The 143,571-nt window shown below is 49.2% G+C and overlaps 1 protein-coding gene across 1 annotated transcript; it reads left to right on the top strand.

Annotated features, from left to right (window-relative positions):
- Positions 1–31,047: 31,047 nt before the first annotated feature.
- On the top strand, positions 31,048–92,567 carry LOC308566297 (protein Daple-like; the record flags this gene model as incomplete). The annotated part of the gene is given in 34 exon segments (XM_081156444.1): positions 31,048–31,230; positions 31,987–32,087; positions 34,333–34,441; positions 37,417–37,486; positions 42,210–42,268; positions 43,069–43,152; positions 44,389–44,529; positions 44,967–45,151; positions 45,876–45,957; positions 46,272–46,430; positions 54,222–54,368; positions 55,010–55,154; positions 58,245–58,423; positions 62,904–63,041; positions 64,379–65,028; positions 67,876–68,019; positions 69,877–70,047; positions 70,171–70,378; positions 71,154–71,293; positions 80,191–80,371; positions 83,861–83,948; positions 85,431–85,556; positions 85,559–85,662; positions 85,665–85,721; positions 88,099–88,222; positions 88,225–88,473; positions 88,476–88,539; positions 88,541–88,622; positions 88,626–88,694; positions 88,697–88,745; positions 88,748–88,928; positions 88,930–88,966; positions 92,056–92,304; positions 92,487–92,567. Coding segments are annotated over 34 exon segments (4,836 nt in total).
- Between the last annotated feature and the right edge of the window lie 51,004 nt (positions 92,568–143,571).

Genomic DNA, 143,571 nt, shown 5'->3' with positions numbered 1-143,571 from the left:
AGAAGATTGTGTTGCCATTTTCAGGGCAAAAAAGGTGGGAGGGAAAGGAGGGAAGGAATTAGAAATGTGTATAAATGTTTCAAACAGCAGAGCTTCCTGGAACTATTATTTATGTGCTATTTTGCTGACCATTCTGTACAAATAGCTTTGAGTCACGAGGAGTAGAAACCCACCTGAAGGTGTCTTAAATAAAGGGTATGTAGGAATCCTCTAGAAGTGCATGGGGCACAATAAACCTAGGTGACTGGAGAAGGCCACCAGGTCCACACAGCTCAAAACCCTGGCAGACCTCCATGCCTGCCTCTTATGCCCCGTCATCTGTTTAAATTTCAGCTCTAGGAAAACTGCTTCTTACACCACTCACGTCTTTGGAAATGGCCTATGATGGCTTTCCCTGTAATGACATCTCAAGGCCCCTCACGGGCAGTGTGGCCAGCTCAGCTAGCCATTGTCCTCCAGCATCTCGGATGAATGGGACTTACTGTGGGTTCGGGAACACCACAGTCCATTGTCCATATGCGGGCAGGGGAGTGGAGTCGGGGAGTTCACCAGGCCAGATCCTCTCCTTCCCCAGTGACATTCTGTGGGCCAGCATACCCCAAATAGCTCTTTAATACGGATACAAAATGTGTCAGATTTCTGGACCCCAGCTAGTAAAAAAAAAAAAATGCTTCTATTACCGAGTTAACATCTGGTTTCCATGACAGCAATTAAGTCAATTCATAGCACCAAGGGAGGGCCTTGGTGCAGAATGCATTTAGACTCTGGAGCAGCCACTTAAGCTGGTCAGGATTACAAAACCCTGTGATGCATAGTAATGGCCACCTGTTAACAAGGTGGAAGGAAGACTGATACAGTGGCAGCCTTATCTTTACGTGATACACTAACCCGTGGCCTGGAACCCCAGCCACAAGGAAAAGCGACCTGAGCAAACCTGATTTCTTTCATTCTTCCTCAATCTATCCTCTGTAATACAAACGTGAATTGACAACGAAAAATTCAGAATGCGATTCAGTTAGAGAGTTTGTTGGTCTCCTCCCCCACTTCTACGTTATCAGCACAACATAGAACCTGGGCATGAAGTGGTCCTTGAAGAATTTCTTGTAGATTGAGTTGTTATAGGTGTAAAAACATCAACTGCCAGAGCTGAGGCAAGCCACCGCTTCCTGCCACCCAGATGGTGTCTGTGGCTGCTGTATGTGGTCATTCTCATCTCGCCTCCCCTTTATCGGTCCTCAGCACATTCACCGCATTCCTACCGAATTTATAATATTTTTGACAAGGAATCCTGTCTTGCCTACAAGTGAAAAAGCAGTAAGTGCTGAAGCTGCTGATAAGCCAGGGCTTATAATTATATACAATTATAGAGAAAAGGAGACAACAGGGCCAAGCTTAATGCTGTCAAGATCCATACAATTTTACAAAATTTAACTTCAAATAGCTGTGCATACATCTGTAAGTCTTATACTACGTTAGTGGGCATAGGGGTAGCTTAGGAACACCCACACACTTTGGGAACCTGCATGTTCACAGGAATTTCTGGATATATTTGCTTCATTTGTATCTCTGGTTGTACCAAATATTGAAAGCCCAGGAAAGTAGCGTCTTCCTGTCAACAAAATCAGGTTTTGTCATCTTATCTAATTCATCAATTTATAAAATTTTATAAAAAGTTATTAAACACAGATGATAGATCAGCTAGAGAAATAAAATTATTATGTTTATAGACAAAAATGTCCTTCAATTATCTGGCCATTTGTAATACAAGCTAATTCTGCATCGTATTATTAAGATGATGGATAATTTCCCCAGCTTGGTCTATGGCATAAAGCAGAATAAGTCAGTGTTTTTCAACCAGAAGAACATGAGACACGTTACAGATGTTTGTAGTATATGTAAATAGTGTAGAGAATAAAGAGATTTACAATCACATGCTTATGAAAAATGTTTTCTAATGCCCATATGTTCATCTGTCTTATTCATTTTTTTAAATAAAAATTTTATTGAGATAGACTCCACATAACAGTATGTGCACTTTGAAAGCATACAGTTCAGTTTTCTTTAATAAATTCAGAAAGTTGAACAATTCACTGTCACCACAATCAATTTTAAGGGACTTTTATCACTCTGGGAAGAAGCCCCATCCCCACTCCCCAGTCCCCTCACTGTCCAGCCCCTGGTTGCCCCTGATCTGCTTGCTTCTCTGTTGATCTGCTGATTCTGTATATTTTGTATGAGTGACATCATACAACATGCAGCCTTTTGGTTTGGGACCCTATCACTGAGCATGGTTCAGGATTTATTCACTGAGTGGGGGTTTGCGTGTTCTGCCCATATGTGCTTGGGTTTTCTCCAGGCACCCCAGTGTCCTCCCATGTCCCAGGCATGTCCATGCTAGGTTCAGGGGTGACAGGGGTGTGTCTGCACTGGCCCCATCTGGTGAGTGTGGGGGTGGGTGTGAGGTTCCGTGAACTGGAGGGCGAGTCCCTCTTGTACCCTGAATGGTCAGGGAGTCTCTGTTACAGATACAGGTCTCAGGAGCAGACAAGGGACATGCCTGGCCACCGAGGCTAGTGGAAGCTTCAAACTTGCAGATGGTCCTCATCTGCCCTTTCTGTCGTCATACGTGAGATTTCCTGGTAGGAATCACTCTTCATAAAAGGGTGGGATGGGGCAGTGGGTATCTAATACTCTTTATTAATTCCCTTAGAAGGGTTTTTCATTATTCTTTGGTCTCCATTGTCTCAGCATAGCATTAAATAAGATATCAGCGACAGAATAAAATATTCTTCCACAAAAATTACTTTTAGCTGTTGCAGTAACATTTTTTCCATTCCTTCAAGTCCAGTTCCTGATAATTTCTAATTAGCTTCCTGGGAAAGAGCCCATGGACCCCATTTTTTTTTGGCTACCTTATGAACCTGGATTTGCCTAATGAGGTATTTACTCAGTGTTCTCTGGTCTACAGTTGGTATTTCAAGAGCTGGCATTTTCCTCCCTTGTTTTAGACACTAATATTTAATCTTGTAATCACGAGAGCTGGAGATGGATGGGACCTCACTGTTCACTCCGTCTGTCTGCCAAGCCCGCTGCTGTTTTCCTATCTGCCATGATTGATTTTTACAAAACTAATGAGGTATCCCCTCACAGCGTTTTAAATGCCATATTTCTGTACACATATCAGGGATACCTACTACCCCAAGTTTAATGTTCATTCCATGGCCATTTCTTTTAGATGGCTTCACCTCTAATGGTAAGAGGTGCTTGTGAGAAGATACATATAAAGAATGCCCATTCACCAACCAATATGAGCAGTTTAGCACACCTGTTATTTCAAGGAGTAAAACATAAAGCAAGCAAATAGCAAGGATGGAGATGAACAGCCCATTCGGTCAAAATTTCAGAGCTAGACTCCCAGTTTCACTGTTGTCACCCTATGATTTTTTTTTTTTTTTTAACAAAAAGCTTTCTCAACATTTAGAAATGCATTACTGGCTTTTATGGCCTCTTCTGAAGAATAAGTTTTCCCGTTTGAAAGCTTCTATCACATTCTGGAGAGACATGGTTCAGAGAGAGGGTTTATTACATTTCAGATACACAGTGGTAAATGGATTTAAAACATCAAAGCCAATAAGTAGGATATTCATCTCTAAATATTTTTTTGCCTGGAACTCCTGCTCTCCTGCCTCGGGCTCTGATCACACCTCTCAGGCTTCCCATCCACCAAGAAATATCACCTGGGAATATGGCTTTATGAAATGATTCTGATGCTAGAATGTGATTTATATACAGCCCCTTTGTGCAGCTCTTGTCAGGTATTCCTGCAGGTAGAGGACTTTCTGAGCCAGGAAACCAATTCATAGGCTGAAGTCTAAGTACCCCTCAGAGCCATCCTCAGCCCAGACCCTAGTCAAGGACTTTGGATGGTGGGTTAAAACAACCCCTTTTCTTCCACACAAATGAGTACTGTTCTGATTTGAAAGCTGGATGATGATGAATCTCTATGAATCCCTTGCTGCTCAGCTGTTAACTGTCCTTGTCACACACACACAGACCCCACTGGACTGAGATTCCCTCTGACCTCCCTTGTTCCCCTCAGTGATCTGGGCACCGCGCTGTCTCCCCCACTGGATTGTAAGCCACTTTGAGAGCAGGTGCTGTGAATGGACATGATTTTTCACTTTGGTGGTTCCAGAATTTTTATTAGAAAGAAAAATTGACGTTTCTACTTTATTGTTTTTAATTCTAAGCATTTGTTTCATTTCTGTTCTTCCCCCAAAAGGCTTTATTGAGGTAGAAGAGGCGCTTATCAAGCATAGACTAGTTACATAATTCTTTAATACAAGTTCTAATACCCAGCAAATACACGACATATTTATATGTTCTGATTTGCAGACACGCTAAAGGGTATAAGTACTTGCTAATAGATAGCTCGGTGATACTGAGCATTAACCACAGACATTCCATTACAGTGTTGCTAATCCTGCTGACCTACCACCCCTGTGATCAGTTAACCAATAAATATCAGATAACATTTCTGTTTGGATAAACCCTTACTGAGCCTACTATGTGTCAGCTGCTGCTCCAGGTACTGAGGTCATGCTGTGAGGAAACTGACTGATTCCTGCTCTCATCCCATACAACCACAGTCTGGTCTAGCAAGTCAGGAAATAAAATAACTAAATAAAAAGTTAGCATCTCAAAGGAAAATGTGAAGAATATATTCCAGGCTAAATTGATAAGAAGGATGTAGGAGGGGTGCTACTGTAGATGGATGTATATTTAGATCAGTATAAATACATATACATACACATATACACACTTTTATAAAATGTTCTGTATGAAGGAAGGAGATGGTATTGCAGGGTGAAAGCACACACAGCTACAACTTTAATGGGTGGTGCCAAAGGAGGCCCCTCAGCAGAACTGTCCTTTGTCCTTGACAAAATGACACCAACTTTTAATGTTTGCCCATTTGTAGGCAAAACAATGGATGTAGCATTTCTTTGCTATTTGAATTTAATTTTTCTGATTGTTAGTGAAGTTAAGCATCTTTTTGTTGCTTTAATGACCATTTTTATTTCCTCTTTTGTGACTCTTTGAGTTGTCTGTCTGGATCTTTTGCCCATTACTCTTAGATTTTTATTGATGTGTATGTGCTTGTGTGTATATACATATAGTACAAATACATACTATTTAAATACAAATAATAAACACACCCTAAATACACACACATATAGTGTTAGTACATACATTAATGTTAACATTGATATAGAATATGTAATCACACAAGGATACATATGCAAAAATACGTATATATATTTATAGCACCAATATTATCTCCTTCATTGTGGCCTTTAATACTCTTCAATGAGTTTTACTATACAATTATTTCAATATCTAATTAAATATATTAACTTCCATGGTGTTTGTGTTACATTATTTGAGTGTGTGTGTATTTTTAAATACTTATTCCTGTTCTGATGTTAAATAATGACATGTTTTCTTCTCATTTATTCACAATGTTCCCATTTACATTTTTAAATGTTTATGCCTGCGTGTATTTCCGTCAATTCTGGGGGGGAAGGATCTAATTTATTTTCTCTCTTTAGGGATGATTTACCCACCTAGTTATGGCCAGCACATTGTGTTCCCAGTCCAGACTACGAACTTTCTCGCCCTCCATTCTCCTGGGGCTGTTTTGGGACCATCATCTCTTCATTTCTATGGCAGTATTATATCTTCTTAATCACATTTTATAATGAGTTTTGAAACACGGTAGGCTAATCTGTCTTATCCTGTTTATGTTATTTGAATGTTCTTGTGGTGCTTGTGGCCTTTCTCTCCTTTTAAATGAAGCTTTAGGATAATCTTGAGATTCATGAATACCATTAATAGGAGCTTTATTACAGTGCAGTGTATTTACAGAGTAATTTGGAGTTTTCTTATCTTTACAAATTGGAATCATCCCATTCAGCATAGGGCATGGATCACCTTTCATTCAAATCTTCTTTTATGTCCTTCAGTAAAATGTTATTATTTTCTTCATATAGACCTTATACTTATTTTTACTAGGATTAACTTTATGCATTTTATAGTTCTGTGGGTATTGGTAAGCAGATCTTATCATCTGCTATAAGTTCTATTGTTGCCAGCATACAATAAAGCTATGCAAAATTGCCTTGTGGCTATTTTCTGAATATAACAGAAATTTTTCACTCCTTTAGAATATGTATATGACTTATTACTTATTCCCAATATCTATATATTTTATCTTTTTATTTCTTGGCTTGGTGGATTGACCAAGGGCCCCAGTACAATGCTGATTAACAATCTGATAGTGAACTCTCTTCTCTCTTTACTGATTTTGAAGAAATGCTTCCAATATTTCACCACAAATGTGATGCTTTTCTATAGTTTTCTGCTGGATAAAATACATTGAGTCAAGGAAATTCCTTTTTTACTTCTAGCTCGCTAAAAGTTTTACATATTAAAGTTTTAATCAGAGTTTGGTGGAACATTTTAGAAAACAGCTTTTGGACATAAAATCTTATGTTTTATCATCTGTAATCGTTTAATGTAGCACATAAGCTTGGTGTATTTTATGCTGCTGAACATTCATTGGACAGGATGCGCTCGGCGATGCCACATTGCAGTTTTCAGACTCTGCTGTATTAGCTAATATTTTAATTAGGATGTTTATATGCTGTTCATTAGTGGGATTGGCCTAAACATTTATTTGTTCTGTCGTTTCTCATTTTTGACTACTGGTAGATTTTTCTTAATTGTTTCTGTAAAATAAACTTTGAATTGTATCTGCATCTTTGATGTGAGCTGTTTATATAATTTGGGGATTTAAACTTGGTTTTTAAAGTATTTTAGATAAATCATAAATCTGACACTATTTTCACAGGTACCTTTCGTGAAAATATATACTTTCATTTTTTTTATTCACTATTGGTCAATTTATGTAATGTTTATGTTTCTGAGACATTTTTATAACATAATCAGGTATGTCATCTAAGTTAAGAAATTTGTTATAAATGATAGATTGTCCTGTCTTTGTCACAGATCATATTCCTTTTCCAAAATGTTTTTATTGATTTCAGACAGAGAAAGGGAGAGGGAGAGAGAGAAACATCAATGATGAGAGTCATTGATTGGCTGCTTCCTGCATGCCCCCTGCTGGGGATCGAGCCCACAACCCGGGCATGTGCCCTGTCCAGGAATCAAACCACGATCTCCTAGATCCTAGGTCAATGCTCAACTGCTGGGCTCAGATAATATTCTTTATAATATGTTTTTGGATGCCTCCACTAATTATGTGCGCCCATTTTTGCATTCATTGTAATTTTTTGTACCTTGTTTCTTTTTATCTTGAGAAAGATTTGTCCAAGTTTTGACTATCTTACAAATCAAGTCAGGAGCAGGCCCTTTGTTTGTTGACATTCCTTCTTTCCTTTGATCGTTTGCTCCCAATTACCCATCTCTATCTTCACTGAACTTGCCTTGGAAGAGACAATACAAATTCAGGTTTTTCACTCTGAAGGACTCCAGATGGTTATATTTTCAAGTAATTTTTTGATGGAGTAAGAAGAAATGTTCACTTTCAAAAGTTTTTTTTTTTCTTTTCCCTTTTGTACTTTCAAAAGGCCACCTTCAGTCTGAGCTTCTTTTTCTTTCAGTCTCTCACTCCGAGGAGGTGATTTCTGCCTGTATCTACAGCCTCCTTGGGAATATCATTGATGCCCAGTGTACAAAACATGTGATGATGTAACCAGCTAGTCGCAGCCACCTGCAACGCTCCTTCACGTGCCAACTTCAATACAGGGTCTTCAGTGACCTTGACCAAGATAGCTTCACATTTTAGATTTTTTTTGACAATACCCCTTTTCTTATATGACTTTTCTGCAGCCTGTGTTGAGGACCTTTGCTTCAGATTCAACACGAAGCATTCTGAGCCCTGGGGCATGTTCCTTTCCCTGTATTTAAGGGACTGGAATACAACCCTGGGATGCCCTTGTCTTCCTCACATTGCCTATCTCCTGCCTTCATTCCCCCTCCATCACTCATTGACAATGTTTATAGAAGTCACAGAGGAGGCATGTGTGATAGTAACCGGGGAAGGAAGAGAGTCCCTCAGTGCATGTCCTCCTGCCCCACCTGGAGCCAAGTGCACTAGCCGGCAGCCCGGAAAGGCTGGCATCTTACCTACAGTAACCTGTGTGAATAATCCCTGCGAAGGAGAATCTAATCCAACCCCCAATATAAAGCAGCATCACTGGAGAGAAATAATGTAAGAGTGAGACACTTAACACCACTGATCCTTGTTCAGACCACTGCAGATGCCTCTTTAGCAACAGTGTATCAATTGTGGCAGGAAGGAGCAGCGCCTCGCTCTGGGGTGTGTCTCCTGCTTACTGCTTGCCTAGGCGCCAGGAATACTTTGTTGGTTGAAATCATGGCATATTGTGAACCATGAAGAGAAATGAGCAATGTCCCCATGTCACAGCCTGGAGAATGCCTCCTAGTCCCTGAGCTCAGATATGTTCTACCCGGTTGTTGAACTGGAGATAGCCTGTGGGGTCTTCAAATTAATTTTGGATACCTTTAAAGCACGTTCCATATCCAGGTTCAGAAAGTGCAGATGGCGACAACACATGCAGAGTGAAATGATTTGCTTGCCTGTAATTAAATCGTATCTCATATTTATGGAAAAGCCCTTGTGTATGTTAATAACAGGAAATGTTGAATGTTTTCTGTTGAGTCACTTCCCTGGGTATTTTAGACATACTAATGTATTGAAAAGTAACAACAATGCAATGATGCCAGCTTTAAAAATGGGCTCTCGCAGTTTGCAGCAGTCAGAGGATCCTCCACCAAGTCATTACAGCGCTTAGGTGGGTCCCTGAGACTGTGAGCATGGAGGGGACACGGGTGGGTGGGAGTGGCTCTGGCCACTGTGTGTCTCGGGGGTCTCGGCACCAGGAAGGTGGTGGTAGCAATCTTGTTCATGACTGAGGGCCTTGGTACTTGGCACAGAGGTGGTGCTCAACAGATTAAAATGAAGGAACAGATAATAGGGCTAATGGATAAGGGTTATATTTGTATAATGTAGAGTTTAATTAGTGAAGTTGCTTGGATGTATAGCTTCATCCAGATCCTGTTTACCAGAGGAGAATTGGAGAATTGAACTGAGTGACATAAGAGGCACATTTATGAGGTGACTAGATTTAGATCTAATGACTCACTGGGGTTACAAATCCATGTCAGGTTCCTAGAGCTGCCATAAAAATACCACATTCCGGGTGGCTTGAAACAATGAAAACTTGCTGTCTAAGAGTTCTGGAGGCCGGCTCCTGAGCTCGGGGTTGGCAAGGCCGTGCTCCCCATAAAATCTATCAGGAAATCCCTCCCTGCCTCTTTTAGCTTCTCATGGTTTCAGGACAGCCCTTACTGTTTCTTGGCCAGCAGCTGCCTAACTCACATCTCTGCATTAGTTGTCATGTGTGTTCTGTGTATGTCTGCTTCTAAGGACACCTGTCTCGTTGGATCTCATCTTTAATAATTAATCTGCAAAGGCCCTATTTCCAAATAAGGTCACCTTCCGATATACTAGATTTTGGGGTTAGGGCTTCAGTGCATCTCTCTCTTTCTCTCTCCCCCTTCCTCCCCCTTCCACGCTCTAAAAATCAATGGACAAAATAGTCTTAGGGTTAACAAAAAATTAATTAAAACACATACAAATACAGGTAATTGTGAGAACTGAAAACCTGGATTCAGCATGTCACCCTCTTCCCTCTCCCAGCCTGTGCTCTGGAGCCAGTTCCTCCTTGGTGGTAGGGGCAAGGTAACTATCCATCACTGGGCAGCTGTGAGGAACAAAGCTAGATAAGTCTGTATACAAAGTTTATATAAAACACAGCATCATTATATTAAGAGTATTACCATGAATAATATCTTTTATACTTGTATGTATTTACAGTAAAAGAAATATCTTCCACATGTCTTCATAGAGTTAGAAGTTACTGTGACTCTCCCTTCACCCCTGGGAGTTCCCAGATCTTTAGAGGAATCACAGATATACACCAGGGGAGGGCTCAGGAGAATTTCCAAATAGGCACCTGCTCTTCATAGGAGCACAGCCCCCATGACCTGAGCTGTTTGAAGTCCTTTGGAGGAAGGGATGACATACTTATCTTTGATCCCCTGTGCAGGGTTGTCAGGTACCAAGGCTCCTCTTCCCAAACTCAAATCCAGGGCATTCTTAAGGTACTTCAGAAGGATGGGAAGGCACCAGTCACACACTTTCCAAATCAGACCTTGAAAACAAACGACCCCCCCGCCCATTTCCATTTTAATGCCCTTTCCTTTTGTTTCTCAGTGTGACAATCACTGGACAATCCCAATTAAGAAGGGGGATTGTTCTGTGCAGGTAAAATGCACAATCCTCGTTGTCCTCTGAAGTATCTGAGAATGTAGCTTTCCTTCCTTAGTGTTCCTATAATTGTTGCAGCAATACTCTTCAGACTTGCTGTATCCCTGCACAAATTAAACAGAAACCAAATAGGCTGTGAGAAGTAAAGCAGCCCTTCAGAAATGCAAACCCTTCCTGTAGGAATATTAAAAGATTTCCAGTTTTTCCTTCAAAGCAGCATTGCTTTAGATGATAAAAAATAAGAGAGGTGGGATTTCTTCAACACTGTCATCTCTAAAAAGAATAGGGGAAAAGGCAACTTGATCTCAACTCCTCTCTACACTTCTGTTATGCTTTCTTCCCTATGTCAAAAGGAGTGACAGACTCAGGAAGGTATGTAAGTCCCCAGAGAAAAGGTGAACTGCCTGTCTTCGCAGCCAGAGGGATTCTGGGAAAGCAGCACAGACAAGGGGGATCCCTTATGGCCAGTGTCCTATCAACCCTGGGATGCCCTGGACCATGGAAAGGACCCCTCAGGCCACAATGGATGTGTCGTGAAGGAAGGGGGGAGGGGATATTGTGGACATGAACAGAAACTATGTTCATGCCTTCTTCTTGTTCCCGATATAGGTCTTCGCTGTCAGTGTTCTGAACTGGTCAGCCTCAGCCAAATTCCCAAGGTTGGGAGGTTTGGGATCAGCCATTTCTTATTCACCTGGGAACTGGAACTGCTGAGTCCTGCAGGGTGCTCATAAGGAAACTGTAAGTATATAACTTTTTTTTATGAGTTTTGTTGTGTTAGTGTATTTCATTCTAGTTCTTCTTTTATTGTCAGTTGGAATAATATAAAGTTTTCATATTTTTATTGTAGGAACCTATATTATATCAAGTTAATATTCTAGTTTTCCCTTTAGTTAGTATAGTCTTATATGGGTTAAAATATTTTATTTGTTATAACTAATTTATGTTAAGATTATTTTTACCTCTAAATTCTCGCCAAGTTTAGTATTATTAGTCCTGTATAAGTTCAAGTATATTTTAAAAATGAGGTATATGTTCATGGTTACAAAATGGGGATCTTATTTCCTCATAGTCTTGCTGTAGAACAGAAAGAATCACAATACTCCCCAAACTGCTAATAGAATGAAATGAAACTTCAGCAACACCCCAAATGGCAAAGACTAAAACCTGCCTTTTGAAAGGAGTGTGTGCAACAGAACTGGGTATCCCACAGGGCCGGGAGGAACGCTCTCCTTGCAGTTAATTAAAGAGTTTAAGATGCTTAAAATGCTATCAAGGTTGCTTTAGCAAAACTGGCATCAGAAAATTAGGGGCGTAACCCCGTGGCCTCACAGTCCTGTGTCCACACGGTGGTATCACGGGAGGTGGGGTTTTGGGCGCGTGGGACTCCCTCGTGTCCACCCCAGGCTCTGGGTGGGCCAGTTAGAGGGGACAACGCGCAGGGGGCTGCAAGCTCAGGGCCTGCGGCAGCGGGGCGGGGATGCGACAGGTGACCAAGGCCCACATGGTCCCCCGCGCCGCCCCTGCAGCATAGGGCTGTGAGGCAGACACACGACGATGGCGTCCCAGCGTGGCCTCACCTGCCAGCGCCACTGGGGTCGTTTCCCTGGTCACCGGTGACGCACAGCACAGAGGCAAGGAGATGCTGGCACAGTGTCCTCGCGACCCCCTGCTGTCCCTGCGGCTCAGGCCTGGAGCTGAGGCAGCAGGTGCCTCTGGCTGTTCCTCCAGGCGGGTGGCGGGGAGGCCGGGCTCTGGCAGGGCGAGAGCCGGGTGTCCGAGTCCTGGGAGCCCTGACCCACGACCTTCCCCGCCCTATCGCGCCCGTCCCAGCGTCCCTCAGCCACCCGGGGCTGCCCCTCGTGCCGCCCACCACACGCCGGGGACCCGCCTCCCGGAATGGTGACCGTGGCCTGAGCGCCCTCAACCCGCCGCCCCTCCCAGTCCTGCCTTTTAACCATAACCACTGCCCACCTCACCCGCGCGGGCGCCGCTCCGCTCCCGGCCCCATCGCCTTTGCCGTCTGCCCGCGGGGCGGCTGCTGTTCACGTGACCTCTGGCTAAAGGGCCACTCAGAGGGCAGTCCCCGTGTGTGCCCGTGAGAGGAGGGACTCGGACCTCAGCAGGCGCACGGGTAAGTGCGGGGCTTGAGGTAAGTTAGCTTCAGAGACACCCAAGCCACTGCACAGGAAAGGTCTGGGGCATTTTAATTTTATTTACTTTTTATTTTCTTTTTATTTTTTCATTTATGCCACGAAAGTATTTAATTTTAATTTTAAAAAATTATCTCTATTTAGATACTTTTAGAGCAGGCAGTAGAAACCCCCATATTATCCTTAGGTTTTCTTTTTGTGTGTGTATTTTTTTTTTTTAATTTTATTTTTGTTTAAAATATTACAGATGTCCCTTTTTCTCCCCAATGACCCAATCCACCCTGTCCCATCCCCCTCCTCAGTCCCAATCCCCACCATTGTCCATGTCCTTGGATTGGCATATATGCATATAAATTCTTTGGTTACTCTCTTCCCCTCCACCCTCTTCCCTCCTCCATCCCTCTGACATTCGTCAGTCTCATCTATGCTTCCACATCATTGAATCTATTATGTTCATCGGTTTTACTTTTTAAATGTTTCTATTGGTATTAGAGAGAAAGAGGGATTGAGAAATATAAATTTGAATATACAGTATTTCAATAAATTTTTTATATATAGGGTGTCCCAAAATAAATATACACACACTTTGAATAATTATAAAGGCTGTGTTTATGAAAACACATTTCATTTTCAAAATTGAGCTACCAGCTGTAAAAGTATGTAAACTTTTTTGGAACACCCTATATATGTAGGAAAAAGATAGAAGGAAGCCTGCTAGGATGGTAGCTGGTAGCATGGTGATAATTATTACGTTTCTCTCCATTTTGATATTTTCATGATTTTCAATACCAAATATATATTACTTAAAAAGTAAAAGAGTGGGTTATTTTCTGAAATTCCTATTTAACTTTGCTAATTTTACATTTAAAAAAATTGCCAAGTGTTGTTTCCACTAACTAAAATAATTTTATTATCGCTGGCAGAGAAGAGATTTACTGAATGCTCATATTTTATCCAGTTTGGACTCTCATTTAAAAAGTACCAACGATTTGATGGATAAATATTTCTTAAGTGACTCTATTGGAATTATAGTGGTGCAACAAAAACAAAATACTCTTCTGGTGGAAATAAAAATAAAACGTGACGAGTCACGGGCTTATGGGGAACTTGGGCTGTATATTGGATATGGTTCTGTATCTGATTGTAGTTTATTGTGATGTTGGGAGAATAACAGAAATTGTTATTAAAACAAGCTGCTAACGATGATTGTCAGCCTGGAGAAGAATTGGCTCAGGAGTCCTTAATGCCCTGCTTTTGGGAAGGGCCTTGGATAGTGTGAGCTCATTCCTCTCTGTCCCTGCAGAGGATGCCTAAAGGAAAACACGGAACAGATTTCCAACTTGGTGTCCAGGGGACGAGCCCAGCTCATTCATGACCCTGACAAGATGCAGAATAGCAAGAGCAGAGAAGCTAGAGAACTTTCCTCTTTCTTACACACTTTGACTTCACATCATTTATAGAAAAGAACACAACAGTTATGTGGCTGCTTTGTGAGGACATTGGCAGTGTTCCATGAAGTGTTTGGAAAATACTAAGTCAAGGTGTAAGATGTAAGAATGAGGATGGCCCTGGCTGGTTTGGTTCAGTGGTTAGGGCATTGGCCTTTGGACTGTGGGGTCCTGGGTTTGATTCTGGCCAAGGGCACGTACCTTGGTTGCAGGCTCTATTCCGAGCCCTGGTTGGGGCGCATGCAGGAAGCTACCAATCGATCTATCCCCCTCACATCCATGTTTCTCTCTCACATCGATGTTTCTCTCTCTCCTTTCCACTCTCTCTGCAAAGCAATGGGAAAAATATCCTCGGGTGTGAATTACAAAGAAAGAGTGAGGACAAGCAAATGTGTGGTGAGTTCATACAGTGCATACTACTCAGCAATAAGAAGGAATAAATTAATGATACACACAACAAACAATATGGAAGTATCTCAGAAACACGCAGTGAAAGGATTCCACAAAAGAGTCCATACTTCCTGGGAGTGTTCTGGGGTAAAGGTACTTTTCTATACGTTGATGGGGTTTGGTTACACAGGTGCACACAAATGTATATGTAAGATTTGTCACTTTCATTGTATGTAAATTTTACAGCAAATGTTGAACTCTAGTTAGTGATACCATGGTGCATTATTTACGTGGAAATGTATTGACAATTGCAGTTTAGTTTGAAATACATAACAAAATAGGGCTGATGAACAGATGGATCAAATGAGTATAGTATTGTCAAATGTTAATGTAGAACCTAGCTGGTGGGTATATGGGTGTTCACTGTAAAATTCTTTCCACGTTATTCTATGTGTTCATCCAAAAATATTGGGGAAAATATTAAAATTTTATTTCGTAAGGTTATATGGTATTTAAGAATATGATATTTAAAACAGTCTCTGTTTATTGTAGGTTGGTAGTTTGCTTTCAGGGAATCAATTGAAAGGAACTCTAGAAGCCAGTAAAAGGCGAGATATTTACCAAAGGTAAAGCATACGCGTTGCAATGAGCTGTGTTTACAGCATTGAAACTGTTTGAGGCATTATTTCTTTCCTTTTTTTTCTTTTTTATTAGTACAGTTAAAAACACTAATAATGAGAAAAATATTGAGGTAACAGTGAAATTTTCAAAATATATTTTAAAAGATTTCTTGCAGTTATCTATATCTATGTGGTCTAAATTTTGGAATGATAAGATTAGATTAAGGATTACAAATGTAAAAAAGAGGCAACTTAATTTACTTTGTATTCTGTATGTACCAAGTAGTGTGCTCTGCACTCTAAAACCTTTTGTTTTAATTTTATTTTTGTTTAAAATATTCCAGATGTGCCTTTCTCTCCCTAATGACCCATTTCATTCCATCCCTTCCCCCTCCCCAGTCCCTCTCCCCACCATTGTCCATGTTCTTGGGTTGTGCATATATGTGTATAAATTCTTTGGTTACTTTCTACTCCATCCCTCTGACATCCATTAGTCTGATGTATGCCTCCATGTCATTGAGTCTGTTCTGTTCATCAGTTTATTAAGTTGTTTAGATTCCACATATAAGTGAGATCATGTGATGTTTGTCTTTCTCTACCTGGCTTATTTCACTTAGCATAATTTTCTCCAGGTTGATCCATACTGTCCCAAAGGGTACGAGATCCCTCTTCTTTACTGCTGCATAGTATTCCATGGTGTATACATCCTATATCTTTTTTATCCACTCATCTACTGATGGGCACTTGGGCTGTTTCCAGATCTTAGCTATTGTAAACTGTGCTGCTGTTAACATAGGGATGCATATATTCTCTCTGATTAGTGTTTCAGGATTCTTAGGATACATTCCTAGGAGTGTAATAACTGGGTCAAAATGCAGCTCCATTTTTAATTTTGTGAGGAACCTCCATACTGTTTTCCATAGTGGTTGCACCAGTCTGCATTCCCACCAGGGTTCCCCTTTCTCCACATCCTCACCAGCATGAGTCACTTGTTGATTTGTTGATGGAGCCATCCTGACAGGTGTGAAGTGATACCTCATTGTGGTTTTAATTTGCATCTCTGTGATGATTAGCAATGTTGAGCATTTTCTCATGTGTCTCTTGGCCATCTGTGTGTCCTCTTTGGAGAAATGTCTATTCAGGCCTTTTGCCCATTTCTTAATTGCATTGCCTGTCTTCCTCTTGCTGAGTAGTATGAGATCTTTGTACTCTTTGGAAATTAGCCCCTTCAGATACATCCTTGGCAAATGTTTTCTCAGACCGTCGGGTTCCTCTGTATTTTGAGGCTGTTTTCTTTTGCTGTGCAGAAGCTTTTTAGTTTGATGTAGTGGTGTATGTTTATTTTTTCTTCTGTTTCTCTTGCCCTAGGAGATGTATCAGTGAAAATTCCACTGTGTGGGATGTCTGTGACTTACTGCCTATGTTTTCTTCCAGGACTTTTATGGTTTCATGACATACATTTAAATCTTTTGTACATTTTGAGTTTATTTTTGTGTATGGTGAAAGTTGGTGGTCTAGTTTCATTTTTTTGCATGTATCTGTCCAATTTTCCCAGCATCACTTATTGAAGAGACTGTCTGTACTCCACTGGATGCTCTTGCCTCCTTTGTCAAATATTTACTGACCATAGTGGTGTGGGTCTGTTTCTAGGGTCTCTGTTCTGTTCCATTGACCTATATGCCTGTTGTACCAATACCAGGCCGATTTGATTACGATGGCTTTGCAATACAGTTTGAAGTTTGGTAATGTGGTCCCTCCCACTATGTTCTTTTTCCTCAAGATGGCTGCAGCTATTTGGGATCTTTTTTGTTTCCATATAAATTTTTGAAATGTTTGTTCTAGATCTGTGAATTATGCTGTTGGTATTTTAATACGAGTTGCATTGAATTTATGAATTGCTTTGGGTAGTATGGGCATTTTAATGATATTAATTCTTCCAATCCATGAGCATGGTTTCTTCTTCCACTTGTTTAAATCTTCCTCTATTTCTTTTTTCAGTTTCACATAGTTTTCCAAGTACAGGTCTTTTACATCCTTGGTTAAGTTTATTCCTAGGTATCTTATTTTTTTAGTTGCAATGGAAAATGGTATTGTTTTTCTCTCTGAAAGTTCATTGTTGGTGTATAAGAATGCCATTGATTTCCGGATGTTGATTTTATATCCAGCTACCTTGCCAAATTCATTTATCAAATCTAATAGTATTTTCATGGAGTCTTTAGGGTTTTCTATGTACAGTATCATATCATCAGCAAATAATGGCAGTTTTACTTCCTCCTTTCCAGTTTGGATACCTTTTATGTTTTCTTCCTGTCTGATGGCTGTGGCTAGGACTTCTAGTACTATGTTGAATAAGCATGGTGAAAATGGACTTCCCTGTCTTGTTCCTGTTTTTAATGGAAATGGTTTTAGTTTTTGCCCATTGAGTATGATGTTGGCTGTAGGTTTGTCATACATGGCCTTTATTATGTTGAGGTGTGTTCCCTCTATTCCGACTTTGCTGAGAGTGTTTATCAGAAATGAGTGCTGGGTTTTGTCAAATGCTTTGTCTCCATCTATTGATATAATCATATGATTTTTGTCCTTCATTTTGCTTATGTGATGTATCACATTTTTTGATTTGTGGATGTTGTACCAACCATGCGTCCCCGGAATAAATCCCACTTCGTTGTGGTGTATGATCTTTTTAATGTATTGCTGGATCCAGTTTGCTAGTATTTTAGTCAGGATTTTAACATCTATGTTCACCAAGGATATGGGCCTGTAATTTTCTTTCTTTGTAGTGTCTTATCTGATTTTGGGATTAGGATGATGCTTGCCTCATAAAAAGAGTTTGGGAATTTTCCCTCCTCTTGAATTTTCAGCTCAAAATAGGGGACACTCCTATGTATAGGAGATGCTTGATCTGCTCTAAAATACTGTTGCATGTGATCATCCTCGTAGTTGTTTTTTTGCAGAATTGAGGCACTTAATGAAAGAGAGGAAGGTGATTTTTCTGAAGAAGATGAAGAGAACGATGACAAAGAAAGTGAAGAAAGTGGGTAAGAGGATGAGGAAACAGAAGAGGAAGATGAAGGGAAAGAGGAACATGACTCTCAGCAACAGGAAGTAAGTAACGAGTGCACTGCTGTTGGAGACCTGACTGCAGCAGGCTGGGGACATTATGTTTAAGGCACGTAACAACAGTGCTGGAGCCTAACCTTGGGATCAACTTGCACACCTAACAGGATGTGGAGACTACCCATATACCTGCGTTACATATTCCTGATGCCAAGCTGTTTAAGTACATTAGTCATATTAATGATTTAAGAGGCAGTAGTCATGTGAAATTCTTATCAAGGTCACATGGTAGTAAAATGGTAAAAGAGTAATACTCTTCTACTTTTTATTTTATATATTTGTTATTCTTTAAGACTTTATTTTTTGAACTGTATTTTTTTCAATTACAGTTTACATTCAGTATTACTTGGTATTAGTTTCAGATGTACCACATAGTGGTTAGACAATCATGTAATTTCAAAGTGGCCACCGCAATATTTCAGGTACCCACCTGGCACTGTACATTATTATCATATTATTGACTATATTCCCTATGCTGTACCTTACATCCCTATAACTGTTTGTAACTATCACTTTGACTTCTTAATCCTATTTCACATATTTCACCCATCCCCCAAAACTCCTCCCTCTGGCAAGAATCAGTCTGATCTCTGTGTCTATGAGTCTGTTTCAATTTTGTTTGTTTATTTATTTTATTCTTTATATTCCACATGTAAGTGAAATCATAGGGTATTTGTCTTTCTCTGACTTATTTTGATTAGCACAATACTTTCTAGGTCTATCTATGCTGTCCCAATTGGTAAGATTTTCTTTGTTATGGCAATATTCTGTTGTATATATATATATTCTGTTGTATATATATATATTCTGTTGTGTATATATATGTACTACAGCTTTTTTATCCACTCATCTGTTGATGGGCACTTGGGTTGCTGCCATACCTTGGCTATTGTAATAAACATAAGGTGCATATATTCTTTTAAATTAGTGTTTTGGGTTTCTTCGGATATATACCCAGAAATGGAATTGCTGGATTATAAGGCAGTTCTATTTTTAATTTTTTGAGGACCGTCCATACTGTTTTCCACACCGGTTGCACCAATCTGCATTCAGACCACCAGTGCCCTAGGGTTCCCTTTTCTCCACATGTTCACCAACACCTGTTGTTTCTTGATTTATTAAGGGTAGACATTCAGACAGGTGTGAGCTGATATCTCATTGTGATTTTAATTTGCATTTCTCTGATGATTAGTGACTTTGAGCACCCTTTCATATGTCCATTGTCCATCTGTATGTTCTTTTAGAAGAAGTGTCTATTCAGGGCCTTTGCTCATTTCTTAAGTGGATGGTGTTTTGGTGTTGTGTCATGAGATCTTTATAAATTTTGGATATTAACCAATCAGATGTATTGTGAATATATTCTTCCATTAGTGGGTTGTCTTTTTATTTTGTTAATAGTTTCCTTTTCTGTGCAAAAACTTTTTAGTTTGATGTACTCCCATTTATTTAATTCTTATGTTTCCCTTGCCCACAGAGATATATCAGAAAAATTATCGCTATGAGAAATGTCCGAGACTTTACTACCTATGTTTTCTTCTAGGATTTTTATGGTTTCAGCTCTAACATATAAGTCTTTAATGTATTTTGAGTTTATTCTTGTGTATTGTGTAAGAAGGTGTTGTAGTTTCCTTGTGTTTCATGTATCTGTCCAGTATTCCCATCACCATTTATTGAATAGACTATCCTTACCTTATTGTATGTTCTTACCTCCTTTGTCATATCTTAATTGACCATGTAGTCATAGGTATGTTTCTGGGCTTTCTACTCTGTTCCACTGATCTATGTGTCTGTTTTTATGCCAATACCATGCTGTTTTGATTAATATAGCCTTGTAGGATATATTCTTTTTTTAAAAAAATTATTTTAATGATTTCAGAGGGAGGAAGGGGGAGGGAGAGAGAGAGATTGAAACATCAGTGATGAGAGAGTCATTGATTGGCATCCTCCTGCATGCCCCCAACTGGGGATCGAGCCTGCAACCCAGGCATGAGCAGTGACCAGGAATAAAACTGCAATCTGGATCATAAGTCAATATTCAACAGCTGAACCACACCAGCTGGGCTTCATTTGGAATTTATTTTTGTGTATGGTATACCAAGGTGGTCTAGTTCCCTTTTTTGCATATATATGTCCAGTTTTACCAACATCATTTATTGAATAGACTATCTTTAACCCATTGTATGTTTTTGCCTCCTTTGTCTAATATTAATTGACTATAAAGATGTGGGTTTATTTCTGGGCTCTCTATTCTGTTTCATTGATCTATATGTCTGTTTTTATGCCAGTACCAGGCTGTTTTTAGTGCTATGGCTTGCAGTATAGCTTGATATTAGGTAGCATAATTACTCCAACTTTGTTCTTTTTTTCTCAAGATTGCTGTTGGCTCTTCTGAGTCTTTTGTGATTCCATATACATTTTGGAATATGTGCTCTAGTTCTGTGAAGTGCACCATTGTTGTCTTGGTAGGAATTCCATGGACCCTATAGATGGCTTTGGGCAGATGGACATGTATATGGTGCCAAGTCCTCCTCTATCATGTAATGAGAACCTTTGCTCTTAAATGAGCACAAGTGTGGTTATTGTTCCCCCTCTTTTGATAAGTTTGTCTATTTCTACACACCTTGTGTTCTACCTATAGGGGATTCTCAAGTGTCTGATTGTTTTGTTACTCCTACCTAACGTCCCCAGTTGAAGCTGCCATAATGAAGCATTTTTCATTTCCTCTGAGAGCATGAACTATTTTATTGTCACTTTCTAAGAAAACTAAGCCCAGGAGTGCATGTATTCTCAGAATGCTCAAGTGTTTATGTGGGTAAGGCTGGGTGAGAATGCAGGATGAAGAACATCTCATCCACACAGCCAGGAGTTTAATCCACTCCCGATATGATATAACATTAAAGGTTTGAGACTTAAGACACTCAATGCAGTTTCCCTGGCATGGCAGCTCTACTCCATTTTAAAGAGGCTACATTTATTATTATTTTTTTACAGACTGTAATTTGAAAGGAATCCACACGTAGTGTGTTGAAGGTTTCTGAGCTGGAGTAATCAGGAGCAGAGAGATGGGATGTGGGAAAATGAGAATATTCGTTAGTAACAGCAGTGGCCCAGAATGACTGGAGCAAGTTGTGAGTCAGGGAACAAGAGACGAGACAAGCCCTGGTGAGTGCTCAGTTGATTGGAGCATCATTCCATATCCCAAAAACATTGCAGGTTCACTTTCTGGTCAGGGCACATGTCTGGCTTGAGAGTTTGATCCTAGTTTGGGGCACATGCATGGGCAAATGTCTATGTTTCTCTCTCACATAGATGTTTCCCTATCTCTCTTCCTCTTCCTCTAAAAATCAATAAAAGCATATCCTTAGGTGAGGATTTAAAGAATTTTAAAAAAGAGAGAACGATGAGCTGAGAAAAGAATGATGAAAGCCAGGACTCTGACTAATGAATTTGAAAAGGCCTGGCAAACAAGCATCTTTCTGAATTTAAATTTTAAGGTTCAAGATAACCAGTTTTTAAGATTTTATATTATTTTCAATGCCCATCCATATTATGCGTTTGGGTTCATGGCTGTGGGATACAAATACTCCAAACAATAAGTGCCCAAAGGCCTAGTCAGCCTCCTAACAGAGTTCTGAACTGCACTAATATGTGCCAGAGGCACGAAAACAACAGTGTTTGAAACAGCATGCCATCCACAGGCCATCTGGAAAACACCGTTCATGCTTTTATCGTTTTAGTTTATCTAACAGCATCATCCACAGTAAGTTCCTTGAGGTATAAGTGCATTCAAAATCTTCGCCGAGTCACAAACAGCTCCAAGCCTGCAGGTGGTGTAATCATATTGTGACTAGTGACGAGACCAGGAAAGATGTCAAGTCAGAGCTGGCAGAGCACACACCACACCCGCGACTGGGACACACAGGCCTCCTACTCCTCCCAAGACACTGGGATTCCCCTCCTCTTGGTTGGTGAATTGGACAGAAAGGTCAGTCCCCCCCCACCCCCCAACACACATGGCTGCTTCTGCTAAAGACATACAGGAAGGAAAGGAGAAAGCTTCAGGGAACAGGAAGGCCTCGTGTCACCCACACGGCCAGACCCTCAAAATAAGGGACAATCTCTGAGCTTCTGGAAAGGGATGTGCTCAGAAGTGGTGCAGACTTGGTCCTGTCAAACTCCCTCCAGACTTGGAGGTAGAGGAAGATTCCTGACAGTGTCTTGGTCAACTCAGGCTGCTCTAAGAAATTCCACAAAGTATGTGGCTTAAACAGTAGGCCTTCCTTCCTCACAGTGTTGGATGCTGGGGGTCCAAGACCAAGGTGGTGGCAGATGGCGTGTCTGGTGAGAACCTGCTTCCTTGCTTGCAGATGGCCATCTCCTGGTGTTCCTCTGTGGCTAAGACCAGAGGGAGGGCTCTAGTTTTTCCTCTTCTTAAAGGGCCCTAATTCAATCCAGGGGTCACCTTCATGACCTCATATATACCTCACCACCTTCCATATACCCACCTCCAAGCACCACCACACGGGGATTAAGGATTCAGCAAGTGAATGTTGGGGACACAGGCGTGCCATGTACAGAACAGAGGAACAAGCTGCTCAAGAGGGAGTAGCGGGAAGTGATTCTGTTACCTCCCTTCAGTATCTGCTTGGCAGTTACAGATCCAGCCTGGGTAAGGACAGCCTCCATCTCTGAGAAGTCACATTTCATCACCCCCTTGGACGGTGCTGGGCAGGAAGCAGAGGTGCACAGAAAGGAGGGCAGCCTTGAGCTCCTTCTCCCAGTCATAGCAGGAAAAAATATCATTTTTGCATTTTCCCATAGTTAAGCTTTCAATCAGGAAACTGCTTTTTAAATACATGAACATGAAGCTGAAAATCATGAGAGTAGTAGTTAATGAGTATTGGCATCTTAAACAATTTACCAAATTCATAATCATGCTCTTAGGCTCATGGTTGCCAGAGGAGAGGAGGGTTGGGGGCTGAGTGAAAGAGGAAGGGATTGAGAGTACAGATTAGTAATTACAGAATAGTCAGTGGCTGTAACCTACAGCACAGGAATGCAGTCAGTTACACTGTCATTATTATGTACAGTGTCAGGTGGGTGCTGGAAGTATCGGGGGGACCACTTTGTAAAGTATACGATTATCTAACCACTGTGCTTTACACCTGAAACTAATACAAAATAAAAAATGTAAACTGTAATTGATATATAAAATTAAAAAACACCAATAACACTGCTTCTCTAATCTGTGCCCGGTGTTCAGTAACTTTCAAATTGATCACAGCTTTTTGTGGGCATCAGACTTACAGAGTAAATCATCATTTGTACTTTGCTGTTGATGTTCCTACTGAGCAAAGCTCTGTCTTATAGGTCAGATAAGTAATGGGGCAAATTCATTTAACACGTACATGGACCTATAACATAATCCAGACTCTTCTAGAAGTGCACAGGGGTCTGTCTGGGAGTCCTTTACAAGTGACAGCCTAGGAGTTGACTGCAGTGTCTGGAGAAGACACACGCAGTACTGGCACCTGCCTCGGGTACAAGATAAGGAAAGGTCCCAGGTAGCAGTGCTCTGTCACAGGAGGTAATATTCATAATAAGGAATATTATTATGAATGTTACCTCCTGTTCAGAACATCAGCCCTACCCCACTCCTGTCTTAGGGGATCTTACAGAACTCAGCTTAGAGCATTGCCAGTTGGGTTTCTCAAGGTGTCACCAGCTACTGGGATAAAATCAAGCTGTTTAGATTGTGCCATCTGCCAGGGACACTGTCAAACTCCAGCTCTCCATGGTTCCCTGCACAAGGCCCCTGCTTCCCCATCTTCCTTTGGAGCAGGTGAATCTTTTTCTGCTGTGTGATGAACCCTGCCTTTCTCCCCCATCAAGTGGCAGCTGGGTGACCCTGGCCTTCCCTTCACCCCTCACAGAGCTTTCTGATGCTGGCGGACCAAGGCAGGGCTCTGGACTGTGGTTGTCCTGAGTGGGGGGGAGCACTTCGCCCAAAGCTGGGCACTGCTTTCTCCAACTCAAACAAAAGTCTCTGCAACCACTGTGGAAACAGTGTGGAAACACTGTGGACTGCCTTATGATGCAGCCATTCCACTTCTGGGACTACATCGAAGGAACCCAAAACACTAACTTGAAGTAATATGTGACCCCTATGGTCATTGCAGCGTTATTTACAATGGCTGAGATTTGGAAGCAGTCCCAGTGCCCATCAATAGACAAGTGGATAGCAGACTCTCTCGGTCCATATGTACAAAGGAACATGACTTGGCCATGAAGAGTTATGAAACCTTACCATTGGTGACAGCGTGAATGGACCTAGAGGGTATTGTGCTAAGTGAAGTAGGCCAGAAAGAGACAAATGCCATGTGGTGTCACTTATATATGGAATCTAATGAACAAAATAAAATTTGGGGTAAAAGGGTCTCTGGCTCTAAGTGCCCTCCTTCCTAACATTCTTTCTTAGACCCTGCCCAGTACTTTGTCTTCTGAACTGGACTCAGGAGCCCTGAATATCTAGCCTGAGAAACAAGAGCAATGACCAAGGTGACCAAAGGTTATTTCTCCTTTTGCATCCCTGGTGCCTCTTTCCTTTCTGTTTCCTCTCCAGTTCTCACGTGCTGCCTCTATGCATGTCCAGGTGTGGGCTTAGTGAAAAGTGAATGAGTTTATCACAGTGTGGTGAGTAATTGTCTAAACATCTGGAACACAGGCAGACAAGTTTTGTGGCAGAAGAGGTTTGGGAGCACAGGTGTCCCAGGGAAGGGCAGGAGTGTGCACTCTTCCTGCTCTCCCAGGACTGCACCAAGGAGCTCTGAGCTCCTCACCCAGTCCCCAACGGGACCCTGGCCAAACTCAAGGGGCCGAACATTAAAGGACTCAGAACTTCAATCTGTGCTCCAGGGAAACTTGGCTCTCCCCAGATCATTTCCTCCTGCAGCCTGATGTCTTCCTTTGTGTTCATGTATTAACATTTCTGATTGATAATTTCCATTCATGTGGAAATAAAATACTTATATCCTTTAAGATTTAATCAATTATCATTATCAAATTCACCTCTTCTTTTCAGAGTAATAGTTTGATTTAGATATGTATTCAATATGCAGGGGTGGGCAAAAGTAGGTTTACAGCTGAACTAAACAGTACAAGGATAAATAAACAAGAATACACTGTGTTTGGTGTACTCAGAACTGTAAACCTACTCATGGGCTCTGCATATGAATTTGCTATGCTTACATCTTGGTTATTTTCCTTTCATTCTTGTCTAGTTTCTCTTCCTTCATTTCCTGAATTAATGTTGAGCCTTCTCTTAGTCATTTGTATTTCAGAGTTTAGATAGTGATTTTGAATGCATGAGACAATATTTGAAAAGACAAATGAACTTGCATCTAATTTTCAGACAGTTAGTCTATAGTAGCATTGCCATGAAACCATTTTCTTTATGCATTTGTTTAAGGAAAAGATTAAATGTCATTTGAGGACACAAACTTGGGATTGTAAATGGTATTATGCACTTTTAAATAGCTCTTTTAATATTTCCAAAATCCTAACTTATTATCACATTATAATTTGATCCCCTGAGAAACAGAGGGGACAGTTGGCATATCATTTCTTTGTGGACAGTAAGGTCCGCATGGGAAGGGAACTGCCCATCCCTAAGTCATATGGTTGTATGATGGCAGAGCTGTACTTTCCAAAAACCACTTTGCCTTTGCCTCCCAGGGTCAGGGTTGTTTCACCTGAACCCTAGGGAACTAAAACTCAAGCCTACATGCTCACGAAGAATTCTCTGCCAGTGATGTCTGCCACTTGTGAATTTACTACTAGATTTCAAATATATGTAAGGTTATGATTGATAAAAATGTGTATTTAAAAATATCAAATTCAGGGAAGACTTTTTAAAATCCTCACCCAAGGGTATGTTATTACATATTTTAGAGAGAGTGGAAAGGAGAGGGAGAGAGAGAGAGAGAAAGAGAATCATCGATATGAGAGAGAAACATTGATTGGTTGCCTCCCATACACACCCTGACTGGGGATTGAACACGAAACCTAGGTATGTACCCTGACCAGGAATCAAACCCAGAACCTTTCAGTCTATGGCATGATGCTCCAGTCAAGTGAGCCACACCAACCAGGGCACAGAACCAATTCTTATGAAATAAAACCTTATATTACTCTAGAATTTCTGCATACCTGGGTCCAAAAGACAGCTGAGTCATTGGGAGTTCATGGAACAGCTTGACAACTTTGAGGTGACTGGATGAGATATAATGTATGCAGCATGCTCACCACTGTGCCTGACTTGCACTCACTCCTCTGTGGTTTCTGTCTGCCTGGCCTTCTTTTCCACAGCATTGATCTGTATTTTGTCTAACATAGCTCTAGGCTCATCAGTTTTGCATCATTTTTCTGAAATGTTGGCCCTAAAATTTGGAAGCAGGGAGTTTAAAATTTTAGCACCCAGTTAATATCTCACTGGAATGAGTTCATATATTCAACTGTTATTGAAATTTTGATTTGTGTAAGTATAAAAGAAATAATTTTCAATATATCAAGATTCTTTAAATGACATGTGAAAGGTTAATTCGGTGGTGCGGGCAGGGGAAACAATTCATGAACACCCCAATATGTGGTTTACAAACATCTCGATAACTACTGCCAGTTGACTTCCAGAGGGAACTGTTGCTATACGCCTGTCCAGTGTCACTGACAGGATACCTGTTACTCCTGAGAATTTCCTGTTTGAGCTCAGCTCTGAATCTTTGTATGTTCCTTCTAGAGCAGACTGGAAGTTTTAGAATATTTGTCAAATATATATAATAATTATTATTATCATTATTAATTCTTATTTGGCAAAGCTTCCCAGGTAATTTTCAAGCATATTAAATAGGCCTAATTGGTTTAAAAACATAGGAGAGAGGATGAATCCTTGAGGTATTTCAGGGCCCATTGTAATAACTCAAAGTCATTTGTCTGTTTAAAAAAGTCTTTTGAAATTTAAACTTTGGGAAGGCTGTTAAATATACTTAACCAAAAGTTTATATTATAAATCTTTTGTAAATCTAGGTAAAACACAGGTATATATATTATGGTAATAACTTTAAAAGATATAATTAAACTTAAATCGGTTTTTTATATTAAACATTTTGTATAGACCATATGATCCTATTTAATTCATATAAGTATTTAATCTCTGTAGGCCAATATAACATTATATCCTAGCGGTGCCATCCAGAGGCAGAAAACACACTACATATCACATACAGACAAATACACGAAGACCATATGCATGATTTAAATTATTAATTTTTGTAGAGAAGACATAAGATCTTCCCCTTGCCTTTGATAACTTTTAAGAAGGCTAGAAAAGGGGAGAGAAGTTCCTAAATACCAAGCGGGAAGACCTATTGAGACTTTCAATGTAAGAGTCAAGGACTGTGAATGAGCAGTGGAAATAAAGAAAGTCTAGGCTTCAATCGAAGGCCTTAAGCAACAGGAGAGAGCCTGGGCAGGGCTGCTTTGGAAACTTACAAGTCAGAGCCCTAGTGACCTAAGATGTGACATGACAAGAGTGGGGCTGTTAGAAATACGAGGAGAGAAGGGGTCCCTTCAATATCAGGGGTGATCAGGTCCTGGCTCACTGGGCCCCGTCACCCAGGTGTCAGTCATGTGGGCTGGTGACTCTGTGTCCAGAGGGCAGATTTCTTTCACTTCCACATTGATGACGTGTGTCTCCATAAAGGACTTACTCCATAGCTGGACAGGTAAGTTTTCCCCACACTGACAAGTGGGAGAGAAAGTGCAATGAAAGCAACTCTAGGTCCACCAGAGAGAAATTAGGTGGAGGAGGGGACTGGGGCCTGACTGGGGTCCTCCGTCAGACTTCAAACTTTCATAAACTTTCACAATCTTCACAACCTTTTACAAACATTTTACCCATTCAGAAATAACCATCATTAGACAACTTAATTTCAATCCTTGTCCTGAAAATATGTGTTTTTATATTTTGTGCCTTCTATTATTAAATTCATATAATGTTCCCCATTTAATTTGAATTCTTAATTTTTAGAAACCTTAATTTCCCAATGATAACCAAAAAGTAAACAACCAGCATTTCTCAGATTGACATGTATGAATACACTTAAACATACTCTTATTTTCAAGCACACCTTTAAAAAAGCACAAGACATTACATCAACAGTTCCAAATCCATTGAGATTTTGTGTGATAAAAGCTAAAAGCAGGTGAATTTAAGTTGTCTAGCAATCAATGTTTCAGTATTTCATGTTATTTTAAAATATCTAGATGTTTCATAACTTTTATTATTTAACCCAGCAATGCTCCAAAGCTTTTAAGTTACCAAAGACTTTGGAAAATTAAGAAAAGGCAGGAGGAGGAGCAGACAGGCCTGGCAGGCAGCTTGTCCCCAGAGCTGCAGCTCCTAGGCCTCCTGCACTTTGGATTTAAAGCTGACACTTCTCTCCTTTACCAGGGGAGGGTGGCACTCCTCCCTGTTTGCAGCTTCTGCAGATTGTGCAACTCCGGTCTTCTGGGAGAGTTTGGAGCATTTCAGAGACTTATTTTTATAAGTTTTTCTTTAATTATATTATCTGGAGGCTTAGGAAGACATGACTAAAAATGAGATTCTTGAGGCTGCAGTTGGGGGGTTGAGTAGCCTTGAGGATCCCCATCCCCCAGGGACCAAACAGGTTTTGGAAGAAAGGGGTCCTGGCGAGTGGGTGAGAGCAGGGCAAGCAGTCTAATAAAATAAAAGTGTAATGGGTTTACCTGTCACATCAAAGGTCACCTATGGCTCTGTCCCTTCATAGATGATGTTCTTAGTGGGGGGCCAACTGGATCGTTGGGTCCCGTCAGTTCAAGGCCATGTGTGGTTAGGTTCTCGTCCCGGGGACCCCCAGACCCCAAGACAGTCCACCTTCCAGTGACCGAACTTGTGACAGAGGGGGCATGGCCGTTGAGGTGACATATGGCTTAAAGCTGAGCTGCTTGTTGCTATAGGATGGCTTTCTTGCTTTTTCTATGCCCTGTTTCGGTTGTTAAAAACTGGAAGTTATTTCTACCAGTTGGTCAGCGGGAGTCTGGGGTCCTAAGGCTAGTTTATATAATTTTCTTTTGATATCTGGGGCTGTCTGCTTGATAAAATGCATCCCCAAAGTGCTCAGCTCTCATAACAGACGCAAAGGACTCCTCTAACAGGCTTTCTACTTATTACACCCTTAGGGAGAACATGCTAAGGTTTGGGTGGTAATGAGTCAGCTTCTGATAGTAGCAGGACTGCTAAGTAAGTGTCTCACTCCAGGTGCCTGTGGTTTTGAAGTAAAGAAAGGGTTAAACCCAGGTGGCTGCTCTGTGGAGGGGGGGTGGTGAGCTCAGAAGAAGGCAGATCAGGGGTTTCTGGAGGTTCTAGGGGCCTGGAGGTGGAGGCACAAAGGATGTGGCAGGAGGAGCGGATTTCAGGGTAGTGGTGGAGCTCAAGAAAAGGGCTGAACATAGGGAACCTCAGGCCATTTCCCTAGGCGGCATTATTAGCTATGTCCTCAGTTCACAGCTAATGATTTAACTACATTTATAAATTTGTTTCCCATTTGGATCATATTTTGAGGTATATTATTTTAAATCTCATCATGCTTCCTGCAAATGAAGACTGTTAGATTTATGGGATAGGTTTTACAAAAGAAATTGATTTAGGTGGTTATGAAAAAGAAGATCTTAAAGTGGGATTTTTTTCATTTTTGTTCTTTGACTATAAGTAATTTCATAGTATTTATTGGAGCTGGATAATTAATAAAAATGTTAATCAGTACTTTTTTCACCTCTCTCATAAGTCCAAAGATTTCATTTACTTAATAATTCAAATTTATTTTAAATTAAAATTTAATTTACCAAAGTACAACCATTACTGGTTTAGAAAATGATTAAAACACTTTTATCTCATTGATTGATGGCAGAAATGTTTAAATTCTGTTCTGAGGTACCAGCATATTTGTTCTCTAAATGTCTTTCTTGCATGTGCTAATTTAATACTCCTTAAATGGAAAGCTATGTACAAAATCTTTTTGTTAAAACATTTTCCAGCCCTAGCCAGTTTGAGTGGTTAGAGTGTCAGCTCTCAGACTGGGGGGTCCCAGGTTCAATTGTGGCCAGGGGCACGTGCCCTGGTTGCAGGCTCAATCCCCTGTCCAGGTCTGGGTGCCTTGTGGGAGGCGAGCAATTGATGTGTCTCTCTCACATCAATGTTTCTCTCTCTCTCTCTCTCTCTCTCTCTCTCTCTCACTCTCTCTCTCTCTCTCTCTCTCTGTGTCTCCCTTCCACTCTCTGAAAAGCAATGGAAAAAATACATATTCCAAATATACAGGTTTATTTTTTTCATTTTTCTTTCCTATAAGTTACATATTAGTTACTATTCTATCACATTGTTCTGCAGGCAGTTGACTGGTGGAGTTTAGCTGTCCTGATGGATGAACTGCTAACCGGAGCATCCCCTTTCCCTGCCGATGGGGAGAATTCCCAAGCTGAGATACTGGGCAACACTTAGCAAAATAAAGTGAGTGTATTGTTGCCTCAAAGGAACTGATCACATTTCTGTAATTCGGCTGATGGAAAAAAATAATTTTAAAAAATGGGGATAGACAAAATTAGGTTTCTGTGGTTAATTTCCATTAATAATCATGTAGAAAGTAGATATGTAAGCTTTATATTTTGTGTCCAGATAGGCCTTAAGTTTCATAGGGAGAGTGTCATGATTTTTGCATGTTTCAAAGCACTTGGCATTGGGCCCAAACCGCTGTACATTTGGAATGTGGGGTGAAGGGCAGTTTAGAATGCGGGGCGAAGAGCGGTTTAGAATGTGGGGTGAAAAGCCGTTTAGAATTTGGGGCACAGAGCTGTTTAGAGTTCGAGGCGCAGAGCCGGTGGGCACAGAGGTGTGCACAGAGCCGGTGGGCGCAGCGACTGGACGCAGCCTCGGGATGGATGTGACCGTCTCAGAGCTCATGGAGCTCTTCCTGCAGAGCCCGCTGGTGACCTGGGTGAGTGCCCCTGGCTCCCAGCCCGTGTTGGTGCCCGGGCTACTCTCTCACCCCCCTCGGGTCACTGCAGACCTGACCCGCTGGGGTGGGGGCTACGGGTGGCAGGCAGTCCGGGGACTCAGGGGTCTTAGCAGGTGTTCCCAGCTGGGGTCCGGACAGTGGCCTGGGGTCCGGAGGTGTTTCCAACTCTGGAGCCAGTGCTCCCTGTGCAGGACCCTGCGGTGCCCCAGCCCTGGCCTGTGGGTACACCTGTCCCTACCAGGGTGCTGGGCTGCCAGTCCAGGAGTGGACAGGGTCGATGTGGTCGCCGTGGCCCCTGTGGATTGACCACCCAGGAATAGGACTCACTCTCCCCAAATATCCTCGTGTAGTTAGTTTTTGAACCCAAGACCAGCCCTTGAATGGCAGTGATGGGTGGGATTGGGGGTCTCAGAGTGGGAATGTGTACAGTCTGGGGTGGGCACAGTGACTTCCAATAGATCAGAGACATGAGAAATTTGTTGAAAAGTTCCCTTTACTTTTGTTTTTCCCCTTCTGGGTGCTGGAGAAAAGTGGGAGGAAGGTGTCCCTCCTGCTGCCTCCTGTCTGTTGCCTGGAGAAGGAAGTGAGGGGGCCCTGGGGAAAGGGGGCCTTGCGCCTACTGAAGCGTGGGTGGGCGTTGGGGGACCCCTTCAGCCCACAGGCCTGTGGTTGTCTGGAGAGCTTTAGGATGTGCACGGGGTGACTTGTGCTGCCTTTCTCCCCAACCCCTCGCAGGTTCAAACTTTGGACCCATTCCAAAGCGGCAACTGCGACAACTTGAATTTCTACATGAAACTGGTGGATGGCATCTTTCTGAACCAGGTCATGCTACAAATGTAAGTTGTCTACGAAAGTGTTGCTTTAAGGGTGTAGAAATGGGACCTGCGGTTGCTATGGGAGGGTCTTTCCACTGGCCCAGGGGTGTCTCAGTCCGAGTGCCTTTGCTGCCACTCCTTGGGGCGAGAAGAGCTCCAGGACAGTGGGCTGGCAGCTTGTTTGGTGACGGGAATTTGGAATTGAAGGACTGTCAAACACTTGGTGTAGGTGGTGCAATTAACTTCCAACTCGGGTACTGAATGTGCTTTAAGCAATGAAATTAAAACAAAAACCTTTTGGGGATCCAGGAAGAGTAACAGACAGTGTCTGGTTACAGAGGAGTCGGTGGGTCAGGAGCATCTGTGAGGGACTAAGGTCTCGCTCTCAGAAGCCTGTGATTAGATTCTAAACGACATATCTATTAGCTTTGGCAGCACTGCTCCAAAACCATTGGCGAAAATGAGTTTTCCTGAGGTCGTCCCCTGGATGTTCCAGTTCTGGTTACCCCCCCCCCATTCTGTTAGACCCTGAAGATTACTGGATTCCATTGGTGCAGTGATGAGTGAAACTTCAACCTGCCCTTACCCAAGCCCAGGACTGTTTAATTAAGGAAATTAGTAGTGTCCCCAGACTTTCCATTCAGCTTTTACACCCAGGCAGAGGCAGAACAAAGGCCGGGCACTGTTTCTTTCTTCCCTGACCTTTTTTTCTTTTTTAAATATATCTTTTATTGATTTCAGAGAGAGGAAAGGAGAAGGAGAGAGATAGATAGAAACATCAATGATGAGAGAGTCATTGATCGAGCCCACAACCCGGGCATGTGCCCTGACTGGGAATCGAAACCCCATCGCCTGGATCCCAGGTCGAAGCTCAACCACTTAGCTATGCCCGGCAGGGCTCTTCCCTGACCTTTGGAATTCCTGAAGCTTTTACCACTTGCCTGTAAATCAGGAAAGCCTGCTGGCCGTTCCTTTGAGAAATGCCAGTTCATTGCCAGTTCACATTTGGCCTGAGGCTAAATTCAGTGAAGGGCCTCTCGCACAGTAAATGTTGGGGTTCTTTTGCAGTGTTGTTGCAGTTAGCTGCTGCCTTCAGAACTGATGGGGGAAGCAGAGGTGGTCAGAGCCCGGCCCTACCCTGGGTGCATGTAGTGTGTTTTAGGTGCAGCCAGCATCCCGGTGTGTGCTGAGGCCCTTTGGCTCCTGGCACAGTTGGGGTGGTCCCATCTGACCTAAAGGAAAGCTGAGGTGACAGTAACAGCGAAACAGAAAAGCCCTGCATGTTCTCTAAGTTCTGCTATGTTAAGAAGCACATGTGTCACTTTATGAAATTTCTCAGCACCGTTATCACAGGGCTGGGGACAGATGGAACCGTGAACACAGCCCTCATTTGAATTAGATATCCTTGTCTGTGTCTTGGGACAGTCATGTTGGGGGGATGGCTTTGTCACGAAAAGCAGGAGATGTGGCAGCTAAATGGTCCTATTGAGCCCGTTCTCTTCAGATAGGAAACCTTCTTTTGACACAGAATTTTGAGAAATATCCTTCACATATACAGATGAGTGGAATTATAAGTCACTTGATTCAGATTTCTAGTCTCATCACGACCAGACTAGACTTTTGCCTGGGAGCGGAAAGTAAAAGACACTTTTGGGGCTTCCCACATCAACTACTGTTAGCATTTCTTGTAGGCTGCTCTGGGCACCATAGAGTGCCCAGTTCTGATGATGCCAGTTCTTCCAGGTGACTTGTGTCCCTGGGATGTAAAATCACAGGCAGGACCTGCCCGAGACCCATGCTGGTGACAGAGGAGAGGACTCATGTGAAGTGGAACATTAATGATTTTTACTGATGTAAATCAGAAAATGTTCCTTTGTTCCCCCTTTTCTCTCTTGATAGTTCATACATTTTGGTATGTTCAGTTTTTAATCCTTTTAATCTTGAAATATATCTTGGGGTAGGTTATTGATTTTTACACGGTGTAACTTTTGGGGTCTGCACTGGTGGTGGTTTGTGGGTGCTGCTAAAAGTGGGAATGGCAGTGACTGTGATTAAAGGCCTGAGGAGGTTGAGGGCCTTGTTGTGGGGCGGGAGTGATGGGGCTCATCCAAGTCCACGGCTCAGCAGTGGCAGAATTAGGTTTACTGGAGCCACACTCGTTACAGCCTCACACCCACCTAGACTTGGAGAGGACTATCCGCAGCCGGGCAGGGAGGTGCGGCAAAGCTGGGAGATGCCATTTCCATTCTCCTGTTTCTTCCCCCAGTGATCCCAGGCCTGGAAAGAAGCCCATCCACCAGCACGTCAACAACAATGCGAACCTTCGGATTGAGAACTTGAGCATCCTGGTCAGAAATATCAAGACCTTCTACAAGGTGAGGGCAGCTCTCAGTTCCCCAGGTGTTCTCTGCCCCTGGCAGTGCTGTCACTCACATGATTTCCCCACAGGAAGCCGGGAGGACATTGTGTTCAAGGGCAGACACCTACGTGCTGACACTTGTTTTGTTTTTTTCACTTGCATGTTGTTTTTTTGCATTGTGAGAAGGGTCGGGTGTTGGATTGCTTTACTTTGTCCAGGGAATTCTCTTCAAGCGATGTCCAGAGCATTAGTGTGTGGTGCTGACAGAGCCCCAAAGATGAGCCTCAGGTACCACTGTGACCCCAAGCACCAATTGCACTGGGAGTGGTTGTGATGGGCTCTGGGATGGGCACCCTGATGTGGTTCTTGTCCACAGCTCAGTGAGTCTTTGTACAGCAGCAATTCAAGGGGTTGAAGGAGATATGGGAGCACAGAAGGGTTATGTTGGGTTTGGGACTGTAATTGATGAGCCCTGAGCTTGCTCACAGGAGCTCTAGAGTTCACCGTGTGGAGTGTCCACTTGTCCAGTGCTCACCATACCTCATTAGCAGATAGTCAGTGGGTAGGAGGGCCTGATGGGGAAGGGCCTTGGGAAGGCTGGGTGAAATCTTTGATGTTTATGGTGTTTATATGGCCAGCACTGAAGCAGTAGGGATCTAAACTGTCCCCCAGGACCCTGGTTTTCTTGGCACTGAAACTTTTTCACCCATATGAAGTTTTTTAAGATCTGAGGTGAAGTTCAATGATTTTGATTGATGTGAGGGTTGGGGGACCCTAGTGCCTTCTGCTCAGCCCTGTCCTCTTCCTCCAGGGCATTTCTGTTGGTTCCTGGGACCCCAGGAAACATGGTTCAAGAACCACTGAGTGCTCAATAACATGTCCCAGGTTCACCCTGGGGTTCCACTGAGATCTTGGGCCAGACTGTGCCTGGGACCTGTTCTTAGCGCTCAGCTGTGTTCATTCCATGGCCTGTTGGCAGCACAGCACCGTGATTCCCTGGGCAACCTCTAGGAGGCGTACAACCGGCCCCATCCTTTTAGTTAGAAATGCCAGCTGCACTGAGGAGGCACTCGGGGTCGAGGTGGGTCCTGGGAGAGCTGGGACGGTGGGGCTGAAGTGGCTTCATTTCTTTGGCCAAGGGGAGCCACACTCAGGGCCGGGCATGCTATAGGCTGCTGGGTTTCAGCTAGTGCTGCCCTTGTGCTGGCCACGGGCGGGGGCAGCTGGGTGAAGGGGGTGGTGTTGCCACTGAACTTGGGCCTGGGCATGAAAGGGGCCTGATTCCTGGCTGCAGGCACCATTCATGGTGAGTCAGTGCTTTTGGTGCTGTGTGCTAAGGGCCAGGGGAGGCAAACTGTGCTGACAGGGCCAGAGACAAGGCTCCTAACTCCAGCTGCACGGGGGCAGTCGGGGAAACAGCCAAGACCAGACGGGGCTCTGGGTGGTCAAGCATCGGTAACACGTGGACCTTCTGGAAGCTGCGCTGAGCGCTTGAGTTGTGTATGAAGGCAAGAGGGGGGCAGAGCCTCCAGGACTCAGGGCTCATGTGGGAGGAGTCCTTCCTTGTGCTGACTGAGCAGCTGGAAAGTGGATTTTGCTGATTTTGCTCATGGTGCGTGTTTTGCCCTGGGTGGGACTGTGGAACACTTTCATGAGCCATTCACTTGAGAGACAGTTTTCTCATGTTGAATTTTCCCAAGGCCTGAAGGAGGGCTGACGCTGTTACACAGCTCAGACTTCTGTCCAAGCCAGGTATTCACCAGTGAGACATGTTTAGGAAAACACCAGCCTCTCTGATGTGGCGACATGCGACCCCAGACAATAAAGTTAAACTGCCTCCAACACCAAGTAGAGAGGGGCCCATTGTGTTGGGGTGAGGTGCACCTTGTGGTGTAGCATCCCTCCCCCCAAGTTCTGGTGCAGACAGGAGCCACAGAAAGACAGTTAGAGAGGGGATAGAGTCCATGCACAAGCTGTTTGGAGGCTCTGGCATCCCCCGGCCTGCGTGTCCCAGGCCGCCATTCTCATCAGATGATTCAGAGAGAGTTCTGGGCTGCTCCACGGGGCTGGCTGTGTAATCGGCCCTTTCTTCACCAGTGCTCGCTGGCAGGATGCTGAATGCAGAGATGCAGGGAGCTATGCAATAGGGAAACCTTGTTAAATGGCTTAAGAAGAGCTTTTTTGGTCAAGAATTTCTATAGTGACCACTTTCGTAAGGCCAAGAATACTCTGGAACTTCCCCCCTTACTTGTCTCCTGTAAAATTAGATTTTTATCTTCTGCTTTGTAAAAACCAAGGCCCATCAGGACAGCGAAGACAACCTGCCCTGGAGGCGCTCTGGGAACGCAGTGGTGGGTCTGGGTGCGAGCCCGCACACTCCAAGGAGGGCTTGTCAGAGACGCCCAGGCATGGGCATGGCTGACGGCTGGTGCCTGGCCTCGCTGTCAAAGGCCCTTGGTGTGAGGGCCAGAAGGCAGCTCGTTTCCCCCGCCACCCCTCTGACGGGTGCAGATTAGCTGTGACCTATCCCTGTCCAAGGGAAGTCGCTGCTGTACAGGATGGAAGTATCCGCATCTATAGCGTGTACCAGAGACCTGCTGGGCGCCAGCATCCTGGGTCATCAGGCTATGGAGACCCAGCAGCATCTCTCTCATTTTCACTCCATATTTTCAGTTGCACAAGCAAACCAAACCATAAAAATAAAGACATCTTTTAAACAGATGCTCACCCCTGCCCCTGCCACCCTGACGTGTAAAGTGTCTTCTCTCCCCAAGGTCTCTGTGCCGAAGCAGACATGAGGCTTACCTGGTTACGATCGAGGCAGACGTGAATTAGCTTTGACGTTTCACATCTGTTTCTATCCTAAGTAGACCTTACTCTTCTATGGTGTGTTAAAGTCGCCGTGTAGTGGCTACACGCTCATCCGGTCATCTTAGTCCTTTCTTTTTGTTTCCTGTTCTCATTGGTACCTTTTCCTCTTTGTTTCTGTAGGATGTTCTCAGGCAGGTGATCCTCATGAGATTGCCCGATGTCGTGGTGATCGGCGAGGACCCGCTGTCTGGTGAGTGAACGCTGCCTCCGGGGTGCTTGGCAGTGCCATTGGCTCTGGGCAGCTGTTGGACACGGAGCTCCAGCTGCCAGCTTGGAGCCAGCACAGTGAAAACACGGCATCATTTCGATGCAATTTTAAAGGGTGGGTTTGTTACTCTGAGGCATGAAGCCAAGAGCACACTTCTTCCTTAAGACCAAGTCCAAGTGCAGAGGCATGCAAGGCCATTGCTGCGGTGGGCTCTCCAGGGTCTCTCCTCCTTAGTATATGCGGAATCCATGTCACCGTCATGGGATGGGTGCCCTTTGGTAAGAAAGTAAGACTCTGTTGAGGGCCCTGCCAGTGTGGCTCAGTGATTGGAGTGTCAGTCCTCACACCGAAGGGTCACGAGTTCAATTCCCAAGTAAGGGCACCTGCCTCGGTTGTGGGTTTGTCTCCTACCCCCAGTTGAGGTGGATGTGGGAGGCAACCAGCCAATGTGACTCTCACATCGATGTTTCTCTCTCTGTCCCCCCTCCCTTCCTTCCACTCTCTCTGAAAAAGCAATGGGAAAAATATCCTCGGGTGAGGATTACCAAAAAAACATGAATCTGTTGAGGGAGCTCACATCTCCCTTCCACGGGCCCTGTGATGCTCTTTCAGTCTGTGGTAGGTCTCACCAGGAATCCTGTCATGTCCCACTGCGCCCTGAGGCCTGAGAGGGCAAGGGTTCCAAGTTGTAGCCTCGCACACTCACTGTGACCTTGAAAGACTGAATGAAATGTGCTCCTGGACATCTTCTAGAAAGTCGGAGCTTAGTTTGTACCTGTCAGGTAGCTCCCTGGTGAGTTGAAAAGGGCGGCAGATCTCCTCCCTGCCGCATTGTGAGCATCTGCCTGCACCACGGCTCCTGGACAAACACCACGTTCTCTTACCTCTGGGCCTTTGCACATACTGTTTCCTGTGCCTGGGATGCTCTCGCTCGCCTGCATCCTAGATCTCTCCTCATCCTTTGGGTCTCAGCTCAGAGGTCATTCCTTTAAGAAACCCTGCCTGATTCTTACTGCAGACTAGATGTCCTCCTTCCAGTTTCCCTTAGCATTTTTCACCTTTTTTTTTTTTTTAAATATATCTTCATTGGTTTCAGAGAGGAAGGGAGAAGGAGAGAGAGAAAAACATCATGATGAGAGAATCATTAATCAGCTGCCTCCTGCACGCCCCTGGGCATGTGCCCTGACCGGGAATCGAACTGCAATCTGGATCATAGGTCGATGCTCCACCACTGAGCCACGCCGGCTGGGTTGCAGCTTTTTTTAATTGTTGATTTCCTTGGTCTGAGCTGAGAGGACTGTGTTGATTATGACAAAGCTCCCAGCACCCAGACCACATGGGTGCTTGGAAAGGGAGTTATCAGTAGGTTTGTTTCTTTTCTTTGTCTGCTTAACTGTGTCACTGAGCCAATATCGCTGGCAGGAACCCAGTAGACAGTCTCTTGTATGTTTGAAACTATTCAAAACCCACAGTCTGGTAGATTTATGAAAATAGCAGTTTTTCTTACTCCTAAAATCCTGGAGAGAAATTGGGCATCGGCCTCCCATGAGAAAAGAGGGAACTTCAGCTTTTCTCTCTCTTTTTATAAGTTTCATAGGAACCTGTAGGGATAAAAATCACAGGATGTGTTTGTGATAAGCGCATGTTTTTACTCACGCAGCCTGGTGAGAACAAGCACAGGGCTGCCCCACCCGGAGGAGGCAGAGCGGAATCTCCTAGTGCCCTGCTTATGGCCCAAAAGCTTATTTTGAATAATTTTTGTCCATGAAGATTTTTCTAAAATTAATTCTCTACCTTTAAGCCGTTTCCCCCTCTGCTAACAAAACTCAGCAAACAGGAATTCCGTGCTTTTCTAACAGTGCTCTGGGTGGGATTTAGCTTCTCTTGATGCCTAATGGGTGTGAGTGAACGAATGAACTAAATGATTGAAGGAATGAATGCATGGCTCATGGTTGTCACTGCATGTGACTCAGGTGCTAAGGGAGCAGAGCCCTTTGCTCTTTCATTGAGCAGCCTCAGACTGTAATTTTGAGCTTGTGTCTATGTGTGTGTCTGTGTGTCTGTGTGTCTGTGTTCCTGTGTCTGTGTGTGTGTGTAACTGCGTGTATGCCTGTGTGTGTGCGTCTGTGTGTCTGTGTATCTGTGTGTGTGTCTGTATGTACAGGTTTTCTAGTCTCCTTGCTTACACTCTTGCTACTAGCAGTGGGCCTACCGAACACTTGTTTTCACTTTTAATACTGTTTCCATCAGTTGTGGCTGGGAAAATGGGTCGTCAGGGCTGTTTAAGTTATTCTAAAGTATGGTATAATAGATGCTTCGCGCCTTCTGCTCTGGACAGAATACATAAAGATTTTCTGTGTGAACTCTCCCTTCTTTTTTGGCTGATCCACGCCCTCCAAACACTTTCTCCCTTATATCAGCTCTGCTGGTTACAGCGCCAAGTTCCTGGCCTGGGAAAGGTGAATCACTGTGGGAGAGGAGCTGGTGATGGCTGGAGGGGACTGTACCTCTAATATCCACCAAGGGCTTAGGGGAGGGGACTGATAGTGCAGGAGGGACCATCACATGGGCATATGGGCTGGGCACTAGCACTGTAGCTGGGAAAGATGTTGGTGAGGCTGGTTGGAGGCTTTTAACACTCATGTGTGCATTTTCTTTTTATCAAAACTGAAATTGTGACTGATCATCAGCTCAGCACCAATAGGGAAGTGAGTCAGTGTGGTGATTATATTTATTAACGACTATGGATTGAAGCCTACGAGGCCCAATGAAAGCCTCAAGGGGAAAGAATTCATAGGCGTCTTTGAGGCTTTTCCATTCCTAACACTGAGGAGGTTCTACACTTATTAAGGTGAGGGTTTGACCAGCAGGGATGGATCTGCAGCACCCACCCGTATCCAGCATATCCCTAATATGCTAGAGTGGAACCTGGATGGTCCATAGGGACCCTGTGGTCCGGTTCCCGCTCCTCCCGCCCTCCCCAGGCTGGGAGACAGCAAGGAGGGTGCAGTTTAGGTCAGTGAATACCCAGTCCTCAGTTCTGAGACTCAGCCATAGTGTCTCCATCTCAGGAAGGTTGTTCTTAGCGATGTCTCATTTGGGAGGTATTGGGATGAGGCCGCCTGTCACTCCATCCACACCTTACACCCAGGGACCCAAAATGACCCACAGCACTAATCCTCGGGGCACGAGTTTGTGTTTTTCATCCCGGGGTCCGTGGTAATACTTTGGGCCATTTTAGAACAGTGTGAGTGGGTGTGGGTAAGTCTTTCAAGAAGAATGCCATTTCTGGCACTTTCCTTCTCCCCCAAATAGAGCAGGATATGATTAGAAAGTTAGAAAACTATACTTTTTTTTTTTTTTTAACCCCCAACCCCCTCTGCACATCACCCAAGCTAGCTGTCTCCATTTCAGAGATGTGGAAACTGAGGATGGGGGCCAGAGTACAGCTTCCTGGGGTCACACTGCTCCTGCTAACCAAGCCAAGTCTAGAGCCCCAGCATCTGACTCTGTTTATCAAGTGTTTGGTTCTCATAAGCACACGAAGATGCATAATCAGATAGACAGTGTAAAATGATGACAGAGGACATGTTTGGGCTATCTGCTTGGCAGAGCTGAGAAGGGGCGGCAAGACAGTGTTGGTCTGGGTCCGGGCAAATGGGACTTATCATAAGCTTGTTGCTTGTGAGACAGTAAAAGGGTAAAGCGTTTCTGTGGGGCAATTTGGCAGTAGGAGGTCAAAGGGTGAGTTTCTCCTAAAGAAGTAAATAAGAATCTGCATTAAAAACTTACCTTTAAGCTCTGGCCAGTGTGGCTCAGTTGGATGGGTGTCATCTCATGCCCCCAAAAGTTGCTGTGTCGATTCCTGGTCAGGGCACATGCCCGGCTTTCCAGCTCTATCTCCAGCAGGGGGCGTACAGGAGGCAGCCGATTGATGTTCTGCTCTCACATCCATGCTCGTCTTTTCTCTCTCTCCCTCCCTCTCGCTTTAAAATATATTTTTAAAACTAATTTTCTTCCCTCTTCTTAAAAATTAGCTAGCCGCTAACGTGTTTAGCATCATTTAGATGAAAACATTGAAAAATTGAGCCTCTGGAAGGGGATTGGTTGAGTAAGTCTGTGGCCTTTGTACAAAATAAGTGTGAGGCCATCAAAAGTGATGTCTGTATGTTGTCTGGGGTTTTCTTTGAAACATTCCAGCCAAACACAGAAACGGAGAAGCAGAAGGAGGCCGTGGCAGGGTAGATGTCAGAGTGGGGAGGCCGGAGCAGGATGACAGGCCTGGGGATGGTCTGTTTGAAGTGGACACCATGAAAGGCAGAGTTGTGCGCAGCCTGGTTCTACAGTCGGCTCAGTGTTCCCTGCAGAGAGGCCTCTGCCACTGGGCGCTGCTTCCCACACTCACTAAAAAGAGATGCTGATGCTGAAGTTCATGGGTTATCCTGGGACAATATTGATGACAGATTTGAGTGGAAAAGGACCACAGATAGCTATGTACAGAGTTCTCATCTGGTTTAAATAATATACAAACCAATACATGGAAAACAGACGGAATGTGTACACCCAAGTCGAAATCATGGGTAGAGAAATGATTTTTTTAAGTTTATCTGGTCCCCCGCCCCCCGCTCCCCAGCAGACTGGTGTCTCACCAGTGAGATTTTATGAACAGACAAGCCTAATAAAATATGTTGCTCTTTGGATTTAGGCAGAAGCATGGAGGAAGTCAAGAACTTGTTGGTGTTGGTGCTGGGCTCTGCTGTCCAGGTAGGGCTTGGGCAGGGGTGGAGGGGGCCTGCCTTCAGCAACCTCGTATTTGGGTTTGTGGGGACAAAGCTCCCCCTTAGTGAGGTAGGAATGAAGCTCCCTTCAGCCCAACACGACACATTCCTGGCTTCCTCAGAGAAGGGACCACTCAATAGGTGGCAGTCAATGCTAGTACCAGGGCACTTTTGGCAACAAGCAGGTGGGGGTTCCTCAGCCCAGGGTGCCATTAGCAAATTCTCCCCAGTATAGAGACACCTAGAGCAAAGGTCAGAATCTACACACAGCCTGGGGGCCCGAATCTGACCCACCCTGTTTTTGAAAATAAACTTTCCCGGGAACAGAGTCCCACTGTTTTCTTCATGTGTTACCTCTGGCTGCTCTTGCACCACAATGGTAGAGCTGACACCAAATGACCCCCAGACTCCAAGATACTTTTACCACCCAGCACTTTGAAATAGAAGGTTGCCGCTCCCAGGCTTAAACCCAGTGTTCTTGATCTTTACCAGTTTAAGAATCTCTTGGAGAGCTCGTTTCACGTGCATATTTTAGTGTTTCACCCTGTGTCTTCTACCTGATGTTTTTTTTTTAATAAACAACCCAGGTGATTCGGATGTAGGCGTTCAGAGCAACTTCTAGAGAAACCCCAGTCTCAGGGGCGGTAGGGAGGACACATTCTTGGAGGAATCTAAAGGAGGAAGCCAGGGGCTGGGCAGGCAGTTGGTCTGGAAACTGTGTGGTGGGCTGGGCCCAGGTTGCCTCACTGGCAAAATGCTCCCATTGACACGGGTTACCCTCCACAGTGTGAGAGGAGAGAGGAGTATATAAACCGGATCCAGGAGCTGGACAGTGCTACCCAGGCCGGAATCATGGCCCATATTCAGGAGGTAGGTGTGTCGCTGGCGTCATGGGGCTCAGCTGTGGACCCCACTCCCATGAAGACAGGGGGTAGGCTCTCTCCACCAGGGAAGAGTTTAAAGACTATGTCACCCATTCGTGATTTTACTAGGGAAAAGACACCACAGAAATGTCCATCCTGTTGGGAAGGTTAGTCATCAGCATGCTAAAATAAAATGGGGGCAAAGATTAAAATATTCTTTAAAACCTCCTCACTCAAGTCTTCTGCCTCCTCTTCTTGCCTAATATGGAATCAGACTACTTTTAAGTACTGTCAAGTGGTTTGGGGCTTCGAATTTGATGTACAGTCCCTCAAAATATATTCTGGCAAATGTCACCCTGCTTCGGATGGTTGATCTTCATGGAGAAAGATGCTCTGTGTCAGTGACATGGCAGAGAAACAGGCTGCCACCACCTGGGAGGTTAGGAACCACCAGGTCCCAGAAGGGCTGTCACCATACACTCTTCTCCTGGGGTGGGGTGAAAAGGGCTCTGCACTGAGGACGGCCCCTCTGCATTGACCTTGGCGGAGGTGGTAACATCAGAGAAGTGGTTTCCCTGGAAACTGGGCCTGTGGGGCAAGCCCCTGCCTGAAAATGGGTTTCCCTGACACTCCCACACCCTCCCTTCCAGAAGCAGCCTTGTATGTTTTAAGTATCTTAGGAGATGAGGTTCAGCCTTCAGTCTGATCGGACAGGTGAGATAAAGGCGTGAAAAAGACCGGAGCAGGAGCACATAGGAGCAGGTGTGTGACTGGCAGGGGCAGCTGAACACAGCTCCCTGTGCCGGTGCCGGGGACAGGCTGGGCTGATGGGTCCCCAGCCGCCAGGCACCATGGGTGCTGGGTGCTGGGTTCTGAGTCAGCACTGGAGCAGCAGATGGATGCAGCTTGCTGTAGTCTAGGGGAAAGTCAGCACTGCGGTAAATACGCTTAGCCATTCATGTGGGCAAGTGGCCACCTGTCAGCCTAAGAACCATTCTGCCTTTTGATTTCCCTGGTGTGTCCACATGTTTTGAAAATGTATGTACCTGGGGACTAGGTCTGCCACTCATTGTCTTTTCTGCTCAGCCAGCAGGATATTTGTAATAAAAGGGGGTTGCAATGCTGTCCAAAGAGTCCTGAGGGATGATGAAATTCAGGGCTGCCCTTGGGAGGTAGGTGCTCTTGGGCCCTCGCAGCTGCTCCCTGCCCAGCCGCTGCAGCACCGTCCCATGTGTGCCCTCAGGTGACCCAACACCAGAAGAACGTGCTGGACCTGAAGATGTTGGAGGTTCCAGACGTGTCCCGGGAGGAGCTGGAGGCCTCCTTGAAGAACATGCTGTCTCACGTGAAGAGGCTCGTAGATGAGCGAGACGAATACAGGGAGGTGTGTTTGCAGGGGGCCCAGCAGCCTGGTGGGACAGGTGGGGAGGGGCCTGGGGTCCTAGTTATGGGCCACTCTCCTCACCCTCACTCTCCCTCTCAATCCCGCACACCACCCCGACCCCTGACCGAGGTTCCACAGGGACAGGACGTGGGCACTCTCCCTGAAATGCACAGTTACCTCCGAATCACCTGCATCAGGGTAGAAGTTGAACTTGGAGTCGTGCTCCATTCACGCCTCTTTCTGTCTCACTAAATATGTCATCGCTTTTTAAAAAATTACATCATTGTTCTCATGTCTCCCTCTTGGTTTTGCAGTGTCGGGTGTTGGCTGCCATCTTCTCTTTCACTCTCTTTTGGTCATTTTTCACCAAGTTCTAGAGCGGGCACTGTGCCGGGCACAGGAGCACGCACTGAGACGCCCTCTCTGCCCTGCTGCAGATAATCGTGGACCTGACCCGGGAGCGGGACCACCTCCGGGCACAGCAGCTGCCCTGCCCCCTCCAGGCCTCCAGTGCTGAGTCCGCACCTGGCCCAACCAGTGTCCTGTCCAGCGAGCATGGGCACCACCTGGCCCTGGAACTGGCTGACACCAAGGCCAGGGTTTGCCACGTCAGCCAGAAACTGTGAGTCCTCCAATGTCCCAGCCTGTCTGCTCTTCTGTGTGTGTCACCAGCACGTTTCTAGCACATGTGGGTCACTGCCATGCAGTGCAGTGGACAGGAGAGCTCTGTATTGAGCCCAGAGTCGCTGGGTCCTGCTCCGAGCTCAGTCCGTTTGACCAGGGAAAATTTCGCTCCCACCTGGTGCAGCACAGGAGGGGTTCTTCGGGGGCTTTGGGCTCCTGCCAGTCCAGATATTACAGGCTTAGAGAGGCAGCCTGCTGTTTGCCCTCAGGCCCTGTGTGGGGCTCCAGTGGCCACACACTGGTATGTGTGTCCTTGGCTGGAGGGGGAAGTGTCTTGCCCCTTCTGGTGAGTCTGTTCCCCTTTCTTGCAGCTAGTGATGTCACCTGGCCCGTCGTCTTGGGGGCTGCCAGCCATTACCTCCCTGTCAGTAGGCCTCACTGCCTGCCTGGTGGTGGAGGGGCACAGTGGCTTCTGGGGGCTCCTGACCTGTCCTGCACCCTCAGAGGAAAACTCAGTGTCTGATGTGTGTAGCCCGAGAGCAGGCATTGAAAACCTAAAAGTGACATTTGAGTCGGGAGCTTTTTTGAGCCCCACGTGCAAACTCTCTCCTCACCCCCACTAGCAAGGTCCCCTTTCCTTCCCCCTCTGGTCTCTCAAGATGGTGGGCTTTGTGGGTGCTTCTGAGGAAGCCCTCACCAAGCGTCCTCTGAATTGCCCTCAGGGAGCAGAAAACAGAGCAGCTGGTGGCCACCAGGCATGAGGTGGGTCAGCTGGTGCTGGAGCTGCAGCACGTCAGGCAGGAGGTGAGTGGGAGCCTGTCGTGTGTAGAGAGGGTGGGGGCTAGGACACCCCAGTGACCGTGGCCCAAGGTCCAGGAGTGTAACCTCGGGACCTGTTTCCTTCCTGCTCAATGCAACCCTGCCTGAGAGCCAGGTGTCCTGAGAGCTGCTGTGGGGGTGATGTGTTTTAGTGACAGCATGGGGGCCCCCATGCAGCGGCCTGCAGCTGGAGCTCCTTGGCCACCAGGAACTGGCTTCTCTTGGGATTGCAGGGACTTAGCCCTTTCCCTCCCCAGCGTTACCCTGAGTGAGGACCCTTGCCTTTGCCCACCTTCCAGAACTTCCAGCTTGCCACCAGCGCCCAGTCTGCTGGTGCCCACCTGGGTGAGCTGAATTCCCCGAGGAAGAGGAGGCGCCTCGTGGGGAGGCGAGAGACACAGCTTGCACACCTCAAGGGGAAGCTGAAAGATAAGGACTTGTACAAGGCTCGCATGGAGGTGAGCCCCAGCCACCTGGGATCCCTGTCATGGACCAGGGAAGGGGAGGCAGCGCCTCTCCAGCTGACCCTTCCCTGCACTCAGCCTGTCTGTGGGACCCCCGAGGGCCTCCCCCTATTAGTGGGAGGAACGGGGTCGGGAGCATGGTCAAAGGACCCTGGTTCTTTTAGAATTTTCCTCCTCCTGCTTCATGTCCCAGGGACGACCTGTCTATTCACAAAGTATTTTTCTAAGACTTCTTGCAATTTCTGTGACTAAACCTTGGCAGGACTGTTTCCTCATCTATAAAAGACAGATAATTGTACTACTTCATGAGGCTCTTACAGTGAAATACCTAGTGTTCGGCAAGTCCCATTTGAAGCTCTCAGTGGTTAGCCTACTCTGACAGCAAGGTCTGGGTCCCTTCAGAGGAGGGTTTCACGGCTGAGGGGGGACAGAGACGGAGACCCGGGCTAGGTTACTTGACACTTTGACCACTCACCCCAACTGCATCATGTCAGCAGCTGGTTCCAGACCCTGGTTTCCAAAGATTTGGGAGTTTTGCTCCCTTTTCAGATCCCAGGGTGTAGAGGCAGTGTGAGTGAGCTGGGTAAGTCAGGGTGCCAGCTCACTGAGTGGGCCTGTTGGATCGGAAGAAATCATCACCATTGCCAGCCAGGGAGCTTTGGAGGGGCCTGAACACAGGTCCGGGGAGCACAGGCTGTCCTCCCTGCCCGGCGGCTGCAGGCTGAGACCTCAACATACTCTCCGGCTGCGCATAGGCCTTGGGGTCCCTGGGCCAGGTGACAGTGGGTTGGGGATGGCTGTGGTCCGGGCTTGTTTCTCCCACCTACTCAGAGTGTGTCTGGTCTCCCAGGAATGTGAGTGACACATTTGCCCTTCCCCTGTGGAGAAGGCACCCTGGGTGCTGTGCCAAATCCGCCTTGCCCGAGCAGAGTGGGAGTGGGAGGCCAGCTCTCGGCTTTGTCCTGGAAATGGTCCCCTGGCCCTGCTGGTGGCAAGAGCACAGATCTCAGCACAGACAAGTTCTGGGACATGGCCCACATCATGTCCTGGAAATGCCACAGGTGGGAGAGTCGTAGTGAGCCATGCACAAGCTCCCCACAGCCCTGCAGATGTCAGCAGCCCTCCCTGCACCCCTGCTTGGCCCGATGTCCTGTGTGAACCTCGAGGCCCTGAGGGCAGGGACAGGGTCTCCAACTGCGTGGCTGGGGCCCGGCGCACACAAGGCGCCTGGTGGTCACCACACAAGTCAAGTAAAAACCCCTCTCTCAGCAATGAAGAGCCTTGCAGCCTAGAGAGCAGGAAAGGGAAAAGCTGTGAGGTTTTGTCTCCTTGGGAATGGTGACAGTGTCCCTGTGACGGGCAGCAGAGCAGAGAGCGAGCACGATTGTCAGTCACGCTGGCTCATGTCTGGGGACACCCACCACGCAGGGGCCCTCCTCCAGGTCCCGGGGGAGCCACAGATGGCCCGGGGACCTGCTCAAGAGCCTGGCCAGGGTTGCCACTGAGAAACACATGAAAGGGAGAGGGTGTCCATACCACGTGGGAGGAAAAGGACTCGGGGTTCAGGGCCAAGTCAAGGTTAATTTTGGTCAGAAAAATAAGGAGCTCAGATTTCCTTGTTTTGTTTGTATCCTTCAGGCAGCTTCTGTGTGGCTCCTAGTCTGGTTTACATAAGTTTAAAACAACTAGAGCAGCGAGCGACCCAGCCTGGGGAACCCTAGGCGCAGTGGGAAGTGGGGTGCACAGCACGGTCCCTTGACTTCCCTCTGCAAACAGCTGTCCCACCTCTGCTGCCAGGGCACAAGCTGGAGGGCACAGGCAGAGAGAGATCGCCTGGGAGGGTCCTCTCATCCCATGTTTTGTCATTGGCTGAAATTCCTGAGAGCAAAGAGCAGACATGCAGGTGCCAGGTGCATCCTGAGCAGGGTGAGGGCCAGGGGGCCCTGTGTCAGCCCCCCTGGAACAGTTACAGTTTCCTGGGGAGTGCTTGCTTCCAGAGGCGGTGACTTAGCCGGGCACAGTCCCAGCTGTCACCCCACTTGCTGGGTGTTGGGCAAGCCTTGTCCCCATCTATGAAAGGAGTGGTGGTCTAGGTGTCTCTGAGCACCTCGCACCTGGTATCGTGTGGCTTAGGTGGGAGCTTAGGTGTCATTTCTAGTGAGTTTATCCTGGCAAATCCCTGTCCACAGAGGCGGGCCCCTGGATTCGATCCGTGCAGGGAGGGGCTGGGCGGGTTGTTGGCAAGGCAACTAGGAGCTGGGTTAATGATGGGGCCCGGGGTACAGGGGTCACACACTCTTTTTTGTTGTTGTCAATCCACACCTGAGCAGTGAGAATATTTTTTCCATTGATTTTGAGAGAGAGTGGAAGGGGGTGGGGTGGGAAGGAGAGAGAAACATCAATGTGAGAGAGACACATCAATTGGCTGCCTCCCACATGTGCCCCAACTGGGGATTGAACCTGCAACCCAGGTATGTGTTTTTGACTGGGAATTGAACCCAAGACCCTCTGGTGCACAGACCGAAGCTGGAACACTGAACCACACCGGCCAGGGCATGTTCACACACTCTTAAGAAATCCCCCCAGTGCCCAGTGCCGGAGCCCACCAGCAGAGTCGAACGGTCCTGAGGAAGGGGTGAGGATGGAGAAAAGACAGACACAAAAACGATGGGATCGGGAGGACTGCAGCTCATGACTGCTGCAGCCCCGAGTTTATTTTCCAAGCTCAATTTACACCCGCGCTGTTGTTTTTGCTGAATAGCACCCCGCCCCACATTCCTTCCCCTTGCCCAATACAGAGTAATTCCTTTAAGGACATATGAATGTTCTTTCAGAGTAAACATCCTGCCTCCTGCAGGAGCTCAGACCTTGGTAACTACCTTTGTCTCTGCTTCTAATGGGAACTTTTTGGGGAGGATTGAGTCCTTGGCTTGGTATGTGGCTTGACTGTCCCTTAACCCTTCAGGCCGGGGCCAGCTTCCTCATAAGCCTTTCTAGAATTTATGGCCGCAAGCTAAATTAGTATCGCCTTGGTGCCTCAAGGTCTGGGTCAGGGAGCAGGAGAGCACATCTGCAGCTCACCCAGGCAGCACCTCCGTGCCTGGGGCCACAGCGGCTCCCCACAGCCCAGGTTTGGGAGGGAAGATGTTCTGTAGGCTTGGTGTTCCTGCCCATCTAGCCCTAGGAGATGGGGTCCCAGCTCCACTCACCCTCCGGCCAAGGCATAGTCACGCACTGCACCCTGGGCTTCCAACAGCTAAACCCTTCTCTGTCATCTTCAATAGAAGGTGCTCAAGATATATTTGTTGATTTCAATCCCATCCTTAAGATTTCCAAGGCATCCCCACCCTTAATTGAAACAAAACAAAACCGTCCCCATTCTGCCCAGTCCCTCCCCAGCTAAATCAGTCCCCCTCCGACCCTGTTGGGAGGACCGGATACCACTGCTTCCTGCATTTCCCCGCCCTCCCTTGCTTTCCGCACCCCCCCGCCATTCAATCACAGCCAGGCTTGAGGATCAGGGCTCACGTCCAGTGAGCGCTTCCAGCCTCCCTTACCCACCTCTGTGTGGCCTGGACCCCTCCGCCCAAGGTCAGCTGTTGAAATGGACGGTCACCCTCCCCCAAACCTGCCGAGCTGTTGCTAAGCTGCAGTCACCACCCACCCACCCAGGAACTTAATCCGGAGCCTGTGAACCTTGGTTCTTTCTCCCTGTGCCACCCCATGGGTCCAGGTGCTCCCCACCTGCAGAGCCCACCTCCCCATCTCCCAGCATGCCCCTGGCCCGAGGCAGGTGTTGGGAGAGTGAGTGTGGCTGCGCCGCTGGACTCAGGGGTCCTCTGCCCAGATTGGCCCAGTGCCTGCCCGGGAGCCTTAGTATCGCTAGTGCAGGGGCCCCACAAATACCCGGACTGGCCACGATGCCTCCGTCTCCTCTTGTTCACACCGGAGCAGCCTTGCTAAGCTCCTCAGGCATCTCTCCAGTGCTCTTAGGTAAACTCCACACTCTGCCCTTGTCTGGCACTCACCCTCCTCCGGTCCCCAGTGGTACTCTGCTCCAGCTACAGTGAGTTCCCGCCAGGTGCCCTGGTGCCCACTGAGGCCTCCTCAGCCCACCCCACCTCCCCCAGTGCAAGGCCAGCTCGGGCGTGTGGGCCAAACTCTGCAGGCTGCATCCCCCAGCCTCCTGCTTCACGCTTCCTGTTCACCCCTTACCTCTGAGCATGGTCACCACGTGGCGTCGTCATGATGTATCTTCCTGCCTGTCCCTACCCACACCATGAGCTCCCTGAAGAGAGTGTATTCCTGGCCTTGAGTTTGAGTCTCAGTGCCAGCATGTGTCTAGCTCAGGGATGGCCGAGCTGCACACTCAGTCCAGGGGTGAAACCCGGCCAGCGCCAGATCTTATGATAAAGGCCTATTGGAACCCAGCCATGCCCATTTGTTCACATATTGCCTGGCCGCTTTTGCTACACCTGTAGGGTTGAGTAGTTGTAAAAGACTCACGACCTGAAAAGCCAGAAGGATTTACGCCCCGGTCCTTCACAGACGCACGGTCTGGCCCACAGTGGGCGCTCAGTGAGGCCTTGAAAATGAGCAGTGATAGCAGCTTATGGAGCTGCTTCCACATGCGGGGACCGTGTGAAGCTCTAACTGCATCATCACATTGAAGCCTCCTGGTGGCTCTATGAGGTTCAGCAGCCACTGTACCTCTCCTTTTCAGATGAGAAAGCTGAGGATTAATAATTTGCTCAACATCAGTTGGTAAGGATGTGGCCCTGGCAGTGAAGCCCATCTGACTGCCTCCAGGACCTTGGCCTTGCTGAGTAAGGCAAACATGGGTGGGGTCGTGGAGGCAAAGGTGGTGCAGCGAGAGGAGAAATGAGGGTACTCGTCGAGGGTAGGGGCGGCCACAGCCTCGTTCACACACCTTGATCTTGTGTTCCGCTTGGGACTTTAAGTTTCTCTGTCTCTTGATCACTTCTAAGGCATTTAGGTAAAATTAGGTACACTAAGAAGTGAGAGCAGGATGGGACTGCTTTTTGGTTTATGGTTCAGTCCACCACGCTGCTCACAGGTGAAGCTATAAACAGGCCAGTCTTCTATGAAGTTTAATGGATGGCAGCAAACCCGGTGAGCAGGTGGAGCTTAGTGAGGGGCGATCTCCGTCCCCTGAGGACACCTCTGGGTTGGCTTTCGGTTGTCGTGGACACCTTGGACATCCCTGGGTGCCACGGCCTAGGGCGTGGTGAGGAGAGAGTTGTTTCTTTGATCTCCCCCTGGAAAACGAGGGTCTGTCTGTTGCTTGGTAGATGGTTGCTCGGTGAGTGTTTTATAGGGACAGGAAGTGATTGTAATGGGCAACCCGCCTGTTTGCTGGGCCTCAGGCACCGAGCGCGGGGCATTTCACGTGCATTGTCGCGTCATATCTACACACATCAGCCCTTTTCATGTCCATAGTGGGAAGGAGGGATCCACAGTCCAGGGACCTGTACTTGCTTCAGGTCCCACAGCTAACCATGCACGTGGCAGACCCAGGAGTCAGAGCCCATCAACCCACGTTCCCAGTCATCACTCCCAGTCACCATCAGAGCTCTGGGCCACTCAGGATCCAACTGTCAGGCCTGACCTGTGACTTCCTAAACGTAGTCCCTCAGCTGTTCGCTGGGCTAGGTTAAGCCTAGCATCCGGTTCAGCTGGGGTCAGGCCCTTGGAGGCAGTGGCCGTGGGCAGCTGCTTAGGTGTGGCTCCTCCCTCCTGCAGGTCTTTAGGACTCAGGCCGCTTCTTGGGGTCTAGTTTCTCACTTCTGAGGTGGTGGGGTTTGCGAAGCAAGTTTAGATGTTTCTGTTGCCCAATACATGGTGAAGATTGATGCCGCCAGAAAACTGAGACATATTTGAATAGTAACTATAAACCATTTTGTTCCATGTTGCATTCTGCTTCAGGACACTTGTCCATCCCTGCCTGTCTCCAGATCCTCCAGGGCCCAACTCACTTGCCACCTCTGATTCTCCCTCATGGCGTGATTCAGCTGACAGTGTCATTGAATGCTTCTGGGAGGCCCACGAGAACAGAATAGTCCTGCCCTGTGGGACTAGCTGGCGGGGGGTGGAGGGGTGGCGGACAGGCCCGCTCAGTGTTGCCTCATAGTGGGCACTCTGGGAGCCCAAGCATCTGACTCAGTGGGTGGGACAGAGAGGAGTTGCAAGCACTTCTCAGAGGGAGCAACTCTGGCTGGGTTTTGAAGGCTGAGTAGGAGTTAGTTGTAAGGATAAAGGGGCAAGCTGTGCTATGGGAGGTCAGGGCCTGAGAGTATGGTGGTTGGTGCGAGTACTGGTGAGTAGACTGGCTGGAGCACAAGGTGAGAATGCTGGGAGCAGTGGTCAAAGAGGGAAAGCTGGGCCTTCTCCCTGCTTGGAGCCCCTCTATGTGCTCCAGCTCACATCGCTGAGTAGTTGGGGCTTCTTACCCATGTGGGCTCCTTAAAGATGGGTTGCAGGCAGCTGAGGGCAGTGGAGAGTACACAGGTCTTCAGCTCCGCAGCCTGAGTTCAAGCCCCAGCATTATCCCTTGCTGGCTTTGTAACTTGGGGCTTATTCCTTAATTTACCCAAGTCAGCCTCTTCATGTGGAGGAAGTGACTGTCCCTGCCTCCCTCTCGGGGCTGTTGTGAAGAGTGAATGAGGCAGGGACAGAGAGCGCCTAGTGCAGGGCCGGAGACAGGCAGAGAGAGGGTACTCTGGTGAATCCAGAGTCCTAATGACCAAACCCTTCCTGCTGCCAGGGTCTGATCAGAACCATGTCCACTGACGGTGAGGTGCATGGTTTCCCCTCTACCAGGAACCCTGGATTCTGGCCCACGCAGGGAAAATGAACAGGTGGTGGGTAAGCAGGAGCTACCTGCCACTCCCAGTTTAGAACCTGTGAGTGGGGCAAGCCTCGGAAAACTGCCCACTGAGAGAAAGGGACAGGTTCCCGTGTATGCATGTTTGCAGACTGTGAAGGCATTCAGGGGAGACTTAGTCCCCCTAATATCCTGAGTGGTGAAGGCAGGGCTCCGGGGTTAGGGAGCAGAGACACAGGAATGAGCTGAATGGTTCCCCCATGTGCTGGGCACCTGGGACAGGAGTGAGTCCAGCAGACACTTCCTGTGAGGGGCCTGCAAGAGACAAGCCTTTATGTTCCACACCCAGCATGTGCCTGACACATAGTAGGCCCATAGTACTTATTTGTTTGTTGTGTCTTACAGACTCCTCATTTCCAGGAAACTGCGGAGAGCTGTTGGTTTCCCAAGGGTGTGTGTAAAATATTCAAATAGGAACCGTGTATTGAACGAAAGCTTGTCTGAATAGCCTTTTTTTTCCAGGACCCAGATCAGTGGAGTGAATGTCTCAGCCCTGAAACCCGGGAACAACTCAGCCCCACCAGTTTTTCGTTAAGGAACCAGGTTCAATGAAGTCCTCTTCTTGTCAGCAGGTGCACTTGTCCAACCACAGAGGTTACACATGCCAGGCACTCTCACACCTCGGCTGGCAAAAAGGGGATACTGAGGAAGTGTTTCCTTCCTGGATTTAAATAGCTTGATTCGTGGATTTTTTCATAGAGAAAGTCCATTGGCTTGGCCTCGTGGAAAAGGTTCAGGGGCTCAAAAGTGGAGACAGACTTTTCCTGTGGTGGCAGTTGTATCCCTAGGTTGTTGGTTTGGGTCCAGATGCCTGGAAGGACGCTGTCATCACGAAGCAGGGGCTTGAATCTGACGGTTTCGTGTATGTTTTTGCTGACCAGGGGCTGGTACAAGATAACTTCACGTTGATGGACACCAAGTCCATCTTGAAGGAGCAGCTGGCTGTGGCTGAGGCCCAGCTTGACGAACTTTACCAGCTGGGGGAGAAGAACTTGAAGCTGACACAGAAGCTGCAGGACCTGGAATTGGTATTACAAGCTGTTGTGACCCATGTAACACAGATTGGGGCAGTGTCAGGTTATGTGGTGCCCTGCTCTGATTTTCAGCTACTGGGTTGGTGCTGCTGCTGACATGCTGACCCACTGACTGTGGGAGACGCTTCCTAAGCTCAGCGGCTTGAGTGGGCACCACTTAGGGTCCCTCAACCAGATAGGGCTTGACCGCTGTGCTGCTTTTCTGTAAGGATGGATGTACATGGGTGTCGCAAAAAGGGTTTCTGCTGGTGTGTGATATGCGGGCTGAGCTGTGGTATGTTAGTCCCATGGCCTTTCCGAGTGTGTTAGGCCCAAGGCCTGCTCAGGGGCTTCACAGCTGCCTTCATCACATTACTTGCTTTAAGGCCTGTGCTGTAGCTACTTTGTTCAGACAGCACTCAGTTAGAGACCTCAGGTGTCTTCATCACCCAGGTCCCTGGCTCAACATCTCTTAGTGGTTGTAACTCTCACAGCTGGGCCTTGCAGGAGTCATTTCTGTGCAGCTGTGTTTTGGGAAGTGAGCAGGTGCACGGAGGCCCTTCATCTGGGGGAATGAGGGTGGATGCACAGGGGCTGGGGCCTGTCCAGGGTCTGCCCCAGGCTGCATCCTCACGCCTTCCCTCTTCCTGCATTAGGACCAAGACGCACACAACAAGCGCACTGAGGAGCTGCTGGAGGAGATCACAGTCCTCAAGACTGCTCAGCGGGGGAGCTCGAGTGAGTCCGCCCACCTGGGCCGGGCGCTGGAGCAGCTGCCCCAGGACGCACCCCTGTCGGAGGGTAGGCCGCAGCCCCAGGTGCCCAGGAGCCAGCCCAGCTGTGGTGCCTCCCTCATTCAGGGAGCTGAGCCCTTGGCTCTGAGTCTTATGTGTCAGCCCATCCTCACGTCAAGGACATAGGACTCTATTCAAGGGTCGTTTCCTCACAGCTCTCCCCAGGAGAACATGAAGGGCCTGGCATGCAATACAAAGTGTTGCCAGATTTCTCAGTTCCCATATGGACAGTGCCAGCAGCTCACAGACTACAGCAAGCTGACTGCAGAGAATGTCTCAGATCTACCCATGGGTGACTGAAAGCTCTGGAGGGCAGGAGACATCCCAGGGGTGACTAATCTTCACTATAAATGTCCCCTGGGCATTATTTCCTCTGTTCATTTGCATAATTGGGCAAGATGGATGCTGTCTGTTCTGTCTCCCTGGGTAGGGGCTTCTAAGTGGCTACTTCTCACGGGACCCAGGCCTCTTTCTCTCCCTCTTGTGTCTGCGCCCTGCCCAACACCCCCGACAGAGGAGGTGTTGAGTTGGCCAGGGGTAGGTGGCTGGGGGGTGCCAGTGCATCAGGAAGCCTCAGTGCCTGGCAAACAATAGCCAGTTCCTGGTTTCAAAGATAGCAACATGCACCTGAGGGTGCAAGGAATGTTTTTTGAGAACTTTACAGAGCAGGAAGGCTCTTGGCTGGTTTGGGGAGGGGGCTGCTTTTTCAATTCTGGTTAACAGTCCTAAGCATAATGGAAAGGCTGGTGAAAGCAGCTGGATATTTCTTCTCTTGCAGGGGTCCCATCAGTTCCAAACCTAAAATCAGTTCATCGAACTATCTATTGATCTGTGTGAGATGTTAGTTCTTTCTGTGGTTTATGTGGCTGCAGTCCTGGGGCCGAGGAGTCCCTCAGGAAAACAGGGAGTCCCTCGGGGTCTGGGAGTTCAAGTTCATCCGGGAGGACCCCTGCCCCTTGGAGGAACACAGAGGTGGTGCCAGCTGGCAGGGACCATCTCAGACCCAATGTGTTTCTGTAAGAGACCAGGGTGGCTGGTGGGGCTGGAAAGCCTCACTGACTCAGACTGGTCAAGGTAGTTTGTGAGCCCCTCAGGTCAGTGGCAGTGATTTATTCTCCGTGTTTCCCACTTCTACTGCTTCACTGGAAGCTCATGAACAAAATGGAATGTACTTGTGCGTGGGTGGTATGGTGACTTTTTGAGGCAGAAAGGCCTGGCCTAGAGTCCTGGCTCCTCCACTTGTTAGCTAGGTGACCCCTTTTAAACCTGTTTTCTTATCTGCAAAATAGGGGCAATGAAGCTGCCTTACAGGGTTGCTGTGAATATCCTCTGAGAGGAGACAGCAAAGCACACGCTGTGCCTGGCCCACGGGCACCAACCAAAGAAGGCTGCTCTTATCGCCCTGCCTTAGTAGAAGATATCCCATTGCCCTGGTTCTTGGGGTGCTCATGAGCATAGCACCCAGTAAAGAACCATTGGTTGTCTTCCCAATAAACTGTTGTCATCATAATAGCCTGAGGCACTGGCTTTTATGGGAGAGGAAATGAGGCTTGCAGTGAATTCCATTGTTGTACCTGAAGAACCTTCACAATCATTTCCATGAGTGCAGAGCTTCGGGTGAGACAATGGAAAAGCTTGGGGTGGGCATTGGTGACGGTTGCAGGACAGTGGGAATGTATCTAATGCCCCAGAACTGCTTGCTTAAAAGTGGTTAAAACAGTGAGTTCTGTGTTGAATGAATATATTTCAGCACAGTTTTAAAAAATGCTATTTTAAAAGTGAATGCTGCAGAGGTACTGTCCGCATGACGGCAGTGTGTAGATTACAGGTGTTTTAGTCGGTTAACGTCATTTGTAGCCTTGTCAGGACGAAGCCCTTCACGTGTCTCCTTGTGTTGATGGCGCGTGTCTGTGTGTGGTCAGCGCTGGGATACAGTCAGGACCATGACGGCTCATTTGCTGCACTGCTGAGCTGCCTGCTGCTGGGGTTTTTAGCATGTTTTGGCTTTTTGGGTCTGCACTGCTCTCCTTGGTGGGAGATGAGAATAAAGGGCGGGATGCAGACACTTTTTTCCTTGTGATGGTCCAGAGTTGCTGGGCACATGCATTTTGTTTCCAGCTTGATGTGCCTGCTGTGAAAGCCGCCCCTGTGTTCTCCCAGCCCCTAGGGTGGTGAAGCAGCAGCAGGTGGAGGTGCTGCACTATTAGCAATACAGTGTGATAGGCTCCCAGGGCTGAGCACGTGGCACTGGAGGGACAGGCAAGGGAATAACCCTGAGCCCTCCTTCGAGGGCTTTCATATACATTCATTTTTTCTTCATGAAAAAGCCCCGGGACCTACCTAAAGTCACGCACCTGGTGTGGCAGGAAGGGGCCCAGAACCCCCATACTCCTTGGATCTGTGCTCCCTTTTCTATTCTGCATTTAAGCTGTTTAAAAGCAAAGTAAAGTTTTCTATCTTTAACTTATGTTTTTATCTTGCTTCGGACTCTTAAAGCAATTTAGATATACTATGTCATTCCTTTTCCAATGTAATTGTGAAGTTACAAAATGAAATCTCTGTCCAAAGGACCTTATATGGGGATGGCAAGTACTGGGCATATGTTCCCCATGGCCTCTACCACCCCTGGCGGACATAATGGTCAATTATTGTGCCCCCCCCAGCCCCAGCTGAGTTACCCAGACTCCCACCACTCAGAGCTGGCACAGAAAATGACATCTGTTTGCCATCTCTGTTAGTCCCTGAAATCCTTGACTTGAAAGTCAGGTTAGAACTTGGTAAAAGTGGTTCCAGCAGTTCCATGGCCTTGAACTTTTGCATTGGCTTCTTCACTGTCACCTGCTTTCCTCCTCAGCTCTGGGTCGCCCCCCTGGGAGATATAAGCTGAGCCAGCAGGGGGCCATAGTGGTCTGAGGAATCCTCAAGTGCGGATCGCAACAGCACACTGTGAAAAAGAGAGGGTACCCAGATGACCTGTGGGAGACCATCCCAACCCCTCAAGCCTTGGGCTCGGGCTGATGGCTATCTTGAGCCCGGGGGCAGAGAGGGGAAATGGAGGCCCCTGGAATCTGGGTTCTGACACGACTTTGAACTTCAGCCTCCAGGAAGTCTGAATTTGAGCTGAAGGAATGCAGCTCCATCCACATCCTGAAGCTGGAGGAGGGCCAGAGCCTCCAGAGCACCATCCAGGGGCTGCAAGACACGTCCCTGGCACTGCATAAGAGCAGCCTCAAGTGCAAGGAGCTGGAGAGGGAGAGCCAGCAGCTCAGCCAGAAGGTAACCATGGGTGGTGTCTGGAACCCACGGGCAAGCAGGTGGCCAGGTGGAGCCCCCAGGTGCTGGTGAGGCTGCACAGCTGTGAGAAATGCAGAATCCAGGGCAGCCACAGGGGTAGCAGAGGGACAAGGGCAATTAATCACTGAGAAGAGTCAGGAGGCATCGTGATGTGTCCCTGAAGCAAGTGACCAGACAAGATGGACCTTTGTGTGCCTTGTTGCCTTCATCTGTGAAATGGGGTTGACTATGGACCCACCTAATAGGTGGTGTGAGGGTCATGTGAGTTAGTGTAGATGAAGGGTCCAGCACATGGTAAGCGATTAATGGAAAGAGAGCAGCGCCCTGTTCGAGATCCCTCGGTGGGCATTGGACAGGAGTAGTGATGGGAGACGCGCACCTGAGTGTGGGATCATTGATGGGCCATTTCGGGGCATTGCTGCGGGTGAACAAGGTCCGTGCTCACTCTCCTTCCCATCGGTGGGATGAGGGGGGAGGTGGCTTAACTGCATTTCTTTTCTGGACAGCCCCCGGGTCTCCCCAGCAGTACAGTGCAACACGGACATCTGGGGAACAGGCCTGGTCCTACAGTCAGGAGGACCCCATTCCCACAGCAAGGAGGGCTGGGAGAGGCTAGGATGGCCTCCTGTGCTGGCCACTCTGGGTCAGGGGATCAGTTCCTACAGCCACACCGGGGATGGCAGGGCGGCACTGTGGGCTGTGCACACAGCTTGACCACATTCTGGATGAGGGAAGGGCAAGGGAACTCTTGCTGACCACCTTGTGGGACTGGTGCTTTCAGGTGTCTGGGTGTCTGTCCCAACCTACCCATGAGTCCCGCCAGTGTCATTTGCTGAAGCTGCATCGGCAGCAGGAAGGACACGGGCTGCAGGCAGGAGACCTGGGTCCAGCTCTGCTGGCACTTTATCTCTGGGTGAGGCTCAGGGCAGCCCCTCCTGTGGAGTGGTTTGCCCAGGCCTCCCGTGGGACATCCAGGGTTCCATGACTCAGTCTCCTTGTCCCCTTGAGGCATTGTGTGCCTTGCAGCACAGTAGCTGGCAAATAGTTTGTCCTTTCTCTGTGGGACAGTAGGAAGCCTGCCTCATGCCATGTCCCTCAGTGCAGCCCGCACAGGGAAAGCCACTGGACAGTGTGGGGTTCTTAGGCTCACGTGGGCCTGCGCAGGAAATGTCTCTAAATGGCAGACCAACCTTGGCTGAAATAATAAGAATTTTCCATTAGAAAGATGAGACCTCCGACTCGGCGGGTCCTCCCGGGTCTGCTGCAGAAGGCCTGCGATGTGACCTGTGGCCCAGCGCCCGCAGGCCCGAGAGATGCTGCTGGTGCTTCTCCTCCCTCAGTCCCTCCTCTGCACAAGCAGGGCTGGTGGTGGGTGCCATCACCCTGGCACGACTCCTTAGCCCCCCATGTCTCGGGTCCCACCCATGCTTCCTCTCTGCATCAGTTCCCTGGTAGGACACCATATGGTCCTGCCACAGCCCTCAGGAGCCATGTCTTGGCTCAGAGTCCCTGGTAGAAAGGCGAGGCCACAGTTCCCAGACCAGAGCTGCCCTGTGCCAGGTGCCAGGAGCCCTGGGAAGGTGGCCGTTGCTCTGTGGAGGGCTCCTCCTTCCATCCTGCGGGCTTCCCTTCCTGCTTGGCCCGCTTGGGACTTGGCTTCATCTGTCCTGACCCAGCAGGGCTGGCTGTGCTTTCTCCCCCGAGCCTGGCAGGTGACTAGTCCCCCTTAACATGGAGTGGATGGTGCCTCTCGGCCATCAGCTAAGTACCGCAGGTGACATGGCCCAACACTGACCTTCCTGGGAGAGGGAAGGCACAGCCTCTGACAAATCTAGACAGCATGGCCACTCTGGGAGTTGTCCAAGAAGGAGGGAAAAGGGTCAGCCAGGACACTGTAGCCTGGAGTCCTTGGCCCTCTGCTGCCAGCTCTGGTCTCCCACCACTCAGCGTGGCACCCAGGTTGTAGGCTCACTTTGGTCTGAATGTCTCTAAACCTTAGCTCCCGAAGTTAACATCCTTCCCTGTAACTCAGGACACTTCTGTGGACCTTAGAGAAGGTGCCACTCCCTCATCTAACCACATTGATATCCCAAGAGTTCATTTCTTCAACGAGGATCCCTGGTTGTCAGAGGAAGAGAGGCAGCCCCTTGGGGGCCTGTCATGGGAACAGTAGGGCAGCACAGGGGCTGAGAGGCTGGTTCTGGGAACCACAGCCTCACCCCATGAGCCCAAGTCCGGTGCTTTGGGAGGGACGAGAAACCCTGTGGGGCCACTCGCATCTCAGCCAGTGAGCTCTCCTAGGGGAATGGGGTCCTTTGGGGACAGACAGCAACAAAGGCTCCAGTGCAGGGCAGGAAGGATCAGACAGAGAGAGAGGTGGGGTTGGCCAGCAGTGTGGGTGTGACGTGGGGCAGCCACATCTCAGACCAGAAGCAACAACAGTCAGATACACAAAGGCTGGAGCAACGTTCTTTCTCTGGGAGGGAAGGGGTGGAGGGTGAGCGAGGTGGGGTTGGGGCATACTCCACAGGCCCCGGCTGAGTGACAGCAGGGCTGGGGTTGGCCCACCACTGTAAATGGAGCTCGGCCACATCCTCACTGTGGGGCTTGGACAAATTACTCGATTTCTCTGACCCCGTACCCTTCCCTGAATGATGGCTGGTGACAATTGTCCAGGGCCTTCCTCCTCAGAGCCACTCTCAGGTATGGGCCCTGCCACTGAGGAGATGCTTGGTTCTCTGCTGAGTCCAGGCCTTGTGCTAGGAAGTGGGGCAATGATGAAGAACGACCAGAAAGACGTTTTTACTTCTGAGAAAGGCTCAGACACGTGGCATGTTGTAGCGCATGTTGCCATTGGCTCTGGCTGGGTGAGGCTCCCCCGTCCGAGAGTCCCCAAGTTGAGGCAGGGGGCTTGGTATGCTGACAGGGAGATGTGAGGACATGAATGGGAGCCCCAGTGTGCCCGGCCCTCTCCACTCACGGGGAAGAAGCGAGCCTGGCTGCTGTTTCCAGAGGAGTCTGGAGACAGAAACCTTTACCTGTGAGAGAAAGGCAGGGTGGCCCTCCCCCAGACAAGAGGGCAGAGCTGACATTAGAACAGCCATCTTTCTGGGAGCTTGGTAAAGCTACCTGTGCCATCCACACTCCAGACAGGCGAAGAGAGTAGGCTCCTGGTCCTGGCTGCCCACTGGGTCACTGGGGGTCTGAGAGACCGACCCCAAGAGGTTTTAATTGGTGTCCTGAGGTCTGGAGTCCTTAAAGGCTTTGAGAACCATCTTTGACTTTGGAGATCCAGTATTTAGAGCAGTCACCCCAAACCCGCAGCATCAGGGTCACAAGTCAACATGCAGATTCTTGGGCCCCAGCCCCAATCGACTATGGCAGAAGCTCTGGTGACGGGTGAGGGGACAGGGCTCTCACAAGGGATCAGCTGTTTCCTCATACTTGCGGCCTGCGAGCTGTGTGCTGAGCACTTCACACTGACAGAGGCTCCTGATGATGCCTGTTGCTTGCTGGCCCTGTGTCAGTTATGGAAACCCACTAGTGGTCACATTGGTAGCAGGAAGCAACCCTTTCTCCCACCTCCCAGCTGGTGATGAGTTTGGTGTCAATGGGAAGGACAGCAGCATGGGTCTCACCTGGGAGCGGAACCTCAGGTCCCGCCCTGGCCTCCAGAGTCTGAGTCTGTGTCCATCACGTTGTTCAGGTGTCAGGCACAGTGTGAGAGAAGTGCTGATCTTGGCCGTTCCTGTTCAGGGAGGTTGGGCACTGGTGGGTCCCAGCAGAAGAACTTTTTGCGGGGCTGGTGACTGGGCCATTGTCCAGGCAAGATGGAAGGTGGTGTGGCCTGTGGCAGGCAGTGGGCTATGGAGGGGGGAGCCACATGGGGAAAGAGGACAGGCCTTGGGGACACATTTACTTGGAGGGTGAGAGGAAGGACAGACATGGCAGAGGACCACTCCGAGAAGCTGGGTGAATAGGAATTTCCCCAACCAGGTGGAGTACCTCCAGGATATCCAGTGGGTGTGGCTGCTGGCCCCAGGACATGTGACCTGGCTCCAAGGATAGTAGTAGACAGGACCTAAGATGGAAGCAGAGAGAGTGAGGAGTGGTGAGCTGGGAGGGAAGCTGACCAATGGGGGCCAAGAACTTTTTCTCTACCATGAGCTGAAGGTGCAATCTGTGGGCTGAGAAGAAGTGGTCAAGGGTATGGGGAGGTCACTGCAGAACAAGGCCTGATGTGGGGAGGTGGCCCAGTGATGCCATCAGGAGCCAGCTTGTTTCTCCCTGCTCTGCTGGCCTTGGCAGTGGCTGTTGGACCTCCCCAATGTCAGGAAGAAGGTCTTTCCTTGAGAAAAGGCCTGTTAAAGTATCTGTGGGGCTGACAGCATTGGGATTTCTTTAAATTACAGTTCACTTCATAAAACTAACTCTTCAATGGGCTTGGTCTTTGGCTCTGCAGATTGAAGAGCTGCAGATGGAGCTGCAGAGAGAAAAGCAGAGCAGCCAGGATTTGGAGACCCTCAGCGAGGAGCTGATGGAAGATAGAGAACGATTGCACAGCGACATGGAGATCCTAAAGTCTGACAAGGCCAGACAGGTAGGTCCTCCAGAGCGAACAACTCCCCTGGAGGCCCTGCCTGCCAGAGGAAGAGTCCAGGACCATTGTCATGGCCTGGTAATTTATCAGTGGCCCATGGATCTCTGGTTTCCTCACTCAGCTGCAGCTCAGACAGCAATTCTCAGCCACAGCAGGGTGCTGGGGGCAGATGTTGCTTCCCAGGGACACTGGCCATCTTCCTTTTGATAGTCATGACTTGGAGGAGGGAGGAGGTGCTCCTGGCTATGCTGGGTAGAGGCCAGGGATGCTGCTAAGTGTCCCGCAGCTTATGAGTCAGCACCACAGGACAAAGAATGAACTTTCTCCAAATGTCCAGTGTCACACTGATCACCCTGGCAAACCTCCAGGGCTAATTTGCCTCCGACCACAAGAAGTCCTAGGGTAGGCAGTCCAGTGGTGGGACAGCATCTCAGTGAGGCCACCAGGAGCCAGGCTTCTCTCTCTGTGCTCTGCTGGTCTTGGCAGAGACTATTGTACCTCCCCCAAAAATGGGCAGGAAGAAGGTAGAGGGTGAAGGTACAGAGGGAAGGTCTCCCCAGGACTCTATCAACATCTCATTGGCCAGACCCGACACATGACTAGCCCTAGCTGCAAGGGAGGCTCAGTATCAAGCACTTGAGTTTCAGCCTCTCTCATGGTGCTGAAGAGGGTGCTGACAAGGTGCTGTGTATCATCCCAGGGCAGGCGCAATCCCCACCCTGATCTGGGTTACAGTTTAGAAGTCAGAATGACAGGTGACAAGCCAGGTAACTTCAGATGTGTGCTATTGAGGGAATGTGCGAGAGTCCTGGGAGCGCCTTGCTAGGTGTAGGACATTTAGAATAGTGGTGCAGGGCTTTTCTTACGAGCTGACACACACTGAGCCCTGGAGGGTGAAGAGGAGCCCGTGATGCTGAAGGCCAGAGCTTGGAGGGCGGTGTGTGTTCAAGGCAGAGAGAAGGTCACATGCAATGTCTGTGGGGAGAGTGTCTTAAGGAGAGGCCACAGGGGTGGGCCAGCTCCTCGGGCCCCTGCCGACCAGGATAGAAAGAACCGAGTGACATCACTTTCACTGTGTTAAGTAGGAGGAGATGTAGTTTATGTTTCTAAACCAGCCTGGCTGTTGTGCATGTGCTTGACTTTGAACTGTCTCAGTGGGGATCTCCGTGCCCTTCACCTTGTGTCCATATCAGGCCTCTGGGAAATGTTAGAACTTCTGTCGGGTCCACGGTGGCGTGGTCTTTCCAGGCCTACACTTTAGTCCCCCAGTTTGGACCCAAACCCCTGAAATATGTTCACACAGCTGCCTGTGTCTTTTTCATTGTGTTTTCTTGCAGGTCGATGATCTTGATCAAATAAGGGTTTGTCTCAACGAACTGGTCCGGTCTCTGCGGCAGAGGTCCCAGGTCACCAGTGAGGCCTGCATGAAGGACATCAAGAAGGGGAGCAGAGACCTCCACCAGATGGGGGCAGAGACCAGCACCAGCCTCAACAAGCTGCAGTTGGTGAAGCAGCAGCTGTACCGGGACCTGGAGCAGATGACCGAGCAGGTGGAGCAGGTGGCGGAGCTGGAGAAGGAGAAGGAGAAGCTGGCCAGGGAGGTCTCCTCTCTGAAGACAGCCACCGACGCTCTGGAGTGTGAGAACCAGGGCCTGATACTGGAGAACCAGAGGCTGCAGCAGACCCTGGAGAGCAGCAGCCAGAAGTCACAGGCCCAGGAGCAGGAGCTCGGGGAGCTGGAGGCAGAAAGCCAGGCCCTGCAGCAGGGCCCGGAGGCCCAGCAGCTCGCCACCAAGCAGCTGGGGAGGCCCGAGGAGGAGGCGCAGCTGGCAGCAGCTTATGAGGCCCTGCTGCAGGAGCACACGTGCCTGGGCTCGCTCCACGAGCACCTGTCAGGGGAGTACGAGGCCCTCAAGGACGAGCATAGCCGCCAGAAGACGCTGCTGCATCGCACCCTGGAGCTGGTGCACAAGTCTCAAAAGGATAGGTGCGTGCCGGCTACTGGCGGGCAGACTGGCGGGCTCCCCTGGGCTCCTGTCCCCCCTTCGCTCTGGCCCCTCGAGTTTCCTCTGGACCTGCTGCTTCACAGTGAATAGAAGTACATCGAGCTTCACCTTCAGCGGTGTGGCTTTTGTGCAGCTGGAGACGGGGGCAGGAGGGTCCCCAGGGGGAAGGGTGTGCACACTACTCCCAGTTCAGGGAAACCACGTGTCAGCTTTGGGGGCCCTGCTCCCCTGAAGATTCCTACTCCCTCTTCCTTTTGTCTCCAAACCAAGAATGTCGGGGGACGTTCACCGAGCTGCCTGTCTGCAGTGATGTGCTTCCCTAGCTTCCCAGGCCTGTTCTTCCCTGTCAAAGTCTCAAAGTCTGGGCTTTTTTTTTTTTTTTAACTTTTAATTTTGAAAACTTTTGAATAGATAGGAATACACAGAATAGTGCAGTGAAAGCGCTGTGTGCCATCACCAGCTTCAGTCCTTGTCAACACTGCCTTTCTCGGTTCATTGTGACCTCCTCTCTACCTCCATGAGCCTTTTCTTTGGGGTAAAACTGATGTATGTTGAAATGCATAAATCTTAACTTTGTGCTCCTGACAAATGGGGGCTTTGTGTGCATGCAGTCCGCCAACATGACCCGAGCTCCTGCCGGGCAGATCCTGATTGCGCCAGGCCCCGGGAAGGTGCAGCAGGACCCAGAGCCTGGGAGAGGTGGATGTGCATGGGACTCAAAGGCGGGAGAGGGGGGATCCTCTCAGACACCTGGAGCAGTGCAGGAGGGAGCTGTCGTCCACACATTGTGCTTGTGAGACGTCCCTGCTGACGGTGTTTCCTGTGACTCTGCCTCACAAGACGCGAAGCAGATGCTGGTTCTTTAGTGGGAGCAGCTGAAGGGCAGGAGTTTCCCTCGCAGGGATCCAGGGAGGCCGCTAAGCCAGCCAAGCCTGGTGAGGGCATCTGATGATGTCGTGAGCCTGGGGGTGATGACACTCATTTATTCACTTACCTAGCACTTCCTGTTGACTCTCTTTGGGGCCTTCCACCCCCTTTTCCACCCAGGTCTCCATCCTTCGGGGCTGCTGGCATGTCTGCTCCTATTAGGCCTGCTCCTTCCAGCCAAAATGAGCATCATGAGCCTCTTGGCATCTCCATCTCTCCTCCTCCCGCACCCATACTGTGTTCACGTGATGCTTAGTGAGCATCTACTGGATGTGGGTCCTGTGTCTAGATGTGGCGGGAATGCACCCAGCTGACTAATGATGGGAAACTGGTGTGGTGCCCACCCCTCACCAGGTGCTTACAGGCCTCATCCTTAATGTCCTGTCATATTTATAACAGTGTCATGATATACCTAATGTCCTGTTATATTTATAACAGTGTCATGATGTACCTAATGTTATATTTGTAAGTGTCATGATGTGTTCCTAATGTCTGTTCAGACCGGGAAGGTTTGTGCAGGTGGAATCTGAATGGCTCTGAAGGAGGAGTTCATTGCTGTTTTTCCTGTAGCTTCTTGCTCCATAAAACATGCGGACCTACTGTGCTACTCTGTAGGTTTCGCTGGTTGGAAAGATAGCTAGAGACCCCTTGGTATGTCTGCAGCCGGGCTACAGGTTTGTGGTGCAGGTGCCTGGAAGACAAGGATGATGGCTCTGCATTCATTCCATTTGACACAACACGGACACTCACTCGTTCCCCAGCACACGCTGGCTGATGTCAGACCCCGTACTAGGGATTCAATGGGAGCAAGACTCTCTCAGCGTCTTCCTGCAGCAGGGCAATTACTAATGGTTGGAATATGCTTGACCAGTGTGCTTGTCCAAGACACAACTGGGAGGCAGGAGTCGGGACCCTAATGGTCCATGGCCCTCTTTGTCAAATGGGGATGAGTTTTTCCAGAATCGTTAGCCTGGATGAGAAAGATCACCACCCTGCAAGCCAGGCAGAGCCCACCCCCACTTTTCACCTCCCACTCGGGGCAGCCTCTGCCCGTGGCTAAAGGCCATACGCACATTTGTCTTGAAACAGCCGCCTGAGCTGGTTTCCGAGTTTGAGTCTCCACAAGTGTTGGCTCCAGGCAGATGGTACAAGGACAGCTGATAGGGGGCGGGTGGGACGGGGGTGGAGGGCTGCAGACGACTCAGCACCTTGGAAGTGGGGAACTCCCAAGCCATCCCCGGACTTGGAAGGTTCCAGCAGGCAGGAAGGTCAGCCTGGGGGAGAGTTTCCTGAGCCATCCCCGGACACAAGAGGTTCCCTGGACATGAGAGGTTCCAGCGGGCAGGAGGACCAGGCTGTCCCTGGACACTAGAGGATTGGCCAAGGGCTGGTCAGGGCCTCCCTCTTGTGCTCTACTGCCCTCCAGAGACACTGTTCTGTAATGAAGATTGAGGCAGGAAGAAAATAAAAGCCCCAAACTGAGGGGTAAGTTATGGGGGAGGTTAAGGGCTGGATTGGCAGTGCCTTGAGGAGCAGGATGTGTCTGTGTGTGTGCATGTGTATGTGCAACTCGCCCCGGCAGCTGCTTGGGCCCCACCAGGCAAGCCTCTGGTCAGTCGTGGTGTTCTCAGCAGACTAGCAGGGGGAGGCTGCTGTGACAGGGACTAGAAGGGACCACGGAGACACCTCAGGTGGGAGGAAGAGAGCTCAGCTCCGCAGCTGGAGGAGATCCCCCAGAGCTGGCCAAAGGCTGTCCCAACTGCCATTCTCCCATTTCTCAGCTGCCCAGGCCCACTCCCTGCCCATCCGCATCCCCCTCAGCTCTGCAGAGAGAAGCTGCTTTTGGGAGGCTCTGCAGTCTTCTGGGGTGCCTGTTCCTAGTGGGTGTGTTCCCTCCACAGGCATCAGGACATGGTGAGACACGGGGCGGCGCTGGGGCAGCTGGAGAAGCTGCTGAGCGCTGAGCGGGAGGCTCTGCAGCTGGAGCAGAGGGTCAACGACAACGTCACAGACGAGAACCGGAGGCTGCGGGAAGAGCTGGACAGGTAACTGCCCCGCCCCACGCAGCGGCGTCTGCCAGGGTTTCATTCAGACCAACTCACTCAGCAACCGCTGAGCAAAGCTCCAGAAAGTCCTCTGGTGATGGTATATTTTTACCAACCCTGTCAACTGCTGGATGGTAAGAAGGTAAAAGGGGACGCCAGCTGGTGGCTGGGATGGAAGGACTAGGGACACCTGGGATGGTGCCCTGTCTGGGCTTAGACAGCCTCACCTCCCACACTGGTGAGGATGATGATGGCATCGGGCCCGGGCACCCTCAGCCTCTAACTCCAGCGATCGGGCCCGTGAGGGAGAGAGGGAGAGCCAGTCCTCATTCACGAAATCCCTGTGTATGAATCACCTACTGGCTGAAATGTCCTTGTAACCCCCAGACTGGCACCTGTGGCCTTTCATGGATGTGCCCAGAGTGCAGGACACTGGTGTTGACTGATGCGCACATTTGCAGCTGAGGCCGACAAGGCCTTTGACTCCTGCCTTGTGCCAGCGCTCACACTGCAAATGAGCGTCCTGCTCATGGCCCAGTTAGTGCCATGATTTTCTCGTTTTGTGCTTTTGGGTGGCAATTTTGCTGTTTGAAATGGCCCCCAAATGGAGTGCTGAGTGCTGCCTAGTGCTCCCATGTGCAGTGCCGCACCGGGCCTCACAGGGAGGACACGAGTGGTAGATAAGGCTCCTGCAGGCAGGAGTCACAGTGCTGTTGCTGTGAGTATGTTACACAGGCATCTTTATGTCTTGTTCAGTTGACACAAGTGTGCCCTGAGACTTACAGGGACATGGGGAACAAGTTCAGTGGACACTGATTCTGTGTTCACAGTGATGATAGAACATTATACTAGGAATCATGGGAATTGACTGAGCTCTTGAACAGGTGAAGAAACAGCTCAGTGAGATTAAGTCACTTGTTCAAGGTCAGTGCTCCTAGTTGACACAGTCAGGTTTCGAGTCCAGGTCTTGTCTCAATCCAGAGTCATGACTGTAGGAAGCCTTCCTCCCCACAGCCTTGTTTTAGAATGTCCTGAAGGGCTGCAAACTCAGGTGCCTCTGGTGGCCAGGCAGGTCCAGGACATGGGGGAGAAGTGTCAGCGACAGACCAGACCCTCGTGGAGAGCACACACCATATGAAGGCATCAAATGGGAGGCTGGCCAAGGGCTTTTGTTTATGCTTTTTTTCCCCCAAGAATCTAGATATCTGAATGTTGATGTGAAACTTAAAAATTTTAAAATCTTTATAAACCAATTAATTAAAAACAACAACTGTGTAGGCCAAACTGGACACATCGGTGTTCAAACTGAGTCCATGAGCCTCTGGTAATTGGAGTTGCTGGTATAAATCTTCCCCCAGGAAACCCAGTGGGGTAATTATGATGATGACCATAATTTCACTGGGTTTACATAGTACCCAGCATCTCATATTTCATTTATCTCAGGAGTTGAAATTAGAAAGGGACTTGGAATTGGGGAGAAGAGCTGGGCATAGGCATAGAGTTTTAGAGCAAAATTGTTCTGGCTCAGTGTTTTTTAAAAGTGTTTTAATAGAAGAACCCTTTATCCAGGTAGGCAGGGATGCCAACGCCTTAAGTATAAAGAGTGCTAATAATGATGCTGTGTTGAAGTGGTGTCCGAGCCTGCCTCTCCTGTCCCCCAAGCCAACAGTGGGACACCAGGGGCAGCCTTATAGAACCCCAACAGACAGTTTGAAAACTGCTGATTTTGTTCAACCTTCATTTACACATGAGAAAAACTGAGGCCCAGAGAGGTTGTGGTTTTGAGTAAGGTTGTACAGCTGGGACAGAGCCTGGGAGTGCTCCTCAGCCCTTGGCCCTGTGTCTCTCCATCCCCAGGGTTGATATCTGGCACCAGCAGCTGAAGAAGGAGCTTGAGGAGTTGCAAAGCCACAACAAGGAGCTGCAAACCTCACTGGAGAGCTCCCAGCTGGAGTCGAAGCACTGGAAGGCCCACTACCAGGAGCTGAAGGAGGAACAGGAGGAGCTGCGCGCCCATAACATGGAGCTGCAAGCCTCCCTGGACAGCTCCAAGCTGGAGGTGGACCGCTGGCAGGCTCAGTATGAAGAGCAGAGGAGGGAGCAGGAGGAGCTGAGCGCCCACAACAAGGACCTGCAAGCCTCCCTGGACAGCTCAAAGCTGGAGGTGGACCACTGGCAGGCCCAGTATGAAGAGCAGAGGAGGGAGCAGGAGGAGCTGCGTGCCCACAACAAGGACCTGCAAGCCTCCCTGGACAGCTCCAAGCTGGAGGTGGACCGCTGGCAGGCCCGGTACCACGAGCTGAAGGAGCAGCACCAGGACACGGAAACATCGCTCACCAAGTCCCGCAAACAATGCGAGGTGAGGCCCGGGGCTGGTGGGCCTTAGGACGCCGGGCTGAGTTCCCTGGGCTGACAGCCTTGGTCTCGGCCAGGTGGGAATGGGCCCTCATTGGGGTCTGTGCTCAGAGACTGTGTGAATGTCACACAGAGGCCGAGGGGAAGCCAGGAGTATTTGAAGGGACGAACTCCATGACTGGCAGGGATGTGTTAGGAAACACCTTTCATCAGGCCGTGGCTCTTTGCAGGGTCGGGCAGTGCATGGAGACAGCCCAGTACTGCTTCATGTCTGTCTTCCAGCTGAGCACTTTGCTCAGTGCTGACCCGGGTCCTCTCACTCAGTTCTGCACGTCCCCCTACTGGGGATCCAGCCTGCAATGCAGGCGTGTGCCCTGACTTGGGAATCAAACTGAGACCTCTTGGTGTGTGGGACAGTCCTCGTCCAAGTGGACCACACCAGCCACCAGCATATTGATGAGATATGTAACATTATTTTTTAAAATTGTTAAGTCCTCAGAATCTGTTGTATATTTTGCCTAATGGCACATCTCAGCTCAGACTGGCTGCATTTTCAGAGCTCGGCCTCCACGCGTGGCCAGCGGCTGCCTGATTGGATGGTGCAGTGACAGAAGGCTTGGCCGTCCCCAGATCATTGACCGTATTAGTCATTCTGACTGGCCTAGCAAATACCGAAATGGCCATCTTTGTGCACGTGGCTCTCTTCCTCTTTGGAAGTAGATTCCCACCATGAGTCATGGGGTGCATGGCGTTTGAGACATTGTCGATCTGTGTTTTAGATGCTGTTTGATCTCAAGGGGGACTTGGAGGAAGAAAATCACTACCTCTCGGAAAAGATCCAGATGATGGACCAGAACCTGAGGCGTCTGGAGCAGAAGTTGGATAATCAACTTCAGTACCATGAGGAGCAGCAGTACATGTAAGGGGTGTGGGCGGGCTGGGACCTGTCCACAGAGGGGTCCTGCTTTCCAGCTCCAGCCTAGACCCTGACATTCAGGGCAGAGAACCCCTGGGGCGCATCATATCCCAAGGGTGAGGGGACAGACCATCCTACCACGGCATCCTCCTCTCGTTTTCCCTGGGATGGTCCTAGGTTTCTGCAAGTGGGGTGAATGGCCTTTGCTTTTCAAAGACACTGCCCTCTGCCAGACACTTCGTGATCTGCTTTTGGAATGAAGTTCACTTTAAAAAATAGGACAGCAGCAAAGAGAGGCCCCCAGGGAAGGAATTCAGGTCGAAGGCTGAGCCCTTCCTATGTCCGCTTTTTCTTCATGGGCTGGGGAATGGGTTGTGGTGCGCTGTGACTGTCCTCCCTCTGCCAATATCTACAGGGTCCTGGGTTTGCCGGAGGCCCTACAAGGTGCACAGGACCAATTACCTGGTCGCCAGGAACCAGAATGGGAGATGGGATGTGAGCAGAGCTACATACACACCTGACATGTGTTGAGGGGCTCCATGGGGGCGTAGAAGGAAGTGTGGTGGTGGGAGTTGGGTGCTGCTGCTGACATGGATGGGGGAAGGCTAGCCAGTGGGGGGCACTCATGAGGGAACCTGGTACCCAAGGGGATGATCTGGCGACGGTTTTGCATTAGAGGGTATCTGCAGGAGGCCAGGGTTTCCTGAGCCTTCTCTGAGCAGACTGTTCCCCAGCCCTGGGAGGGCTGCGGTGTCTGCCCTCCATGAGTTTGTGCAGCTGGCAGGGGGGCAGGGGGCAGGCCGTCAAACCCAGACAGGAAAACGCTCTAGCATAAGGCCAAGCAGCATGGCTGTGGGAGCAGAATAACACAGACGAGAATAGCAGATGTGGAGCCAAGGGCGCTGGGAGCTGAGCAGGGTCGATGGTCGGGGGCCCTGTGGTTTGCGAGCTACCACCTTTCAAGGGTGCTCACCCACAGTGAACTCCTGGGAACGCCTTTGGTTTAGGCAGGACTGTGGCAGCTTCATGACCGGAGCAGCCTGAGCAGCTGCCTTGGTCCAGAGGACTCATTTTCAGGCGAGGAAACCAGGGGTCTGAGCTGCCAAGGCCACACCAGCTGCAAGAGGCAGGAGTAGGACAGGAGCCAGCAGCCCCCTGGGATGCATTGTATGGATATCACCACGTGCTCCACTTGGGGACAGGGTAGAACAAAAGCAGGCCATCTGCCTCAGGAAGGCCAGGCGCCCTCTCCCCATGAGTAGGGTGCCCTCTTTTGTCCTTTCTGTGTTTTTGAAAATGTGAACTGATTTCCAGCATTTAGATATTAAGAGATTTTGCTTCACACCCTGGGTTTCTGGATCCTTTGGGAAAATGACCAGAAGTTCCGCCTCCTCGGGAGCAGCGCTCCTTTGCAGGGGCTGAGTTCAGTCCCACGCAGCACCGAGCGCTCAGCCAGGGCAGCCCAGCCACTCTGCCTGGTCCTTCCAGGCCCGCTTTGCTCCTCTCCTCCTCTGTCTGGCCCCAGAGAGGCTCTGAGTTTGCTTCCGTGGGAGTGTTATCAGAAACCAACATTGGAATGGGTCGAGGTCAGAGGTCTGACTTTGCTAAGCTGACTTTTGTAACCTTGATGCCCATCTAACTGACTGAGGGCAGACCCCTGCCCACCATGGAAGGTCTTGTAAGTCTGCACCTGCAAATGCCAGCTTAGCCCTGTATCTGCCCCTGAGTGCACAGTTTCCTGAATTGACTTGGCCTGAGAGTCCTCAGGGTTTCCAAGCTTGAAGTTTCAGGTGATCCGGGGTTTGCTCTCCTAAGATGACATACAGCCTGGTCCTAGGTGCTCCAGCAGGTCTCCTCCAGGTGTCAGGGTTCCTGGACCACGTCTGATGCTTCCATTCACACATCCCCACCTCTGCGACCATGATGGTCATGCGCACCATGATGCCTGAACCCCAGAAAACTACGGGCTCTTCTGGGCCAGGTCCCAGGCTGGGCTGATGGGTCAATTCATGTGTTTTATTTTAAAAGCCAGATTGTTTTTTCTTTGTCCTCTATTTACAGAGATGAAATAGATGCCTTAGAGAGACAAAAGGAAAACCTAGAAGATAAATTCATGGCTCAGCATCAGTTCTCTGATCCGGCTCCAAAGCAGTGAGTTGACTTAAGTTCCAGTGACTTAAACAGAAGAGAGGGCTTGCTCTCTCACAAGGAGGGGATGCTGTAGCCACCTGGAGCGGTGGCCAGTGGGTGGGCCCGTGTCTTCCACTGTATGACAGGTCACCTGTGTGCAGGTCCCTTCCAGCACAGACAGGATTTAGGGTTTCTTTCAGTTCCACCCTCCATACTCATGGCTATCCTACGGGGTATGGCAAATGCCAGCTGGCCATGAGCCTGTGTAAGGGGGAAAGGGGTCTCTTGTTTTAGAGCCATTAAATCAGGAGTGTCAGGTTTTGTCTCAAGATTTCAGGACATAGAAAACCATGTTTCTGTTTTGGGAAGGAAGCTTGGGTCAGACACCTGAACCAGCACACATGATCTTCAGGCACAGGAACCTCCTGGCCTTGAACCTAAATTCTTCTGGATTCATGGGACCCCAGGGATTTCCACAAACACTTCCTTTCTCCAGAGAACAGTAGGCTGGTTGTGGGCTGGCTCGGTCCCTGTCCAGCAGGGCTTCCCCTGGTCCCGGGCCTGAGCCCCAGGAGCTGGTCCTTCAGACGGTCTTGCCCCAGCCCAACTTTGAAGTCGGATCCCCGTGAGTCCTGCAAGGCCTCTCTGTGGAAGTCACAGAACCACAGAATTTCAGAGCCTCCGCCTGACCCCTCTGTTGACAGGAATCAAGGCACCGATGAGGAAATAGAGTGATTTGTGTGAACACAGTGCTGTTTCATGCAGAGCCAGGATTCAAACCCAGATGGGGTTGTTCTGTTAGGTCAGAGGACCTCCATTTCCAGTCAGCTGCAATGTATTACCCTTAAATTCACTGTTTTTATTTATTTTATTTATTTTTAATCCTCACCCGAGGATTTTTTTTCATTGATATTTAGAGAGAGTGGAAGGGAGGGAAGGAGGGAGGCAGAGTGAGAAGGAGAGAGAGAGGGAGAGAAACATCGATGTGAGAAAGACACATCCATTGGTTGCTTCCCATGCACCCTGACTAGGGCCCGGTATTGAACCTGCAACCCAGGTACATGCCCTTGACTGGGAATTGAACCCACTACCCATTGGCGCACAGGCTGACACTCTAAGCACTGAGCCACGCTGGATGGGCAAGGGGCACTGTTTCCAATTCAAACGGCCCAATCTGCCCTGCCTCTGCCCCCACCCAGATTCCTCAGTGCCGGGAATGGGCAGAGTATCCCAGCCTATTTCACTTATTATTAACCGTGGCAGCAAATGAGAAGGTCCCTGGCTCTTCCTGAAAGTGGCATTTTGCTGGGAACCTGGAGCAAACATGGATTAGATTAGCGCAGAACCACGTCCTGTACTCGGCACAGGCAGCCAAGAGCTGGGGGCTGTGTTTGAAGTTCTGTCTCCCGAGAGGCTAGTGTGGGTTTCTGCCACGATGAACGCTTCTCCCCATCCTGGGTCTGTGCTCATTAACAGCAAATTAGGTTCTACCTCAGAGCCCCGGATACGATCATTGTGGTGATGGCAAAGAGGGCCCTCATTCTGAACCCCTAATTAACAGCCAACTTCCCAGGCGGGTGATGGAAATCCCAGCTCACTGTAGGGCACCCAGTGACCATTGGAGGGGTGGCCAGGGTTGGCTGTGACCTAAAAATCTACTTCTAACTAGGAAAACCCGCTGGACAAAAGCCAAAGCTTTTGTCAAATTCATCAAGCCAAAGAAAAAGCGTTCCAGAGAGGGACCAAAGTCCCCCCCAGACAGTGCTGCGTGTCCGCAGGAGCCCCTCGAGGCCACCCCATCGTGCTCACACTGGGCAGAAGAGCAAGACCCCCCCAGCGGGCCCGCGAGAAAAGGTAGGAGGGTCTGACCCGGCTGCAGGTGAAGTGAAGGGGGGGTGCCAGGCCTCCCTCCTGGGCAGGGTAGAACCAACGGGACAGCGTGCTGGGGGTGCACACGTGTGCATAGGAGCCTGAAGGGGGTGTGCTCCATGCAGGCACATCTGGCTCCTTAGGTATGTTAACAACCAAGTAGGAAACACAAACCCACCACAGTGTTGTGTCAGTTCGGTCCCAGAGCAAGGTAGTCACTTTAGCATGAGAAGCCTCATGCACGGTGTGCACTGTGGTAGGGACGTGAGTACCCAGAGCTGGTGCCCACAAGTTACCGCAGAGACAGGCTCCATAGTGTGTGTTTTTGCGTTTCCTCGTGTCTGCCAGGCCTAGAATAAGCGTTTCTGAAGGGAGATCCCGATGCATTTAACACGTAGTGGACATACGCAAGGTCTTCAGCAAGGCCGTGTGTGTCTCTGACCTTGTCGTCACAGTGAAGAGCAGGTCAGGTTTTCTTCTCCCACCTGATCTGTCTTCTGGTCCTGACAACATGGGGTGCAGGCACCTTGTCATTGAGGGTGTCATCCGGAGTCTGCCAGAGGTTCTGAAATGTGCTGGGTGTATTTCACCAGGTCTAAGAAGCTGTCAGTTATAAGCTGTGCAATTGTGCGCACATGAGAAGAAAATAAGTTGGTCGTGGCAGCGACTGTTTTGTCAGAATTGCCACCTTGCCGACAGTGACTGCAGGACATGTTTGAAGCTAAGTCCTGATTTCAGAGAGGCTAAGGCTTGGGGAAACAATGTGCATCTTACCATCGATTAAACAAAGCCATTGCCTTAAACATGGTTTAATTTTGAAATTTGCTTTTAAATATCATTTTATAGATAATTTACCTATAAACCTGCCAAACGTGCACCCTGAGAAATTTAAATGTTATGAAGGACACTAGGACTTTCTGAAGACCAGGTCCATGCCTCACACTAGTGCACTTTCAGGGGCCGACGTTGCAGCCCAGAGGCGGATGATAAGCCGCCTCTTGAGTGTGACATGTGCACACGCCTTGCTAGATGACATTCACCACTTCAAGTCCTGGTGTGTCACTCAAAATGCAAAAGTGAAGCATGCACACAAACACACAGTTTGGGGACTAATGCTTGCATTCCCGGTCTTTACAGGAGATGAACTGGTTAAAACACTCACTGCAGGTTGAAGCTTACTAGCATTAGTTTTATCTTGACTGGTTCTGTGGCCACAGGTTTTCATGCTGGCTACTTAATTTTTTTTACGTTTATCGCCTCAACTTGTGTATTGTCTAAGGTGAACTAGTGAACTAAAGCAGCCTAGTTGAGCTAGCAAAACTTTCAGAGAAAAAAATGCTTGACTGAGCCAAACTGTTGTTTGGATCCATGAGTGAGCAGGTCAGTGGTAAATATTAGTAACGGCAGCCATGGAATGGGTGTTTTCTCTGGGCTCAGCACCCCTTTAGCTGGTTTATGCGCTGTATCTATTATCCAGTCCTAACTGCCCTGTGAGGCAGGCACGCTTACTGTCCCCTTCTTGACAAGGTTAAGCACTTGCCCAGAGAATATGTGCTGGAGCCGGGGTCCGAACATGGGTCTGACAGATTACGGAGCCTGAACTCTTAACCACTGTGGGCAGTGCCTGCAGCTAAAGCTGCTTTGGTCCCTGAAGATGCTGAACAGACCTGGGCACCAGCATTGAAGTCTGTCCCTTATCCTGTGGTGTGAGCTGTGGCCACCAGGGGTGCTGTGGAGAAAGAAACAAGAGGTTCCACCATGGACTTTAATCCTAAATCAGAAATGGGATAAATCAGTTATGTGAATGTATAGGGCATGTTCAGAAAGCTAGAGCAGGTTCAGGAAGTTAGACCAATTGTCTGCTCTGATAAGACTGATTTAAAGGTCATAAAGTGTAGGTTTGGATTGGAGGATGCGTAGGGGTCTAAATGTTGAGGGTGTTTTGGTATCAGAAGGAGGTATTTTCATCATTTTCAAATTCATCTTGCCATGAGAGGTTATTTTAAATGTACAAGAATTATTAGTGGCTCTGGCAGGTTTGGCTCAGTGGTTAGAGTGCGGGCCCTTGGACCAAAGGATCGTGGGTTCAATTCCCAGTCAAGTTCACATGCACCATTGCAGGTTTTCCATCCCTGGGCAAGGTGCTTGCCGGAAGCACCCAATTGATGTGTCTCTCTCACATTGATGTTCCTCCCCTCCCCTCCCCTCCCCTCCCCTCCCCTCCCCTCCCCTCCCCTCCCCTCCCCTCCCCTCCCCTCCCCTCCCCTCCCCTCCCCTCCCCTCCCCTCCCCTCCCCTCTTCTCCTCCTTCCCTTCCACTCTTTCTAGAAATCAATAGAACAAAATTTCCTCAGGTAAGGATTAAAAAAAAAAAAAAAAAAGAATTCTTAGAGAAAGGTTTAGGTGGACTCTTTCATTGCAGCAGGCCAGAAACATATCACAAAGTGTTCCAAGGTCTGTACCAGGAGCAGGAGCCAGTTGTGTGTGAGCTGAATTGTCAGGGAGCCTGTCATTAAAACAAATGAGAAGGAAAATGAGGTCCTAAATTTATATGCGTTCTCATTCAGTAATTGAGCACATTGGGACTGGCAATAGCCTAACGGGTCGGCTCCTTGGGGAACATGGAGTTCTCCTCGCTGCTCAGTGAAGCACAGGCTCCGGGACGCCGGTGAACTAACTAAACTGAGCCCGGGCAGCAGTGGCTCCCGGGCCCTGGCTCTGGCTCTGCCCTGGGTGGCGTTTCCTTCTCTCTTGGGCTGGACAGGATTCCGATTTCCCTGCACACTTAGCTATTGTAGTGGCATTTGCTGTTATTCATTTCATTTATTTGCCGTTTTGTGTGTTTTTTCCTTCCTCTCTTGGCTTATCCAGGGGATGACAATGTAGGAACAAGGCGCAAAAAGAGTCCCTTTCTGAGAGGCAAACCCAAGGACAAAGACAAGCCTCCAGCGGCCCGCCCGGCTTTCTCTAGACGCCTGCGGTTCTGGTCGGCTTCGGTCCTACCAGCCTCCACTAAATAGCCTCTCCCTTCCTCAGACACTGGAGATTTCCAATATTTGCCTCTACCAGTGTCTTCTCATGTCCCCTCCTTCATTTCTGAAATTCAAAAAAACCGACAAATCAGTACCTAAAGGCCAGATGACACAGAGTGGACCCCTCCTCCTGGCCCCAATTCCCAGCCAAGCTGAGAGCAGCCAGTGTGGACTCCGATTTCAAAGAAGATGAGCTGTCACCCTCTGGATCGTGTTCCAGCACAGCACAATGCTAGGGGAGCCTCGGGACATCACCCACAGGTCCTCGGGCCGGGATGTCCATGCTCAGTCACTCCCCTGTCCAGGCGCTGACCCTCTGTCCCACCGGCAGGCTTGTATGTCCTGCCCGGCCGTGTGCAATGCAGAACTGATCAGCCCGGAGTGAGACTGTATGACCCTGGTGAGGTCCCCTGACATCTTGGATGCAGGTGTTAGAGCTGCAATGGACAGACAGAGCATCAGCACGTGGTCACCGTCAGGTCCGGGACACGGTCCACAGGGGCCACTAGCTCCTGCAGTGTTTCCTGTCGTCACCATCCTTGTGCCATCTCGCGATTTCTGGCATGTCTGTATCACCTCTGTGATTACTCACATATTTTCCCTCCAATCGATTCTTCGCTGCCACTTAAATTTATTTTATGACTTACACCATGTTGAAGTCAGTCGAGTGGCGCTGACTTGGCCTCACGCACCTGCTCTGACTCCTGGGCTGCTGTGTCCTGTCCTCCGTCCACCTGTCTGTCCGCCTGTCTCCCAGCAGCTGTGGGAAGTGCGCGGTTTCTCTGCCATCGCTGCCTCTGCCCATCTCCGCCTCTCCTCTGCTCCTCATGTCACCTTCACCCAGTGGACGCCTGTCTGACTCACTCCACCAGACTTGCCTTGCTTCCCATCAAGGTTATCTTTCAAAATCCAAACTTTCCCCTGATTTCAAGTTGTGAGACTTGGGTGCTTGAGACTTCCCAGTGAGTCCAGACACTGAGTGGCTGAGGGGCGGGGACAGGTCCCTGGGAGAGGGTGGGGAGGGGCAGGAATCTGACCTTGGCGTGGCTCTGGGTCCACAGCCCATGGGCTGCGTGGAACAGGACACTGTGCAGACAGCGCTGTCCTGATGCTCCCAGGAACTCCACCTGCAGAAACTTATGACTTGTACTTGGAGAGCCCGTCCCCTTCCCTGATATTAGGTAGTGAAGATCTTTTTGTTTATCCCTCAATGTTTTTTTTAAAATAGGGTTTTATTTAACTTTGAGGAGAGTATGTGTTCACAGTAGGAAATTCAGAGATGGCAGAAAAGCACAACTACAAGGTAAATGTCATTTTTGCAGGCGGTGTCACCATGCACAGATGGAGACATCGGTGTCACCATGCACAGATGGAGACAACTCAGACAAGTTACTGGGTGGCAACAAACTCCTCTCTCAGATCGTAACGGATGCCTGTTGGCAGGGTGCACATTCTGGGCCTTGAGGGCCTTGACCGTGGTCCTGAGCAGACACCTACCTGTCAAGGTCCTTTTAAACCAGGGATTCGAGTGACACAGAGGTACACAGCAGGTGTGCCCAATGGTTAATGTGTTGGATTTTAACAATGTTTTGTTGAGCCTCTTGAGTTTGTCCTTTATTTTCTCCCAGCTGCGTGGGGCTCACAGCGGGATCTATCCTTAGAGCCAAGGCCGGCCTCCCGGGGACCCCAGCACAGGCCTGCAGCCTGAGCCTCCTGTGCAGACCACAGCCCGCGAGGCGCAGCCCAGCTTCTCTCCCTGCGGCTCGTGTGCCCTGGTGCCTCTGCTTTCAGGACTCGGTGTGACTGCCCCGCCTTGGCATGGGATCTTGCGACCCCATTTATCACTGTCTTTCTCTGCCCCGGACCCCAGGGACCTAATACCGAAGCCAGTGGCCCTGCACAGAGGCAGCCTTCACCGCACGGAGGCCTTGGCTACCCCCACCATGACGCCCCGGCCATCAGAGCTGGGCTCCCAGGCCTGCTCCTCCTCAGCCATGACTACTACCCCTTCCAGCTCCACCCCCATCTCCCGGGACCAGGCGACATCCCAGGTGAGTCACAGGTCCCTCCAGAATCAAGATGCATGAGCATCTGGGGCCCAAGGTCCTTCCTGGAGACCCCAGCTCTCAGAGGCGGGAGGGGTCTCTCAGACTGAAGGGCGGTCAGCAGATGGGCTAAGCTGTGGACAGGTTGGGTGTCACACAGACACAGGTCCTGACCTCGGCTCTGCCTGCAGCTGTGTGACTTTGCACAGATAACATCACCATCTGGAGGCCCAGTCTTCAGCCCCTAGTGGGAAAGCCCAGAGCCCACCTCCGCCGTGCAGGAATTGGTGGCACCAAGGAGCTCCAGAACGGAGGTGAGCCAGAGTTTGGGCTAAACTCAGGCAGCACTGGAGGTTTATTCTCCAGGGAAGAGACCTTGCAGCATCTCTGAACTGGAGGTCGGTTGATAGAGTGGAGGGCAGGTGTCCTAAACTGAAAAATGGGGGGACTCAGGGAAGGGTTTACAACTTGAACGTCTCCCAGGATGCCGTAGCCATGCGTGTTCACACCTCAGGATGTGATAGTCAAATGCTCCTCAAGTCACCTGAGTAGGTGGAGAAATTCCCAGCAGAACAGTCTAGTCCCATCTTGCCAGGTGAAGCCCATGAAGGTTCAGAGACCCCAGACACCTGAGGAGGACCTGCAACACCAGAGAGAAACTAGTGTGAGAGGTGACAGAGTCATGGTCAGAGACAAAAGCTTTAAGATGCCTGGAGCAGGACACTGTGCAGAGCAGCGCTGTCCTGATGCTCCCAGGAACTCCACCTGGATGTTATTAAATGGAACAGTCGGGGAAAAGCACTTAAAATATGCAAACAGAAAGGGAAAAATAAAGGTTAAAACTGAAAGAGACACTCTGCTTATAACTTAGAGATGAAAATATCTGAAGACAGCAGGAAGAGCTGAAAATGATTGCCCCTGGGGTGTTAGAAACTGATGAGAACATGAAAGGATATTAGTTTTCATAATGATATCACCCACTGGACTCTTGGAAGTATGGCCTGCAGAACCCTGGTTTGACAAGCCAAGAAAAGATAGGGCCCCTGCCCCCAAGGCAAGCCTAGGTTAGCTCCAGGACCTGGTCCCTGCTGTTTACAAATCAGAAGCACCCCTGGGAGGAGAAGAGTTGGGTGAGCACAGGCAACCAGACAGTCCTCCTGCGCTCCTGACCAGACACTGAGAATGGCAGTCCCTTACTGTTGGGTGTCAAGGAAACTGTGCCATGTATGGCTGGGCAGCCATGCTCAGGTGTCCACTGTCAGCAGTCAGCAGTCTGCCCCAGTCTCCCAGGCTCTGTGGTTCAGAAACCCTGCCTGGCTGGAGCAGGAGCTGAGAGCACCACCTCCCCTCAGACTTGCAGCGGCTTGTGGGACTCCAGGCCTGGCCCTCCAGGCTCACCCAGGGGCTGTCTCCACCGGGATCCCACCCTGAGCCAGAGCCCACACTTGTTCATATGCCTGCAGAGCCTGTCCGAGGGCCTGTCACACTGCAAACAAAGCGCTGCCCACTGTGATTCCCTGGCAGCATGGTTCTCATGCTGAGGTGGATGCAGAACTGTCTGCAAAATGGGGGAGACCCCGGTGTCATTTTGGAGGAAATCCGGGGCTGCTGTCAGCACAGGGCAGTGTAGTCCTTCCCAGGGAAAGAGCAGTGCCTGGTGGCCTATGGGTTCCGTCTGTTTCTGGTTAGGAGCTGCTGGTGCAGGGCTCCCTCTCTAGGGACCCAGCACCCTCCCTCAGGTGGTGGATTCTTTCCTTCTGCTTCCTCCAGCCACCTGAAGAGAACAAGGCCCCAGGAGAGCTTTGCTTTCACAGCCTCTGCTTTAGGTGCAGCCCCCCTCCCGGTTGGTGGGGCTCCCAGGGTACTAAGTATCAGCTCCTGCTGCTGCTTTATCCTCAGGCCAGACACTGCTTCCATTTGCTGTCCCAGTCATTGCACAGGCAGAGAGCAAGGCTGTCCCAGCAGGAGCAATGGGGGAGGGAGGGTACAGACGAGAGTACAGGCAGGTCCTAAGGGTCCGCACGTCTCCCTCTTCCAGGCGCTGGACACAGCCACCACTCAGGTGCTGGGCAGGAGTCAGAGGTGGCCTCTGACAAAGGACCCCAGTTTCCCCATGGGTGGTCCAGGTCCCCTGACTCAGCCTTATTTTCACCATAGGCTAGAATTCAGATGGCAGCTCTGTGAGTGGTCCCTGGAGCTCAAGTTCACCAGCCACAGGCAGCACAGTGAGTAGTTGGTGCATGTGCCCTTCAGCCTGGGTTCTCAGACCTGTTTCCGTCAATAGGACTTGTCCTTCAAGCTGTTCTCTGTGGAAGTCCACACACAAAATAGGTGCAAGTATTGCTGTTATGCTGAAGTGGGAATAGGGGACCCACAGTTCCTCAACACTCCTTCCCTGCCCTCCTATGGGCCTAAGCATGCAGCTTCTGCTTACAAACCTCCAGTGATGGGGAAGTCACTACCTACCAAGTGCCCTACTTCTAAGGCTCTGGCTGCCCTTGCTTGAAGAAAGGCCATGTGACCCATGCAGAGACCACTGATTGCATGGAGGTCACGCTATCCTCACCTGGAGTTTAGTTGCCCAGAGTAGCTCCAAGTTGTAAATTTGATCTCAGAAATTGTTAGAAACACTTGCCATCTGATTTAGGCATGTTGTCAATTTCTGCAGAAGGGAAATGGTGAATTAGACCAGCCTTCTCAAAAATTAAGTTGCTTTGGGTTTTTGCAATTTCTGAAAAACAAACTCCTAGAAGGGTGGGAAGCTAAATTTTTAATTAAAACAAAGCCTCAGAGAGTTCACACTGGACTCAGCTTCTGGAGTGATCAACAGTAAGCGTAGGAGCAAGCGTCATCTCCTGCCCCCTCCATTGCCTGAAGCGGTGAATGGTGCTGGCACTGATCACTCAGACATAGACACTTACAGCTTCAGGCAAGGGCAGGCTCTGGTGAAACTGCGGGACACCACGGAGCCCTCCCTCCTGGCCCTGGGTGGAGGGTAACAGGACGGAGGAGTCGCCTCCCCTCTCGTGAGCTTCCCTGAGCAGCCAGGTTCATGCTTCATCAGCTGAGGAAAGGAGAAGGCAGCAGAGGGGTTTGCAGCAAGGGCTCGGACAAACAGGCATTTTCGGATCCCGTTGATTTCTATCACGGTTGCCTTTCAGTGACATGTCCTTTTCAAAGAGAAAGGTGGATTTTTTAGTTGAAAGTTTCCCTTCTCAAAGAGGGGACTTGCCCTGCTTCTATGCGCTTCAGGAAAACCAAGTATTTGGGGCTCAGCCCCACGCGCCGTTGCTAACAGGTGTTTTCCAGAGGCCTGCTGTTTGCGGGGCCCACCGGCACTTGGGACCTGGGTGCCCTGTGGACCCGGTCAATCCAGAGCAGACTGCTTGGTGGGCCGGGAAGCAGAGCATCTCCTGGTGAGTCCCCGGTTCTCAGTGCAGCTCAGCTCTGCACAAGATGTGAGCAGGGATGATGAAGCGTGTCCCTGTCCCCCAGCTGTCCGTGTGCCGCAGGACAGACACTGATGATACCTGGGGCAGGCCCCTGATTCTGCATGTGCTGGAGAAGTGGGCCACGAGGGGAGGTCTGCAGGCCTGGAAGGGACAGCCTGCCCCTGGCAGGGGCGGTGCCCCCTCCCTGCAGCTGGTGCTCACCCTCTGACCCGAGGGAGCAGAGGGTGAGCCTGGTTCCCCCAAATCGTCACTGTGAAGGTTGATTTCTTTCCCCTCTGGGGCAGATGTAAACGTGGGACAGAGAGGAGCTGAAGAGCAGCGAACCAAGAAGACTGCAGACTTCTTTCCTCCTGAGGGCCCTGTCCCCGCCCCCATGGACCACAGAGGGGAAGTGGGCAGCGCACGGCACAGGCTACATTGTCCACACGTGGACGCATGACCTGCCATGTCCTGGCCCCTGCCCTCACCAGGCGGCACTGCCCTGGTCTAGGCAGGGTGTCTCCACCTGTGTTCCAGAAAGCTCCATGCGGTAATAATGGTGGGCTCCCCCCAACCCCCAACCCCAGGGCAGACCTTTTGTCTATACTGGAGTTTTGTGTGAGATGTTCTGTATTAACAAAACTGTTTGAGGCCACAGCCCTAGACCTCACACACATAGATAGAAGTTGTTGTTCCTGAGAGCCCACTGTGCGTGGTACCCAGCACTCAGGGGAGGCTGGACTCCTCCTGGGAGAGTCAAGAGCAACTCGAAATCTGTCCTTCCTGAGGCCATTTGCCAGAACTTGGGCAGGGTCATTAGTTGTTTTCGGATTGGATGGTTTAATGTGGGCTGTACTTGGCATCAGCCCTGTAGGTTAAGTGTTGTCATTTCCTTTCAGTGCCCTGGCCAGGTAGCCTAGAGAGCAGCTGGAATTGGACCAGTGACAGTTCCCCTCCTAGCCTGAGGGTAAGTCCACCTTGCCTGCTGTGTGCTTTTCAGCGGACCTGGATCTTTGGTTCTGGGTGTATATTGTTTGTATGATTTAAAAAATACAATTAGTGAGGTTTTTCAAAGCACGTTGCGTTTGCATTCATAGGGCCACATCACGCAACTTCAAGCTCAGGCCTGGGGGTTTGAACAGATTTGGGTTCAAATCCCTTCTCCACTGACCAGCTCTGTGCACCTGGGAAAGCAACCCATTCTCTGAGTCTGAGTCACTTCAGCTTCGGGATGGGGACAGTGCCAGCAGTTCCAGTACATGGTGCGCAGAGGACACAGTGAGTGACTTTGATTCCTTTTTGATGTTTAAAGTTTGTTTATTGGTGCAGAAAGTGGTCTGCACTGTCCCAGGCTAATGAGCGTGGTACTTACAGCTGTTGATAAATTAAGCTTTAGAAGGAACTTTCCACTTTTATCCCAAGTTATTTTGTTTTTAAATGCCAGTGTAAATTCTAGAGAATTCCAGAATGCCCTGGACGCCCACAATGCCAGCGTGGGAGAAGTGTGCTCTGGGTTCCTAGGCAGGGCTCTGTCTGTGCTCAGGGAGCCAGAGGCAGCACAGAGCCCACTGGAGGCCGGCAAGCGAGATTAGGAGACTGAAGTGTGTTCCTCTGTGTCCCCTCCCCTGACCCAGTTTCCTCCGATGAGCTCCACTGCAGATCCAAGAGCTTCAGCAGTGAAGACCTGACTCGCAGCAGGGACACAGCCACCCTGCCCCGGGATGCCAGCACCCCAGGACGCACTGCCCTCAGCTGCCATGAGTACCGCCACCCCGGAACTTACCTCTCCTCCAGCAGGGCATCCAGAAGAGGGGTGCGGCCCAGCCCCAGGCCTGGGTGCAGCCCTGTACCTCCCTGAGCAGAGCAGTGAGATGCTCACCCTGGAGGAGTTCCTGGAGGACAGTGACCAGGGCTCCCCCACTGCTGTGAGAGGCCTGGGAGCACTCTCCTCCCTCACTCCCTCAGATGGACCAGGACCAGAGGTAGGGACCTTGACAACAAAGTCACAGAGAGGGATGGGACTGGGGGTGGTGCAGCCTGGCTCAGATGGGGAGCAGAACCACTAGCCAGAAAATCACAGCGTGCTGTCAGCCAGCCCAGACCAGGAGACTGTTTCCTCCCCTGTGAAGTGAGCGACAGAACTGTGTTGCCAACATGGGGGTGGGAGGGTGTGCGCCCACCCCCGGAGGTCCCCTGAAGATGTGGTCAGCACCCACTTGAGAGTTAGCATCTCCCGCTAGGTGTGCGGCAGAGCCCTGAACACCTACCTATTCTGAACCTTCACCAGCAGAGTTTGGCAGATTTTTTCTGTAAAGGGCCAGATAGTAAATATTTTAATCATTTAAAATGTAAAACTGTTCTTAGCTCACAGGCCATACAAAAACAAGGCGCAAGCCAGAGGTGGCCGCAGCTCGAGCGCCCTGAGGTCTGTGCTGCAGCTCTGCCCCCGGCCGTCAGCTGTGGGGACACCCTCCCGGCTCAGGGCAGCTTCCTGCAGCCGCAGGGGCACCTCACACAGTTCTGGCCAGGAGCTGTGGGGTCACCGCTTCTGGGTCACCCCATGGATGAAATGCGTGCCTTACAGTCTCATTCCCTTAAACACACACAGTGGGACTTTCTCTGGCCACACTGTAAGTTCCGTGGCCTGCGTTAGTGGAGCCCAGCGACACAGCGAGTTCAAAGTATCTGTTCAGTCGGTATTTCTGGAGCGTGTCCTATGTGATGCCTGCTCTCAAAACAACAGAGTAAACCGGCTCCTCAGCAAGTTTTATCACAGACTCGCCCTGTGCCTGGTCCTGTATCGGCCTGAATGGAAATATGTATCCTGGTCTCTGCTCTCCATTTGTTTCTGTCTACAAAGCACTCTGTGCCCGGAGCTGCAGAAAAACCAAAGCCCTGCCCTCAGGAAGGTCTCGGTCTGAAGCCGTGGCCCCCACATGCAGGCCTGAGCCACACTCCCCTGGGCTGCCTGGACCCAGGCCGGCCTGCAGTTTCTGAGTCAGGAGCGCTGAGGGGGGCTCCCTGAGAATCTGCATTCCTGCCAAGTGCCCCGATGATGGCTTGTCCTTTTCAGCCTAAATGAGACCAAAGCATCCTCCCTGCAGGAGCTGGTTGTGGAAGCGGATGCTCCGCTCCTGAGAGCCGCCCCCACCTCCCTGCATCTCCCCACTGTGCTCACCCCACTAACCTGTCGCCCTCCCCTTTCTGAACAGGCCTGAAGACGTGGAAGTCACAATGGTGCCCGTGCCAGGCCTCCACTCCGTGAGTGTTGATGCTGGGAGGGGGGTGAGGAGATGGGCCCTCTGGGTGGTCAGAGAGGGCAGACTCATGAAGCTGGGTGTCAAAGGTTTAGAAATGTGCAGAGAGGGGCTGGGTGGTGGGAAGATGGCTGCAGAGTCAGACAGCTGTGGGTTCCAGTCCTCAATCTGTCCCTTTCTCAATGTGGGACCTGCTTGACCTCTGTGACCTCCATTGCCTTACCTATTACAGGTTGTCCTAGTACAGCCTTGCAAGGGTGCTTTGAGAACTGAATGAGGTTTTGGGGGAGGGAGGGGGGATGGTTTCATTCTCTTACGATTACACCTGTGGTTTCTAGCATAGTGCCTGGCACATGGGAAGCAGCTGATACGTCCTACCTGTTGATATTAATGACCACAGGTCTCACTGTACAAAAACCCTGGATATGTGACTCCCAACCTGCACGCAAAACAGCAGACTGTGTCTCTGTCAAGTTGAGCGTCCAGATGTCTTCCTGGGCCAGGAGTTGCTGGTAGGTGCAGGTGGTTCTGGGCCGCTGAGCCGTCCCACAGACGGACGCTCCCTGACATGGGTCCAGCGGGCCGGGGTCTGACTCCATCCTTGGTGAACCCCAACTCCTCTTCTGCATGCACTCACTGCCTTTCCTCATCTCATGGTGTCCATCTGCCTCAGGAGACACCTCCACCAGGCTCCTCCAGGCTCTGCTTGGTGGGAATGAGGAACAGATGAAAACCATTGCTGTGCTCAGGCCTCCAGCCCTGACCGTCCCATCCAGTGGAAGCGTCTGTGGAAAGTCCTCTCCCTCTCTGGGTCTGTTTTCTTGCTGGTGAAGTTAGGGGGCTGCCTGGCTTTTCTTCCTGATCCGTGTATGGCCCCAGCCCCACCATCCTGACCATGGGTAGTGTGTGTGGAAAGGCCAAGCAGGAGCCAGAAACTTCAGTCCTGGCCACATGGCCTGCACAGGGGTGTCCTGGGTGAATGAGCGTCTACCAGGACTCTCCTGGCCTTTCTCCAGCCTCTCAGTTCTTCCTCTCTTCTCTGTAGGACACTCTCAGCTGCCGGGATGACCTGCTATGTTACCTCTTCAGAAAGGCCGATGTCCCAACCATCCGAGGCCAGCCCGGGCCACCTGCCAGGAGGGAAGGGGCTGGGATGCCTGCCAGCTCTGTAGCCCCACCATCAAGATGGTTGTCAGCACCTCCGAGAGGAAGCTACTGGAACTGGAGCAGCATGTGAAGCCCAACTTGAGACCTGCTGAGTCTGAGGCCCCACCCAGTCTGGGCAGACCCCAGCAGGCCACAGTGCCCCCAACCTCCCACATGCCTGCCATCCAGAGTGTGTCGCTGAGCTGGGCCTTCTGTCAGGCCTCAGCCACCCTACTTCTGGCCAGTGGGCCAGAGGCTTGCAAACTGGAGCCCACTGAAAACCCAGGGATTCTGAGACCTCAGGGCACAAGGAAACAAGCAGCCACACCCACAAAGCCCCACAACCCCAGCTCCCACAGCCTAGCCCAGGAGAGAACCCCACTTGTGGGAGAGACTGCTGGCTCCTGTCAGGGCCCAGGGCCCTGAAGCCGACCACTGAACACGAGGTGCTTCTTGTTGGCTCCCCCAAAGGAGGAGAGGCTGGCTCCCCCGCAGCATCCACCACAGCCTCAGCCATTACCACTGGCAGTGGTGGCAGCAACTCCCAGCTCCAGGACTTTACCTACTACAGCTGGCACGATGGGTCCATGACAGGGCCATGGAGGGGCTCCCTGCCAGGAGCCCGGGCAGGCCTCCCCACTTGGCTCCCCATGCCAGCTGGGTCCCTGAGGACTTCAGTCATGGGAACAAGTCAAAGAGCACCAGGCCAGTGTCCCCAGAGCCGGGTGGGCCAACATACAGTGTGGAACAGTATGGAGTACGGCTGTGTACCACGCTCTCCTGGACCAGCAGCTCCTGAGCCTTAAAACCACCCATCTGCCTTCTGACGACGGCCTTCTTTCCGTTTGCCCGCTGTGTCCTGAAAGGACTCCCATCAGGAGTCTCACCTGTGAAACTTTTTGGGGGGACACCCTATAGTTATGTTCCACTGAACTTTGCCACGGGGAGCCTCACCTGCTCCCGTGTGTATTTGGCCAGCTTCCTGACACACAGTTTCCTGTTTACTAAACGTGCTCTTCTTGAACGTACTAAACCTGGTGGTTTTGGTTTTATAAAGATTTTTTCCTTTTGAGTTCATATGCTGGGAAAGAAATGGGGTCAATTTTAGGGGCGCTTTGGGGTTTGTATTAAATAGCTACTCATGGTGGACACAAGGGTGGGGTTGTAATAATATGAGAAAGAGTGGAACTGAGTCCTAGTTGTCCTCACTGCTCATCCATGGCAGTGTTGACGGGTGCCGGGCTATCTGGGCTCTCGGGACTCCCTGCGTCAGCCCCCAGTCTCCTGGCCCCTGGAATCCACAGCTCCCTTTGCCACAAGGTCAGAGAATGTGAAAGTGAGGTTTTCCTGTTCACCATGCAGTGGATTTTTTCTGGACCTGTGTTTATTTTAAGTTCCTGTAAGTCGAATACCATTTTGATACGGGATTTATATCACAACAGGAGCTCAGCTTAAAGTCATCCTTTGGATTTTTCCAAGGCTCCTCCACCAGGGAGAGCTAGATCTGGAGTTTAGGCCTTGGAGGCCTCTCAGAATAGATGCTCAAAGGTGAGGGTGGGAGGAAGGCATGTAAATATCCTCACCGGGCCCAATCTTCTAATGGTTTTCTGTCCAGCTGCTGCCTCCATGTCCCTTCCTTCCTCACCAAACCTCTTCTGTACAAGTGTCCCCTCCTGCCTCCTTTCCCCTTTCCCGAGGTTCTGCAGTCTGTCCTAGCCAACCGCTCAGCGGGAGCTGCCACCGAGAATGCTTTGAGCCAAACTGAGCAGCGGCACCTGCAAGCTGTGTCCCATGCAGGCTTTTGCAGGACCTGACCGCTGGCCAGTCACTCCTTGGAGCTCTCAGCCTCTCTCTCATGGTTCTCACCCCTCTGGAACAGCTCTCCAGAGCTCACACTTGCCAGTCACTCAGCCATTCACTCCTTCCTCCCACGAACATTCATTGAAAGTCCTGTGAGCTCACTCCTGGGTTCCACTTTCCAGGCAGCTCCCTCCATGCCCCCTTCAGGGCTGACCCCACCCTACTCCCCCTCTGTCGGTTCCCACCCTGCCCCCCCCCACTATTGAGTGTGAGTGTTGGGGGTGGAGATTAGGATGTAGAAGCCCTAAGGGAGTGATCAGGCCCATTGCTGAGGGGCTGGCGCTTAGTGCCTCTTTGTCCATAACTGGACACAGTGGGCAATTCCAGGGCAAGAGGAAACCCCTCTTCCACACATGCTCACTCATGGTTCTATTACACTTAAGTTCACACACACACACACACACACACACACACACATTTATAAGCCTCACCTGAGGACATGTTTTTTTGATGATTTTGAGAAAGGAGACATCGATGTGAGAGAGAAACATCCATCAGTTGCCTCCCATACACACCCTGACGGGATGGAACCCTCAACCGTTTGGTGTACAGGATGGGCCAATCAACTGAGCCACCTGGCCAGGGCAAGTTCACTTACATTTAAAAGGCAATTCTGTTCCACTCCCAGAGTGGAAAATCAGTACCCCCTGCCCCAAAAGGAAGGTACTTAAATGAAAACAACTACATAGAAAATCAAGGAGTGTTATACAATTTTAATTAGCACCAATTGCCTGCAGAACAGCCTCTGGGTTACAAGGGAAGATTAACAAGAATTAACGTGGCGCTCAGGACATACTAGCCCCCAAATGACACTTTCTCCTTAGTGTAAGAAGATGGATTAAGAAGGAATTGGACAGAGAATAGCAGACTATATGGCTAAACTACCTGTCAGCACCTACTGAATGCAAAGTACCACCAGTGCCCAAAGTGATACAGAACAAACCCTCAGTTTATCTTGTATCAACTGAAGGGCCACTTCCTCCAGGAAGCCCATCCTGACATGCCCCCTTAACAAGCTATACGTCTGCTGTAACACTTGTCAAGTTTTATTGCAATGGCGTATTGGCCTCCACTGCAGAGTGTAAGCTCCATAAGAAAACCACCCATTCTATCTTACTCCATTCACTGTGCAGGGGCTTCCCACAGGGACTGGAGCACAAGGGTGGACGTGATCCTGCTGGGCCCCTTCCAGCAATGCCTTTCTTCCCTCCTCCTCCCTGTCCAAACCCCACACCCTCCACCCTTTAAAGCCCTGCCGAGGGCCCAGCTTCTCCAGGAGGCCTCTTTCCACCCATGTGCCCACCCTGAGCTCTCCTGCCCTGAATGTCCCAGCTCTGGCCATGCCTGTGCCCAGGGGACATTCAGTTCCGTGGTCTAGTGCGCTCCTATGTGTCCACAGGGCGAGCAGTGTGGGTGACGTGACGGGCTCAATAACTGCTGTGGGGTGACTCACTGTGGTTCTTCCTGCAAGGGTGCAGCCGTGTTGGGTCTTGGCAGCTCTGTGAGTTCCCCATTGTGCTCGGAACAAATTACCACAGACTTAGTGGCTTAAAACAATCCAGTTTTATTATCTTACAACTATGGAGCTTAGAAGTGGGTCTTGGGGTGTTGGTACAGCTGAGTTTTTATGGAGACTCTAGGAGAGAACCCATTTCATTGCCTTTCCAGCTTCTAGAAGCTGCCTGCCTTTCTTGGCTCATCTTCTGGAGTGGAGCTGATACGCCATTGCAAGAAAACTTGACAACTCCCATCTTCCACGCCAGCAGTGGCTGGCTCAGTCTCAGATTCTCTCCCTTTCCTGCCTGCTGCTGTCAGCTTTGTGATGACAGTGGGCCCACCTGGATAACCCAGAACAATCTGCCAATCTTGAGATCCATAATCACACCTGCAATGGCCCTTTGCCATGTCAGGCAACATATTCACAGGCTCCAGGATTAGGACCTGAACATCTTTGAGAGCGCCACTATTCAGGCCACCACAACAGCTGTCCCCGTAGTCAGAGGGCACCGTCACGGCGGCATATGAACAACAGCCGACACTGACCGAGCCCGCCTCTGGGCGAGGAGCTGTTCTGCGGATGTCACGCGGCTCTACTTGGCAGGCGAGGTCCCGAGAGCTGAGTCAGGTTGGCAAGTGGCGGGGCTGGGACGAGAACCCAGGCAGTCTGGGTTCCGAGGCTACGCTGCTCTCCAGCACCATTCTCGCCCCAAGACAGCGGCTGACAGCCTTGCGCAGGCCAGGCGAGGTCTGAGGCCCAGCACAGAGCGGGGATTCACCAAGACGTCCAGGTGAGGCCCCTGTCCAGGTCACTGATCTTTGCCAGGCCTCCCCCATCTCAGTTCTTTCTCACCATCCTACCTCCACACCCCAGGAGAGGCCTCACGCTTATCCAGGGAAACTCCAGTGGCCTCCAGGGGTTCTCTGTAGGGGCTCCAGGTGGAGGTCCTGGATGCCGAGTACCACAAACTCACCCTCTCCTCCCCCAGCATCCACATGCCAAAGCAGTAGGGGCCCCTTAGGAGGCAACTCTTATAAGCATGTTGAGGAAAGTGAACCCATTTCCAAATCTTCGCTTTTCCACTTATTAAAGCTATTAACTTGAGATAACCACCTACCCTCATTTGAAACCTCAGTGTCACCTTCTGGGAAATGGGCATAATGGTAGAGCCTGCTTCCTAGGGTGGTTATGAGATCATGCAGGTAAAAGTCTTGCCTTGAAAGCCGTGCAGTGCCCCCTAAATGTCAGCTGTGGGGTTCTTGATATTTGATCCTGCTGCACCCTTCTGGGCACACTGCACTCTCCAGGGAGAGAAGACTCAGCTAACAGGAAGCACAGAGTGGAAAACAGGTTTAATCCTTCCTACCTGGCTGGTCTCAAACAAGGTGCCTTACCTCTGACTAGCTCATGGAAAAAAATGGAAATCATTGTACCCACCTGGCAAAGTTGCTATAAACATAAAATAAAATGACCTTATGAATGAATGCAGCACATGACAAGCCCATAAGTGACTTTGGAGAAAAATAATACTTGTGCCCCAGTTACCTGTTGCCTCATAACAAGCCGCTTCCGAAGATGGTGGCTAAGCACTCGTCAGTTCCGCTCATGAGCCTGGGATGTGGGCAGGGTTTGGTGGGGATGACTTCTCTCTGCTCCTGCAGCATCAGCTGAGATGGTCCAGCTGGGCCTTTCGGTCTTCTTCCAGGGTCACACCACACATGGCGAGGCCCTGATCCTGGCTTCAGCGGGGGCTGCTGGCCAGGGTCTCGGTTCCTCTTGGTGTGGCCTCTCTAAGAGGCCACTTGGGCTTCCTCCCAGCAGGGCGCCTAGTGTTAGGAGCAACATCCCAAGAGACAGGAGGTGGGAGCTGCCCATCTCTTCAGACCTGGACTTGAAGCTGGCACGGTGTGGCTTCCACTTTATTCTTCTGGTCAAATAGTCACTGAGCCCCCTAGATTCAAGGGGAGGGGACTTAGAACCATCTCTCAGTGAGAAGAGCATCAGTTTCCAACCATCTTGAATCTACCAAAACTTGAAAGTCTTGCTTTTTGCTTTTTTCCTGGGTGCCATGGTAACAAATGAAGTCATCTTTGCTCAAAGACCAGCAGACATACAACTATCCCTGCCTAGGGCCTAACCACAGAGCCTGTTTGGGTGACCACCGCCATCCTCGTCGTCACTGCGTCCTCACTAACATTGATCCGGAACCTAGTAAGTGCCAGGAACTTGCTGGACCTCATTTCTCTGATTCCCACAGAAGTGCCCTGGCCCTCCAGGAACGCGATTTCTCAAGGTCACATAGCCTGTGGCAGCTCAGGGACATAGCCTCCTCAGTCTGGCCCACATCCTCTGCTTTTAACCTCTATCCTGTGACCACAGGGTTGCAGCCATGTGACCAGGCCTTGTGTGGTGCCACCAGCTCAGGGAAGACTCCAGAGTCTACCCTGTGATGTCACCCAGGCTGCCTGGACCTCTGGGGGCCTGTGGGTTCCCTAAGGCTTTGTAGCCTGGGGCTGTAACCCTCAAGTGGCCTCCAGAACAGTTCAGGAAAGTGCACCAGCCCCTCAGAGCTTAGGTCCCTGGAGCAAACGTTTACACTGGGTGCAGACAGGGACTCCCAGGGCTCAGGCAGCCTTCAGGTCTGTCATCCCAGGGGGTCTGCAGTGCTTCATGACACTGTCACTGCTGCTGAGAGAGAGGTGGGGAAATGAATTCCGGTGGTGGGCTTGGCCCAATTGAGGCCCTTAGGTCTTTACAGGATGGAAGGAGCCACAGAAGTGGTCCTGGCAGCCCCGTGAGGTCCTTTCCCCTTCACTAAGTGCCCTTCTCTGCTCCGTGGGGGCCCCAAGGTTCTGGCACTTTAAGCTTCAGGAGAGAAGTTTGAATGGGGTGAGGGCCCAGGGGCTTCTCTGGAGGCTATGTTTTGATTCCAAAGTCACTGCGTTGACTTAGTTACAGGTTTTCCTGGAGAGGTTGGGTGGGGTGTGGCAGGGGTGGAGGTTATGGGTCTTGAGCACCCCTCGGGCGACTGCTTGGTGCTTGGTGTTATCACAATTTCTCATCCTACCTTCCCATTTTAGATCAAGGATGAAATCCTAGCACCAGAGTAGATCACAGGCTGTTCTTTCTCTCCCTGAGCACGCATTTCATGGGGGACATGGGCTCAGTGACTTGAGTCAACCTGAAGCCAGCTTCTGCAGTCCCAAAGGCCCAGCGAGGAGGGAAAGGGAGTCCCTGGCCCTGGACAGAGGAAGGCTCCCCATTCCAGACGAGGCAGTGCACACTGTTGGCAGCGGGGGCTGGGCAGCTTGGGCAGCTTGGGAGTCTTGAGGAGGGGACACAGTGTCATCAGTGGTTTATTCAGGCATGGACGCCTGTGTGAACACATCCTGTTAGGCTGGGCTGCCATTCAGAGAGATCCAGGGTGTCCTCTGGCTGGCGTGTCCTGGGGAAGGCAGGACTTCACTACTAAGTGGACTCGCTCTGTCAGCCTCAACCTTATGTTGTGTCTGTCGATCTTTCCTCTAAGGTGAGGACACCCAGGCCTTCGGCAAACAGCCTACGTGTTCTGGCCGCTTGATGGGGTGTGTGTCAGCCTGAAAATTTGAGTTTCAAATGTGTTGTGTTCTGACACCTGACTCGCTCCCTAAGTGATTGTCCCCAAATGAGAGTCTGGGCACCCGAGTGCCACAAATGGAAAGGAAGGGGAACATCAACACTTTTCACAAAGGCTCTCTGCGGGCATGATGCAAAAGACCACATGTCTCAGAAAGTTTCTGGGTTTTAAAATGGTACGTTCAGGTGTTTCGCATGCCAGCTCTCAGTCCCCATGGCTTCCCAATAGTGAAGCATTAGCCCCTGAGGTCAATACTGCCTCGGGCGGCCTCCCCGCTGCTCTTCCTGTTATTAAATAGCAAGAGTGGGGCCTGCCCTGGATGCCCAAGATCCCCCTGTGGGCCACCGAGGACCTGCTCTCTGCTGTCAACTTCACCATCAGGGCCACATTGAGTCCCTCTCCTGGGGCAGGAAGCACATGCATTCTCCCCTCATTTACTTTTTCTGTTACAATGAACAGAATTCTATTAAGTCACCTTCGATTAGAGACTATTTATTTTTGATTTTTATGTCGCTTGTCTTTCTCTCTGCTGGCCAATTTATTTCAAGGCTATAGGGGGACTAGAGTGTGATTCTAGGACCCTTTTAATGCTCCCGCGGGCAGCTGGTGCCTGTCTCCCTGCTCATATCTGCATGTCCGTGTTGTCCCTCTCAGCACTGCCCTGTCTCTCCCGATGCTCCAGTGGGGTTCTAGACTGGAGACCCCGAGCCTCCCTCTCAGCTAACGCAGCACCTCCCCTCTCGTGCACTGGGCGTCGTGGCGCCCACTCCCGGGGCTGCTCCACCACTAAATGCTCTCATGTCAGCTGTGATTCTCAAGGGCACCTACATCCCAGAATCTGATGAAGATTAAACAGGGTGACTTATGCAAAGCACCTGCAGGAGGGAGGGCACATAGTAAGTGCTCAATGAAGATCAGCCATTCTTCCTTAGTCTTAAGTATGGGTCCCAAGCAAGCCTGGGACTGGTTACCTCAGGGTCAGGTGCCACTTGCCCGATGGCCGCCTGGAGCAAATACCCCAGTGCTCTTTCCCCAAGGAGGTCACTGTCTATGTTGTCTGCCAGACACTGTCCCTTGGGGCACTGCCCTTCTCTCTCCTTTGGTGACCCTGGTGGGCTGTCCAACACAGAACCCATTCCCCTTCAGAGCTGGGGTGGGACTGTGGCCCACGCTAAGCCAATCAGATTTGGGATGAGAGAAAATCCTACATTTCCTTTTCAGCTTTAGTCTTCTTTCCCACGTACCAGTTCAGCACTGGGCTTACTCACCCTGCCACCCTCCCTCCCCCTTCCTGGCCTGGCCAAGCTGAGCTCACATTGCTGTTCTCATGTGCAAAGCAGCGGAAGACGGGCCAGGAAAACAACAGGGAGGACTCCACTCTCCTAACCTGTGCTGACTCCCATATGGAGCGCTGCCCAGGGCCTGAACACATCTAGCAGCACAGTGAGAGCTTCCCCAACATGGTCACAGAGGGACTGAGTCATCCTGCTCCCTGAGCAGAGACTTGGGCGTTTCATGAGCCCTGCTCGGGGGCAGCTCAGTCCATTCCCTTGGTCTTCACCACAGTTCCTGGTCTCCCAGGGTTTCACCCTCAGTGGGCTCCTCACCCACGGGGCCACAGATGATGGGTGGTTTTTGCTACTACAGGCCACGTGCGCTGGCTTCACATCTCAGACAATGGTTGAGTCTCACTGTCCCTCCCATCTGGGCCCAACTCCAAGAAACTCACATTTGTTCCTCTGAGAGTCTACAGGAGGCAGCTTACCCGCTAGCTCTGGTTTCTGCATTCGTTAGGATCCTGGCTAACTTCCTAGAAAGGACTGTCTATGGAGGGGACTGTGTCGCTTATGGATTAAGTTCAGGGAGACCAGGAACCAGGTTTCTCAGCTCCAGCAATCTTTCCTCCTACAAAAACCTGCCCTTTGGGATTCAAACTCCAAGGACAGAACGTCTAAAAGGAGATGTAGAAATGTGCTCTTTACACACACACCCAAATCTGGGAAATGTTGTGGAAGTGGATTTTGAGAGTGCTCAGTCAATGAGTATGGAATATAATTTGCGATTGGGCTGAATATATGGCATGGCTGCATTTCCCAAAGAGGCTGTGTTCTGTCGACAGCGGGCACAGCTGGCTAGAGCTCTAGCACTTCACGGGATGGCCAGTCCAGAGCTGGACGGCAAGCTGGCCACAGGAACTGACGCCAAAAGGCCGTGCTTCCTCTTCCATAATGGGAGTGAAGGAAATCAAACAGCGGGGGAGACAAGAATACTGGGCTGGACTTGTTTGCTCGGCCCACATCCCCCAGTCTTCTCTGCTCGCCACAGTCTCCCTCATCCAGGCCTTAAGGAAGAGATTGGTGCGGGAAGTGCCAGGGTATTTTATTTTATTTTTTGGTGGGCCAATCAGAGCCTATTCTCCAGAAATTTGGAATTCAGTCTTAGTCTGATTGACCTTTTTTTTTTTTAAATTTTCACCCAAGGACTTGATTAGAGAGAAAGGAAGAGAGAGGGAGGGAGTAGGAGAGAGAGACACAGAGAGAGAGGAACATCGATGTGAGAGAGAAACATCGATCGGTTGCCTTCATATGGGCCCTTACTGGGCATGAAACCCACAGCCCTGGGGTGCACAGGACTACAGGGCGATGCTCAACCAACGGAGCCCCTCCAGGCTGGCTTTTTTTTTTTTTAAGTTTTTATTTTAATCCTTCCTAGAGGAACACAGATTTGAATGAAGTACATTCACTCTATAAACACATTAGCAGCAAACTCTTCCCACCAGAGTCCTAGCTACCCCAGCCCAGAGGCTGTGCCTCAGCGAGGAGAGCGAGTTTTACCAGCCGTCCACTCAGGGATGTCTGCTTCATGCTGAAAGCAGGGTATGCATGGAGACCAGGTGAAAGACCAGATGGATGGAAGAGCTAACAAAGCTGGGACCCTGGAAACACTCCCACGTGGTGACCTTAAGCCTTCTGCCTGCCAAATCCTTGGGTATACTCCATGCTTGACTGGTGAGGTCTCCACCAGACTCCTGGGTGGGTCTAACCTCGCAAATGCCCCACTGTGTTTGGAGTCACTAGCCCTTCTAGATCCTTCCCAGAGCCTAAGCCAGATGTAAAGGATGATTCCCTCCTTCCTTCCCTAGATCGAGGTACCACTTTGCCCTGGAGCCCAGGTGAGCTTGTCAGGAGTTAATGCACAGCCATTATCTGGCTCTGCACCTCCAGGTCCCCTTTGTCTAGGGGCCAGAAGCTCCTGGAGACAGAGATATGTGTAAACCTACACAGTTCTCTAAGGAACAACAACCAGGTCCCCCACCCTGGCTTCCATCAAAGCTAGTTTCTTGGACAGTGGCCCAGACATCTCTCCTTTTCTTCTCTCCATCGTGGCCTGTTGCCTGGCTGCTCGTTTTTAATCTCCCCTCCAGGCACCTGCTGAAACTTTGGGAAGAAAGATCTACCCTATATTCCCAAGCACATTGAGGCTGGTGGTGCTTTAAACTTTCAAGCTGCAAAGGAGCTGACACTGCTGTACCCAGTGGGCTCCAGGGTGAGTAAGTCACAATGTCCACATAACTAAAGCACTGGAACCACGCTCAGCAACCGGGGTGACTGTGAGGCAGGGACTGAGGTTAGAGCACTGCTTAGTCATGGGACTGGGAAGAAAAGGGAATCATGGAATAATTTAAAGTAACTCTGATTCGTTTGGGCAGAGGGCAGCTTTGACTCAGGCATAAATGACACACAAATTATCATGTACATAAAGAACAGATCCCAAAAGTTGACTTTCCTCCCACACATCACTAAGGAATAGGACACATGCTCTCTTTTCTCAGCCTGTTTTAGGGTTTCCATCAGGACACTCCCGTGAGTGCCTTTCCCATTCCCGTTCAGTCAGCCTCGATAGTCAGTGCCAAGTATTTTCAAGGATCTGAACTGGGTGTTCTCACTGGGCTGGTTGATTGCGGGTGGGGGGTTCGGGGCAGGCCACTGAGTGGGTTTCAGATGGCAGGGAAGAGACGAGGCGCTGGGGGTGGCAGCGGTAACCACCGAGGGTGAGGAGGAGGAGGAATCTGACAGTGAGGGACGTACGACTCCCTCCACGCCCCACCCAGACCTCAGGGGCCTGCACCAGCCCAGAGGCCCTGCCTACACCACCACACTGGTCCCCCACACAGCACTCTCATGGCTTGGACCCTGAGAGCAGGGAACGGCAGGTCCCTTTAGAAGCTTTGGTTAGCTACCTGTGTGTTAGAGGAGAAAAGATAACTACAACAGAAATAGAGGCACACCCCAGTTCAGCTTCTAAAGCTCCAGAAGGCGAGGCCTACTGAAATATCTTCCAAAGCCAAAGCCAGAGGCTTCACTCGGATCCCCGCCATGGAGCACACTCAGCACTTACCTGCCCTACGGGAGTGTCATGAACAAAATCGCTTTCTGGACGGCCCACAAAGCTCCCCTGGTCTGAGCTACAGAGCAAATTCTGCTGCTTGACCCTTTGGTATTAGGTGGAGGCTCTGTTACTTGAAATGTATGTTAAATTGGCTAAATACCTCATTTCAAGGCCTGTGGAAACTGAAACCGTCCCTCAGGTTTCTGACTGTTCAAGGCTAGTGTCCTCGCCTCTCCTCTGCTTCAGGGATTTCCCTCTGTGCTGTCACTTATTTCCGATGCTTTCAAATGGTTTCAAGGCCGCCATCCCCTTGCCTGTCTTACACCTAAAACCTTGAATGTTAAAACAGGGCAAACTCACCTCTGAACTGGGCCCAGGGCAACACTGTGTCCCAAAGAACTCTTTGCAAAGATAAGAAAGCGGCATTGTGACTACTGGACCGAAGACCACTGGACTGAAGATTAAAGACGTCGTTTAGAATCAGCATCAGTGTGAATGTTACCTGCCCGGGAGAGGCGTCTTCCTTCACTGATGCCATGGCTCCGTTCCCTTCCTCCTAAATACCCACTGCCTCTGTCTCCTAACTGGGACGCAGTGATTGCCTAAGAGCTATTCTTTTTTTTTCTTCTTACTTTGCAAGGCCTGTATTTTTAGTTCAGCAGTGACTATGACCGTCCTACTAGCAGCAAGGCCTGGCTTATTCATTATCTTCCTTCTCATTCCAGTTCCATTTTCTTGAAAGCATCTCAGCTGCCAAGACTTGTCGATCAGGTGGCATGAATGAAACCTTCATTCTCAAGGGTGTGAGAGCTCGATGGTCCCAGGGCTGGTCTTCATTATCAAGGGCGTGAGAGCCCAGTGGTCCTCCAGGTGGTCTTCATTCTCCAGTTTGTGGGAACCCAGTGGCCCCAGGGCTGGTCTTCATTCTCGAGTGTGTGAGTGCCTACTAGTTCCAGGGCTGGTCTTCAGTTTCAAAGGTGTGAGAGCCCAGTGGGCTCAGGGCTGGTCTTCACCCACAAGGGCTGGACTTCATTCTCAAGGGTGTTACAACCCTGTGGTCCAAGCGCTGCTCTTCATTCTCAAGGGTATGAGAGCCCAGTGGTCCCAGGGCTGGTCTTCATCCTCAAGGGTGCGAGCACTCACTGGGGTTGCTATAATTTTTTATTAGCTTTGGTCAGTGGACTTGCTGTACTGAGAGCCATGCTGATGATCCTTGAGTTCCAGGAACACTCTGCCTGCACTGTGTCATGGCAAAAAAAATATCCTCCTTGGTAATCAAGACCAGCCACCCTGGCCAGCATGGTCACCCTCTTTTTGGCCTGCTCACTCAGTGATCTGTGGACAGACTACACCACTATGTGGCCCAGTCCATGTAAAGATCAGACCCTTGGTTTAAAAGTCAGGATTTTTAAGAAAGTGATAGCAGAACTTTAAGCCATGGTGTGTGTCTCTAGTTCCTGTGTGCACCACGCAGTGTCTTCCTAAACCACGGGCTCCAAGCAGCAGTGGAGAGCCTGAGATCGAGAAGAGCTAGGAGCCAGACGTCACTCTCACCCAAACATCACTGGGTCTCTGCAGGGGTGTGCAAATCTAAGTATATAATTTTTCCTGAATTAACTGCTTGGGGAATGTGCTGCGGTCTGCACATTGGTGCCCCCCAGATCCCTGTGGTGAAGTGCTGATGACCAAAGCAATGGCATTAGGAGGTGGGGCCTTTGGAAGGCCAGCAGGTCAAGACAGTGGAGCCTCATGAATGGGGTTAGTGCTCTTATAAAAATGACCCCAGGAAGGTCTGCGGCCTGGAAGCGGGGCCTCACCCGACCACACCTCTGCCTGACCTTGGACTTCTAGCCACCAGAACCATGAGAAACACATTTCTGTTGTTCAAAAGCCACCCAACCTGTGGCATGTGTCACAACAGCCCGAACCAACCGAGACAGGATGGAAATTGGATCCTCTTTTGTAGGTGCTGAGCGAGGCCAGTGCTGTGCTTCCTGAGTCCCAGGGGCTTCTTGACCCTTTCAAAAGTGAAGACATCAGAGCCTAGGGGCTGAACTAATCCCTCTCGAAGGCCCTGAAGGCAGTTCAAGAAGCAGTCCAGGCAGCAGGTGTTGGGAGCCACTTGGTCCCAATTTCACAGCGTCACAGACCCTTGGCTGAGATGGAGCCAAATGAGAAATGAAGACGATGCCTTTTCACCCCGATGCCTTCAGATAGCTCACAGGGAAGAGGGTTTGAGTTTGAACTTTATAATGTGGATCTGCAGCAATTTCATTCCTTGTCTCTGGGAATGAACATATTTGAATTGCAGGCGTCTCTGCCTTTGGAATGTTAGTATTGGAAGAGCTTTGAGCATGCATTATCGGAAAACCACTGTTGCTATTTAATCACATTCCAGAGATCTGACGTCATAATCTGGGGCAGGAAATAAAATCAAAAGTCAGTTTCTACTACTATATTTTATTATTTCATATCTAGTCCATAAATTTAATTATTTAACTCTGCCGACACTTCTAGAACATTCTGAGGGGTAAAATTGCAGGTCCAGGAGGAAAAAAAATGAGCAAGAGTTGGGGATCAGCTTCACGAGGATGGGGAGCTGCCCTGAAGAGCTCCTGAGCAGGGACAGTGGGGACGTTAGTGTCACCTCTCGCTATGTTGGAGCAGTGGTCCTCAGAGCGCAGCCCAGGCCAGAGGGAGCACATCCCCAGAAACCTGTTAGACATGCGGACCCCCAGACCCCAGCCCAGGCCAATTTATTCAGATCCTCTGAGTGGGCCACCCCGGCGGTGTTTTCAGGAGCTCCCAGGGGATGAGGGTGCGGCTAAGGCTCCAGAAGCCTAAAGTTAGAAGACGAAATGCAGGGGTAGCTAGGACAGGCATGCTCTCCCCCATCTCTGATGCCCCCCTGCACAGGGAGGGAGCTCTGAAGCCATGGTGACAGACTTGTCCCCATTTGTCCTGGACTGTCTGGGTTTTAGAACTCAAAGTCTGTTGCCCAAGGAACCCCCCCTTCCCAGACGAACTGGGGCACTGCCAAGCCCAGCCACATGGGAGAGAGACCAGGCCTCCCTTCACACTCCAGTCGCTCCCTTGGGGATGGACCTGACTGGGGGCTTGAAAAGAGACACGTCCTGTGCAGCCGAACCTCCGGGCTCCTGCCTCCCTGAGCTTTTGGCCCCGGGCTCTCTGGTCCTCCTGCAGGTGACTCAGAGAAGGCCCCCATGGGAGGCTGGTGCCAGGTTGCAGGGGTGCGATCAGGTGGGTGTTTGGGATCCCTTTGTTCAAGCACAGTCTCCAACACTGGCTTGTCTGTAGTGAACTCTAATGACCACCACAAAGTCTTGGCTGACTTTCTGGGGGACGCAGATGCTATTTGTTGGGTCCCACCTAATTCTGTCAAACCTCAGAAAAATCTAAGCAAGCATCAGATATAAAATTTCAAAAAAGAAACTGTGGGAGTGTAAAATCAAGAACACAACTTAGACAAGAATAACAAGTAGCGTGAGAGGGAGTGTTGGAGTTAAAATGTTAAAAGCCCACGCTGAAGTTGGACTATATTGTCCCAATGTGGTTTATTTGTCTTGCTGGGGCCATAGGATAAAACCATATTCCAGTGGCGTTTTCCTGACGAAGTGCGTAGTCCCACAGTCAAGCATCCCAGTAAGACAAATGCGATTCAGAAAATAATGATATAAAAATATACTTTAGACTAAGGCAGGAGTGGGGATGGAGGGGGAAAGGATGAGGGGGTGGAGTGGAGGAGGCACTATAGACTGAATGTGCTCCCCCAAACTCATCTGCTGAAATCTAACCCCCAAGGTGATGGTATTTGGAGGCGGGGCCTTGGGAGGTGGTCAGGTCATGACAGTGGAGGCTCCTGAATGGGATTAACACTCATATAAAAGAGACCCCAGAGAGATCCCTCAGCCCTTCCACCCTGTGAGGACACAGGGAGAAGATACCGGCTGTGGACCAGGGAGAGGGCCCTCACCTGACCATGCTGGCGCCTGGACCTGGCCTTCCAGCCTCCAGAACTCGGAGAAGTAAGTGTTGGTTGGTTATAAGCCATGGAGTCTGTGGTATTAAGTTATAGCAGCCCAAATGGACCAAGATGGATGGATAAATGAAGGGTGAAATAATCAATTTAATCTTCTCAATTTTTCTACAAATAATGTTGGCTTGGTATTATAACATACTTCTTGGTATTTTTCTAAAGAATCCACATGGTTAACATGCTGCAAGTTCTCAATAAACATGAGTTGATTACGGGATGAGAGCCCTTTCTGCTTGCTCAGAACCTATTACTCTTGTTTCCCCTTTTTATTGAATGTATTGGGGTGACACTGGTTAACAAAACTGTACAGGTTTCAGGCGCACAATTCCACAAAGCACATGTACACCATGGTCTACTCACCACCCCAAGTCAAGTCTCCGTCCATCACCATTTATCCCTCCCCCCACCCCCCGCAACCACCACACTGTTGACCGTGTCCATGAATTTTTTCTCTTTTTTTGTTCAGTCTTTCCACCTCCTGAGCCTCCAACCCCCACACCCCGTCCTCAACAGCTGTCGGCCTGTCTCTATCTCTGAGTCTGTCTCTATTTCCTTGTTAGTTCATTTTGTCCACTAGATCCGCATATAAGTGAGATCATATGGTCTTTGTCTTTGTCTGCCTGGGTTATCTCACTCAGCATAATACTCTCCAGCTCCCTCCATGCTGTCCCAAAGGGTATGAGCCCCTTCTTCTTTATAGCTGCATAGTATTCCATGGTGTGAATGTCCCACAGTTTTCTTATCCACTCACCTACTGATGGGCGCTTGGGCTGCTCCCAGATCTTAGCTATTGTAAATAATGCTGCAGTGAACATAGGGGTGCATAGATTCTTTCTGATTGGTGTTTTGGGTTTCTTTGGATATATTCCTAGGAGTGGGATTGCAGATCCATTTTTAATTTTAAATCCAAAGCAGCAGTTCATTTTTAATTTTTTGAGGACCCTCCACACTGTTTTCCGCAGTGACTGCCCTAGTCTGCAGCAGTAGTCGGCAATACCACCTGTTGTTTTCTAAGTTTTTAGATGTGGGTGAGTTTGTTTCTGGAGCCTGTTATGTGCCACTGACCCATGTTTCTATCTCTAAGCTGACTCCACACCCTTCTCCTTATCACTTTAGTAAATCTTGGTATTTGGCAAGCTCTCTCACTTTCTTCTTAGAGTCTCTTGGTCTGAGAAAAGAAGTGGCATATTTTGCTACTTTATTGTAACTGCTAGGTTTAACCTGGCAGCTCCATGGGGAACCCCGTGTGTCAGAGATTTCAACATTGACTGTCCTGACAAAATGATTCTCGTTTGAAGGGACCAAGGTTGGCACTGAGAGCACTAAGTCGTATTGACATCATGGGCTCTTGATAGGCGTGTTCTCTGTGATCTGTCATCCTCTAGTATTGCCCCATTCCAAACATTCTCGACCTGCAGCCTGAAGGATCTCTTGAAAATGTAAATATGATCATGCCTTTTATTGAAAACATACAATGGTATCCCATGACCTTTAGAAATAAGTCCAAAATCCTTGGCATGTCCCTCCAGGCCCTCCATGATCTGACCTTAGCTTATTTTTCCAGCCTTGTCTCTCCCTCACCCCTTTCCTCTGGCCACACTTGGGGACTCTCATTGGCATCATCCTCCCCTTCAGCTTAGGGCTGTGACATGCCTTGTGACCCAAAGTTGCCCTGTGGAATAGCTGGAAGACTGCAGACCTTCTTTCAAGCATCTCCCATTTTCCTCTGTGCTCTCTGCTCCCACACTTCAACATTTCCTGAAATACTATGAAATGACGCAACCTTGCCCACCTGTTATCGAAGAAATGCATGGTAGCTTTTCTCCATTGCTAGTGGGAGTGGGGTTCTTTGGGTGCCATTGGAATAATCATTTCCAGAGGCTCCTACTGGAGGATGAGAGTGGTAGAAAGCTTTATTTGCCGTGGGATTACATCCTTGGCTTTCCAAAGTCCCATTTCCCTTAATCCAGTCCTAGGAGATGTGCAGCTGGGCATTTAGTAGAGCTAGAAGCAGAATCAGAGGCCAGAGTTTCCAATCCATGGTGGATTGAGTCCGGTGTAACACCAGGCTGGTTGCAGTCCATCAGTGCATCGTGTGGGGCCCATGTGGGCAAATGCAGGGGAGCCAGGAGAGTGAACCCCCTGCAACAAGAGTCTTAAGAGTCCCACAGGAACCAAGAGAGCTGACTCCTTTGTTCAGGAGATTAAGTACCTCAAATCTTCCCCTGCTAGCAGGGGCCACACCCACTCTAGCCAGAGACCTGTTCCCAGGTGTGACTGACGGGCAAGTGCTTCTCTGTGTCATCTGGACTTTACCGGGCACGCGCCTCTTCTTCCCCTGTCCAGTCCCTTCCCCAGACCAGTGGCTCCCTGGGCCGTGGTAAGTTGCAGCTTCCCGGCAAAGCTGCACAACTGAATGCCTATGTTATTTGGCCTTCCTTTGGCTCCTTTCCTTCATTCATAACTGGGCTATTACTAGGGTATCACACCCTCAGGAGTTCTAAGGATCTCACTCAGTGTGAAGCTGAGGATTGTAAGCAACACAATACTGATGAAACGGGGCTTTAACAATAGGAATTTGTTTTCTCCCAAAAGAACAGAGCCACAGGTAGGTGGATCCAGGATTGATCAGCCGCTCCGTGATGTCAGGGTCGGCTTCTCTCTTTTCACTCTTCCCTCAAGGTCACAAGATGGCTGCGAGCAACAAGAGGTGGCAACAGCTCCCAGCATCAAAAAGAGAAGAACCCGGCCAGTGAGGCTCAGCGGTTGAACGTTGACCTATGAACCAAGTGGTCGATGTTCGATTCCCGGCCAGGGCACATGCCCGGGTTGCAGGCTCGATCCCCAGTCGGGGGTGTGCAGGAGGCAGCCGGTCAATGACTCTCATCACTGATGTTTCTCTCTCTCTCTCTCTCCCTTCCTCTCTCTGAAATAAACAAAAACACGTGTGGTTTTTTAAAAGGAAAAAAGTCTTCACTATTGTGCTTTTCATCAGGAAGGAAAATATTACCTCAGAAATCATCTATGAGACTCTTTCATGAGCCCTTGGCCAGAACTGTCCCAACTGCGAGGGACATGGGCAGTTTGGCATCAAACCGCTGCTGCAGGCGGCTGCTCTGCCCACGAGGGGCGGTGAGGGGAGTGGCCGTCGGGGGCGCTGACCGTGACCTTCCCGTGTCTACTGTGAGCACTGATGGCCATGCCGTTTCTTCCGTATGGACTTGTGGAGGGAAGGTTCCTGAAATTCAGGGATGACTGTTCCAAATCTATTTGCTAGTGTCTTGAGTCACTCTGTCCACTATGGTCACCGTTATCCACATATAGCTTTGAAAATTAAATTTACTTTAAGTAAAATTTAAAAGTCACTTAGAGCTTTAGGTTACTTTTTCTGGATACCTGGGGAGTGTTGGCTTGGTATAGAACAGCTGGTTTTCATTCTACACAAATGTGACATGAAGGGAAGGAAGTGTCTCCCCCCAGAGCCAGAGTGTAGCAGGAGAGTGGCCCCTCTGGGTGACTCGGCCACACCTTTGCAAGATCCCTCTCAAGCAGCCTTCTTTGGAAGTATACTCAACTGCAGGTTGCATTCCAATATATATTTCTGCTTCAAATTTTTTGACATGTTGGTTTTAATTTTAATTATAGATGGTTCCAGTTGTGCCAGTGAATGAGGGCCCTTCCCGTAGGACTGGGAATGTGACCTCGTTTCCATCCCGCCCTGGGCCAGTGGAACCATCATCTGTTCCTGAGCTGAGTTAAACCATCTGTTAAAATTGGGCTCAGTGAGGAAGGAAAAGGGTGAATAACTGTTTAGTGGAGGGAGTCCTTGGAATTATTTTAGTTGCAACCAAAGCGATGCTCTTTCTATCTCTGGTAACTTTAAATATTGTTAATAGCTACTCCAGTGGTTATCGCTGCTCAAATAACAAACTAAACATTGAGGGAAGCAGAATGTAGCCCATCAAGTAATTTTTGCTTTTAGTGAGACCATTTCAAGATATAAAATGGTGCTTGGGAAAGTTTAGAAAGACATTAATAATGTCGAGATTATTGAACTTGAAAGACTCAAAGTGTACTATATAAAAGTATTTAGTTTTTCGAAGGTCTTGTGATGAATATATGATCGTTCTACAAAACCCAGAACCTAGATTAAGTAAAAAGAGAAGCAGCCGTCCCTTCTAGGAGGCCCACTGCTGGAGTTTGCTAACACTAACATGCTGGCGTACCCATTTCCAAATTTTATTTCTCAATTTTATCACTTGATATTTAATTACGAGAAATGTTAAATGTTTTAGAAGTTATTTAAAAATGTATTGTATAGTGAGCATCCTTCCATATCTACCATATGTATGTATAAAATTATATTTTGTATTTGTACATGAGTAAGTATTGTCTACACATATTGTTATTATAACTTTTTAAAATCTTCACCTGAGGATATTTTTCCATTGCTTTTCAGAGAGAGTGGAGAGAGAGAGAGGGAGAGAGAGAGAGAGAGACATCGATGTGAGAGACACAAACCTATTGGTTGCCTCCAGCAAGCACCCCAACTGGGGCCAAGCCTGCAACCGAGGTACATGCCCTTGGCCAGAATCGAGCCTGGGACCCGTCAGTCTTCAGGCTGACACTCTCACCACTGAGCCAAACTGGCTAGGGCTACACATATTTTTAATGCACAACTTTATTTCTATTTGTTCCAGAGTACTTAATGAATTATAGTTTATATAAACAGAGATTATCATACTTTGCTATTATAAATATATTGCTGGGGTGTATTCCTCTTATTTATTTAGGGTAATTGCCTAGAACTCTTAGGACAGCAAGAGAGGAGGCTTGGAGGGCAGAATGCAGCCACCTCCAGAGTGGCATCAGGTAGTGTTTCAGGCCAGGCCAGGCCAGGGCGAGGCCTCTCACTGGCACACAAGCAGGTCTTTCTTCTAGCTCCAGAGGGCCCTGGAGCTCTGCAGGTGGATCTGGAGCAGGAGAAAGAGACAGATTCAACCACATGCTTCCCTTTCCTGTGCCTTCCCAGAGACAGGAGAGATGCCACTGCCTTTAAGGGAACTCCGGCCCATGAGCCTCCTCTCCCAGGTTATTATCCCAGACTGGGGTCCCCTCACCTTGTGGCACTGCCTCAGTGGGCTCTAGACGCTCCAGCTCTACCCACAGGAGGTGAGTGTGGCCCACCTCTTGTGAGGCAGAGAGGCGGACCTGCACCAGGGCCTGCTTCAGCTCGAACCAGGGGAAGCTGAGGGCCTGGCCGAAGCCCTGCACCTGGTCTGGGCAGGTTCCCATCATAGAAGTGATGGCCCTGGGGAGAGTCAGGTGGGCAGTAGAGTTAGAGTCCTGGTCTTTCCTTGCTCACTGCCTTCCCATGGCACCCTTTTTTGTGACTGAGGCACTGTGCATGCCCCTGCCCATCCAGGGGCCAGCCCATGACACCCCCGACCCCTGTGTGGCTATCCTGGGAGTAGCAGGCGTGATGATCCAGCAGGTTTAACACGGAGTTTGTGTGAGTCTCTCCCTCCCACTGACATCTCTGCTGAAGGCCCTGTACACTGCCCAGCCCAGCCCTCCGTGCCCCTGGGCATCTGGCTGAGGACTGAGACTGGCATGTGAGCAGCCTGCGCACCACAGTCCTGTTCTGAGCCTGGCCATGGCCCTCAGGAGAGATGCATGTGGAGGGGGGCAGGCAGAGCGGGACGGGACTGTGTTGGGTTTGGGACCTTGTCCCTCCCCAATTTGGGGACAGTGTACAGGTTGACACAGTCTATGTAAACCACTGACTTCCAAAACGACACTTTTATGTTTCTTCCTTTTACATTAAAGGGTGTTGTGACACCCTCACTATGGAGACTCCAGATTCCACAAAGGGGCAAATGCCTGGAGACCCCGGACTGGAGGAAGGCGATCACCAGGCAGGAAACTGAGCAGATGACTTGGGACGGAGCCAATCCATGTGGCCTGTGGAAAGCTGCCAGGTGAGTCAAAGTCCCCGAGAGGCAATTGCCAATGAGGGAACTCTGTGATTGCCTTTGGACAGCTTGACATAGATTGGTATAAATGTAAATGAGTGAGATATCCCTTGGCTGGGCTGGGAGCAAGCACAGCTTTTGTTTACCCTGGTGATGGTGGTCAGGAGAGATGACTGTGGAGCGGGGCAGGAACAGCACAGTGGGACTGCGGTGGGTTTGGGATTCTAGCGGACAAGTCAGCCCAACCTCCCCTTTGGTTCTGCGAGGGCAGGGACCCCATCCACAGTCCTCTTTGATTCCTCTCCTCCTGGAGAGAAGCCACCAGAGCTCAGGCCTCTCTTGGGAATTAGCACATGTGTAAGATCAGGGCTCTGCCAGGCTCTTCTAACCCACAGTGCCCACTCTGCTGACACAGGAGGCTCTCTCTCTCTGGATGCAAAGGCCACTCACTTTTTGATTTGGTTCTGCGGTGTGTTCTCCTGGTCATTATAAGGAGGCATGCCTCCAGATGTGGAGAAGACCTGGATGGCATCAGACCTGATGGATGGTGGACAGGACCTGAGAATGATATGCAATGTGACTGTCTGACTCTCTGACTAGAACTGAGGCCCAGGGATTGTAAATGAACTCCAACCAGAGCCATCCCAGATACCTGACTGGGCCTGGCCCCCCTGCTATCTATCCCCAGAGGTCTCTAATCTGGTTACACCAAGGACCAGGACTGGGACCAGCTAGGTGAAATCTCAAACTGCTTGACAGGCTGTTTTCCCTGTGCTTTTCCAAACTCAGATGCCTGATGGGTGAGTCAGGGGACTATTCATGGGACAGAGAGAAATAATTGACACAAACAATCGCAGCATGTCCAGCAGCCCTTTCTGCAGAGCCAGGCAGCAGGTAAGACCAGCCATGGCTTGTCCCCACGGTAGTCCCTACAAGAACCCTATGAGATTTCTCCTCTACCACCCCACTTGTCAGAGGAACAAACTGAGGCTCAGACAGATGTGGTGATATTTTCAGGATACACAGCTAACAGTGGAGAAAGGCTATCACCAGGAGGAATCTGAGAAGATGACTCAGGAAGGAGCCAACCCATGTGGCCGGTGAAAAGCTGCCAGGGGATTCAAAGTCCTCCTGAAACAATTGACAATCAAGTAACGCTGTGATTGTGTTGGACAGCACTCAAGTGGTCTTTGAGTCACCAGTGTGCACAAGAGGGGGCATGTGCTCACCTAGTAAACAGCTGATCCAGGACCTGCTGGGCTCTGGAGAAGGCCGGGTGCACGGGCATGAAGCTGCAGATGTGGGAGATGTTTCCACTGGGGAAAGCTGGTACCATGGACACCGCCACCTTCCCCAGGCAGCCTTCCTGGGGGGCCCGCATCCTGCAGGCCTCACATAGGTTAAAAGTTAACTCAGCCGCACACTGGGTGGGACAAGGAGGGACATTCAGTCAGTGGCACCACCGTGAATCCCAGGAGGATTCTGGAGCCCACCCAGGAAGTCCCTGCCCCTCAGGGGCGTGTGCAAGGGGAGGGACAGCAGTGCCCAGGCCGAAAGAAGTTCTAGGTTTTAAAAGTTCCATTTAAAGCCCTAGCCTGGCAGCTCAGTTGGTTAGAGCATTGTCCCAATATGCCAAGGTTGCAGGTTCAGTCTCCAGTCAGGGCACATACAAGAATCAACCAACAAATGCATAAATAAGTGGAACAACAAATCAGTCTTTCTCTCTCTCTCTCAAATCAAAAAATAAAAATTTTTGGAAAAAAAATAAAATTATCATTTAAGTTTGGTGGGTGGAGGGGGGATGTTCATACAATTGTTAACATTCTGGGCATGTTTTCTTTTTTTAGCTGAGGAACATCAGACTTCCTTGTATTAATAGTCCCTATGAAGAGAGCATTGTCCCCATGAGTCCTCAAGAAACATCCCCATTATAGACATGAGAACACAGAGGCTTAGGGATGTCAAATGTCTGCTCAAGGTCATGCAGGTGAGAACTGAGAACTGTCCAGAGCTAGGGCTCCATGACATTCCCTCTCAGCTACCTGGCACTTCCCTGCTCCTGACATGGATGGAAAGGGTCTGGGAACCTTGTCCCTCCCCAGTTTTGGACAGTGTACAGGGTAGACATAGCCTATGAAAAGCATTGACCTCAAAAAAGACACTTATGTTTGTTCCTTTTACACTAAAGGGCATTGTGAGACCCTCACTATGGAGACCTCAGATTCTGCAAAGGGGCAAATGCCTGGAGACCCCGGACTGGAGGAAGCGGATCACCAGGCAGGAATCTGAGCGGATGACTCAGGACGGAGCAAATCCAGGCGGCCTGTGCAAAGCTGCCAGGTGAGCCAAAGTCCCCGAGAGGCAACTGCCAATGGGGAACACTGCGATGGGCTTGGGCAACTTGACATCGGATAGGTAAAACCTTCCGTGAGTGAGAAACCCCCAGGCTAGGCCAGGAGCAAGGCGGCAGCCACCATCAGAGACTGCTGTTTGTCAATCTCACAGCTACAGCCTTTTTCATTTGGAATCTGGCTGCAGATCTTAACATTTTACATGTGAGCCCTGGCTGGTGCGCTCAGTGGTTTGAGCACCAGCCAAAGGGTTGTGGGTTCAAATCCCAATAAAGGGCACGTATCTAGGTTACAAGTTCGATCCCTGGCCCTGGTCAGGGCATGTGTGGGAGGCAACCAATCGAGGTGTCTCTCTCACATTGATGTTTGTCCCTCTCTCTCTCACTCCCTCCCTTCCACTCTAAAAATCAATGAAATAAATATATTCGGTGACGATTAACAAAAAAAAAAAATTTATATGTCCATGTCCTTCCACCAGCTGGGGGCGTCTGTCTCCAGCGGGAGATACTACACAATGTGGCCTGAATTGTGTCCCCCAAATTCCATGACTTTGGAACCCTTGGAACTTCAGAATGTGCCTGTATGTGAGCACATAGTTAAGGTTAAGTGGGTTCAGTGGTGTGGGTCTTAATCCAATATGACCAGTGTCCTTAGAAGAGGAGGGGGGCACACGGAAGCACAGAGGGGAGTCCATGTGACAGAGAGAGAAGACGGCCAGTTACAAGCCAGGGAGAGACCCCTCAGGAGAAACAGCCCTGCTGATGCCCTCAGCCCTAACTTCTAACGTCTACAATTGTGAGAAAATGAATGTCTGTTCACACCACCCAGTGTGGTCCTGTGTCCTGGCAGCCCGAGCACCTAGCACAGTCCACAGGGACACACTGAAGTGTTCCCAGCAGCACTGCTGACTTGGCAGCTGAACTGAATTAGGGCGATGTCCACAGCACTGAAAGGCCGCATCGCTGTGACAAATGACCTCCGTGACTGGACAAGGTCAGCAAGGACAGTGAAGCTGACTGCTCCAAGGAATACTGGGCGGGTAGTTTATATAACACAAACAGCAAAATGCAAAGTCTACTGTGAAGTGAAACAATATACTTTTTTCTCTAATATTCCTACAAATGCGTGAGGAGTGTCTTTCTAGCCTCCCGCGTAGCTGGAGGGAGGAGTGGAGGTCCGGATTCCTTTGCATGGGACTGTGGACACTCTAGGGAGAGCCCTTGGAGGCCCTGGGGAGCCCCCAGATTTGAGTCTGGGTTCTGGGCACTGCCAGGTCGTCTCGGGGTTGTGGGTGCCGAGACCCTGGAGGCCAGCTCTCACCTCAGTCCGGCACTGGATGGTGTCTGTGGCCAGATGCACCTTCCCCTGGTCTAGGGAGGTGGAGTAGTTGAACCCACCGACCAGCTCTTCGACAATATCCTTGTTGGAGCCCTACAGAGACAGAGCCCGGCACCGGGCCAGGAGGCGTCAGGAACCCTCCACCCCCTCTGTGGGTCTATCTCAGGGCAGCCCTGGCAAACTGATACAGTCCATTAGGACACAGTGAGGAGGCTCCCCTCAGCCCTGCTGAACTAGCAGCACCGTTGAACCATGTCACAGTCAACAGCCCCGAAAGGCTGGGTCGCTGAGGAAAACTACGTCCTTTACGGGGTGATAGGGAGATGAGTGAGGCCACGCTCCAGACCAGCTGGCCTACAAAGCTTTGCTGAGCTCTGGGAGATGACAAGTTGCAGAGAAAGGTATCCAATACTTTGATCCTCCCATCTTTTTGACAAACCACCCAGTCAAGTGTGATGATGTGTGAGGCTCAGAGAAGGTCTCCAAGGACAGTGGAGCTGACTGCTCCCCAGGATACCCGGGCAGGGAGTTCAAACAAGAAAACAGCAAATGTAAATGTGCTCGTGGCCTCCTGGCAAGTGAAACGACAGATTTTCTCTCTCTAATATTTCTACAAGCATGTGAGGAGTGATTTTTTTACTCTCCTGGGTAGCTGGTGGGATTCCTTTGTCATGGGACTGTGGACACTGAATGGGAAAGCCCTGGGAGAGACCTGGGGGAGTCCCTAGATATGAGTCTGGGTTCTTGGCCCTCCCCAGTCATTTTGGGGTCCTGGGTGAGGAGACCACCCTGGGCCAGCTCTCACCTCAGACCAGCGCTGGATGGGGTTTTCGGCCAGGTGCACCTGCATCCTGACGCGGTAGGTGGCGTAGTGGGGCCCTTGGACCAGCACCTCAATGATGTCCTCCTGGGAGCTCTGCAAACACAGAGTGGGTACTGAGCGAGGAGGCATCAGGAACCCTCCACCCCGCCTGCGGTTCTATCTTATGAGGGGCCTAGCAAACTAGCATGCTGTCAATTAGCACACAGTGAGGATGTCCCCAGCAGCCCTGCTGAGCTAGCAGCACAACTGAACCATGTCACAGTCCAACCACAGTGAAAGGCTGGGTCACTGAATAAAACTTGCTCCTTTATGGGAATAGAGGGCGGTGAGTGAGGCCACAGCTCCTGACCTGACTCCTACACTGGTTGGCCATGCTCTCTGAGAGGACAAGTGGCAAAGAAATGTGTCCAGTACCTTCATCCCTTCCCATTTATTTAAAACCACCCAGTCAAGTGTGATGATGTGTGAGTCTCGGAGAAGGTCTCCAAGGACAGTCGAGCTGACTGCTCCTCAGGATCCCTGGGGCAGAGAGTTAAACAATGAAAGGAGCAAAACGCAAGGACAGCAAGAATATTTTCTACACTATTCCAGCAGATACATCAAGACTGGATTTCTACCCTACCAGGGACCTGGTCGGGAGGGCTGGAGGTACAGATGTCTTTGGGAGTGGGCCTTTGAAAATACTGAGGCCCCTGATTTGAGCCTGGGTTCTGGTCCCACCCCAGTCACCTGGGGGCCCTGGGTGTGGGCCACCTCTCACCTCAGACCGGCACTGGCACTGGAACTGGACGCTTTTCCTGGCCTGGTGCCCTTGCACCTGGTACCGGTTGATGGCATAAGTGAACCCGTCAGCCAGCTCCTCTGTGACACCCTCCTTGGAGCTCTGCAAAGACAGGGCCCAGTCCTGGGCCAGGAGAGTCAGAGGCCTCCCTGGGCACTGTCAGTGGGGGAGATGGACCACAAATGCTACTCCCCAGATCAGGCACAGAGGGGCATCTGCAGAGACCTCCAGGCAGGGAGGGAACAGGATGGCCCCTGGAGGACTCCTGAGTAACAAGTAGGTAAAGGAGCTTGGTCCCCAGCCCTCAGCTTCTCTTCCTGTCAGCCATGACCTGGGCCATGAACATGACAGACCCTCGAGGCTTCTGACACCTAACAACCTGCTCCTGCCCAGGATGAGCACCACTTACCACCCCCGACACACACACACACACATACCCAGGATGAGGGGTAAGATGTGTGGGGCCCCCCAGGTGGGATCCCACTTGGGGCCTGGCCTGGATGGGCCTGCCCTGGGCTGCCCCTGGCTACCTGAGGGTGCCTCGGGCCAGAGGGCGAGGAGTGTCTGCTGTGGCCCTTGCGCCGATTTCTACAGAAAGAGAAACATCTCTCACTCTGGGCTTTTTTGTGCCCAGAGCCTTGGAAGCACGGGAAGCTACAGAGAGACATCCTAGTCTCCTGACCGACTCCAGTCAAGTGAGCAGGAAAGGCGGTTTTCTCTAGAATGTGGGTACCCGGTTACCGGAGTTCTAATTTCTACTGGGGATCTGTCACCAAGGAAGTGAGGTCGCCCCTCAAGGTTCCGTGACCTGGGCCCCTTCCTCCAATCAGAGCCACCCAGAGCCCCTCTGGGCTTCTGCCAGCTCACCCTCCTTGACAGGTCCTGTCCACACCTGCACCCCAGCAGCTACCCAGCCCTCCCACAGCTCCCTGGGGATGGGCCAGGGCCCCGGTGGGAGGGGAAGGCTGAGCTCACAGCCCCTTGCCCCCCAGTTCCGTGTCCTGGGGAAGCCTCTGTGCCTCTCAGGGCCTCCCCAGTCTCCCAACCCACGCAATGAGGTTGACGCTAAACACCATTTCCCAAGGACACCATCAGGTGTGGATGACACAATGTCCCTAACACCTGGCCTCCCATGAACCTGCTGCACAGTGTAGAGGTGGAAGAGGGACAAGAATGAGGGGACGTGGCAGGGAACCTCCTGCAAATCAGGCCTGGGCCCAGCGTGTGGTCTTGGGGAAGTCACTGCCCACTTTGGCCTCACTTTCAAGTTTGCACCTTTAAGAGGCTGAAATGACAGGAAATTCAGGTACTGTCATTCACTGGCCTAAAGCCTTCCAGTGATCTCTCTCTCTCTTGCTAACCCTCACCTGAGGATATTTTTTCAGTTGATTTTCTAGAACAAAGCGAGGGAGGGGAGAGAGAGACAGAGAGACAGATATGTGAGAGACACATAGATCAGCTGCCTCCCACAAGGACCAAACTGGGGCCTGGAGTTGCTGGGGACAAAGCTGCAACCCAGGTACGTGCCCTTGACTGGGAATCAAACCCGAGGGATCCTTTGGTGAGAGGGCCCACACTCTAACCATTGAGCAACACTGGCCAGGGCTAGATCTTTAGATTTTCAGCTCATTTAATTTCAGAAATATATGCAGAGAGAAATTAAAATAGATTCACTCCAAGAGAGGAATGCCTTAACTATGAATTTTGTACAAGAGACTTTTAATAGTGTTTCCCTCCCTATAAGTGAATTTCTATTGCAATTAAAATAAAATAAATTTTAAAGCATCCATTCTCATAGACTTAATGTATTAGTAGCCAGAAGTGAATGACAAAAGTAAAATTCTCCAAACAGTATAAATAGAAGTTAGCAGGAAATACAAAGAACAGATTGAATCTGGGGTGGGTGAACCAGAGCCTGAGGGGCAATTATGGCCCCAGCCTGGTTCTGATGGCCTGTGGGTCAAGAATGGCTTTTAAAATATTTTTAAATGGTTAAACAAATTTTGAAGAAGAGTGATATTTTGTGACATAAAACTGTATTCTAGTTCCATGCCCATAAGTAACGTTTATTGGAGCACAGCCTTGCTCACTCACAGCAGAGCAGAGGATGGCCTGCGGGCTGAACACACGTGTTACCTGTGTCTTTCCAGAAAACAGCCGCTGGCCCTGGATGAAACGACAGGTGGTGCCTGTAGTGGCTCATATGCAGCCTTGAAAAATCATGAAAAACTTTATTTGATTTTCCCCCATAACTGATATACTTCTCGATAATATTAGTTGGAATAATGACCCAGGAAAAGCAAATTCTGTCTATTCAAGTTCATTTCCTTTTCAAGGAGTACTTGGTGGGGTGGGGCAGGCCCATGAATGCATACCTACTTATAAATGTCCTTTTCTGTTTATTCTGTGAACAATTAAATTTAAGAAGCCTGTCTTGGTTTGTTTTGAATAATTATCTTGCTGATGTGATGCTTTTCATTCATAAAAGTACAGACCATCATGTGCAAAGCCGTCTGTGCCAGCAGAGAGCGCTATAAAACTCACTGTCTGCTCTGCTCCCCCAAAAGCCCCAAGCGAGACTCCCCTGTGACTGCCTTCATTCAATCCCTTCTTGCCTGTGGAGCAGCTGGGCAGATTCAGACTGTTGTCCAAGTTCAAGCAAGGGGCACTCAGACCAATGTGAGTGGCCTGTGCATTCCTGAAGGAAAGGAGAGCAGCATTTTAAAATACAAGCACATGCTTTCTTAACTGTTTTCTTTCTGCTGTTTGCCTGCTCTTTGCTATTCCCCGATTTTCTCTGCCTCACTTCCCCATGCCCCCTCCAGGCGTCTTCCTGTGGCCCCTCTGTGTCACCACATCCCGCATTGATGATGCTGCAGGCCACTCGCTCCTCCCTGGTGTGTCCTGCTCGCCTGGGCTCCTGGTCAGCCTCAGCGATGCACCTGAGCATGGCAGGTGTTGGCCTATATGATGCAACAAAGCAGTCTCTGCTCCTTTCTTCTGTCTCCCTGGTTTCCCACCCTCTATTCTTAGGAATCAGGGTCTCCTTTCAACACAGGGACAGATGGCACCCCAACACGAGAGCACTGGGTTCCTGAGGCTGCACGCAGGAAAAGGGAAAGTAGGACCAACCAAAGAACAGGCCTCCCCCACTTCCCAGTTTGCCTGCAGAGCATCCTGTTCCTGGCTTCTGTGCATTTCTCTTTTTAATCTTCAGTCAAGGATACTTTTTCCATTGCTTTTCAGAGAGAGTGGAAGGGAGAGACAGAGAGAGAGAAACATCGATGTGAGAGACACACATCGACTGGTTGCCTTCCCACATATGCCCCAACCAGGACCAGGAATCAAGCCTGCAACTGAGGTATGTGCCCTTGGCCGGAATCAAACTGAGACCCTTCAGTCTGCAGTCCTATGCTCTAACCACTGAGCGACACCAGCCAGGGCTTTGCATTTCTTTAAAACTGTTTCCTCTTGATTTTTTATGTACAAGAAAACCAGCATTTGGGGGCATCTGTGGCATTGCGGGCACAGGGGTTAGTGCTGTGCAGCTCACAGCTCAGTTATTGTTACAGTTCTTTATGTGGCGGGTGCATTTGTCCCCATTTTACAGATGAACAAACTGCTCCTCAGTCTGTTAGTAACTTACCCACAGCCACAAGCAGAGACTGGGGGAGCGGGTCCCAAGGCCAGGGGCAGCTGTCTGGTGGCAGCTGAAAAGGCCCCAGCACACAGGTTGGGACTTCAGGTCTGCATCCCAGAAAGGAGCTGGTGGGCCATGGACCCTAGGGGGCTGGGGAGGCTGTTATAGAGACATCCTGATTGTACAGGGAAAGCTGCTTGCAGAAGTCAGTCAGATGAGGAGAGGTTACTAAGACATGGTTTTCGGTGGACATCTTTAACTTCTCTGTTTGACAGAGAGGTCAACAGGCCAGAGGTGATGGGAAAAGACCTATTGAACCAGGTGAATATATAAATATTCCCCACCAATTACTGAAGTCTGCTATAATATGAATAATGAAATAATCCAACCTGGAGGGATGATTCGAATAACCAAATAGATGTTCACATAATCGCTTAGAAATTACTTCTTTAAATCTCTTCAAATCGTGGTGGTTTTTCTGGATCACAAACTATTTCATGCTATGAGTTAGAGAATGGTTTGTAGGCTTCCAAGAATTTCCTTCTTAAAACTCTGCGATTGTGAGTCTTTAAGGACTTCCTCCCTTATTTTCATATTATCTTCCTATGACCCAGATCACTTCCACGTGCTGCTTTCACTCTAAAATGTATGACACGCCTTCAGGATGACCCGCTGCTGCCTTGCAAGTAAGAAGTGTCCTCACTGAGCCCTGCCGGTGGCCCGCTTGTGCGCAGTTACCCCCCCTGTGGCCCATGTGCTGGTGCAGCCGTATTTCCCTCCTCTCTTGCTGCTGTGGGCCCCTCCCTAACGTGCTCTCTGCATTAAAGCCACACCTCCGCCCCACCACCAGTTAGGACATAGGTGCCTTTCTCCACTTCTGCACCCCCTGGGAGGCTCCCAGGCCTTCTCCGTGAGATGGATGCCCGCCTCTCCCACAATAAACCCTCCAGATGCAGCCTCCTCCCCGTGTTCTCGGCAGATTGCCTCCTGCTCTGTCCCACAGCACCCGGTGCCTTGTGTTACAGTAGGTCCTAAACACGTCTGTCCTTTGCCTTGACTGGAAACTCTTTGAGATTGGAGATCATGTGAGTTCACATCCTTTGTATAGTAGTTACCCGTGTTCTTTGGATGAATAGATTGGGTTGTCTCTGAAGGAGCAGCCATCAGAAAAATTAAACATATTCAACACCCAAATGAAAGAACCTGAAGTTAAATATGTTAGATCAGTCACAGACTCTTCTCAGTACCAGAGGTGGCAGCAGTCATCCGAAAGCTGGCAGGTGATCTGGGCACCTTGGCAAGACCCTGTGTCTCTTTGAACCTCTATCTCCACTTAAATAAGAAAAGGGTTGGCAGTATCTGCCTGTCTAGCCCTTCAGGTTCTTATGAGGATGACATGAGATAATACATCAGAAAATGTGCTGGGAATCGCAATATTGCTCCAAATACAAAATTGCATTGTCTTATTTAAGAAAACTATTGGAACTTAGACACAAATTGGACTGTATATTGTGTACCTACAGCAATCTATTTCTGACTTAAATTTAAATTTGTACCTGAATGTACTTTGTGAATAGCTTCAAAGGGATCATCGGACTTTTCCATCATAATCTGGAAAGCCTGTCTATAGGCTATTATACCGACCTGGGAGATTCTGAAATAGGACCATTGCTTCTGTCAAAGAGAACCAAGTTGTCTTCTCCTGAATTCCTGCTTCCATGTCTCTGGATCTATTTTGCTGCTTGAGAGAGTTTTAAGACAGCTAAGTTACCTCAAGTAACAAAATCTACCCCATTTATCCCATTAGTCATTGACAGTGAGTAGTCATTAACCGACCAACCTTAGATTTTAACGGGGAAACTGCATAACACTGACAATGTTTATAGCTTGTTCTGATTTCCAAAGGCATCAGGTTCCATGTCGTAGTTCTGTTTGGTCATATGGATTTTCCTTGTGTTGAGGGAGACCTGGGAAGTTCAGTGTGGAATTCTTGGATTTAGTGTAAAGAAAACTTTACAAAGAAGTCATCACATCTTGCTGTTTCCCTCCAAAACAGGGTAGTGGAGTCAGGCCAGTTCAGAAGGATGGGCCATGCCCTTTTCTCTTTTGAGATTTCTCACTCAGATGCCTCAGGGGTCCTTTGAGTTTGTCAAGAATAAGGTCTCAGGAAACCATTAGATTAAACTACTGTGTAAAGTATGCGAAGGCCTGGCCTTCCAGAGGCACATCCTGTGTTTCCCATCAAGAGACGCAGAGCCATCAAATGTGGTTCCATCGGTGGGGGGGCTGCCCCAGAGAGGTCCAGGGCCCACGTGGAGGCCTTCCATCCCAATCCCAATCCCAATGCAGCGGGGAGGGCAAGGCAGGGAAAGGGCAGGCATGGCTGTTCTTTAGGTGTGGAGGCCTGATCACAAGGCAATGCCTGTAAGTCAGAATGACTGTTACGGTCACACATGACAGAGCCTTCCTTGGTAGGTTACATACGCGGGCTCACCCTTAAATCCACACCTGCAAGGTAAGGGGACCTGTCCAGTGGTTTGCCTACCTACTGCTGAAGAATAAGCTATTTCTTTCACTGAACTGGTTGAGTAGTGGGTTGAATTAGAAAACTGGCATGAAAATTATAAATTGTCTTCTAGTCAGGTACCCCCAAAGTACAGAGGTGGAAATGTTTTATGGAAGATTTTTTGACTCACTCACCTAGTCTTATCTCTAGGAGAGGTGTAAGGAACTCATGGAATACAGAAAGGTATAAAAACTATGGGCCATGCCCTGGCTGCTGTGGCTCAGTGGTTGGGCATCATCTCATCCACAGAAAGGTCTCCAGTTCAATTCCTCCTGGTCAGGGCACACGCCCTGGTTTCAGGCTCAATCCCTGGTGGGGGGCAAGCAGGAGGCAGCCGATTAATGTTTTGCTCTCACATCTATGTTTCTCTCTCTCTCCCTCTCCCTTCCTCTCTCTCTCAAAATCAATTTTAAAAAATAAATTTAAAAAATAAAAATTAAATAAAAAATTCTCGTTCATATTGGAGATGATTTTTAAAAAATATGTGGACCATACTGTATACAGTGAAAATGATGAATTACTAGAAGGGTGAAGGTTAAAAGAGAGAATTAACATTAAAAATGTAGTCTAGAGGGTGAGTGAAATCCCAAGTAATGGTAAATTAAATATTGAGCTAGAAGAGTTGAGGGGTAGAAAACCTACCATAAAATGTCTCAAAGTAGAGAAAAATTTATAATATATGATCGCAGTCAAACTCTTTGTGTTATTGCCTAGGGCGATAGATTGGAATTAAGTGGAGAAATGACAGTCAAAAAAATAAAGGTGAGATTTTCATTGGATTTTTGTGCTTTCCATTATAATGAATGTTTTAGGAAAACATTTAAAATTTCTCTTATTAGGCAAAGATTGTTTAGGTTTCAGTAACCTGAGAAGTCCTATTTCCGCAGTAGTTCATAATAAAATGACTTACTATATGACAATGTCCAACATCATTTCTAGAACATGTTAATACAACCATCAAGTATTCTAAAACATTTTTCTAAGAAGACTGAAAGTTTCTTCAATGTACCATAACTGGGCTTGGTTAGGGAGAGCTGGCTCTGTGGGAAGAGACCAACGGTGCAGTCCGATGGCCTAGTCACTACGCACTTGCTGTGAGGTGGGGTTTAACTTCAGGAAGCCAGAGGGTACATGGTGACCACTTGGCCCCTTATTTTACTTTTGCAAATAGCAAAATAGATTTAAAATTCTTCATCCAGAAATGATTATTCTTGGCGTTTCACATCAGAAAAAGTGACCTAAAAGCTATTTTCTGGAAAAGAAATATTTTGATAAAGGACTCTGAATTGTTTGAATCTTTGCATCATAGTTTCACTGCATTATTGAACATTTTAAATCTGAAATCTCGAGTGCATGTCCCCATTGTAGTCGCTTTACTTCCTTTGGGACGCTGGGCCAGGGAATCCAGTAGAATGACTCACCTCTTATAGAACTAGTAATTTCTTCCACATTTGAATGGCACTGGGTTTAGAAATTCCTATCATACTCGTGCTAATTGCACTTTCTTTTGCAATTTGCAAACACATTTTAAGGTGAATTGGAGTGAAGGCATGTGACTGCTGTGCTGAGCATGCTCGGTACCCTTTTTTGGCTTAAGAGAAATGGGCAGCCACATGGAAAGCAAAGTGGGCCCAGAGGTTAGGCAACTGGTGACCTGAGAGGAAGATCAACACGCCTCTCTGCATTTCTAAAATGCGGAGCAGCCAAATGTGTTCTAGGGAGTTTGCCTGCTAGTCCCTGACTCCCTGCCCCACCTGTCCCCACCCATCCCTCTTTCGTCTCCCTTCCTCTCCTGCCTGCCTTTAGGGTGCCTGACCGCCCTGTGCTTCAGCTTCAGCTCTGTGGGCTCCTGGGCAGCCTGTTCTAGAAGGAGGTCATTTACCGAGTGGGTGGTTAATACGAAAGTCTGATAAGAAGGAAAGTCCTTCTACATAACAGGAGGCTTGGGTCTGGGTTCAAAAAGCAACTGGTTGTTTTGGTAAGAAAGTGCTGAGCAAGGCTCAGGCATCAATTTCTCCAGAAAGATGTCAGAAGCAGTGCGCCTCGGGCATTCACGAAGTTACTGTTGTGGCTGTTTATTTTTTTGTCATGAAATTGTGGTTTGATATGATTTTCAATGACAAAAGTAACTTAACTTATGCAAGGTGGAATTAGAGCCGTCTCCTCCTCTGTCTGATCAGTTCTCTGGACGCTGACTTGGGCACTCTTAGGCTTGGTTTCCTTCAGTGGGTTCTCCTCATGATTTAAACTTAATGTAACACTAAGGCATCATTTACACTCACATCTCCCTGTGTTCAGGAGGGTTTGGCTACAGGCACCAAGAGGGTAGATGAAATTCCCTGTTTCTAATATACTCCTGCTCATTTCTATGGGGGGATACTTTTTGCAGTAGGGAAAGTGTTTGTGTGTGTTTGAATGTGCCCAGGTGGGTGTGTGTGTGAATGTGCACTTGTGTTGTGTGCACATGTGTGTGCATTTCAGGTGCATTTCTGCAGCACTGGAGCAAGAGTTAAGGGAAAGTTTTCATAAGTCCCCCAAAACAGGACACTTCACATCTCAGTGGCATCGGCACCTTTGAACCTCACAGCACTGTAGTAGGGGACAAAGAAGTAGCTAAATGATTGTTGAGGTAGCTACACAAACACATCTCATCTCGTGTTTTTGGCATCATTCAGAAAAATGCTCAGAAATAGAACACTGATGACTCCCGTGTCCTCTCTCGTTATCTGAGGACACTGACAGATGCCTCAGGTGATGCCTGAACTCGTCACACCGCAGTGAACTGAGACTTTCTTCCCCGTGGACATTCCGGCCCGTTTCTTGACTTGCTTTTTAAAAGTAAAACATTACAAATGTTATTAATCTCTTTTTGTCTGGATTTGCTCTGTAGACTAACTGAAGATCAGTTATGTGATGGTCTGTGAAGGAAACACAATTTATACAGCTTGTGAATTCTCAGGTACACGAGTCATACAGAGTTTCTAATTAGGTATTTTAAGGTATGTTAAGAATGCAGGAAACAGCACCTAGAATATTTCATAGTTCTTAAAAACATAGTACACAAATTAAAAATAGCTCTCATAATAAATGCTACCGTGAGCATGTTTCATTTTGTGAAATTCACTTTATGGACTTCTTTTTAAGAACAAATGGATAAAATGGTGTAATTTGGGGCCTCCCTCACCAACGCCCTGCAGGTGCCTCTCAGGTGCGTCATCTCCAAGCAGCTTTATCAGGTCAGCTCAAAAAGACACTTGATTTCTGATGGAGGCAACGAACAAAACAAAAAGCCCAAAAAGAGACCTAATCCTCCATTGCTGAAGATGACCAGGGAGCGCTTTTAAAAGCCAGTCTCTCCAAATGTCCTCACACATGTTGACTACAGGTTATCAGGGAAAACTCAGTTCTTCAAAGCACAGGATGGTGGTGGGGCTGGTGAGGCCGGAGTTGCGGCCTCAAGGATAAGATAAGTGCATTCTGGGGGACGGAGGAGTGTGACAGAGGCTCCAAGGTGAAATGCTCGGCCACAGCCCAGGACCCCGCCAGGGTGGTGAGAAAAGTGGGTGCCTAGTCTTGGCCTGTAAGCAGCCCAGAGCCTTGGGAAGCGTGAGGAGAGAGGTGACATGATGTGGGCCTGTTTCTATAGTGGTACACGGCTGGAGTGCTCCGCAGCTTCTTACACTGTCACATATAAAACTGGTAACATTTCCTGGGACTCGGGGGGTAAGGCTGGAGGTCGTGACCTCAGGCTCCCTGGAGGCCCCGGGACTGGGAGTCGCTGTCTGGGCAGTGGGTGACAGCCTCGGTAGAGACTGGGGTAAGAAGGAAATATGTGAAGATGCCTATATTCTAGTCCAGGCAAGAGAAGATGGGAGCCTGCACACAGGGCCAAGGAGTGAGAAGCAAGAGAGGGGAAAACAGGTGGCAAAGTGTAACTTAGCCCGCAAGAGGCCTCGAATCTGATGTCATCCCTTACTTTCACTCTCTAAGAAAATCTTAAATAAAACGATTCAAGCTGCAGCTCTTTTTCTCATTTATCTTTCGTCCCCTGAACCTTCGGCCTATGCTTTTAATGATCACACGCAGACATGGAACGGGGCCAAATAGTTTCACAACATTCTTCCATCAGTTCAATTCTAAGCAGTTCAGACCACAGAGAAGTCTCCTTGGTGGGAATGGAAGTTACAGAATTGATTGCCCTTGAAAAAAATCAAAGCAGCTGTTACTTATAAACTGAACTAACTGAGGCGTGGCTTCACCGTATATGTGTAAACACAGACGGGATGAGTATTTTTATCTGCACAGCTAGAAATCTGCCATCACTGCCCACCTTAGGTGCAGATGCCTGGTGCCTTCGATTAAACAGATCGCGGCCACCTAGGTGAAGGGTGTGGACTTTCATTAAGCTGGGCTCAGCCAGCGGTGGTTTAACACTCACTCAGCACCAGGACAGGCAGGGAACCAAGCTCAGCACGCTGCATGCCAGCCCTGCCCTCTCAAAGCATCATCCATGAGCCCCACGGAAGGCCAGCTTCACTGGCCGCTGGGACGCAGTCATGGATACTACAGAAAAAGTGTTGGCTGGGATTTTCTATTCGGAAAACAGTCAAATGACAGGTCATGTAAATAGAAAGTCTGACCTCCCCCCACCCCGTCGACATATTAGCTGAGGTGGCATTTGCTGGCCTGAAGTTTTTCTGTGCTGAGTTTAGAATGACAAAGTGATAAAGAAAACCTCAATTGCTGGTAAATGTAAAAGCCACTGATTATAGTGCTTCAGCTTCTCTTTCTCTAAGCTGGTGACAATCACCATCCTTTTGTGTTAAAACATAATGTGAGGCCAGATAATGCTGCAACTCCTCCTGGCAGTGCCAGTGCTGAGCAGTGGCTCCTGAGCTCCCCTGCACCCCGGGGCCACCTTCCCTGACCAGCAGTCCCCATTCTCCTGCCAGGTTCCCTAGGGTCACCCCAGAAAACAACTCTTTGCACCTCGTCTCTAAATCTGCTCCCAGGAAACCCAGACAAGAGTATAGTGTCTTACCTCCCAGGGACTTACCTGCAGGGACACAGGTGCAACCCCAGCCACCCTGGGACTCTCCTCCAGGCTGAGCAACAGGCCAAAGAAGATTCCTCTACTTCCCCCACCCCCAGTCAGTCAGGGACCACGTCCAATGGCTCCTTTCCTCAGAGAAAGGCAGGCAAGGCAGTCAGCATGGGCAATCCTCTGCTCACTACCCACATGCACCCACAGCTGTGCTGTCTCCAAAGGAGGAAGGGCAGACAAATTAGCGTCAACGATATGCCATTTAACCCTCAGAAAGGCTCCAAAAGCCTGTAACATGAAGAACCTGAGACTCAACCAGGCTACGTAAGTTGGCAAGTTCACAGCTAAACGCTGGGAATCAGACCCGGGCTTTCCGACTTCACAGGTTCGTTTCCCTGCTCGAGTTTGTCTCATTCCCAGTGTGGCCCACGGGCCAGCAGCAGCAGCACAGCCCAAGAAATGGTCAGAAACACATTCTCAGGGCCCGAGACCTGCTGACTCAGAAACACTGTGGTGGGGCCAGCCACCCAGGGGAACCTGATGGCCACTCGAGGGTGACATCCAGGCCCTTCACTATGCTTTCTCCCACTAGGAGGGTCATTTTTCTTTTTTAAAGGCCTAAAAGAAGGAGATTCTACACTTTGATGAATATTAAGATCTCCACGTCATAGTTTGATTTACCTCCATTTGCCTGAACTTTATTGAAAGACAAACAGGCACCCATCAGGCAGAACTGCTGTAGTACTGAGGCCTCGCCTAGGAGTCCCAAGCATGGCTAAGATAACAAACTTGTCATGAAAGGAAATTTACCTACTCTGTGTCCCCACTTACACAAGTGGGGACCAGCAGCAAGCAGGTCTTCTTACAAGGTTGCTGCGAGGTGTGCAGGGCTCGGGAGTCACCTGCTGCACAAATACACTCATCTCACTGCTCAGAGGCCAGTGTCTTGCAAGTGAATTTCTCAGTCCCTCCATGTGTCACGTGAGAGATTTAAGCTGACAGACGCAAAAATGCTTTGAACGGCAAGTAACATGGACACATTGTTCTGCCAGGTGACTTGGAGCAGCAGGATAAGAGCAGCATGGTGGTTCAGTGAGGGCTAAGAACTGAGGTTGCCTGTGATCAACCCCAGCACAGCAGGGACTTAACCTCTGGCTGTTTCCTCATCTGAAAATGAGAGCATAGTAACTACTGTGAGCTATCAATTGAGTGATACCTACTGTTTGAATATCACTGAGAAATTTTTCCTGGCTCCCTTGGGCAGAATTAGGGCCTGTCCCTTGAACTCCAACAACAGTCTAGTCATGTGACCATTACAGTGGGTGCCACTGGAATACAGAATAAAGTAGAAGATACCCAGTTAAATTTGAATTTCACATACACTAAGAAAAAAAGTAATATAAATATGCATGGGGCTTATACTATATTATAAATATTCTAAAATAAATTTCCAAGTTCAAATTTAACTGGGCACTTTTTTAATTCCTAAAATTTTAACCCTAATTTATCACCCTAATTTGGGGGGGAAAGAACCATGTCTTACTTAACTTTACATTCTCAGAACCCATCAGAGTTCCTGGCACACAGTAGGTGCTCATTAAATCTTTGATAAATGGATGAAGAGGAGCTACTTCCAGGAAAGGCAGTGCCTCCCTCATTGAGCAGCAAAAATTATTTTGTTGTTGTTCTAACGAAGCTACGTAGCTTGGTTGTAAGACACGGCAAAATTTTTTCTACAGAATCCTGTTACCTGAGTGAACAGCTTTTGCTCTGTAATTAACACCTGGGAATTATCAGGAGTCTATGTCTGCCCAAATTCCACACTGCTCATGCATTTACTTTCAGTATAACAAGGGCCACCATATTAGAAAACAGAGCCAGAAATCTTTTAAGTTTGTTGTCATTAATTTTAGAGAGAGAGGGAGAGAGAGAGGGAAACACCAGTGGAAGAAAATCAACATCAGTTGGCTGCCTCCTGCACGCCCCCTACTGAGGTTCAAGCCTGAAACCCAGGCACGTGCCCTGACCAGGAATCGAAGCAGTGACCTCTCGGTGCAGGGGTCAGTGCTCAATCACTGACACATACCAGCCAGGCTATTTTGGCATTTTTTAAGAGCTTCCCAGGTACCATATATTGGACTAACCAGCAACACAAAAACAGAGAAAACACAGTTCATGTCCTTCAACAGCAGGTGGTATCATCTAAACATTAAAGTTCAAAAAGGAAATAAACAGGAAAAGTGTTGGCATTGAACTAAGGGGACTGGTCCTAAAGGGGGTCACATGTTAGTACAAAGGAGAACATTTTTCTCTAAAAGGCAGAGAAAATTCCCTTTCTGTGCAACAGCCTCGCATTTGCGTCCTTTCAAAGCACAGCAGCTTGGTTCAGGTCTGTGGAGCTCATCTCCCTCCAGAGACCTCGAAACTCAGCTACTTCACCGAACAGACTTGAGTCAACCCTGGGAATCAACGACATTCTTTGTACTGAACTTTTCTTATTTTAAGGCGGTGACAAACCAGCCTCTGGAAACTAGATTCTTTCCTGGCTCCATCAAGTCAGGAGCCCTTTGCTTCATAACTCCTTACACTGCTTCAAAAATGTTTAGATCTTGGGTCCTAAAGGCCATGGGAAGGAGGGCAGAGCCTAGCAAAGCCATCCAAGAAGGAAGGGGGGAGGGGCCATGAGAACACAGAGAATTTTGCTTCGCCATCAAGACTAATGAGCAGCCTCATCCATGGTGTCCTAATTGTGCTAATCCTCAGGGCCTTGCAGGATCTTGCTGTCCTACATTAATTATATCTTCTCTTCTTGCTCCCCAGTCCTCCTGCCAAAGAAAGATCCCCAGTGTTTCCTATGGGATCCTTTCCCTTTCCAGAGCCCCTGCTTCTGCAAGTACTTAAGGGTGATCCAGCCCAAAGTGTATGAGGAAAACAGGTACTTGTGCTTTGAAATTCAAGTCAGGTGGTTCCTGCCATGCAAGGCCTAGCTCTCAGTGTTCTGCCTTGGAAGCAGAGATGTGCTGGTAAAAACAAAAACCAAAAAAAAAAAAATCTGATTTGTAGCAATTGCTCAGTTCCATGGGATAACTGTTAGAACAAGGGTCTGCTCGGTCGGGGCAGCACTTACTAAATGCTGTTCTTGCTAAATGTTAAAATGTAGCAGTATTTTGCAGACTGAGCTGTAAACAGGATAAGCTTGAGGGAACTCAAGCATAAATTAAGCTAAATGCAAAAAAGAAATCAACATGCAATTAACCAAATATAAACAATGGCTAAGTCTCCCTTAAAGACAGAGCTTTGGGTATGAATTCCTCTCCTTTTCTTGCTGGAAGTAAATAAAATTACCTGGTGACAACCATGTCTCCTTGAATGGAACACCCCAAGCTACAAACTCCTTGAGTTGGGTGACGTAAATACTCCCACTGAATTGCTAACATTCATCTTGGGTGAGCCTGTACCAGCTGACCCCGAGGGCACACTCCCTGGCAGCAATGTCTCTCTTGTGAAATTCCTTAGCCATCCACCTGAGCCTGTCCCAAAGCGCTCACCACTCTTTACCATGAATTATAATTATTTCTGCACATGCCTTCAGGAACAGCATTCTCATATAGGAATAAGGCACGGGTTCAAAAGGCAGCACAACACTCTCAGAATTGTGGACACTGAATCCTCAGAGCCTCAATGTCCTCATCTGTTAAAGACAGCAGCAACCCCACATCACAGGGCTGATACAGAATTAAATAGGATCACATGGGAAAGCGACCCACATAAACGGAAGTTTAATAAATGCTAGTTTTCTACCCTTCTTAGGCTTTTTACAAGCTGGGAGAGAAGCCATATTATGATTCATTTTTAATTACCCCAGGTATCAAGAACAGTGCCGTGGAACCATAAATTGCTGTAAAATATTAATGTTAACATATCCATGGAGAGAATAAAGTAGATAGCAAGGTGAGGGTGGGGCGGGTGAGAGCCCAGAACCTGATGAGGGGGTGGGGTGGGCTGGGCTGGCTGGAAGAAGAGAGAAGAGAGGAGCACTGAGTGTGGACTTGCCTCAGCCCCCGGTTTCCCCGATGAGCCTGCAGGTCGTCCTCGGCATCTCCTTCCCTCGGGGGTTCACACGGCCACGGGGTACATGCTTACTGTTGCTTACTCCGTAATTCTGGCTTTGGTTGAACTGGAAATCAGGGTCTTGGGTCACCGACAGTTTTCTGGGTGGTAATGACGACAGCAGCAGCATTTCCCCCTGCAGCTGCTGATGGTATTTCGTATCCTTAACCCAGCGGGGCAGGAGAAGTTGGCCACAGAGTGCGGTGGCAGGAAGAGGGCTGCACTAGGAACCTGGGCTTTAGGGAGTTTTTTACCAAAATAGCATGCATTTCACAATTTCTGGCCTTGAATTGATAGGTACCTTTCAACTAACTCCCACCGACAACTTAATAGGCTTGGAATCTGCTTACAGCTTCACTGTGACATTTTTAATAAAGGTGACGAAGGGCAGCAGGTTGAGTTTAGCAAACGGCCTGGTGCTCAGAGGTCTGCACCCAGCTGCCTGCTGTGCTTTCTCCCTGTGGTGAGGGTCAGCCTGGCTCATCAGCAGCTCCCCAATACCCCCTGGGGTCTCTCCAGACAACCTAGAGATCTGTGGGTACCCTCTCTGCCCTCCTGGGGACCAGTGTCTGTGGGTGGGGTGATGGTGTCTGTGGGCCCCTGACACAGCTCCGCGTGAAGCAGGCGTTCAATAAATGCTAATTGAAGAAATAGATCCAGGTGCCCCAGGCAGTCACTGCACCTCCATGACTCGCCCCCTCACTGTTAAAACACAGCCACTCGGGAAACTGGGCTGAACCCACACGCAGCCCCGTCAGTGATCTCCCTGAGGCAGGGGCGGCGTGAGTCACCCTTTCCCTCACCCGGTTTGTGCTAATTCCACCACTAGCATTACTTTTCTGTAATAACAGTAAACCCTTTGTTTTTAAAAGACATCGCAGCCAATACAGAGCAGTGCACGGGGTTTGCCGGGAGCAGTGTTTCGGGGATTAATGATTTTCTCCGCTGCTCCTGTAACTAAAGCCAACAAAGCAGCCCAGGGAACTGGTCCCTCTGAGGGAGCCTTCAAAGCCCTCACAGGCGCGGCCTAACTTAGCGCAAACGCGTCTTTTCACGGCCTCATTTGAGTGCCCACCGCGGCCACCAGGTGGGTTGGGTTCGGAAACCTGGCGACCAGGGCCCCGCCCTCAGCCTGGAGACGCACCTTCCTGCGCCTGCGCCAGGCGCTGCTCTGGGGAAACACGCCGCAGGCGCATGCGCAGAGCCCGCCCCACCCCTGCAGCTACATTCTTAGGGAACCGAGGGGAGAGCCGCCCCAGTGGCCCCAGGACAGAGGTCGAGGTGGAGGTTGGAAGAGCGAGGGAGGCGGGTCTGGGGCGGAGTCGCGCCTGCGCAGTGGTTCCGCCTGCAGGAACCCCGGGGAGGAGGCGGGGCCTCGCGGACGGCTAGGGGCGGGGCTCTCTCCTGCCGCCGCGGGCGTCGCGCTTTGTGCCGCAGGCGGCGGAGGCGGGGCAGGGCCCTGGGCGCGCGCTGCTGGGGATGGTGAGCAAGGCGCTGCTGCGCCTCGCGTCTGCCATCAACCGCGGGAGGATGAAGCTGCTGCTGGGCATCGCGCTGCTCGCCTAGTCGCCTGTGAGGGAGCCCGGCGGCCAGCGGGGAGCCTCATTCATTCCCGGGCACCTGAGGCGGTGCGGGGCTGGGAGGGCCGCGTGCGCCCCGAGGGCGGCCCTGCTGCCGGGTCGCTGTCCCTGCTGGGATGTGTGCTTCCCGCTCCCACCCTTTTCCGGGGCCTTCCGGTTCTCGCCCTTTCCACTTTCGGAGCAAAGCCGCCGTCCAACTTGGGCAAAGACCGTCAACCGGTTAGGCCCGGAGCGGACGCCCGGCTGCCCCGCGGCGGGCCCTGCCCGGAGCTCAGTGACCGCGGGCCGGGCGGCTGAGTCGCCGCAGCCCTTAGGCAGCCCAACGCAGGGCTCATTTGCAAGATCGCTAATCAGTTCTCTTACATAACCACTGTCTTTATTTCATGAATGCGTTACCCTGCTGTATACCATTACACTTATCTTGAAAACGTGTTCTTGGGCTTTATTAGGTCTCTTTCCTTGGAAGTAAGTTCTTCCTTTTTGATGATGCTGATTGTCACACTTTCCTGGATTTTGTGCTTCTGACATGGCTGGTAGCTCTCAATGTCTGTACTGTGTTTGTAGCTGAGATTCCCTATTTAATTGTCCTTTGTCTCTTTGCATATCTCCTGCTTAGTGAGGGTGGAAGCTAAAATGGAGTCTCACATTCCGCCCTGTTTTCCTTAGGAGTTGGGGCTAGGTAAGAATTTTAGCCAGGATAAGGGATCTCAGCAGCTGGCCTTCTGGGCATGAGTGTCTCCTGTTTTCTCCAGATTTCACTAAATACTCATGATACCATAGACAGATGGAGCTCAGGCAGCCTGCAGCGCAATGGGCGTGAGTGGCTGTCCACTACTGAGGGAAGGCTGGCAGGGACCCAGGGTGCCCTGTAACCTACAGCTGGTTTCCCTCGAGGTGTGGGCACTGTGTCCACTGTGGAGAGGCAACATGAGGGTTGCGGCATCTCCAGGATTCCTGATGGCAGGCTCTGCAGTACACTCCCCCACATACACAGTGACCCTGGTGCCTAGTCAGGAGCAGTGGGGAGTCTCCCACATGGGGCAGGGGAAGGTTCTGACATTCAGTGTGCCAAAGGCTAAAGGTGAATGGATAGGGACTGAGCGCTCCAAAAGCCAGGAATATAATTGGATATAAACAAACAAACAAAAACACCTTCCCCTCCCTATTCCTGTAAGAACTGTGCTTGAGCATGAAGGGGAGACGCTCTTTGCGATGGGAGTCCTCCCAGGTCCCAGCACCTGAATCAACCTCCTTTTTTCTGCACCACCAGCTGTCTCACCAGTTTGGCTTTGGTCTTGTGGCAGGCAGCCAAACCGAACTTTCAGTTACACTCAGGACACTTGTCTGTCTCCAACCCAACATTCTATACTCCCTCCTACCTGCAGGCAATTAACCCCATCACTCATATTACACCTAAGGGAGTTATATTCTTGCTACTGCGACTGCAGAACTGCAATTAATCACTCAGGAAGTCCTGAGTCTTTTCCTGCTCTCAAGTTTATTAATTTTAGATGCAAAACACATTTCATACTGTACCCAGCAAGTATAGTAAGCAGTAATCTGCAAACACTGGTAGGCGAGAGAGCACAGAGAAGCAAACCAAAGCCAGGGCCAGCTAAAGAAAAGCCAGGAGGTCCACACACCAGCTGCAGCCAAGGGTTTTCCCTAATTCCACAGGTTGCTCACCGTGTTCAGTAGTCCCAAGCATTTATTAGATGCAAAATCCAGCCCTTCTACCCTTCTTAGTGTTCCTCAAGTTCAAAATAAAGGATGACCCTATCTCCCCACCCCACCCACCGAGGAGAAAGCTGGTCTCAGGCCCTCATACTCTTTCTTAAAATTAAGTAATTCTTTCCCACGGCCACCAGGGGCCCTCTCTCAGGGCCCAGGCTCTGTCCTGTGTGACGGCATTTGATACTAGGATCTAAAGGAAATACTTGCAGGCTAAGCCCAGGCTTACATAAACAGAAAAGTGCACAATGACAATGGTGCATCAGATCCTTAGACAAGCAAAGGCATTTGGAAACATTTAACATCAATTACTGAGTTTAAAAGCAACAATGAATATACAAATATGCATTGTTCATGGACAGAGGCAGTGTTGTTAAGGGGGCTCACTTTAGGCTTAGGGTTTGGGGGGCAGGGGATGGGTGGAGATAGGCAAGAGGGCGATTCGGGGACATCTGTAATAGTGTCAATAATCAAAATCAATCAATCAAAACAAAAATAAAATTCTCAGTAAACTAGGGATATAAAGAATCTTGAACTTAATGAAGACTCAGAAAACCACAAGCTCACACTGTAAGAAATACCAGAAGTCTTCCTATTAAAGCCAAGATGAATCAAATACCCCTGATTTCACGGATTTCATTTGATGTTCTGGAGAATCTGAGCTATAAGAACTTCATGGGGCGGAGCAGTTACAATGAAAAGGAAAAAAAAGTCATTTTCCACAGGAAATGATTTATACTTGAAAACCAAGAAAAATTAACTGAAAACTAGAGAATTCAGTAAGGTATCTGGAAGAAAGACATATTTGAAGAATGTGTTGTGTGTGGTTTTACCCAAAGAGAGAAAGAGAGAAAAGAAAAGAAGACTTCAGCTATCTTCTATGTAAGAATTAAGCGATGTTGTGCAGGAAACGAAGATTTCAGTCCTGGAAGAGGGGCGGTAAAAATGTGCTCTGTGCAGGTAGCTGTCATTGTGCATTTGGAAATACTAATAGTCCATTGAAAGTTATAGGCCAATATCCCCGATGCAGATAGTTTCAAACATGCTCAACCAAATATGAGCAAATCAGATCCAGCAGCACATTATAAAGATCATCCACCATGACCAAGTGGGACTTATTCTGGGGATGATAGGTCGGTATAAGTTTTGCAAATCAATAAACTTGATACATCACACACAGAATGAAGGATAGAGTCACTTGCTCGTGTCTTTGGGTGCGGAAAAGGCCTTTGATAACATCAACAGCCATTTATAATAAAATCTCTCAGCAAAGTGAGAGTAGAGGGATAATGCCTCAATGTAATAAATGCTGTATATGACAAACCTACCATCAGCATCACACTCAGTGGAGAAACACTGAAAGCATCAGGAACAAGACAGGGATGTCCACTTTCACCACACTTACTCCACATAATTCTGGAAGTCTGAGCCAAATTCATCAGAACAAAAGAAGATATAAAAGGCATCGTAATAGGAAAGGTGAAAGTAAAACTGTCATTATTTGCAGATGACATGATACTGTATATAGAGAACCCTAAAGAGTCCACCAAAAAACTACTGGAGCTGATAACTGAATTCAGTAAAGTAGCAGAATACAAAAGAAACATCCAGAAATTGGTTGTATTTTTATACACCAATAATGAACTAACAGGAAGGCAAATGAAAAACATTCCCTTTCACAATTGCATCAAAAAAAATAATAAAATACCTACAAATAAATTTAACCAGAGAAGTAAATGATCTGTACTCAGAAAATCATAAGACACTGAAGAGAGAAATTGAAGAGACAAAAAATAAATAAAATGGAAGCAGACACCATGTTCTTGGACAAGAAGGATTTACAATGTTAAATGTCCATACTACCCAAAGCAATCTATAGATTAATGCAATTCTCATCACAATACCAAGGGTGTATTTCAGGGAACTAGAACAAATGATACAAAATTTTATATGTATCAACCAAAGACCCCAAATAGTCACAGCAACATGGAAAAAGAACAGCTGGAGGAAACACAGTAGCTGATATGAACAATTACAACAAGGCCATAGCAATCACAACAACAGGGGACTGGCATAAAAATAGAATATAGATCCATGGGACAGAAGAAAGTCCAGAAACAACCCACTTAGATGGTCAATTAATAAGGGATGGAGGAAGCAGGAGCATCCAATGGGGTAAAGACTGTTACATTAGTGATGCTGGGAAATCAGACAGATACCTACAAATGAGTAAAAGCAGACCACCTTCCTACCCCACATAGGAGAACAAACTCGAAATGGACTAAACAATTGAATGTAAGACTTAATACCATAAAAATACCAGGAGAAAACACAGGCAATAAATTCTTGGGCAGTTCTCTTAGTAATATTTTTTTCTGATATATCTTCCCCAGCAAGGGAAACAGAGGAAAAAAATAAACAAATGGGACTACATCTAACTAAACAGTTTTTGCACAGCAAAGGAAATCACCAACAAAATGAAAGAGAACCCACTGAATGGGAGGACATGTTCCCCAATGATACTCACATCTGATGAGTGGTTAACATCCCAAATAGATAAGAACTCCGGCAACCCAATAGCAAAAAAAAAAACAACAAAAAACAAACAATCCCATTTAAAAATGGGCAAAGGACCTAAAAGGGCACTTCTCTAAGAGGACATCCCGATGGCCAATAGACCTAGGAAAATATGCTCAATGTCACTAATTGCAAAGAGACGCAAATTAAATTGCCCCCTATCACTTTTCTGCAGAAAGCATCTCAAGAACTTCCTATTACAATTAGGAAAAAAATGAACACCAGCCTATGAGGTCTACTGTCTCGCTCCTACATATATGTACAGCTTCAACCAGCATTATTCTGTGTTTTCTGTCCCCAGAACTTCAGCCAGACTGGCTTTCTTTCAGCTTGTTGAAATCACAAGCTCTTTCATCTCAAAGCCTCCCAACCCCAACTCCTAGAACGCCTGTCTCTTTCTCAGCCTTCACGCCTCTCCCTAACTGTAGGAATTGGAACAACTGTTTTGGAGAGGCTTTGGCAATATTAGTCATCTTGGCTCAGATTCCCTGGAAGCAGAGTGACTTGTGGGAACTGGGAAAGTGCTTACTGAAGCAATGACCTCAGAAGACGATGGAGATGAGCAGAGATGTGGACTCAGCTCATTAAGTTCAGCCTGGTCTTGAGAGGAGATCTGGAACCCAAATTGTACCCAGCGAATCATTCCCACTTGGAGGTAAGGAGCCAGTCTTGTCCACCCAGTGCCAGTCAGTTATTTCCCGCTGGCTTTGCCCCTACATCCCAGGGAAAGGAGGGGGAGCACCTAAGCCCTCTGGCCAGGGAAAGGGCAGTTATGAGCCCTGAGCATACAACATTCAGAGCAGCTGGGAGGTGGGGATGGCTGAAGCAGCCTCTGAAACAGCACCCACGAGTGAAGTTAGGTGTGCAGGGCCTTCCTTCCAGAAAGTCACTCTTAGCAGTACACTCTAGAGAACCGTCATCCATGTGCCCAAAAGGAAGAGTAAAAGAAAGTCCACTTGAGTATTGCTGATAATGGTGAAAACTAGAACTCTCCTAAATGTTCTTCAACAGCAGAATCAACCAATTATAGGATAGACCTATGAGAGCTGTAGCACTAACAGACTTGAGTATGTATGTGTAGAGACATGGACAAATCACACAGCATGATGTGAGTGAAAAAGCCAGTTTCAGAATACACCCTGGGTGATGCTATGGAAATAAACATTTAAAATATGCAAGACAATGCTAATTATTTCTGTGTGCACACAAATTTTGTGGAAAATCATAAAAACATATATAGTAGATGATAGTAATTACCTAGGGGAGGGAAAAATGGGATGGAATCAGCAGTTCAAGGGTCTCAAATGTCACTCTAATGTTGTAATTAACACACACCCATGCAATGGCCACACTTTAAGATTGAGTATAAACACAAGTGATTATATTTTATTCTATATACTAGTCTGTGTAGTTGTAACATGCACTTTTTAGAAATGACCAGAAATATTCATGTGGCTATATGTACACCTAGAGTGGTACTTCCATTTTTGTTTTTCTTGTATTACTGTTTTACTGACAAATGACAACAGAAGACAGTAAACACAGAACTATTTTCTTGTTTTAGGCTCTACCAAGCACTCTTGCCACATTTCATCTTGTCACATGAATTTACTAGCTATTCTGGTAATATATGATACAACTAACATCACATGGGAATGTTCTTGTCAGTGGAAAAATACTCATAAAAAGGGTAATATCTTTGAGATGGAATTGACATCAAGCCTTGTAACCCACTTTTTCCGGGTTATTTCTTTAGTATCTATTCTAGCAAATATTTCCAGTGGCCCATTTTCATCCAATGATGCTGACCTGAAGAGCTGGGTTCATGCTCTTCAACACTTAGGGTACAAAGTTGACATTCAAGTTTTCTAAAAAGTGTTCCTTGGTCAGAGCCCTGGGGTTTGTTGAGGCTGCCAGCACTAGAGTGGATGCCTCTGGGCTTGAGATATGATGAAGTGTGGGGGTGAACATTTAGATAAGTCCTTTGTATACCCTTGTGTATACAGAGCTAAGACATGGTTATCACTGTCTGTCACAGCCCCAAACACAAACCTCCGCTGTTGCACCCTGGAGGTGGGCCTCTCAGTGATAACCATGGAGCAGCTTAGCCATGAACTTGAAAAGTCAGAGTCTGTGATGGTCACTGAGAATGGATGTGCTATGTCCACCTGTGGGGACACCAAGTCACAGAGGAGCACAGCCCTGATACCATCTCCCCCACACTCACACCCAATATACACTGCAGCCCTGAGACGGAAAGGTGAAAACATGGAAACTGCTTCATTGCAAGTATTTCTTGGTAGAAGGAGTGACCGTGTCTTCTCTTGGTTTATATTTTATACACACACACACACACACACACATATATATGCATATATATACATATATATAATGTATATATATATATATATATTGATTTCAGAGAGAGTAAGGGAGAGACAGAGATAGAAACATCAATGATGAGAGTCATCACTGATTGGCTGTCTCCATGCAGGACTGACTGGGGACAACGCCCTCAACCCAGACTTGTACCACCACCGGGAATCGAACTGCGATCTCCTGGATCCTGTGATGTTCTCAACAGCTGAGCCATGTCCAGCCGGGCTGGCCTATATTTAATTCTTATTTAACTAATAAACAATTTTTCTAAAACCTTAAAAGCTAAATATTGTATTACAAACTTCTGACTTTACAACTTTTATACTGTGTACAGTAGGAGAGTTTCAAGTCTGCCTGTCCAGGAAAAGAAAGATTTTAAAGGTGCCTCAGAGGCCCAGGCATTTCCGTACCATTTCCAACTCTCACGTCATAATTCTCAGAGTGGTCCATCCCCCAAATTAATGCAAATATTTAATATTGGGGTTTCTTTGCCACACATAATATGTGCTTCTTTGGGTTTTCCCTCCTAATGAAAACTTTTTATGGAACCACATCACCACCAGTCTTCTCATCTCATCCATTTCATAGTCAGGCACCAAAGGCCATACATGCTAGGATTCCACTCCCATGAAAATTTGTAATAGGTAAGTCCCTGGCGACACATGAACACCAGGGACTGTCAGGGATTTAGCGGGGAAGGTGGGCAGTGATGGAAGACCAGGCCTGGGGTTCTCTGGATGAAAATGCTCTGGGGCCAAAGAGTGCTTCTGATGGGATGTGACGGCTGGGAAAATTGTGAATGTACTTAATGATGTTGGAATTTAGAGTTTGAAAGATCATGGCATTAAATCTTGTTTGATTTAAATTAAATTTATTTCTTATAGTATCTTATTAAATATTACTTAAAAGACGTTTTGTTTTACTCAATATTATAAGAGAAAATACAATAAAATTCTAAGTGTATGTAAGATAAACACAAAAATTTTACAAAGTACAATTAGCGGGGAGGGGAAGCCCTTTCTGCCGTGGCTGCTGACACATGCTCTTGCCCAGGACCAGGGACCACAGGCCTCACACAAGGTGAGGTCAGTGGCTCATATAGTACAGGTGTTTCTACATCTTTTTTATTCCTTTTTTTTTTTTAAAACAAAGCTGTCTTTATATATATATTTCTTTACTGATTAGAGAGAGAGGAAAGGAGAGGGAGAGACAGAGATAGAAACATCAATGATGAGAGAGTCATTGATTGAGCCCACCGCCCGGGCATGTGCCCTGACCGGGAATCGAACCCCGATCGCCTGGATCCTAGGTCGACGCTCAACCGCTGAGCCACTCCCGGCTGGGCTGGTTCTACATCGTGAAGTTCAATGAAAGCTGATCCTGGAGCCTGCTCTGTCTCTGGAGAAGGACCTCAATTTGGCATTTCCTCTTTAGGTGTTCCTTCATCTTGCTCTGGAGCTGGTTCTATAGACCCAAGAAAAGAACAGATTATCACAATGAGTGCCTTTTATGTGCCTTCCACAGGAAGGAGACCTCTCATCTCCATCACTGAAGTCTCAGTTCAAGACCGCATCCCAGGAAGTCCTCCAGACTGCAGGCCATGGGACAGTGATGTGAGTGACTCTTGGATCCTGCCTAACCCGTTTCTGGAAGCTCTTCTCTGTGTGACCCAGCCCCATGCACTCCCCACTCACCCACACCACCCACCCCGAGTCCTCCCCATCCCTTGTCTCTGCCTCAGTGGGCTCAAGTTGCTCCAGGTGTGAATGGAGAAGCTGGGCTTGGTTTTCCATGTCTGAGCCTGGAAAGTGCAGCTCTAGGTAAGCCAGGAGCATCATCAGGCAGGGAAATTCTTGGGTCTGATGAAAATCCAGATGCCCAGGATGGAGGAGATGACCCTGGGGAGAGAGAGGCGGGCAGCCAAGTCTGAAGACCGGCCTTTCCTTCCATACTTCCCATTCCCCTCACCCCTAAGAGCACCACTCAGAGATCCTGGGGTCCTGTGCCTCCTGCTCCTCCCCATCCAGGAACCAAAACTACTCTTTGTCCATATTCAATCTGGCAAACCTGCCAGAGATCACCTAGTCACCCAGGAGAGGCTGGCAGGAAGCCTTTGTGACTGAGGTCCCTTGACCAATGAGGTGACCACCTGTCCCCTCTTTAGGGGAGCCAGGCATGCTCCCTCAGTGTCCCTGCCCCATCCCACTACCCATTCCACTCAAATGTCAATTCCATGAGAGCAGGGAGAGCTGGCATTGGCTCTGTTCATTGCACTCATTGGCACACAGTAGGTGCTCCAGGAAGATCTGACCAATGAGCAAACAAACCAACTCTGTCGCCAGCCTTGGCTTCCCAGGACCTTCCTAACACCTCAAACATTGGCTACTGCACCTATGATGCTGCTTAATTTACCAGCTTTCCTGTGTGGTTCTTCTCTTCCAACTGACACTCAACACCCACAGGGTGGGTAGCACCAGCCAAGCTGCCACTATGGAGGTTCTACCAGATAAGCAAGCAGGGTGCTCCTCACATCCCCTGTATGGGTCCCTGGATAGGGGTGGAGGCAGGATTGGGATTACGCTGGGATGGGGTAGATTTTCTGAGGGGCTGGCTGTGCCCATTGACCTCTCCCATGCTCTCCCACACCACAAAATCAACACCCACAGCTCTCTCTGACTCCTTTCCTTTTTTCTAGGACAACTCCTCAGACCTCAACCTTCTTGCAGAAACCCCATGATGTGTGGCATCCAGGGTTTTGCTAGCACCTTTAATTCACAGTCCCCATCCTGCCATCACAGCTCTGATCCAAAGCCCACTCACTGTTTCTGCTGGTCCTGAGGTTCACCGTCCTCTTGACAACATGGAAAGATGCAGCCATTGGTAGAGGAGGCCAGAAGGACATCACATGGACGATCCTGTGGACATTACCTGCCTGTGCAGCTAGTGTGACTGAATCACTCCTGGTGAGCAGGAAGCTCTGGGGTGCAGGGTTGGGGTTTGTTCTGTGCACTGGATTATGGTCAGTGCCTAGAGATGTGTTTGTAGCGGTCTGGCTTCTAAGATATTTTCTGAATGAAGGAGTTCAAACCAGCCCCATCAGAGACAGCTGAGTGAGCCTGCAGCCCCACTGCTCACTCCTGGGGTTTCTGCTCTGGCTTCACCCATGACAGGGATCCTAATGGAATCTCCAATCTCTGTCAAATGAGAAGAGAGCTTATGCCAAAGCCCAAGGAGAATCACAAATGAGGCAGAAGCTTTGACATGAGGAAGTGAAAATGAGGAATTAGCACAACCACAGCCCCTCCAGCAGACCTCCCCACTGTCCAGGACCCCAGAGAGCACCTCCAGGGAGAACCACCCAGTGTGTACAATAACCCTGTGAGGTTGGTCCTTGGTTTACTCAGTGTTCAGAGGAACAAACACTCAGAGAGATGCAGTGGCCTGAAGACTCACAGCAAGCAGGTGACCGAATGGCCACTGTGCTGTGGAGGGGCAGGGTGCTCACCTGGTAAATAGTTGGTCCAACACCTGTAGGGTGGTAGCACATGTTCTGTGATAACACAGAGAGGTGGGGATGAAGGTAGGGTCCCAGTTCAGGAATGTGGGCACCAGGTATTCAACCAGTTTGTCCAGCTCCCGTGCCTGGGTAGGCTGTACCGTACAGATCCTTTCCCTTCTCCAGTGAGGTTGGAGTTTATTGGGAACCATGAGTGGGTGCTGCTGGGGCTACTTGGCTGGTTGGACACTGGGGCCCAGGGCTGGGCTGATCCACCTCTGTGTTCTGCTCAGGATTCCCTCAATGGGAGGCCAGACCTTGGCCTCTGGTCGCTCAGTTCTGAGTCTGGGCACACACCAGAGCTGGCTCCCCCAGGAAGCAGAGCCCTGGCTTCTAGAAGGGGCAGGTCCCAAAGGCAATAACCCTTTTCACTGGGGTGTCAGGGTCCTGAGTCCAAAACACACCTTCCATGATTCCCTAGCTCAACACTGCCTGCTTGATATCCCACCCACCAGAGAGGTCTGGTTAATAAGCAGAGCACTTGGGGGCTCCTAGTGGAGGCCACCCTGTTAATTTCCAGATTATGAGCAGATTCTCACTGAAGACTGTTTCTCTTTGTGCTTCCAGAGTCTGTCTCTGTAGTGAACTGAAATGTTAACAGGAAAGCAGCTGGTCCCTCCAGTGCCCGGCTAGAGCAGGTGGAGGGGAAAGGACAAGGGCAGGGCTAGAAGGTAGACTTGGAGAGTCCAAAGATGCAGATGAGAAAGTTCTTGAGGTGGGAGCACCACTGGGCTGCCAGCCAAAAGGACTTCACACCCTCCCCCTCCACACCCTCACTGAGAAGGGACAGCACGTTCTGCGAGAGCTTGGCCATGCAGACCAGGGGGATGGTGCCTTCCATGCTCTGGATTTGGACTGCACAGCCTTGTCCTTGATTTTCTTGGGCAAAAACATCACCTTCTTCGTCCCTTTGGTGACCACTGTCATGGAAATGGTGGGTGTGCTGCGGCCTTGCCGCTGCTGGGCAGCCTGCTGACCTGCAGAGCCTGGAAGGTTCACTTGAGCATGCTTTTGCTGGTGGGCAGGTCTTACTTATCAGAGTCTCTATTCATGTCTGTGAGCTGGGCTTCCATCTAGTAATCCACCTGCAACCCCTTCAGCTTGGAGGGAAAGCCCTGCCTGGGGGAGAACAGGCCCTGACTCACTTACCAAGAGGAGGGTATGTGGATGAGGCTCCCTTAGAGAGCTGGGTGGATGAAATCATGCTGGAGCCCAAGGGGCCCCCACCACCTGAGTCATAGCCAAGGATGTTTCCACTCTTCCAACATTTACCACCCCCTCAAAGGGAATGAACTCCTGTGAGGACTCTTTGTTGGGGCTCTTCCGCCTGGAGGTGAGCATGGCCTCCACAGTGGGCAGCTGGAGGGCACAGTTGACAACCACAATTTACTGTGTGATTCTCGATAGGATGTCCACCAAGTCCTGCAAGGCACTCAGGCCCTCCAGCTCATTGAACAGGTGCCCCCAGGCCAGATCTTGGAAGAAGTTGTTGTAGAGCTAA

This window comes from Miniopterus schreibersii (assembly GCF_964146895.1).
Source record: "Miniopterus schreibersii genome assembly, chromosome: 13".
Classification (NCBI taxonomy): Eukaryota; Metazoa; Chordata; class Mammalia; order Chiroptera; family Miniopteridae; genus Miniopterus; species Miniopterus schreibersii.
Note: the sequence above shows the minus strand (reverse complement) of the source record. Positions and strands in the feature narration are given on the sequence as shown.